The following is a 144,179-nucleotide window of genomic DNA, read 5'->3' on the forward strand; positions in this document are numbered from 1 at the left end:
GGACAGTGGGATGACTTCAGGGGGTATCTCATGCTGGCGGGGGTCTTGACATCCTACTCTGTCGATTTTTTTGATCTCAGGCTCCTCTTGCGGGGTGGTTGTTCTTCAGCAGGAGGTGGGGTTCTGGTGGCCTGTCGTTGTGGTGGGGCCTCCTGTCCACTAGCGCCGGCGGAGGTGGTAGGCTGTTCCTGGTCCGGGCTAGTGACAGGGGCCCTGTGTGGTGCCACATGGTCCCGCAACGTGTCTTCTATCCGGTGGAGGGCCTGCACTAGGTTCCCCATGGCGGTAGAGATGGTGGTGAGATGATTGTTGAACCCCATATAGCGTTCCTCCTGCTGTGCCTGGATCTCCTGGAACCTGGCCAGTACCGTCGCCATCGTCTCTTGTGAGCGGTGGTAGGCTGCCATGATGGTGGTGAGGGCCTCTTGGAGAGTCAGTTCCCTGGGCCTCTCCTCCCCCCCCTGTCGCACAGCAGCCCTCCGAGTTGCCCTGTTTCCCCCAGACTCTGTCCCCTCGACGGAGTGCCCACTACCACTGCCCCCAGGTCCCTGTTGTTGTTGGGGTGGTGGGTTAGCCTGGGGGCCCTGTAGTGGCAGACACACCGCTGATTGACCTGTCCTAGAGACAGAGCCATGGGCCCGCTGGGTGGGAGCTGTGCTGTTGTTCCCAGAGGGGGTTGGGTCTGCTGTGGCCTGTGTGTGGGGAACCGACTGTCCAGAGGTCCCTGATGGTCCGGGCTGGTCGTCAGGTTCCAGGTCGACAGAGCTGCTGTCATCACTGGGTGCCTCTTCCGGGGGGGGGATGGACATTTCTGGACCCTCCTGGCCGGTGTGTTGGCGTTCGGGTCCTGCATGGGGTAAGAGAGTATGGTTATTGTTTCTGTGTGTGCTATTGTGTGCGATTTATGGGTGCCCTTGTCCCCCAGTGCTGTCATTCCCTTGGGGGAGGTGTTGTGGGAGTGTTGGGGGGGGGGGTATGTGCAGTGGTCATGCTTAGGTGATGGGTGTCCATAGTTTGTGGTGGCATGCAGGGGTTGGTGTTGGGTGGGTTGTGCTGGGGAGACATTCTCAGGGAGGATGTGGGGTTGGGGGTGAGGGTGGTGGTGGGGGTTGGCATGCTGGGGGGGGGGTGAAGTAGTTGAGATTGTACTTACCAGAGTCCATTCCTCCGTGTACTCCAGCGAGGCCATCAGGATGCAGGATGTTTAGTACCTCTTGCTCCCATGCTGTGAATTCGGGTGGTGTGGGTGGGGGTCCCCCGCCAGTCTTCTGCACTGCGATGTTGTGTCGCGAGACCATCGAGCGCACCTTTCCCCGTAAGTCGTTCCAACGTTTGCCGATGTCCTCTCGATTTCTGGGATGCTGTCCCACCGCGTTGACCCTGTCCACGATCCGCTGCCATAGCTCCGCCTTCCTGGCTATAGTGGTGTGCTGCACTGTGAGCCGAAGAGCTGGGGTTCGACTCTTATGATCTCCTCCACCATGACCCGGAGTTCTTGGTCCGAAAAGCGTGGGTGCCTTTGGGGTGCCATGGGGTGGTGTGGATGAGGTGTGGGGTGGTGTATATGGTGAAGAGTGTGTTGGTGTGCGGTGCTTTGTGCTTCTATGTGGTGTGTGTGATGGTGTAGTGTGCCTCTGTGTGATGTAGCTCTCTATTCTGTGATGAGTCTCTCTCTCCGTCTATGATCTTCGGTTGTAGGGGTTTGTGGGTGATGTGGGTGTGTGTTTTATAGTTGGTTGGATGTGTGGGAGTGTTGTTTGTATGTGTGTCAGGTGTGTGTATTTCAAATTGTCCAATGTGGCAGTGTTTTGGAGCTGTGTGTGTATTTTGAGCGCGGCAGTGTGTACCGCCAATGGAATACCGCGGTTGAAAGACCGCCGCGTGGATTCGTGGGTCAGAATGGCATGGGCGTGTTTGTGTTGGCGTGGCGGTGGAGGTTTGGTCATCTCCAGTTTTCCGCGGCCCGCTGATGTGGCGGCCTTCCTTGGATGTCGGGATTTTGGCGGTTCCGCCGTTGTGGGTCAGAATGACCGTGGTGGTTTACCGCGGCCGCGGCGGTAGAATGGCGGACTTCTGACCGGCGGTAAGGGCCTTTTACCGCCGAGGTCAGAATGACACCCAAAGATCTCTCTGGCACGAACGTGCTGCCATGGAACGCGACCCGCCTTCAAGGTCTGAAGAGTCCAACCCAGCTGCATGATGGACCGCGTCTGACTCTGCCCATGATATAAAGAAGACATGTCCGATTTAATAATGTCAATGGCAGAGGAAACAATACTGTCAATCGTGTAAACACGTTCAGAAAGGGTATGCATGCCATTATCAACAACAGACAAAGGGGGTCATTCTAACATTGGCGGGCGGCGGTCACAAGACCGCTGAGGGTATTTTGAGATTTGCCCTGGGCTGGCGGGCGGCCGCCAAAAGGCCGCCCGCCAGCCCAGGGCAAATCTACCTTCCCACGAGGACGCCGGCTCCGAATGGAGCCGGCGTGGTGGGAAGGTGCGACGGGTGCAGTTGCACCTGTCGCGTATTTCAGTGTCTGCTTTGCAGACACTGAAATACACAGTGGGGCCCTCTTACGGGGGCCCCTGCAGTGCCCATGCCATGGGCATGGGCACTGCAGGGGCCCCCAGGGGCCCCGCGGCACCCCCTACCGCCATCCTGTTCCTGGCGGGAGACCCGCCAGGAACAGGATGGCGGTAGGGGGTGTCAGAATCCCCATGGCTGCGGAGCGCGCTCTGCAGCCATGGAGGATTCACCCGAGCAGCGAAAAGTCGGCAGGAGACCGCCGACTTTCCGTTTCTGACCGCGACTGAACCGCCGCGGTCAGAATGCTCGAGGGAGCACCGCCAGCCTGTTGGCGGTGCTCCCGTGGTCGGTGACCCTGGCGGTCACCGGCCGCCAGGGTCAGAATGACCCCCAAAGTCTGCATCAGATTTTCTTGATCAATCTGCCTCAACCGGGCTGCAGCCTCCTGTTGTGAAAGCTTCCAAATCTCATTATAAACCTCGTATAAGAACCTTTTCTTCCGTGGTACTTTGGGACCTGACAAAAAATCTTGTAAATCAGTATTATTAGACAGTAACATGAGATGTGACTTAACTGCATCCAGCGTGGATGACTTCAACCACTGCCTGACAAAGCTTCCCCACACTGTATGTAGTTATAATATCAGCATGTTCTGGTGAAACGTAACGAGGGTCTGCCCTACTAGTCCTGAACCCCCTTGAAGAGGTGACAAAACGTTGATGACACATATTAGTGTCTACAGGCCACAATAACCACCCGCCTGAATGTAACGATGAAGTGTTAAGCGTACCATTCTGGACCCAATGTGTAAAGTCACTGAAAGTAGCATTTACATAGTGCTGCCAATTTTTTTATTTAGAAGGGACAGGTATACTAGGCAAAGTCAACTCCCTAATCGTCGCTAAGCCCAAACAGCTAGTCTGTTGTATGGTGTCATTGAGGAAAATCATCTGCACAGGGATAATACATGCTCTAAATAACGTGTCCCTGCCTTGCATCTGCCAATTTTTCGTACCCCAAACACTTTTCAAGTCAACAGTTTTGAACCAGTATTCATATCCCTCGACCGACAGTTTAGATGCAAACAAATTGGAATACAGTAATTTAGTATCGGTCAATAACATTTGCTTATTAGAATACGGTGTAACTTTAAAATAGTAGGACCTAGCATTACGTGGATCATGCCCAGCAAAATATGCAAATTTTTCATAATACGTTTTTGAACTCCCTTGTGGAGGAGTCGAGCAATGTTCCCATTGCACATAATTAAACATGGACTTAGGGCTACTAGCTTTATGAATAAAGTGGTGTCCATAATAGTTGTAACAAAACATGTCACCATGATTATCTCTAAACTGGTAAGCATCTTCATCATCATAGACAGTATAATATTGCAAATCCGTTAGCATAGAATCTACTGTCTTCACATCCCAATCATCAGAAACAATGCCAGGTATAACAATATCATTCATTGATAATTTGAGGACATACGGTATTTGAATCAATTCAGTGGGACCATATATATCAAACATTACTTTATCCCACACAATTCCATCCGGAACTGGTATAGCAGAAATGTTCACTGTGGACAAGTCTCTTCGAACCATATGAGACGAAAAATGTGGTTTTAACACAGTCTCCACATGTTCAATGTCAGATCGATCAGGAAGAAAATGACCATGTATTATCAGAAAAAAAGTAACCACAAATCCCAACCATAATAAAATAGTCATCACGGCCAAAAACAGCCAAAAATAGTTCCAAGGAAAAACAAAATATGTTCGTTTAAGCCATCCCAGCAGCCGTCGTGGACCGTGGACAGAAGACATCGAGGACGAGGAGCCGAACCCATCATTATCAGCGTCGTTGAAGCAGCCAGAAGCAGTTCTAGCAAAAAGTGCAACTGTGAACGAAGAAGCAGATGGAGGCTCTCGCCGTGGCACGCTATAAACCACACGTTCAGAAACGTCTGTAGAACGTACAGCAATTTGATCACAAGATTCTATATTAATCGTCGTCGGTGGAACAATTGCAAGATTATCATCCACCCTCCCCAAGCTCGGAGAGGAAACAGTGTCGGTGAAAATCACCTGCAGCGGGACTTCTTCCCCAGTAGTGAGAGGGATTCCGGAACTACTGGGTGTCCCTCTTGGTCTGCTGTGCAGAATCGGCCACATGTTGTAACTTGACATTATCAATGGAAACAAAGCGATTTCCTTTGGCCCCTCGCAGCGGCGGTAAAATCACAGTTCTCATGCCGCTCACCCCTAACACAAGGACAGGTTCTCGATAAGAAGGACCAAATTCTTTTTTAACTGCGACCTTTTCACACACTAGATCCCCAATCCTGGGTATCCAACCAGTAGGTGTTACTGGCTCATCCTTAATTCCTGAGGAGGCAGCACTGGCAGAAGAGTTATCTTCACGGAATTGTTGTAAATCCTGCAAAACAGTGACACGATCATTTATTTCAAAGGGCGTATCTGCCGCCTCCACACCAGGACCATCTAGATCAGGAACATACATTCGTGTTCCAAACAGGCACTCATATGAAGTACGACCCCCCAGTGACCTTCTAGGCAAGTTATTAAGTGCTCTCTGTACTCCATATAGGTGGGCTAGCCAACCACGACCCGTACCTATAACTCTGGCAGTTAAGGACTGCTTTAAATCACAATTTAAACGCTCCACGACAGAATTTCCCTCTGGATGAAATGGAGACGAGAATTGGAGCTGGACCCCCAACGAAGCCATGGTGTCCCTGAATGCCTTAGAGGCAAAAGCAGGGCCCTGGTCCGAATGAAAAGCCGCAACTGCAAATACATCGACAAAGATGCGCAAATCTTTAATAACAGTTCGAGCGTCAGCCGAGCGTTGTGGCCATACCCATACAAATCTGGAGCACGAATCTACAGCAACCAATATATATTTGTATGCACTATCTGGTGTCAGCGGACCACAATGATCCAAGTACACACACTGTAATGGTTTGTTTGAAATCAGAAGGGGCGTCTGCTGCGGGCGTCTAGCCGACGATGCCTTAATTTGTTGACAAACGTCACAACAAAGGACATACTGCTTCGTCTCTTGATAGAGACCAGGCCACCAGTAACAAGCCTGTAAAAGTGAAATTGTGGCAGCCACCCCAGCATGCGCAGAAGCCACCCCCTCATGTGCTGCAGAAATCAATCGAGGTCTCTCAATTTTATTGGGAATTTCACGTACACCAATGCCTGGAATTGTAACAGTAGCATTTAGCGCACTATTCAAGCAGTAACTATATTTTGAAGGAAATCCTTTAGGAAAAGGCGTGCCATCAGCCGTAGCCCTTATGGCAGCTGAAATTTCTGTGTCTGGTTTGAAACTCGAACGAGTCACTGCGGCCACAGTGGCGACACCCACTGCCGATTTCGCGGCTTCATCAGCCAAAGTATTCCCAGCAACGTGTATTCCAACGCGCTGGTGTCCAAGTGTATGCACAACATGGACTTTAGGAAGCGTTTCCTTCAGATCCGCAACCTTACCCCACAACATTTTATGCTTAATGCTGTTGCCTTTAGAATCTCTGAACCCATTCATCTTCCAATAGTGTATATATTCGTTGAAAGACTGCACACAGTAGTAGGAGTCACAGACCAGCAAGGTTAAAAGTGCCGGATCTGCATGCTCCAACGCTAACAATAGAGCTTTGAGCTCAGCCAGCTGTGCCGTGCAATCTCCCAAGGTTTTAGTATAAGTGTGTCGGGGGCAGAACACTTCCCCCTCCATCGTGCCGCTCACCACCGCACATGCAGCAGAATACTGTTGTTTAGTCCCAACCGCTGGTTGCGCAGAGCCATCAGTATACATGACCACTTCATATTGGTCAATAGGCAATGTACCAGCAGGAACAGGGTATTCTATTTCGTATTGAAGAAACTCTTGAGTCTGTAGTTTAGGGTCAAATACATAATCTACATCAGTGGCTGTCAAAGACGTAGCCCATTGTATCCATCGCGGGTGTAAAGCTTTCGAATTAGGAACACTCGCTTTTGTAACAGCCTCTAAGGCCGGAACCGGGGAAACGACAACTATGCGTTGACCATGGGCCAGCGGTCTTTCTTTAATAACAGCCATCTGTACTGCAGTGAGAATTTTCTCAGTTTGTGCAAAACGTTGCTCTGCAGCAGAATACAAGTGAGACTTGTATGCAATCGGGACAGTCTCCCCTTCATTAAAGGTAACATAAGTAAACCCAACAGCCCCAGGTATCACCCTGATCACTAAATGTGTCTTATTGTCCCATGTGTGTAAGTGTTTAACTGCTAAGAGATCACTCTGTAATTCTCGCAGTATGTGTGTATGTTCAATCGTCCAAAATTTACTCGAAAAATTCGGGCGAATCAACTCGTATAAGGGTGTTATACGCGTTGCATAATCAGGAATGTAAGTTCTGCCAAAATTCAGAAACCCCAACAATGACTGGAGCTTTCGAACCGTATTAGGAGGCTGCAATAAAGCACATTTCTCCAAAAAATGTGGCGCTAGGCTCTTGCCCTCACTCGATAACTCATATCCCAGGAAAATGACGCTGAGGAAGGCAATCTTTGATTTTTTTAAATTAAACTTATAGCCAATATCAGCAAACCCCACAACAATGCGCGATACGCGCCTTAGATGTTGCAGAATCTCATCATCTGTCAGATATATGTCATCAACATATGATAATGCTTCAGGGTCGAACTCATGCAGCATTTCAGTTACACGAGCCGAAAACAGTCCTGGGCTATTCTTATACCCCTGAGGCAAATGACAATTTCTTTTCTGAGAGCCAAACGCACTGAAACAGGTATAGTCCCGACTCTCGGGCGCTATATTCTGGCAGAAAAATCCATTTGAGATATCTAATGTCGTCTTATATTTTTTACGCACTATATTATTCATAAGCGCTGCGCTGTGTGTATTCTGTATTGCATATGTGCGTGTATGACTATTCAAATGTCGGTAATCCACCACTATCCTATAGGAATGGTCCGGTTTAGCAACTGGAAACAAGGGATTATTCATCGGTGAGACACAGGGCTCAATTACACCCTGATACTCCAATTGTGTAAGAATTTTCCTAACCGATGCCCTAGCTTCAAATTTGATAGGATATTGCGGTTGTGGCTGAGGTTCGCCTTTTATCGGAATTACATGATAAGGTGATTGCCTGTCCCACCCCACGTTATTTCTATACAAGGCGGGAGCCTGTGCTAGAGCCCATGATTTACTATAGGACTCCGCGAGTTCTCTCGGAACAAGTGGTGAGAAGGAAGGTGTAATAACCTCCTCCCCAACTGGACAGTCGCGAACAAAGTCAGGTGGCCAATCTTGTTCGGCCAACAGAACATCATATGATTTTACCACATGGTCCCAAAAAATGGCGTTTATAATACGGTCAATGTCCCCTTCCAGTCGCAGAGTCACTTCATATACTCTATCAGGATCAGAGACACACATATCCGCCGTCTCGACTTGTATGAAGTCATCAGTTGCTTTCACCTCCAGATGCTCTTGAAGACTCCGGCGAACTATTGTGACCTCTGCCGCACTGTCTAACAGTGCTAACGCCCATGTCTTGTTCGTCAAGAGAACTCTCTTCTTGAGCGGCATGTCTAACTGAGACAGCTGCCACTTTCTTCTTTTTAAATTGCTGTTTCTGTTGCAGCGGTTTCTCTTCTTGTTTAATAGAAACCTCCGCTGAGCGTTGTGAATCCTGTCTCGGTTTCACGTACTCCATCCTCCGCTCTGACCGCCCACCTCTCTCACTTCTCTTTTTGGAGGAGTCCTGAAAGGAACGAGATTGACGTGTATCAGTATATTGATATCTATCAGGCGTCTTCAAAGTATCCCTATTCCTGAGATTATACTTATTCTGTGGGGTCTCCGGTTGCGGAGACTGCCCACCATCTTTCTTCGTGTTTGCTGTTTCTTTTCCCAGCGCTTTTTCGAACCCTCAGGTTGTTGCTGTTTAGCATTTTCTTTATTATTTTTACCCTGTAACTGGGGTTTTTGTGGTCTAGCCCCTAGGCTATCACGGCCAATACTAGAATATGTTTCCGCTATTATTCTCGGAAGCTCCCGCTCCTGATTAAGCAGCGGTACATCCCGAAGACGCATACGCACTGCTAGTGCTACTGCCTCTCCTTTGAGATTACTCAAAATAATAGAAGAAACTGTGGCAAAATTGCCCAGCAACTGCATGCCCAAATCCAAGGCAGGGGCAGCCCCATTTTCATCCTGAATCTGTTTAAGTACGTCCGGTAAATTAGCTAATGTCGGTGTACCGTGTGCCGTAGTGTAGAGCGCGGCAAACACCGTGCCCCAGGTATTACAAAGGTCCACCGGAGGAACCATCCCGTACGGCAAACACATCTTCAAAATTCTATGTTTATCCTGAGGTCCCGTATGGGGAAATACTGCTTCCAGCGTATTAATTTTGTGCGCCAGCCAAAACGGAGTCTCCTCTCGTTTAGCCGGTACTTTATGCATAACTGAGTGTACAGTGGCCAGATTAAGACCCGGAACCACAGCCTGTGGGTGCGCTGGAGCAGCACGCGCTGCATTCGTATTTAATGTCTGCATCACAAACTGAACTAATCGTCTATATGTAGCCGTTAATTCTGTATATAACCGATGAACTTCAACCACTGCCAATTGAGCAACCGCAGGATGTGGTGTATCTGTAGCCAATAAAGGCCAGGTAGGACCATCATTACTCAGTGGACCTAACCTAACTTGTGCTATTGAGTGTGGGAGGGCGCCATCAAGCCAATTATGGTGTTCTTGATAAGATAGAGGTATTTCAAAAATAAGCGTAAGCCCTGTATTGTCCAGGGACATTCGCAACTGTGTATTCGTGAAAAGTATTTTTTCCCCCATCCACCGCTGGAAATGCGACGCAAGAATAAAAAAGTTCCGTTCTATAGGCTGCATGGGCGTCCACCACAAAAGTGACTGGACCCCCCTGGACTGTCAGTCCATGTGTCAATAGATGTCCCGTGAGCAGATGTCGCATATTAATTGCTATGTTCACTACATTAGGATTCGCCATTTTATAAAAACGGCTTCAGGTCAGAGAAGGCACACCAATATCGGGGTTTTTACCTTTCAAAGTTCAAGCTTGAACAACCAACCACTAAGCAATAGGAAGCACCTATGCCGTGGCGGCAGAAACCCTCAGCCCCACGGACGTCTCCGTATACAGAACCGAGGAGTCAAAATATATATGAGACCAAGAGAGTCAGTCGGACCTAATCATTAGAGCCAGACCAAACGTTGGCGGCTCCTTGTCGCGTGGGCTCTCATTATTCTAAATGAGACTACTGGATTTCTAGGTAGCAGGATCGATAACGGTGTGGGGGACTGAGTCTGACCCACGTGTAAAGAACTCTGTCACCCTAAATCCCGTTTTTGCTCCGGCTAACTAGCAGTGCCTCATTTCTCCCATGTGGAAGGAATGATTTGGCAGCCGAGCGCATGACATCTTTGGAACTTCTCAGGGAAGTCGTGGTTACTCAGATCCAAACCAACTCTCTTATTTCCAATATGATCTCATATACAAATGACAAAGACAGTATAAGTTTTATATAATGTTTTAATAGAACGACTGTATTTTAGATATTAAGGCGTGAGCCGCAATAACCAGAACGATACAACACAGTAGGATTGTAATAGTTACCAGGAGAGTAAAACATAAAAACAAAGCTATCATATTGTCAAACAGTTTCTACTCTCCCTCTGCTTGTTCTATCTAGAGCACAGCATGTTAAGCTTCTAGCTTGCCTATTAGAATCACTGTGGAGATATCAGCCCTCATACCTGAGCAAAGACCTGTGATCTTGGTTCAGCATCTGCAACGAGGCAGTCAGCATCAAGTTGTGGTTCCCTGGTCGGAATCTCCCTCTTGCGTGTATTGGGACAAGGAAGTGATTTTATAACTAACATGTCATCGTGATCACAAAATGTCCCTACGCAGGAATGCCGAGTCTAAACACTTACCACGTCTATCGGCAATGTACCAGACTGTATCCTTGACTGAAGCACAGAGTAAATATGTTATAGAGAACTCCAGTGCTGAAGTAGGCAAAACAGTGTGATATGAATAAAAAACAACACCGTAGAACTGGCTATTTGAAAAATAACAGTACGAAGCCTAATAAAAAGCATGTAGAGCAAAGGCTCTAAGCTGTCAGCAAATGAATAAAACATATTCAGGGCAAAGTGCACAAAGGCCTAAAGCCTGAAGCTAAAGCGCAATGAATACGTAAAACTAACCACACTACAGGACTTTACAAGTATACTGATTGATTGATTGATTGATTGATTGATTTGAAAACAATATAATTGCTAAAATTATAAAACTTTAAGGTACATTAAAGTCAGCATGAATAGCTATTGATAAACACTAGTGAATACAAACTCATGAAGGTCTTCCGTACATTGATGATGTGTAATATTTGATTGTACAGATGAGACTAGGAAGAAAGAATGTTCCTTCTAATAGCGAGAGACATGAGTTTCTCCTATTCTCTTTCAAGTCTGTGATTGTAGCAAACACTATACCACTATGCTTGGAATGATAAACTACAGGAATCTTTCCATGATTTTGTAATTTGTTGAAATGTAACAGTGAGAAGTAAATCCAGTGTGCTAATTTTATCCTGTTGAGAAGACCAAACCTTTGAGAGGGATCCCAAAAATATGTTCTTTTTATTTATGTTTCCAGACTCTTAAACAAAATGTATGTGTGCAAGCACATTAAAAAAGCATGTGTTTGAGGTCAGATGGAGAGACGTTGAAGAACCAACAGGAGGGAGAAGATGCATGGTTCATTTTTTGTAAAGTAGTAGGGGGTAATCATTAGCCAATTATAAATATAAATTGAGTAGTATTAGCTGCTCTAGAGGATTTCCATAATTTAAGCTAGATTATATAATGGAATTGAGAAGGCTGTATCCAAGTCATGTTCCCATTGTAATTCTACATCTGTCTTGTTCCTATTCTCTTGATAAACATTTAGGGGTATATTTACAAGAAAGTGGCGCAATATAGATGATCCACCAGTTTTCTTGTGCCCCATTGTGCCTCCTTAACGACACCATGTGTGCACCATATTTACAATCCGGTGCACCATGGTGCACTTTAGGCCAATAGCATCAAAAATGTTGATGCTGTTTTAGTGCTTTGGTGGATTAGCACCAAAGATTATGGCACTAATCCACCAAAGTCAAGGGAGTACATTGACTACAATGGGAGTATCACTTTAATGCCTGCCAATGCAGGCTTTAAAAATGACGCAAAAAATGGTGCAGTAAAATCTTGTAGATTTCACTGTGTCATCTTTCTAAGCCTCCTAATGGGGGAACTCCCCCCCTTGTATACATGATGTTTGGCACAGGCATAATGTGATGCAAGGAGCTACAAAGTGGCACAATGCTTGATTTGCACTACATTGCAAATATGGCGCGATGAAAATGCCTCCTTAATGCCACATTAGCGTAACAAAATTATGCTAATGTGGCGCAAGGAGGTGCCAGGGGCTTGTAAATATGCCCCTAAGTGTATTGTAAATTTGTGATGCTGGAGGAAAAGACAGCAAGGATGTTGCTAAGTGGGAAGAAGGTGTAATAGGAACAGTATCATCTGTTGACTGATTGTAGGCTGGAAGAATGGCAGAGATTTTCAAAAGATATTTAAATTTAAATAAGTACGAAGACGGTAAGGAGAAACGTTGTTGAGCTTGTGCAAAAGAGAGTGAAGAATCTTTTGCAAAGACTTGATTAACCTATTTTGAACCTTTCACATGCCAGGCTTTCAAAAATAGTTTTGTGGTTGATTTTAATACTCCTAATATATCAAATTGAGTAAGGAGGAAAATGACCTTTAGTATTATCATTGAGGACAAGAATAGGATCAAAAAGCCTACATGTATTTTTACAAAATAGGAAAAGACATAGAATGAGGTTTCAGAGAAAATAATAAGAATTCGTGAAGAGGAAAAGAATAAATATAAAAGTGTTAATTATCAATCCAAATAGGAGAAGGAATAGACTCATCCTCATTTGATGAAAAAGAGACCTATCTCAAACAAGAAAGCAGTATGATAAAAATAAAAATCTGGAAAATGTACTCCCCCTCAAACGTTTGGAACATTTACGCCTTTGAAGGGACATGTGTATGCCCTTTTATAATTCCACAAGAAGCTAGGTAATATTGATTACATTTACTAAAATAAAATCCAGGTATATTTATAAGAATATTAGGAAAGTGAACTAGTATTATAGGAACTATCATCATCTTTAAGAAATCTATCTTTCCACACCAAGATTAAAGTAAGGGGTTCCATTTGGACATAAGAAAAGTAATAGTGGAAAGAAGCTTTTTCATGTTTGTGCCAACTGTATCTTTGAAAGACGAATTAAGCCAAAATCCAAAATATTTGATTTGATCTAAGTTCCAGTGAAAATGGGAAGATATGAAATCAGCATGAAAACACAATTTAGTCAACTGAAGTGTTTCACATTTAATATTTTTAAGCTTATATCTGGAGACAGAGGTAAAAAACGTGACTTCTGTTAAAAAAGCTGGTAAAGAAGTTTGTGGATTGGACATGAAAGGGAGAATTTCATCAGTAGAAGCAGACAAATTGAGCTATTTATCTCCATGAATGTCTGACTTCAAACAAGGTTTCATTAGAAGAGGCTCCAGAGTGAGAACAAATACAATTGGGGACAGAGGGAAGCTTGTCGAACACCACAATAAAGAGAAAATGATGAAGATATAAGACCATTTAAAGTGATGGTGGCCTTGGAAAAGAAATATAGTAATGAAACAAGTAATACATTTAGAACCAAGCCAAGAAAGAATGAAAGAATAAAGGACCAACCAACTTGATCAAATGCTTTCTCTGCATCTTTTGCAATAGCTGCAAATGATTGCTTATACATATTGGACTTGGTCAATACATTGAAAAATAACATGATCTACCCTTAATAAATCCTGACTGTTCCCTACCTATTAAGTAAGGAAGTAATGGATCCAGACCGATAGCTAGAGATTCAGCAAAAATCGTATAATCTAGATTGACTAAGGAAATAGGTCTATAATTTCTACATATCCTTTGGTCTTTATTTTCTTTGGGAATAAGGCATATTGAAGCCTCTTGGAATAAGCCCTCAGCAGACTGTGAGGAAATATAATGAGTAACAAGATTATGTAACTTGGGAAGCTGTAAATAAAATTCTGTAGTGGAACCGCCTGGTCCTGGAGCTTTTCCCTTTTTTATGAAACACATAGCCGAATGGATATCTTCAATAAGAATGTCTTTATCCAGTGAGGAGAAATTTGTGGCAGGTGATCGAGGTGGCTTAATGAAAGCTAAAGATTTTAGAATATTTTCTTTGAAAACTTGAGTCTCTGGATTGTCAAGAGTACTCGAATATTTAGAAATTTTGATAAAATATCTTCATTTTTATGAACAAGAGATTTAGAAGTTGATCATTTAGATTCTATTTTGACACAGTCTTTTTTTAATTTTAAGGTAATTAGCCAATACTTTCCCATACTTATTTTGTACTCCATTATGTTTAGCACTGTATTTCAAGAGATACAAATTAGCTATTTTTAATTAATTATTATTAAAGGTAAATTTTGCTTGCGTCAATTCATCCAAAGTTTCCTTTGATTTAGTAGTATGCTATATATGTTCTAGTTGGTTAATTCGATTCATAATTTGAAATACTTTTTTGGAAGCTGACTTTTTCTTGTGGGCCACAAAGGAAATAATAAGGTCTCCAGATGCAGCCTTAAAAGCATCCAAAATAACCTGGGGGAAATAACTATTGTCTGATTGTCAGTGAAAAAATCTGAAGCAAATTGTTTGAAGAGTTGAGCGAAAGAGAATGGAGTTATTGAATCCCCATCTCCTATTTCCAGGGGTATGTGGAATAAGATCCAAATCTAATGTAACTGCAGAGTGATCAGAGATTAATATGGAACCACTTTTGGATTGTAAGAGATTCTGTGCAAGGGGTTGTGAAGCAAACAGATAATTAATTCTGTATTGGGGGAATGAGCAAGAAAAAAGTATACTCTTGCCGGGTAGGATTACAAACTCTCCAGCCATCAATTAAGACTCTTTGTGTTATAGGGGTAGTGAAAGGTGTGTGCATACTCAATGGAATAAACTTAGAATTGGAGTGGCGATCAAGGAATGTATCCATAACCATGTTGTATCACCTAAAAAAATCAAATAACTATCAGTGAGATTCATTGATTTAGATAATATTTCAGGAAAAAAATAACTAAATAACTGAGTGGGGACATATACATTAAAGACTGCAATAGAGATTTTATTGATAGTAATTGAAACAACAATCCAATTAACCACATAATCGAAATCTTGGGATATTACCTGAATGTCTAAAGACTTATTACAAAGTATAGCCACTCCATTGCATTTACCACGGGAAGATAAAATATGACTGACTCACTGCCTTTTAAGTTTAACAATCTTCGATTCTACCAAATGAGTTTCCTTTAACAGAACAATATCTCCCCTTAATGTTGAGAGGTGTGCTAATACTCTTTGTTGCTGCCCAAGCCTTTAATATTCTATGAAATAACTCGTAACACCATTTAGATTTCAGTAAGCGTTCTATACCATAATGCATATGATAATAATTATACATTATTAACAATTAGAAATGATTGAAGAATTGAAGTAGTAAGCAATAAACAAAGAACATAGAAGTATATAGTTTCCTGACATTGTAGGAAAAAAGTGCTTAAATTAGCGAGGTATTAACCTTGCGACATATAAACATGTTCCTTCATAGATCCCCAATACAATTCAGTCCTCTGCCAGAAGCATGCAGCCGTGTGTGCACGTCCATCCGTCCTTTCTCCTCGACGGTGTCAGAGGTTCAGTGAAAAGCAGCCATCCCACTATAGTGTCAACCCATACCCCCTGTGTAATAAAGTCTGAGATACTTATGGACGAGTCACTTAGCATGCAAGGAACACTGGCCCTAATGATGCAAATTAGGCCCACCACTGGACCTGGCTCACAAATTGCATGTGAACGTGTCCTCCTTAGAGAGAGGGCTGAATGTCAAAGGAAGAATTGTAGGTCTCTATTCTCTACTGCTTCATGTGTGAAGCATAATTTAAGTATACATACTAAGATCTCCCTTACAATTTTAATCCTACTGCCCTGTCAATAAAATAATTCCCCTGCTACCTTAGGGGGTGTGCACTTTTTTTCTTCCCTTTATGCAATTTTTGTTCACAAGGGATGCAGTTTTTGTGGCACCTACTGTAGTACATATTGTGCGACTGTAAGGTGAACATCTTGAAAAATTGAAAATGCCCTTTTCCCATGTGCATGTTCAACCTTATTAATATATGTGTATGGCCAAAAAGTCCACTGATGATGCATAAATATGCCCCTCTCTGGAGGCAGCACACGTCTGGCCTGACATCTTCAACAATATTTTTTGAGGGTGTAAAAGACATCCCAGAGGCCCAACCAAAGCCCTTCATTTATCACAGCAATTCTTAATTGTACCTTTCTTCCCCCTTCCAAAGCAGGCTCAATGTACCCTGACACAGGTGAACAGAATCTTTTCATCTCCATCCACCATTCAAGTCTCTATGTGATTCTAAAGTATCACTATATACGTGGGTCGAGTAAGAGCCATCAACAATGCCCTCATGGCCTGGTTGGGAACTTTCACAGAAATAAAGAGGCAAGTGAATCTATTATGTTTATTTAAATATTTTGTGTAACCATTCACTTACTTTCTATTCACTGACATGATCCCAACCTGTGCTTGGCAAACCTGAAGATGGGGTGCTCAGGGTTAAACCGTGTCCATGGTCTCCATTAACATACTTTTCCCAGGAATGTCCTTCCTGAGGCTCTACTCTCCAGTCTCAGCTATTACAGATATCAGTTTCTTAAAGATCCGCTGTAATGGAGTTTGGGATAAAAGAAAATTTTGCACATAGACAGATTCAATGTGATATTATTCTCAATCTGTTCTTGAGCACTAAAGTCTGCCTTGTTTATAAAATGTAGAGAAGTTGCACCTGACGACATAACTGCACTGCTTATGTAGCTTGTATTTGTAGTTGTAATTGTATTTATATAGTGCTTACTACCCCTGACGAGGCATCCAATCACATTTCGGTGAGTAGCACGCTACTCCGGAACCCAAGAGGAATTAGTGGTGGATAAGTATAGGGAAATATGCATAGAGTATTAGTATTATTATGAGTTAATTTGAACAGAGGTTATATGAGTTTGTTAGTTGGATTGACTAGAGTAATGGAGGGAAGAATCCAGAAGTGTTAATTGGAAGTTTATAGTAATAGGAGGAGGCGTGTGATGGGTAAAGGAGAGGTGGAGGGTTTAGGGAGATCATAGTAGCCTGAGGGGTTTTGGATGAGTTAAAGGTGATATAAATGAGGTAGAATTTAGTAGGGTTGTTGGGAGATCATAGTAGTAAACTGAAGTTTGGGGTGAGCTTGATGTGGAAGAGCTTAGGCAGGGTTATTTTGGAAATGAAAGTAGGAGAATGGGTTTGGGATGAGTCAGAGAGGGGATGGAGGATAGATTGATAGAGACATAGGGTGATGGAGAGACAGAGTAAAGGTTACAAGAGAGTAACATTTATATTATCTTTTTGTATTTATTATTTTATATATATATTTTTAATTTACTTTAATTATTTATATTTTGAATGTTATTTATAGATCTAATTGTATTTATTTTTATTTATTTTTTCTCTAGTTCAGTAGGATTAAAGTAATAAATAAATAGATATGTAAACACATAGGGGGTCATTCTGACCCTGGCGGTCATGGACCGCCAGGGCCAACGATGCGGGAGAACCGCCAACAGGCTGGCGGTGCTCCCATGGGCATTCTGACCGCGGCGGTACAGCCGCGGTCAGAAACGGGAAACCGGCGGTGTCCCGTCGGTTTCCCGCTGCCCAAGGGAATCCTCCATGGGGATTCCGACCCCCTTACCGCCAGCCTGGTTCTGGCGGTTTTGACCGCCAGAACCTGGCTGGCGGTAACAGGTGTCGTGGGGCCCCTGGGGGCCCCTGCAGTGCCCATGCCAATGGCATGGGCACTGCAGGGGCCCCCTAACAGGGCCCCACCAAGATTTTCAGTGTCTGCCAAGCAGACACTGAAAATCGCAACGGGTGCAACTGCACCCGTCGCACCCCTTCCACTCCGCCGGCTCCATTCGGAGCCGGCATCCTCATGGAAGGGGGTTTCCCGCTGGGCTGGCGGGCGGCCTTCTGGCGGTCCCCCGCCAGCCCAGCGGGAAACTCAGAATTACTGCGGCGGTCTTTTGACCGCGCAGCGGTATTCTGCCGGCGGGACTTTGGCGGGCGGCCTCCGCCGCCCATCAAAGTCAGAATGACCCCCATAGTAAGGGAATGCATGTGCAAGGAATAAATAAGGGCTATAATAATATGAAAAGGAAAAGTAGTATTGTATGAACACAGACTTTCAAGATTTGAAATATTTGATGTTAATTAATAAGTGTAAGTTTCTAACATTCATTTATATTTCCTCAATTTTTCAATAACGAATTGCTTGCTGTTAAATAGTTAAGATAACATTTGTAAATTGTGATAAAGAAAGCAGGGGTTCATACATATCTAATATAACAAGTTATCTATGAGCTATACAATGACCTATGCAAATGTTAAGCATAGAATAATATATATATATATATATATATATATATATATATATATATATATACACACACATATACACACACATACACACATATATATCTATTTAACCATGAGTAAATATACATTTGTTAAATAGTCTTAAGGAGTATGTGTGTAATTTATTATTATGAAATAGTAACTAAACATATTTCTTAAAGAACTATACATATCTAGAATATACACATAATCAGATTATAAATATTTATCATCACAGGCATATGCAGTCCATTGCTGTTTAAATATAGTGGTATGGCGACAAATTAAATAGCAATACATTGAAGCTATGTATCCTCTCACTCTACTGAACTCTTTTCCTCATGCCATCCTAATATTTATTCATTTAAATACAGTGATCTGAAGGCTGTTTCTCCCTTTGTTTTCTAACATTTTTTTTATCTTTTGTGTAATTTCATTGCAAATATTGTAACAGCGCAAATATTAACAAGCACTGATAAAGCCATATGCCTGGGTTTAATGTGTCAAAATGTGCAAAACAGAGACACTGACAAATAGAATTTTCACACATTAGCACATTACAGGCAGTACAATTGTTTTAGGCAATGCTAGGTGTCCAGCATTCCTAACTAAACAATATTTTGCCATTTAATCATCCCCGTTCCAATAGTGAAGTGACTTGGAAGTGAAAGCCAGCTATTAATTTGTATGAAGAGGGCTCTTTACCACCCTGGGCATTGGTACCACTGCACCTACTGCATTATTGATAGTTATGCCTCACATCTGTAGTGATTTTATAGACACTTGCGTATAATTGCCTAAATATAGAACCAACCATGGCTGGCTCTGCATTGATGAAGTGCAGTACAGGTGCAGCCCTACCTAAAGTAAAAACTCTACAAGAGAATTTGTAGGTGTGTGTGGCCACAACAACCTGCTCCAAAGATACCTTTTCTGTGTGATCACCCCAGATTTTTTGCTGTTTTTCTGGACCCTAATTGTGTTGGCTTTAGAATGCTGTGCACTATACCAGTGCTAACCAGGAGTAACATGTCTGTGCTTCACACCTACATATGGTTATATTGGCTTCTTCCTGATTGTCACATTTACCATGCCTGTAAGTCCATAGTATGTAATGTAGAAAGTGCCCCCAGGGACTGCAAGTTAAATGACACTTATGGACTGCAACACCAATTGTGCCATCCACTATGGTGGTTGGGCAAAGATGGTTTGAAGGCTACCTTTTGTAGCCCTCAGGGTACCGATATTGCATTTAAAAGTAGAACAGGTAGAAAATTAATACTAGCATGACCCTATGGTGACAAGGCGCTAATAGCCATTTTCCCTGTGCCAGGCCTAGCTGTCCTATATAGAAAATCAGAGTACAAATTAAAATAGTAATACTGTATCTCAGAAATAAGACTAGCTATAGGTGGTTCAATGCTGTATGCAGGGAGGCACAGCACAAACTATTGAGAGCTTTAAGAGGAGGTCAGTCAGACCATATAAGGAAAGCCAGGAAAGACTACAAACAGGAACTAAGTAGAGCCCGTAGGAGATGGGATGAATCCAGATGGGTTTCCCTCCTGGAGTCTGCTAAAATAAATGACACCTCGAAATTTTGGAAACTGGTGGCTGATGCCAGTGAAGAACCCAACCGTTCGCCTGGTGCCTCAATACTCCCTGTAGAGTGGACAGACCACTTTTCCCGACTATATTCTGGAATCGGTGGTGTTACTACCAGGGAATTGAATCATATTATGATCTTTGAGACCCCTAAAATTGAATTTACCCTGGCAGAAACCAAGGCTGCGATTGCTTCACTGAAATGGGGAAAGGCCCCCGGCCTTGATAAAATACCAGGCGATTTGTATAAGACAAACCCAGATATATGGGCCCCATATCTGAACCTGATTTCCAATACAGTAGCTGCAGGAGCGCCTGTCCCGAGCTCCTGGATGGGAGCGGAGATAGTTCCCATCTTTAAGAAAGGTAGCCCCTCTAACCCTGCCAACTACCTTCCAATCTCCTTACTTGACAACTTTCAAAAACGTTTTGCAAAGCAAATTTTGTCCCGTCTAGAAGAATGGATTCTGGAAACTAATGTCATTTCCGACCTGCAAGCAGGGTTTAGGCCAGCAGTTAGTACCATAGATCAGGTGCTAAGATTTCAAACAATCAAATGGAAGACTGTGGAAGTAGGAGGGGGCAACCTCTTTGTAGTTTTTATTGATCTTAGAGCCGCGTTTGATCTGGTCCCCAGAAGCCAGTTATGGCTGACATTAGCCAACATGGGTATCCCACATGGTCTCTTGAAACTTATCGCCCGATTACATGAGAATACTTACGCACAAATTAGGAGCGGTAAGGATGGTGACTTAACAGATCCAGTGGCTATTGAGAGATGAGTCAGACAGGGCTGTGTCTTGGCCCCTACCCTTTTTCTTTTATACATAAATAACTGTATTAAGTATTTAGCAAATTGCACTAATGACTCCCCAAAGTTGTCCGGGATTAAAGTGCCATGTTTACTTTATGCGGATGACACTATCCTGCTGGCCAAAACATCCATGGGAATTCAGAACCTGGTCAACCAGTTCTGTGCATTTTGCAGAGATTACGGGTTAGATATTAATGTTAAGAAAACTAAACTCATGATATATAGCGCCCCGAAAAAGAAGCTCAGAGCAAATATAAAGATGGATTCAGCTCACCTTGAGAGGGTAATGGAATACGATTACCTGGGCATTAGATTATCTGATAAGGGCAGCTGGGACGCAGCTATAAGGAAAGGGGCACTTACCATCAGTCAAAGATGTGGAGTGATAGGACGTAAGGCTAGCACTGCAGCAAGCCCCCCTCTGACCCTTATTTCTGAAATTTATAAAGTCCAAATCCGTGCCGCTGCCCTTTATGGAGCGGAACTTTGGGGATCATATAGACAACTGGACACCCTTCAAAGCAAAGAAAATAATTTCCTTAGACACATATCCAGACTAGGGAAGGGCACGCCGATGCTCCCCCTAAGACTGGACCTGGGTTTAAACAGTATTAAAGATACAGCATACTTAAGGACACTTCTGTACTGGGTTAGACTATGGAAAACGGAAGAACTCGAACCCTTTAGGACAGCAGTCAAAGACCTATTGCCACCTTGCTATGGATGGAAAAAAGTTCGTTGGTTAAGGGAGATGAAAGCAGCTTGGGTTAAATTGGGTCTATCCCATTATTGGGAGAATCCCAAGATGATTCCTGGTAACGCTAGATTGCTGATCAAAGACCGATATTGGGGAAAAATCTATGCGGAATCTCTCGGCTCAAATGGGTTAGGTCGGCTGACAGCAGAGTTCCTGCTGGCCAAGCACGAACCTTTGCCTGAAAGCTTCCTGGATCTCCCTATACTAGCCCGTGCCCGTTCTCTACTACTTCAGTTTAGATACGGAACATTGCCGGTCAACAGCTTCACAGCTCGCTGGTCGTCCAATAGTCCTTTGTCTGACAAATGTAGAAATTGTCATCTATGCAAGGAAACTTCTGAGCATGTCCTATTTTTCTGTCCTTTGTATAAATGACCTCGAGGAAAGTGGATTATTCCTCTGTGCAAAACACTGCTAACACAAAACCGAACCAGTGTATATAGAATATGTAAATATGACACTTCCATGCTGATAGTGAGCTCTGTTTCCAAATACTTGGCAGCAGCATGGACAATCCGCAGTAGGATTATTACAGATCTTAATCCACTGGTTGAAGAACAGTCTAGAAGTTAGCGGATTAGTGCCCTGTTACAATAGTCTGGGATTTTAAAATAAAACTATTAGAGTGATCTATTGAGGATATCAGACTGTATCTCTGTGCATGTTGTCTAGTGGGCTACCCCAATTAAAGTGGTTTATAGTTCCCTTGCATATATTATTTTATAAACGGCAAGATGCAATTTATTTGACCAATTTACTTAAGAGAACTGGCCAACCTAGGGTAACCTTTCCCATTGTTTGACTTCTAACCTTTGTAAATAGGAGCTATTGCATGAAGTTGTTATGATTTATTTTATGTATAACTCTGTTTTAGAATAGTTTTATATGTTTTATCAGTAACAAATTGATTTGTATTATCTTAGCACTTAGCGCCTTGCATAGGGTAAGATTTAGGCACTATTTTAAAAGTCTTGTTTTAATTATTTATGAAACTTTTTTATGTAGCCTATGAACCTGTTCGATAAGCAGTGTACTAACTGTTAAAGCTTCCTTTCTATGTGATGGTTTACGATTCATATCTTTTTGTATGTATGACTATTTCTAATTTTTTAAATGGTCTAAACTTAGACCGAATAAACTATTGATTGATTGAAGACTAGCTATAAAACTAAACACATACTTTAATTGTCCTCAAAAAATCTAATTCAACAGTGAAATTGGATTTTTAATAGCTATTAAGGAAAACTAGCTTTTAAAAGGTTATCTTTATGTTGCCTGAATTTCCTGGTTGCTAATTTGCAGTAATTCTCCAGCAATTCCTGTGTTCAGTCTGGGGAAATATGTGAAAACGTGTAAAATTCCACCAAGGAGCATAGAATAGGCTAACCTGAATATGTAGAGATGACTCCCCTGTGCTCTATGGAATATGCATGGTGGGGCCTGTGGGCATTCTGTTGACACCACTGTGTCATTTTCTTCATGACAGGTCTGTTGTGCCACCTGTAACACTTTGGGGCACTTGGAACAGAGAAAAGAGGATACAAGGAGGATTCCTGTGCATCATGTTTCTGGTTGCTGGTAGGCCCAGCTTTTGTCCTACCAGACCTCTGTTTCTGGATTTGTTGTGGACATATTGCATCTTCAAACTGAATTTTAGTGTCATGTGAGAAAAGACACTGGTGATCACCATAATGTACTCCCTACACACCCAAGGCCCTCAGAGTCCAAGTTTAGCACAGCCAAATACTTTTCCCATCTTGCAAATGTCCTGAAATATGGCATTTTAGGATTGTTTGCAGGTAGGCAAACAGGATCTACTGTAAAGGTGGGTAGGGTTGCCCCTGGGAACTTTTATCTCATTGGTTAGGGAGTGTCCTGAAGTCACCCCACACACTAGCTGGGGCCAGGAATATATATAGCACCTTAAAGCACCTGGACAGAAAACTTTCTGGACCGGCAGAAGAACAGGACTAGACTTGATTTTTGTGATCTGGGAGGAAACTCTGAAGTACTGGACCGTCTGTTTCTGTAACCCAGGACAAAGAAGTGGAGTCCAAGGGTTTGTGGCTGACCGTCTATGTCACTAAAGGGGCACAACATGTTGCAAAAGGCCTTTTTTTCTAAAGTACCCAGTTGACCTGGGATGTACCTTACTGGTAGCGTTTGCTGGAGAGATTCATGGCCCCTGGGTGCTACCACTGCCATCCTAGGAGCCTTAGATGTGACACAGAAGAACTGCTCCAAAAACCCTGAACATTTGGAATTTAAAAGATAGAGTGCCTGATTTTGAGTTTAGCAGACAGGTTACTCCATCACACACGTCTGATATGTCATTCATCATATAATATTACAAGTGCTTGATATCCAATGGCACTTGTAATGCAGTGGATAGGATATCTGTCACATTTGTGACAGAGTAACCTGCCCACTGAACTCTAAATCAGGCCATAATTCAGAAGGTTAAATCGATGACCAGGACTAATGCAGTTCAAACGTCTATTCAAACTGCGCTCCATTTCAGCGTGAAATTGTGCATAGACCTGGTCTACCATGATCATTGAGTGTTCTTGGCACTTACCACTTTTTAGTGCTATTTCTCCTCAAATTGTTTCAAATTCAGATCTCCAATTTCCCTCATTTAATGTTTGACATTTTGGGGTAATTTCATTTATTAAATTCTGCTCTATTTGTCTAATTCAGTTTGGAATTTTTATAGATTGGTGTTTTGGCTTTGTTACTGTTTTAGTACTGCATAAATACTAAGCCTATCTGCTATGTGCCACAGCTACCATGGGGTGAGTTCAAGTTAATTTAGTGACTTCAAGGGTTCACTGCCAAAAGCTGTGATTATTCCTTGAGGTGGACAGCCACCTGCCCCAAGTGATCATCCAGTTTCTTACAGTTCCCATTTAACCGTCCACAGTCTGCTCCCAGAGACAGTGAGCTGGCTGCAGTGCACGAAGGGCAACAACCGTACTTGTTCACTTACCATTATGACTGTTTTCACCTTTTACTATTGTGTTACTTTAATGGACGACTCATTTCCTGTTTGTGTGGTGTGTGTTTGTTCATATAACCTTTCACTGCAAAGAACTGTATTCCACTCCTGTTTTGTGAGTGTGTGTGTGTGTGTGTGCATGGTATGTGTGCATGTGTATGACAGTTGCACGGCTGCTCTGTGTGCTGTACTTGTGTTTTTTCCTGCAGTGAAAAACTGAGTTTCCTTTCTGAATCCAGTGCATTTATCAGATAAAGAATATAACCCGGAGTGCTCAGTGGACTTTTGAGATGTAAAATAGTCCCCTATTGTGAGAAAACAGGGCTGATTGAAGAGGACCCCTAACTTTTTGCCGCCATTTTTCACTTTTTGCTGGTGGTTTCCTGACTCTGATGGTGCCCTGGGTACTGCTAACCAGCCCCACGGCCTGTGCTCCGTATACAATAAGTATGCAAATTAGGCTAATTATAATTGGCTATGTCAACCTACCAATAAGTCCCTAATATATGGTATGGCATGTAGGTTTAGGGACCCCAGCATAGGTAGTGTTCCCATAGGTACACTGCTGAGGTGCCCAGGGTCATTTTAAAGGCAGGCCTGTCTTGCTGGCTGCTTTTAAATTAAAGTTAAATGCAAATTCGACTTTGGAATTAAAAGTAATTCCAACGTCTTAAACTACCTTATTTTTACATATGTCACCCCTACGGTGTCCCCTATGTGCCCCCAGGGCTGTGTGCAATGTGACTATAAGCAGGGCCTTTATAAAAATAGTTTGATAAACTATGGTGAGGTAAAACAGCCAAATTTGTTTTTCCCTCATGGTAGTGAATGGCCTCCATAGGCTTGAATGGGGAGACTTTATTTTAATTTTAATTTATAAAGTCCCCTTAAGTGTTAGATACCTCAAGTTTGATATCAAATCAATTGTTATAATAAATTCCACACGTTACAATTGCTGGATTTAATATAACTTGCTCAGGTAAAGAGCTATAAACCCTACCTAAAAAGATGCCAACTTCAGCCCTGTTGTGCTCTGCTCTGGTTGGCTTGCCTCTGGCAACCTGGCCAGGCAGCCTTGATGAGGTGTGAAGTAGCCTGGGCTCAACACAAAAGAATGTGTCTGGGGGAGGTGAACCTCCCCCAGCAGATGGAGAATCAGGAAGGGGGAGGGCTGCCAAATTGGTCTTCAAAGGCAGGGAAGGACATTTGGAGTAGCTCAGCACCTCCCTCACATCCTGCAACCCCAGACAATTAGGTACCCTCTTGATGAGATTAGGAGAGGGCAGGAGAAGGATGTGTTTAAGATTTCTTGCCACACCAGTGGGTGGGCTCAGCCATATGTAACCTCCAAAAATCAGTTTCAGCCATGATGGATGTTTGAGGAATGTTGCTGTCTGGGATTGATTTTTGCCACACTTCCCAGGAAGTGGTCATCATAGGGGGAAGGACCCTGCACCTGATTGGAGAGCCAGGGCCCCCCTGTTTTTCAACCAGGAGCAAGGATAAAACTGGCAGTCCTGCACCCACACCTCAGATCCCTACCAGATTCCAACAAGGAAGAACATCAGAAGAAGGACTCTCCTGCTGGACCCCTGACCTGCACCTGGACACTGCACTCTGAAGGACTGCACCAGCTACACACTTGGGCGTCACCACTTTAAAGGACTTTACATGTCTTCTACTGCTTCAAGAAGGGACTCCCTGTTTGATACAGGTACAAAGGAGCTGCCCAGAGTCTCCTGCATCAAGTCTTGCAAGCAGTGCCCAGCTGACGAGCGTCCAGTGGCCATTTGAGGATTCTCACCAGGTGCATTCTGGGAATTGTAGTCCCAACTCCCAAGGATCAACTCAGAGCTTCCGGAACTTTGGATCAAGTTATGGACACGTCAATGATCCAAAAAGGACCTCTAGAAAAAGATCCAGATGTTTGGAGAAGTTTGAAGCAACTCCATAAGTTGAAGAGGTGAAGAGGTGCATTGTGGGAGTTGTAGTCACACACCTCAAGAGGCAAACCAGAGCCTCTGAACCCTTGGCTGGTGCTGTGGACCACTTTCATGAATCAAGAAACACTTCTGAAAGTAAGTGTGACAGTGTTACCTCACAGGTGGCCTGAACTCTGGGCTTTGTTCCTTTCCAATGTGGCCTTTTTAAACCCTTGAGCGCTAGTTGCTTCTATGCGCTAGAAAGCATGAATTATTTACAAATTAAAATCTCCCGTTTCCCTTATCCAATTTTAATCATTTTGGTGTCATTTTAAAGATAAAAATATAATCTATATTTCTAAATTAGTGTTGGATTTTTCTGTGTTTTGTGTTTTACTTATCTAGTGTTTTGTGATTTTTAAATGCTTTACACATTTGTCTCCTAAGTTAAGCCTTGTCGCTTGTTGCCAAGCTACCAAAGGTTGAGCTCGGTTTAATTTATTGAGCCCTAACTGGACCTAAGTGGAGGTTACTTGCCTATTGCTAAGTGTAGGTACCTACCTGCCCTTACCAACAATCCATTTTCTAACACCTATGCATTGCCATGTGAGCACTCCTTTGCAGCTGAATGATATGCCAAGGAGTTAGCAGCAGGGGGTGAGAGATAGGTAGCTGTTTTGACAGAGATAAAGCCCACTCTCTATATATTTTAGACAAATTGAAACAATAGGTTTTACAACTGATGTGCTGCTCAGCTAGACCTAAGAATGGTTGCAGCTTTGTGGGTCCCATACATGGCATTTCTTTATTGCAGAAAATATCTCTATTAAGATTTAGTATGTGTTTTCTGCGAGTAGTGGTGGGCGGATAGGCAAAATGGAATTCACATTCAAACAACATTTTACAATGTTTGATGCAAATTAAACACCTTGTTACATCTTAATGCAGTAAAACTACTACTGAATATTGGATGGTATTGGAGGGATTACTATATTTAGGAAGACAATTAGATTGTAGAGCTGGTCACAGTAGTTCTATAGGTGATCTTTACTTTCACAAGTACTCTCTCCTTTCCTCCTTTTTGATTTGAGAATGTTTATACATTTTAGATAAGCAATAATATCACTTATTAGAGTTTGTTTGTTTCATAAAATGTTTAGCATAATAATATTAACTTGTTACTAGACTACCAAGTTATTTACAACTCAGAGGCGCTTGCTCAGTGTCTATATCAGGTCTTCCGTCAATTAAATTTATACTCAACAATGCTTTTCATTCAAGCTGCTTTAAAATGAGTTTCCTAATTGGGTGTCTCTGACTACAGATTTGCTGTGTCTATCGAAATGTATTTGTTTTGATCTATTTACTGTTTTTCAGCAGGGGAATCATTCAGCAGAAAAGCTTGAATTCATAGTGTTTACATTTGTGCTTGATTACAAGAAATCAAAGTCCAAAAGAATGAGTGCCTCGAATCCAACTGGAAACTGAAAGTTAAAGTCCAAAGTGAACAGTGATATGTTTATTAGTAAAGCCTTCTGGATCGAACGACTTTCATTGTCCATTCATAGCACATCATGCAACATGTATCTGAAACATTAAGAAAAGTTTTCAAATACATCATGGAAAGGCATCTATCTTTGCACTCCTGGATGATATTGCAATGAATAATGAATTGGATTCATCTTTACACTCCTTGTTTTCTGATGTACCATTTATTTTCAAGGCTATTTTCTCAGTCTCTCTATGAATAAAACAACAGCATATCTATTTCCAAACTAACATTGTATAGGAACCGCATCAGAAAAGAAATGGCACACCATCAAAGGAAAAACTGCTTTCTCATGTTCTGCAACTCCAAAACTTAATGATTCAATTTGGCTAACTATTATCAAATAGAATTCAATGACACAATTTATTCCTGTTAAGCAAAGCACATATAAACATTATAATTGTAAATTTTGTATTAATAATTCTAGTTATAATTCATGTTACAGTAAGTTTGAAAAATAAAATAACTTATTAATAGATTTCAATAGGTATGATGAGGAACTACAATTTGCAACATTAGCATATGACACTCAAGACATTTTCATATGGAAATTCATTTTCGTTTCAAAGATAACTATTTCTTAACATCATAAGGAAACATGTGAATTCAAAATAATGATTATAGTCGGACTAAAATGGCTAGACCACATCACTTTAGATCACTAGTCTACAGTGTCTACATGTACGTTCATATAGGCTCTTAGTGCACCACTTTGCAGTTAACCTGCTCGCAATTCACACAATATAATGTAATTATGGTCAACATTGGGACACCAAAGGTAACAGCCAAATCTCAGCTGCACCAGTCCCCCCCTTCTGATGGTGAATGAAGTCATCAGAATACAGTCACCCATATCAAAGAGACGGTTCAAAATCTGTGAGGTCGTACCAGGTAAGATTTTTTAAACTTCTCTAACTGCTTAATGTCACTGGTCTCATACTCAAATTCCTCTTATCCTGTCCCCTTCTCTGCTCTCTTCACTTTCATTTTCTTGTACAGCTTTAAAGAAGTAACCATAAATAAGGCACACAAAGCTTTATCAGCCCAGGTCTCAAGATACTACCAATAATTCATCTATATTTTCAAACCACTTTCCAACTGCTGGAAACCAAACCATGTAGATTCTCAGGTAAGTGTTGATTTTAACTCCTTCAAATTTTATTTTTCATTTAGGTAAGTCATATAAATAGTGTACTTTCTCAGCTCCTTACTGCTATCTTGTAGAAAAGTGCAACATTTTTGAACTTTCAGCATCTTGCAAACTCTGCCCTGTTTTAGAAGAAGAATGTCTAAAGCAAGACGATTTTCTAAAACCATGGCTCTTATTGCAAAAATATTAGTTTTGAATAACAAGAAGGAACCCTCTGTATCTGTAGACAGCTTATCTACAGTAGTTGATAACTTCCTTATCTTCAGCTCATTAAAAAACACTCCTACAAATGGAATCATAGCACCAAAAATATATCCTATAATGTCTGAAGCACTGGCACCTCTCTTGATTCAGGCATTTGACTTCTCTTCTCACACAGGATCATCAAAGAGTTCCACATGATAAATCTTTGGAAAAACCACTCCTAAGTCACATGTTGCATACCGTCCTTTGGCAATCTAAAGGAATCCTACTTTTCACAAATGAAATAAACTTCTAGAATTGCCAATTTAGTCCATTTAACATAAAGGTTCAACTACTCTGAAATTTGAATACATGTAGGCACTCACTTGTCCCTACAAATTGTGTGCCAGTTCTATATATGCATAATTTCCCTACATGTTGTCAATCTAGTGTCAATGTACCTTGACTTCCTGCTGCTGAATGAGCCTCTTCTTTTTTTCCCAAATTGCGAACAACCACTCCTCACTCTGCCTTTGTCTTCATTGCTCTTCTTCTCTCCTCAACTTTTCCTAAGAATTCCTCTTCTACTGGGATAAGAATACAGGTCAACTTATTTTTATGGGCGTTAACTGTACCAAACATCAAGGTAGGCTCAAAGAACATTCCTATTGTATCTATGCTTTGCCCTTTGGATACTTTATTCACATGTTTCTTGATGGGTCATTCTGAAAAGACAAGATCATAGTTGGAGTGATAATATTGAAAATGCTCCTAAACTACCTGAAATACCATATGTCAAGGGAAGACTGTGATTTGTAAATCCCTCATTTACTGATATAGGCAATGGGGTACAGACACAGCAATTCTTCATGTCCATTGTATCAATTTACTCATAAAGCAATTTATAATAAGCATTTGAAGAATGGTCTCCTGTCTACAAGTAACTTCTTTTTTTTTATGGACTTTGTGGAACTCTGGATACTTGTTGATCTAATATTTCATAATATAGAATAGGTAGGTAAACTCAATCCAATAAGCAATGCAATCATTAGAATAACTGGCACAACTAAAACTCCTATGCATATGAATCTACGTTTACTACTCTGGTTTATATTGGGCTACATGAGTTATTTAAATATAGCTTTCAACTCTCTAAGCAGCAATTTTGCTACTGTAACTCTGGCATTTCTCATAGTCATGTAGGCTTCAAATCAAAAAGAGAAAACACATACAATAACCAAGATGTATCTCAGCCCATTGAACACAGGTAACTTAGTAAGATCAAGCTGCATCCTGTTGAAAGGTCCTACTGACCTTATGTGACTCAATGTAAGTACAGTATGTTTACCTACATTTATCTGCTGACATATGACACAACTATGACATAGAGCTTCTGCCTTCAATGTGAATCTGGAATTAAACCAAGCATGTCTGAAGAATGTCACCATAGCATCACAACAAACATGAGCTGTACAGTGGTATTGCCTCACCACAGGTGGCAACAAACTATTAGGCATCACAAATGTTCCATCAATTCAAACCCAAACATCATCTTCACCTCTTTTGACATACCCTGCTCTAATCCAACTTTATTGTTCTTCCTCTGACTCCACCTCTTGAAATCTTTGGACTTCCTCCCATGTATCTGCAGTAGTTAACAAGAGATTGTGGGGTGTGGCTTAGATCTTCAAGATGGTGGTCACACTCTAAGAGTGCTCTGAAACTCTCCATCATCTGCTGCCATCCATGAGCCAACAGGATACCCATTCCTCCTCAAAAGTGCCACACAATGCTTCTGGACTTGCCCTAGATAGTGCCTGTTCACAGATAAGCACTGCTGTTTTGTCTGGCTGCCAGGCTGTGAGATACCACCCCCCCAACATGGTGGCTCATGCAAGACAAATATTGATGCGCAGCTGTGCCCTGGTGAGCGGCACAATCTCAGGCACTTCCATTGAGCGGTGACCAGGGTCATTGCTTGTGGATCCCAACTGCTACCTGCATGGAGGATGACTCCCTGTCTTCCTGAGCTATGTTGCAGTGTATGCAGGGGCCTGCATACACTGTGGCAGAGTACAGCCAGGAGGTAAACCTGTAGGATCGGTCAATGAGAGACCGGCCTTCCTTTGGGCCTTGTTCGTGCTTGGGCACCTGCCCGCTCTGGAGATTGCCTGAAACGAGGCCAAAGCCCATGCAGGAGGGGCGGGGTCCCTCTGGTTTCCCTGCCATGGCAGCCCAACTGGTCCCTATGATCCATGCAACCTCAAGTCAGCCTCCCGGCTACCGGACTGCTTGTGAGAAGGCATTAGAGCCTCGTGGTCTGCAGCTGCCAACAAAGACAGTAGGCAAGTGCCCCATCTGCTGGACGCTGTCCCAGGGACCCATGCTCGCTCCCCGGTCTGCAGATACATCAACATATACAGCTGGCTCACTGCTTCTCATATGGACCCTAGGCCTGTTGGGACAGCCTTGAGGAGTAGCCTGCCTGCTGGGATTAAGTCCTATGGTGGCTCCTAATCTACCTCCCTCATTTGCTACAGTGGTGGTGAGCCCTGGATGTGTTGTGGCCTTGGGGCTGAAGCTAACTCGCAAAAGGTCTACACTTGTAGGCAAAAAGGCACCAGTCCAGTTTCTGAATTTGTCCACACGCTCTATTCTTATACCTCAGTATGGGTCTAAATTTACACCTAGATCTCCAATCTATTCCCTATCATGAGGGGGACGCAGCAAGGCTGTTCCCTATCTCGCCTAATTTTCCTGTTAGCAAACGTACTGCTTGTGCTCCTTTTCTGCTGTGATGCCCTGGTGTGGGGGTGGAGATGGAATGAGGGACACAATGATAGAACTGTGCTTTGTGCAGATGATGTCCTCCTCTACCTGGCAGACCCTGCAGTGAGTGGCCCCCGATGCCTTAAGTTCCTTCTGCATTTTTGGGAAGCTTCAGGTCTCCACGTGAACCCAACTAAGTCGGTTTTGGAGCCCCTGGCCCCGACTCTGGACTGTGTCACTTGGCAGACTGATATTCCTGTTTGCCTCCTCAGCTTCTGCTATCTAGGTATGTGGGTAGTGCTCCACCTTGAACTCACCTGGTCCATTAGCCTCAGACCCCTGGCGCAGAAAGCCAAAGAGGACCTTAATAAATGACAATCCCTTCTGCTGAACATGATGGGTAGAATTGCCCTTTACAAAATTCTGGTTCTGCCGAGGTTAAAATATGTTTTCCAGAATCTTCCGATAGTCTTGCCTTGTTGCTGGTTCCAAGTTCTAGACAAGTTGGCATTTTATTTCCTCTGGCACAACTCCAGGCCCGCCTGACCCGTAACCCTGCCAGCGTGCCCCTTAAGATGGAGATCTGGGGATTGCCAATCTTCACCTCAGCTACCTAGCCTCAAAACTCTTAATGGTCAATGTCTGGTTTAGTGGGGGATAGTCTGTCCCTGTTTAACCAGTTGTAACTAGAATTCCCTCAGATTACAGCCACACTTTTTGGATACCCCGGTTCCTGCCACTACCCCTGTGGTGGGTAAAGTGTTTTTTCTTATCTGGTAGACGATGCTCCAACATACCAAATAGGACACTAAACTCACACTCCAAACTCTCCAATGGCATGGCACATGGCTGCATGAGGTGGCAGCGCTGGAGGACTTTGGGAAATGGAACCTCATTGGCATAGCACATTTAGGTGATATGTGGTCCGTGACCCACATACACTCCTTCCAGGAGCTTCAAGACAACTATGCACTCACCTCACAGTTTTATAAATACTTACAACTGAGGCATGCACTTTGCACCCACATACCACGTACTGCTTCTCTACTTTAATTCAGCCCGCTAGAGGCCATTATTATCATGGGCACATTGGGCAGGGGAGGCATCTCTCAACAGCTATTGTACCCTAAGTATCAATGTCCGCCAGCACTCAGGATCACCTTAGGATCCGCTGTGAGAGATGGTTGGGTCCCCTTGATGATGATGACTGGCAGGATGCTATGATGGCATCTCAAGTGATCATAATTTCCTTTAGGTTGTGCTTAGTACAGACCTACAATCTCTGCTTTGTCTACCTCACACCAATCAGACTACAATGTGCAGACCTTCTTGATCCTACCTGTCCTTATTGTTCACATGCCCCTGCTGACTTTTATCAAATGGTATCCGTGTTCCTGGTGATTCAGAGATACTGGACCACTGTGGTGAGAGAATTGGCAGAAGTGCTGGGCTGGAATGTACCCCTCTTAACTTTGATGCTGCTTGGAGTCCTGAATGTCTCCGGGGGCTCCAGAGCAGACCAGGTGCTCTTGGGAATGACTACCATGGTGGCTAAGCGTGACAGAGAAGCCCACTGGAAAAATTCTGCTAATTCCCACCCTGTCACATTTGCGGCCAAGTGTGGGCTGGTGTGCACAGCAAGAGAGGCCCGTGTATGAAGCCTCGATTTTTCCTTCGTAGCATGAAAATGGGAAAATGGATGGGCCAGATGGAATAAGCCACATACTGCATTGTATTTTATTTCCATGTGTCTTTTTTGCGTATTTGCCCTACAGTTACCTGCTAAGTTGTATTGTCTGAGTGTCTTATAGTGTTTAAAGTCAATAAAAGTTTAATAAATAAAGAAAACAAGAGATTTTAAATTGTCTCATCATTTCCCATTTTCACATATTCACCGTCAAAGGCAGTACAATTCAAGTCACAATATCTTCGCCACTTCATTGGCATAACTATTGCCGAAAGTTACATAATCAGCGGCTTTGCGGTGTTCAAGACACTTCACAACTGCAATTTGAGCAGGGAACTATAATCGGTGAAAATGGTCATCTTAAGCTGTTCAAAAACACAGTAGGCTCTTGTAAGAGCAAATAATTCAGCTACATGGGACGAAAATACTTTTTGAAGCCAGGAGGCTTCAACCACACCTGAGACATTGCAAACCTCATAAGTAGTGGGATTCCATCATGGTCTCTCAAACAGGAGATATCAACAAACATCACATAATCAGATTTGGGAAGTGGGATATCTCAAATATTAAGTCTTGACTTAATCATAGTTCATTAACACCTAGACAGTCTTGCTCAATGACATTAATACAATAATTAAAATGTTTACATCAACAGGTAAGGGCAATAGGGTTGCAAGATACATCCGTTAAGCATTATGCATGAGGCAGCCAATATTACTTGTTCATAGTGGGTGAATCTAGCACTAGTCTTGTGCTGAGTCTTGGGATGGGTTAGCAAAATTTCCACTGAATGAAGTACAAAAACATTCAAAGGATAACCCTTAACAAATGATTTCACACTGCTCAACGCTTGACACTGGCAGCATCAATGGCTTGAAGACAGCTGAGCAATACTGAAGCAACAGGATCAAAAGTGTCTAAAAACTATGCCACTAGCCTGTTTGTGTTTCCATGCAACTGAGTCATGACTTGACTGAGAGAGTGCATCCCTCCCTCTCATAGCAGTACAAAGGAAAACATTTATTGTAATCAGAGATTCCCAGACCAGGGGCATAACAGAGATTTTCTCTCAGCTCTGTGAAGACACGTATGCCCTTGTCATCTGATGGTACTGGATCAGACACATCTTTGTGTGTCAGCCTCTAAAGGCTTACAGTGTTACAATATAAAGCATATGGTGACAGTAGTCAACCATTCCCAAAAACATCCTGACTTCTTTCTGAGTCTTTGGCAGATTCATCTTCAGAATTGCTGTGACACCTTCCTTCCATCTTTCTCACTGTGATGTCCTAAGTGCAAGAGTTCTTTGTTACAGTACTGCAATTTAGTCGAGGAAATGTTATGTCCATTCTCAGTTAAGTGGTTCAACAGGGCAATTGTATCTCTTCTGCAAGCTTCCTGACTATTTGATAACACTAACAGGCCATCAATGTACTGAATCAGGACTGCGTGGTAGGACATTTTAAGTGGTTCCAGATTCTTCTTCAAGACCAGATTGAAGATTGAAGGGCTCTCGGTATACCATTGTGGGACTTGGCACCATACCAAAACATGACTGCAAAACCAACATTTGAAGAGAAACTGGCTCCCCTTGTGCAATGGCATGGAGATGAATGCTTAACCCACACTCCATTTCACATGGAATTGAATCAAAATCACTGCTGGATTCTGTACCACGGGACAACAAGAAACAACTATTTCATTTACCTTTATGTGATTGTGGACAATACAGTATTTTCCACTGGGCTTACACAGACCCATAATGGGAGAGTTACATTGACTTCCCAGTATCTTTTTCAAAATTCTGTGTTCTATAATGGACTCAATCACTAGGATAATTCTTGCAATTACTTCAGGTGTCAATTATATATTGCAGTATTCTTGAATACACAGCATTCGGCTTTACAGCTATTTTGGTAGAATCAACACATTTAATGAGTCTTATCTCTTTTCCTGAAAAGTACTAGACTTCAGGTGACAGTATCTTTCAAATCTGCGGGTAAATTATTACAGGTCAACATAAGGTACAGTGTGACACTCTGGGTTTAATTCACGATTTTAAATGCTGCATCCTCAACATTTGTGTAAATTTCTTTACCTGTAACTGTAAGAATAAATAGGTGGGGCAACACTGTTTAAAACCATAAAACTTCATAATTAGTGGAATCCAAAGCCTCCTTAGATCCTCTATCAACTAAAAAGGACACATGGTGACCATTCACATCACCATCAACATATGAACCATGTTGATCCACTTCTAAGGACGCACCAATTACCACTTCTCTACTCCTTTCAGACACTGTAATTGAAAAATGTTTGAAAACTTCTGATCATTCAGATCACTTAAGGGAACCTGAGTTGCCCTCTGGTCTGAATTTACATTTGTCACCTGGGTTACATTCTGTCAGAAAACAGTTTGTTGTTGGGGAATCAGATCTTTTGGAACCTATATCTGTTGTTTTTGGGCTACATTCTCTCGCACAACTCCAAGCCCTGTCTGGCCCTTAACCACTGCCAACATGCCCCTTATGATGGAGGTCTGGGTATGACCAAACTTTACCTCTACTACCTAGCCTCACAACTTTCGGGGGGATGTTCTGACCCCACCTACAAGTTAGAACTAGCATCTCTCAGATTATTGCCATATCTTATAGATCCCCGTTTCTGGCCACTACCCCTGTTTTATTACTCTCCTGGGGGGCTGCACTCTGACATATTACATGGATATTAAATTCGCACACCAAAACCCCCTAGGAGATGGCACATGACTGCGTGAGGTGGAGGTCCTGCATTCGGGTTCTCTGTACGCGCTGCATTTGTGCCTGATTACTTTCCAGTGTTTGCACAAATCCATTATTTTGCATCTGATAATTATTTGCATTAAGCGGGCACTGCCTCTTCCATATGCCCGATTTGCTGCACGTGACACAGATTAGTTCTCTTCAAAGTCATCACATCCACAACTAAATTTGTATCGAAAGGAACACCTCGTCTTCTACCTTGTTGCTGAAAACCATTATTTCCATGCATCGTCTAAGCTCACTGTTAATACACTCCCTGCATTCTACTAAATTGTGGATTCTGAGTGCAGCCTTCAATTGCATCGCCATCAACTTCTCTTTCAACTTTTTCTGCTTCGAATCCAATTCATCATGTATTCAAATCTTCACACAAACATTAGGAAAGTTTCTCAAATCTTTCAGTCTGCCTACACCATTCTACTGGCTTTTCTCTCAATGTCAGGAAATCATATCATTTGTGAATCACAGAATATCACTTCTACTTTAAAGAACATAGACATATCCTTCATTAGGGACTTCTTTCACAGGACGCATATTTACAGTTCCCTCACTCTGACCTGCTCTAGCCAGAGGCAGTTACGTTCTCACGTTCTTTTGATCTCTTTTCTTTGCCCTTCATCCTTCCCACTTACCTAAAGTACCCCATTTTGTAATGGTAACAAATTCATTATTTCATCTGCAATTTCATTCCTGGAGGTCTAATGTTCATGATATCCCTGTCACTGAATCCTAATCTGAAACTCTTCTGTATGGGCTTCAACTTTTCTAAATCAACATAATATTTCTTGAGTAATATAGCTAGTCTCTCAAAAGCTTGTTCCTGCACATTTTGATATATCTTTGCATATAAATCGCAATTCATCCTCTCTGTAAGTGTCTATTGATATTAGATTGATCAATGATGATGCGCATGAAAACAAGACATTCCTATACACAAACAATACATGTTTCAACACAAATAAAGTTTCATCACCACTGCTAGATTCCCCTGTTGTGAACTCTCCATCAACCCCAGCACGCAGGTATGTGGTCATTGTAGGAAAGTCCTCCTTTTTGCCTTCGTCACCTCCAAACTTTTTGGACAGATATGTTGACTCTTGACTGTGCCCTGGGTACTGCTAACCAGTCCCAGGGCCAGTGCTCCGTGTAAAATGGATATGCAAATTAGGCTAATTATAATGTGCTATGCCAACCCACTTATAAGTTCCTAGTATATGGTGGGGCATGTAGGTTTAGAGACCCTAACTTAGGTAGTGTTCCAAAAGGTGCACTGCTGAGGTGCCTTGTGTCATTTTAAAAGCAGGACTGCTTTGTTGGCTGCTTTTAAATGAAAGCTAACTCCAAATTCGACTTTGAAATTAAAAGTACTTCCAAAGTCTTAAACCACCTTATTGTTACATGTAAGTCACCCTTAAGGTGTGCTCTAGGTGCTCCCAGTATTGGGTAAAGTGTAACTATAAGCATGGCCCTTATAAAATATGTTTTAGAAGCCCTGGTGAGGGAAAAATAGCTAAATTAATTTCCTGTCATTGTATTGAATGGGTTCCATAGGCTTACAAAGGAAGACTTTATTTTCTCTTAAGTCTCATGATGAGCTAAATATTTCAAGTTTTGTATCAAACTTATTGTTATAGTAAATCCTTTAACTTGCCATAGTTGAATTTAATATAACTAACTCAGGGAAAGAGTTTTAGAACCCTACCTGAACGTTTTAGCTCTGTCGTTCTCTTCTCTGGTTGGTCAGCCTCCGACAGCCTGGCCAGGCTGCTTGTTGAGGTGTGAAGTGGCCTGAGGTGAACACAAAGCAAGCGCCTAGGGGAGGAGAACTGCCTCAGCAGATGATGAAACAGGATGGGGAAGAGCAGCCAAAACTGTACTTCAAAGAAGGGAAGGACATTTGGGCCAGCAATTGGACCATCCCCATTTCCTGCAAAACCAGACAGTCAGGTGCCCCCTGATGAGATAAGGAGAGGGCTGGAAAGGGGTGTGTTAAGGGAACTTAGCTACACCAGTAGATGGGCTCAGCCAGACCTAACCTCTGCAATTGAATTTCTGCCATTTTGGATTTTTTGAGAATGTTGTTCCCTGGGATTGATGTTTGCCACACTTCCCAGAGAGTAGTCACTCAAGATGGTGGTATGCACGTGATGGGTCAAGAGCCCCCCTGCTTTCCACCCCAGGAGCAAGGATAAAATTGTCAGAGCTGCACCTCACCTCAGATCCCAGCAAGGTACAATACAAAGAAGGAGAAGGACTGCCCTGCTGGACCCATGACCTGCACCTGGATATCACACTCTGAACAACTGTACCAGCTGCACCCTTGGGCTTCACCACAAAAGGGACTTTTCCTGTCTTCAACTGCTAACTGCTTCATGAAGGGACTCCCTGTTTGCTATAGGTAGAAAATAACTCACCAGAGTCCCCTGTATGAAGCCATGAAGAAACTGACCAGCTGTCCAGTGTCCACTGGTCATTTTTGGATTTGAGCCAGGTGCATTCTGGGAGTTGGAGTCCTAGCCCTCAAGGAGCAACTCAGAGCTTCTGGAAAATTGAGGTGAGTTGTGGACTCCTAAATGACCTTTAAAGACCTTCTGGATGAAGATCTAGAAGTTTGGAGAAGTTTAGAGCAACTTAAAAAAAAAAAGTTCCATAAGTGGACGGACCCGACATCGTAAGTCAAGCCGGCTTATGTCAACCGCGACCCAGCCTGATTTGCAGGTATACCCTGCTGAAAAGCTCTGGACCCCTGGGCTTCCATGAACCACCAGAGGCTTGTGGTAAGGAAATCGAATGACATTGACTTGAAATCGTCTTGCTGTGTACTGTCTTCCAACATCAGAGAGAAAAAGCTCCAAAAAAAGTGACAAAGTCTGAACTCAAAAAGGCGACCGAGGCTTCCCACACAGTGTATTCGAGGAGGGCTCCAGGGAGGTCAGCTCCAATTTCAAGTTCATCCCGAATGAAGATTTCAACAACAATCATCTAGTCCGAAGGTATGATTCTTCACCGAGGTCTCCTGCGAAGCATATCCGAAGAGGACTCAAGAGAAGTCAGATCTGACTTACGTCCTGAAAAAAAGACTAAAGCCCTCATTATGACATTGGCGGTAAATCCCACTTTCCGTCACGCTGACAGGCGCAAACTTATGCTGCAAAGGCGGGTATCAGTTCACCGTATTATGACACACACACACACCAATCTGACAGAATTCAGCCACAGACACAAATCCGCCAGACCAAAGGCCAGTGATAAACTGGCGGTATGAAAACCCACACAGTTACCCCAACAGAACAACGCCCATCACATTATGACCCACGAATCACCACAGCGGACATTCAACGGCGGCAAACCATTGGCGGTACATACCGCCGTGCTCACAATGGACACCCACAGACAAAACAACTCCACATTGGACAATTCAAACAACACACACCTGACACCCATACACACACCACACCCACACACCCACAACACTACAAAACACACACCCACATTACCCACAACCCTTTACGAATACAAATCATTGCCACCAGACAGACACCAAGACCACTGACTCAACTAGAGCCACACACTACTCACACCTATACATTACTCACGCACTCCACATCACACACCCCTACACACCCTCACAAACACACTCACATAACCCCAATGGCATCACAAAGACACCCGAGAAGCTAAGGATCATGGTGGAGGAAATTGTCAGGGTAGAGCCACAGCTATTTGGAGCACAGGTGCAGCAGATATTAATAGCCAGGAAGAAGTAGCTTTGGCGTAAAATCGTGGACAGGGTCAACAACGTGGGACAGCACCCTAGAACTAGGGATGACATCAAGAAGAGGTGAAACAACCTTCGGGGGAAGGTACGTTCCATAGCAGCAAGACACCAGCTGGCTAGCCAGAGGACTGGCGGTGGACCCCCACCTCCTCTCCAACAACTCACAGTATGGGAGGAGCAAGTCTTGGCAATACTGCATCCTGAGGGCCTGGCCAGAGTCGGACTGGACTCTGGTAAGTCAACTCGCTACTATTATCACCCCCCTACCTGCATGCCATCACATACCATCACCCTCACTCCCATCACTCCACTCCATCCCACACACCCCAGCATCACATCTCACTGATCCCAATGCCAAGCACTGCATGCTGTACCAATGCATGTACACCCCTCACAGCCCTGCATGGACACTCATCACTGAAGAATGCACACAATAGAGAACTAAACCATAACACATCATTTACATCCCCACAGGTACCCCAGCAAATGTCACCGGAGAGGAGGTGCCACCACTATCCAGTCCCCCAACAGAAGAGGCCCACAGTGATGACAGCAACTCTGGTCTTCAGGATCTGGACGACCTACCTGGCCCATCAGGGTCCACTGGACAGCCGTTTACCCAAACCCAGTCACACACCACCACAGAACCTCCCCATCAGTATCCAAAATCACAGCACCTCCCCAGCGTACCCACACATCTGTCCCAAGGACACGTCAATCAGCAGTGTGTCCACCTCTACAGGGACCCCAGGCCACACCTCGCACACAAGACAATCAGGGACCTGGGGTCAGTGGCAGTGGGCACATGGTTCAGGGGACAGATGCACAGGCCAACAGGGAAACTGGGAGGAGTGCTGTGCACCAGGGGGAGAACAGGCCCAGGGATCCGACTCTCCAGGAGGCACTCTCCAAGATACTGGGAGCCAACCAAAATTTCAGGGACACGATGGGTGGGCCAGATCCTGGATAACGTGCAGAAGAACAGGCAGCTGCAGGAGGAACAGTACCAGGGGATAAGGGAGGACTTGCTGGCCATCAACAACACCCTGATCTCCTTAGCAGGGGTGCTGTCAGACATGGGCAACATTATGAGGGAGGCAGTCTCACACCAGTGGGCCCCTGCCACTAGCCAGACATCTGAACAGCCTTCCACTTTCGCTGCAGCTAGTGGCCAGGAGGCCCCACCACAGGACCAACAGGCAACCAGCACCACTCCCCCTACAGAAGGAGAACCACCCCACAAACATTCACAGTGACCCAGACAGAAGCCAGAGACACTTGTCAAGACCCTCGCCAGGAAATGAGACTCTCCTGATTGTCACCCTTGTGACCCTCTCAGTCACCCTGTCCACCTTGAACTGCCCTTCCTATGTCCCCTCGGACAATGCACCTGTGTTACAAACATACTGGAACAATACCCTGGAATTTCCTCCATCATCACCCCATCCCATTGCACTTTCCCCCTATATGTTAGCACTTCAATAAACACCCTTTGAAAAACAAATCCATTCGGAGTATGTCATGTATATCAAATATGCAATCTTTGAAACAGGTACAAATACTGCAAATTAACTGTACATAGAATGAGCATAGATTAATGACCTGCATCTGGCTGTAGTGATCACACCAGGAGTATATGTCAAGTCACCAACATCTGCAAAATGAATTGCCAGAGGGAACAGTAAGTGGGCATAGAAGTGGGAAATAGCAGCATGCCATTGCCACACAGATTACAACCAAAGCCCTTGAAATGTAAAGTTACACTGTCCTACCTGCGTGTCATTGTAAGTATTGTCTGTGAGAAAGTAGCCTCTTTCTTCCCTGGTTACCCCCACTTTTGGCCTGTGAGTGTATGTCAGTGTGTTTTTACTGTGTCACTGGGATCCTGCTAGCCAGGACCCCAGTGCTCATAGTGAAAACCCTATATGTCTGTGTGTTTTGCCTGTCTCACTGGGATTGTTCTAGCCAGGACCCCAGTGCTCATAGTTTGTGGCCTAATGTGTGTGTTGTCAGTAGTGCTTAATTGTGTCACTGAGGCTCTGCTAACCGGAACCTCAGTGCTTATGCCCTCTCTGCTTTTAAAGTTGTCACTATAGGCTTGTGACTTCATTTACCAATTTTAATTGGCACACTGGACCCCCTTATAAGTCCTAGTATATAGTACCTAGGTACCCAGGGCATTGAGGTTCCAGGAGATCCTTATAGGCTGCAGCGTTTCTTTTGCCACCCATAAGGAGCGCAGAAAAACCCTTTCACAGGACTGTCTCTGCAGCCTGCATGAAATAGCGCACATACTATTTCACAGCCATTTTCACTGCGCTTAAGTAACTTATAAGTCAACTATATGTCTAATCTTCATTTAATGAAGGCTAGGTGCAAAGTTATGAAGTGTGAGGGCACCCTTGCACTAGCTGAGGGGCCCCCATGCAGTCCAGGGCCAAATACCCGGACTTTGTCAGTGCGAGGAGGCCATTATATGTGTGCACTACATGCAAGTCAATACCTATATGTAGCTTCACAATGGTAACCCCGAATATGGCCATGTAAGGTGTCTAAGATCATGGAATTGTCCCCCCATTACAAATCCTGTATTGGGGAGCCAATTCCATGCAGCCTGGGGGCTCCACCATGGACTCACAGTACTGCCAAACAAGCTCTTTGAGGCTTGCACTGCAGCTACAGCTGCTGCCGCCTCATAGACAGGGTTCTGCCCTCCTGGAGTCTGAGCAGCTCAGTCCCAGGAAGGCAGAACAAAGCATTTCCTTTGGGAGCAGGGTGTTACACCCTCTCCCTTTGGAAATAGGTGTTACAGGCTTCGGAGGGGTAGCCTCCCCCAGCCTCTGGAAAAGTCTTTGAAGGGCACAGATGGTGCCCTCCTTGCATAAGCCAGTCTAAGCCAGTTCAGGGACCCCAAGTTCCTGCTCTGGCATGAAACTGGATGTAGGAAATGGGAGTGACCACTCCCTTGTCCATTACCACCCTAGGGGTGGTGCCCAGAGCTACTCCATTGTGTCCCAGACCTCAGCCATCTTGTTTTCAAAGGTGTGGGGACACTCTGGAGGCCTCTGAGTGGCCAGTGCCAGCAGGTGATGTCAGAGACCCCCTCCTGATAGGTCCATACCTGATAAGGGATCCAATCCCCCTCTCAGGGCTATTTAGGGTCTCTACTGGGGTTTTCTCTTCAGATTCTACTTGCAAGTTTCCAGCAGGAATCCTCTGTAACTACTACTTCATCCTCTGACCTCAGATCAACCGCAGACTGCTCCAGGAACCACTGTAACAGCAACAAAGTATCCAGAAGGGCTACTTTTCCTCTGCAACTTCAGCTCCAGCCAGCAACTGCAACAGTTTCTATGGTGTGCACACTCTGGGGACTCCCTGTCTTCACCCTGCAGAAGAAAGACTAAAGAATTCTCCAGTGGAGTAACAGAGTCACTCCCCTGCTCAAGCAGGCACCTTCTAAGTCGATAACTGGTTCTCTTGGACTCCTCTCCTGGTGACGAGCATGCTCCTTGGAACACAGACGGTGGACCTCTTTGACACAGGCTGTCCTGATTTACTGCTGTCCCAATTTGGAGGAGGTAAGACCTTGCCTTCCCCGAGAACAGTACCCTTGTGCACTGCGTCTTCTTCACCTCTATCCTTTGATGTTCAACTCATTGAATTGACCTCCGGCGGCGTGGGACCCTCCTTAGTAGTGCTGCACCAACTGCATTGGGCACCTCCTTTGTCCCTGTGTCCTGGGACTCCCGAGGATGCTGTCTGATCTTCTGAGGGTTCTCTAAAGTGCTGGAAGCCCCCTCTGCCTCCTCACACAGAGTTGAGGCTCCCAGGTCCCTCCTGGGTCAAGACAGCGCCACTTTGATGCAAAACGCAACTGTGCCGGAACCAAGGCTTGTTGGAGAAATCCATTGCCAAAACTCTCCTGCATTCAACTTCTCTCCGTGGGATATCCAGTACATCATGCAGAAACGCACTGACATCTTCCTTGGGTGCATTTCCGCAGTCTTCGTCCAACCAGGGACTCTTCTTTTGCACCCTCTTCTGGGTTGGCAGGGGCTCCTGTCCTTCCTGGAACTTCTTTCAACTTCTGGACTTGTTCTCCTTCCTTTGCAGGTCTTCAGGTCCAGGAATCCACCATTTGTTGTTTGCATTCTTGCTTGGTTCTTGCAATAACTCTAATCACGACTTATAGTGTGTCCTAAGGAAACTTTACATGTGCATTTCTGTGCTCTGGTGTGGGGTATTTTGCTTACCTTTACTGTATCCTTACTCTCACAGCAATTCACTACACACTACACTTGTCTAGGCGGGAATTTGTGATTCGCATTCCACTTTCTTAGTATATGGTTTGTTTTGCCCCTAGACTTATTTTCTCTCACTGCATTCTATAGCATTTCCTATTGTGTTCACTATCCTATGCCTAATTACTTACCTTTTGGTGTCTAGTGTATATATTGTGTATAATACTTACCTCCAGAAGGACTATTGCCTCTAAGATATTTTTTGGTCTTGTGTCACCCAAATAAACTACCTTTATTTTTGGTAACACAGAGTATTGTCTTTACTTGTCTATAAGTACTGTGTAACTATAAGTGGTATTACAGGAGCTTTACATGTCTCCAAGTTCAGCCTAAGCTACTCTGCTATAGCTACCTCTATCAGCCTAAGTTGCTAGAACACTACTACATTTCACTAATAAGGGATGACTGGACCTGGTGTAAGGCGTAAGTACCCAAGGTACCCACTACAAACCACGCCAGCCTCCGACATTGTCGTATAACTGATGTTCTGTTGTCCTCATCCTCATCCTCTGCTGTCCACAGAGTCTACTCCTGCCACACGGACATCTCCAGTCTCCACCTCCTGCAGAAAAGGGACATGGCGTCTGAGGGCCAGGTTGTGCAACGTGCAGCAAGGCACTACTATCTGTCAGACCTTACTGGATGAGTAGCACATGTATCCACCTGATAGATGGAGGCACCAGAACCTGGCCTTCAGGAGGCCAAAGGTCCTTTCAATTATCCTTCTGGTTCACCCATGTGCCTCATTATAACGCTTTTCTGCCCTTGTCCTGGCCTTCCTCACAGGGGTAAGCAGCCATAATAGGTTTGGGTAACCAGAGTCACCTGCAAATATTGAGGGACAACATTTAGCCACACACTATCCTATATGGCCAACACCATACCCATACACCAACATCTACTGGGTGGGAACCAGGGCTCACCTATTAGCCACACCCTGTGCCTCTGTAGTTGTCACGTCACATTTGGGAAGCTGCTATTCCTCAGGACAAAGGCATCATGCACCAACCCAGGATACTTAGCATTGACGTGTGAGATGTACTGGTCTGCCAAGCACACAATCTGTACATTCATGGAGTGGAAACTCTTATGATTCTTGAACACCTGTTCATTCTGCTGGAAGGGGCAAATGCAATATGTACCATCAATTGCCCGAATTATGTTGGGGATATGTCCCATTGCATAAAACTCGGCCTTCACAGTGAACAAATCCTCAACCTGGGGGAAAACAATGTCGTTGCACGTGTGTTTTATCAGGGCAGACAACACTCTTGTCAGCACTATTGAGAACATTGGATGTGACATTCCTGTTGCCAAGCCCACTGTCACTTGGAAAGAACCAGTTGCCAGGAAATGGAGCACTGTTATCACTTGCACAAGAGGGGTGATCCGAGTGGGGTGACGGATAGCAGATATCAGGTCAGGCTGCAATTGGGCACACAGCTCTGTGATTGTGGCCCTTTCAAGTCTATAGGTGAGGATAATGTGTCTGTCCTCCAGTGTTGCCAAGTCCACCAGGGGCCTGAACACGGGGTATGTCTCCATCTCCTATTCATCCACAGCGGTAGGTATCTAAGAGACACAAGAGCGAGGCGGCTGTCACAAACTGAACACTGGAGCCACAACAAGTGTTTGCAATCTGTAAACAAATAATGGGTCAGTGTGATTTGTCCAGTATGTGCCTATTTCTCCTGTGCCGCAGCATGAATCCATAGGGCTGCCCCCCCATGAAATGGCGTGCGCCTGTCCTGTGTGGAGGGACAGGTGGAAGTGAGGAAATTCTGCTGACATTGTGCGTCGTGGCAGGAGGCGATCAGGAACCGCCGTGCAGCTCCTCATTGGTTAATATCGGGCCCTATGGGGGTACAGTGACCAATGGTGATCTATCTGATTCCTCACTTGCTATCTGACCTTCCATAGGAGAGGACCTACACTGCATGTGCTGCTGCGAGCTGTGTCTGGAACCTACCATATCCTGAGTGACCGGGGAAAGGGCCCCAGCCTTCACCTCAGAGGAGTTGGAAAAGACTGATGGATGGGGTCCTACCCCAGTACAGCCTGCTGTGTGGGCATCCAGATCAACAGGTGAGTACACTGTTGGCACGATGCATGTGGCATGAATGCATGGAGTTGTGTGTATGAAGGCCTTTTGTAAGGGGGGGTGGGTGGATGTCCTCTTTGCTGTGTACAAGTTGTGTGCTGGGCTATGTGTGTGCCGATGGTGATGTAAACGGGTATGGTGGGCCATATGTGTAACAGGCTGGACTGGTTGTCTAATGGTGTTTTCCTGTGTGTATTGCATCGCAGGTCAGCGCCCATCAGAAGAATGCCATCGCCAAGGAGGGGCAGACCCTGGGGGACTAAGGCAGGCGGAGAACCCACTGTCACAAACGGTGGGAGGACCTGAGATGCTGGGCATGTAAGATGGCAGAGGCCCAGCTGGGGGTGGCCTCCCAACGATGAAGGGGTGATGGTCTAACCCTGAACCTCCTGATGGCCCACATACTGGCGGTGGCCTATCCAGAGCTGGATGGGCCCTTTATGCATCACAGCAGCCACAAGGGGGTGAGTACAGTGGCTATCATTACAACTTACGGCTGGTGGGGTGGTATCTGGGTGGTGGATGTGTGTTAGTGGATGCCCCTAGACCAGGCCTGACATAGCAGCATAGGTCCTCTGGTGGCTAGGGTTCTGAAGGGATAATCCTGCCTACCTAGTTTGTAAGCATCCACTACTGGTCAGGGCTGTGTGGGTCCCAGGTGTGCTGCAGTTGGCAATGTGTGCCCCTCCTCCTATCAGTGGTGGTGCAATACATAGTGCAAAGGCCTGTTCCCTGTGTGTGAGGGTGCTGTGTATGCCAACGGTGGTGTTGGTGCAGCAATTGACCCAGTGTATCCCTTGTCTCTGTCCCCCCTTTCTTCTTTTGTCATCCTGTCCTTATGTGCATTAAGCATCATCTGGCAGAGGAGCAGAGGCACCAGCAATGGAGGAAGCTGCATCCCACAGGACCCAGGAGGCAGGGTCCACCAACGCTGAGGGCACTAGTGGGACGGAGGGCGAGAGGAGCACCACAGCGGAGACTGGAGGAGACAATTCAGACACAGATACCTCCTCTGATGGAAACTCTCTGGTGGTGGCGGACACTTCTGTGAGCATCCCAGCTACAGGTACAGCCCCCACTCCCTGTACCAGCACCGCCCTCCCAGCAGCCCCTCAGCGACTTGCCCGTGCCCGCTCACTCAGGAGGGTGGGCATCTCCTTTGCCCCAGGCACCTCAGGCCCTACCACAGTTAGCCCTGCTGCCCAGAGTGAGGATGCTATTGACCTCCTGAGATCGATCTCTGCAGGGCAGTCAACCATTGTGAATGCCATCCAGGGGCTGGCAGCTCAGATGCAACAACCTAATTCATTCCTGGAGGGCATTTACACTGGATTGGCGGCCCAACAGAGATCAATCCAGGCTCTGGCCTCCTCTCTGATGGCAGACATTGTTCCTGTTTCTACCATCCCCCCTCAAACTACCACTTCCCAGTCCCATTCCCCTCAACCCCAACCCATCCCAAGCACACAGACAGACAAGCATGCACACAGGACAACACCCAAGAGTGTCACAGGCAAACACAAGCACCACACTTCATCCCACAAGCACTCACACAAACACCATCCTGATGCAGGCATACCAACCTTCACAATTTCCACTGTGTCCCCCTCCTCCTCCTCCACCTCCATCCCAGTTCCGTCCACACTGACACCAGCATGCACTACACCATCATCCACTACCAGCATCACCACCACACCTAACAGAACACACATCTCAGTGGCAGACACCTCCACAACAGCCATGCACACATCCCCTGTGTCCTTTCCCACTGTCTCTGTCCCACCCCCAAGGTACACAACCACTCTTCCTCCACTCCCACGCCTTCTCCCTCTTCTCGCCCCAGTGTCCCTAAAAACCTTTTCCTATCCACCATTGACCTCTTCCCTACCCATCCACCCCCCATCCTGCACATCTGGTCAGGGTGGCAAAAACCCAGGCAAGCACCTCAGCCACCCAGTCCACGGGCCCAGTCGTCACCATACCCACTCGTGGTGGGAAAGGATCCAGGGCACATGTCCTGAGGGTGAAGGAGCCTGCACCATGCAGCCTCAAGGAAAAGGAGCCTGCCACGGCTGCCAGAAGGAGCAAGGATCCTGCCCCAGCTGCTGCCAGGAAGACTAAGGAGCCTGCCTCAGCTGCTGCCAGGAAAGCTAAGAAGCCTGCCCCAGCTGCTGGTAAGAAGTTAAAGGAGCCTGCCCCAGCTGCTGCCAGGAAGACTAAGGAGCCTGCCCCAGCTGCTGCCAGGAAGAGCAAGGAGCCTGCGCTGGAACTGTAATGGAGCCCCCACCACCAACCACCATTGAGCAGCCATCCAAGGCTGCAGGGGATGGGCAGGAGCCTCCCCCCACCCAAGCAGCACCACCACCACCACTGAGAAACCGTCCGAGGCTGCAGGGGATGGGCAGGAGCCTCCCCCACCCAGCAGCAGCACCGGCACCACCACCACCATTGAACAGCCATCTGAGGCTGCCGGGGATGGGCAGGAGCCTCCCCTCACTAGCAGCACCACCACCACCACTGAGCAGCCATCCGAGGCTGCAGTGGATGAGCAGGACCCTCCCCCCACCAACAGCAGCACCACCACCACCAATGAGCAACCGTCCGAGGCTGCAGGGGATGGGCTGGAGCCTCCCCCCACCAGCAGCAGCACTACCACCACAACTGAGCAGCCGTCACCGCCCATGGACGGTATGCAGTCCTGCCTCCATGGGCTGCTGTGCCCCCTGCAAATCCAGTGGGTTTGACACCCACATGCGAGACTGTGACCTTGCGCTCCCCAGGATCAAGAGCACAGGGCACGATGCCCCCTCCAGAACCAGTGGGTAAGACACCCACCAACCCCAGCCTCCCCAGGATCAAGGGCACACGCATGATGCCCCCTCCAGAGCATGTGGGCAAGTCACCCACTTATGAGACTGTGGCCTTACACTCCCCTAACACGATTTGTCCTTGCATTATTCATCTGAGGTATTTGGTAAAAAAAAATTAGTAATAAAGCTGATTGTGTGTATGGTGTTGGGGGGGTTCGTGTTATGCGTGTGTGTGTCACAGTCGTTTTCCTTTCCCCTCCCTTGTGTGCTAGGCGGCTGTACTCACAGTCAGCGTATTCGCCGTCGTTGGTGTTCGTGGTGGAGCAGCACGTAGAAGACCATGGGGAAGACATGCAGCTTGGGCTCCATGGTGGCGTGGTTGTTCCCTGTGTCTCCAATGATGAGTCTTTTCCCTTCTGAGCTCAATTTCTGCCAGGCTTTTGATGTCGTTGGTACCACCCCGGAAAAGGTGGAGGTTTCCTAGGTCATAATATGGTGGGCGGAACAACAGCCGCGGTGGCTGTTGTTTCCGCCCTGGCGGTCGGTATAGTGTATCGGAGATGACACCGCCATGGTCATAATTTGGCGGTAATTACCCCCAGCCTGTTGGAGGTATTACCGCCACTTTTACACCAACCGCCAGGGTTGTAATGAGGGCCTGAATCTTTTAAAATTCATGTCTCCACTTCCCTTTATTGGATTTTTTTCATTTAAGTGTTATTTTGAAGATAACAATACCTGGATTTTGATTGTGTTTTGTGTTCTACTTATTTTCTGTGTTGTGATTTTTAAATGCCTTACACACCTGTCTCCTAAGTGAAGCCTAACAGCTCACTGCCAACCTACCAAGGGTTGAGCTGGGAATAATTTATTGAGACCTAACTGGACCTAGTTGGGGTTTGTGGCCTATTGCTAAGTGCAGGTACTTACCTGCAATATCAATAATCCACTTTCCAACAGTCAGGCAGGCGCTGAGACCCAAGCATGAAGGTTATTGACTGACACTTAGCTGGCAGCCAAATGCACAAGCAGGAAAATTTAGGTCAGATCCAACAGATAGGCAGCAACACTACAATGGTCCCTGGAGACGGACCCCAAAAAAGCACACATGGCCAGATGGATGCATGCATTCCCAAATCACTATAAAGTTAGATCTCACATGCAGTTCAATACACTTAACCAGTCAGGACACAGCACACACTGTGCATGCAGTGACCACGTGCCCCTCAGTCTGGACATTTGGCACAATCTTGCTGGGCACATTGTGTTTATGCCAGGTCATAGCCCACCGGCATTCCCGATCTGGAAGTGTATCTATGACTCTATGATAACTGTTCACATTTTTATTGTTTTATTGCACCCAGAGAAATGTTTAAAACTTGCTTCAATCTGATGAACATTTAGAGACAGAGCTCACACCCCAGTTCTATAACTGATCTCCCTGCCATAATATTTAATTAAACAAACCATTTCCTATTTTTCCAGACGCCTCTTGTCTTTTGTTTTTGAAGGTAAATTATAATTCGAGCAACATGTCTAAGTGAGCTGTATGTATGTTTCCTAGTTTCATCTCATTTAATTCTAATTTTAATCGGGGTTCATCTGACTGTCTTTCTCTCTCTTGAGTTTGTACTGTTCTTCCACTGCAAATTGTAGCTCCTGTTACACCTGTAGCACCCAAGCTACTTAGCCAATCATTGAATTCCTGGGCACTGAAACCTCGCAAACTCATTGGAGTATTCAACAATACTTCTTCTCTTGTAGAGGGTATTTGCAATTGACATTTCTTCCTCCGAAGAATTTCAAGGAAATCTCCTACTAGTGGTACCTCAACCAATGTTCAGGGTAGGTTCTGATCTGGGCAGAAAATATGGTGAGGATCTCTGAGGAAACCTTGCATCAGGAGTAAGTCCTCTTTGACTTGTCATTGGAGTCGGATCTAAAATGCATGTAGTGGCAAATGGTCTGGAGAGTGAAAGACCTCTTTCTAATTTTGAACCAATTGGATTGACAAATCCCTGTCCATTTGTTCGGTAAGGGAACATTTGGAGCAACTGCGGTATGCTGAACATTCAGGATATGCAAAACGTTCTCAACATTTGGTATGTTTCATGAATTGCATTATTTCCTGTCATAACTGGACCATATTGAGGAACAACTGGACCCATTGTCACAGGAACTGTTAATGCATCTGGATTAGCGTAATTCGTTTGATTCTGTGGAACTGCCTATAAAGGCATATAGAAACTCTGTCCTGTCTGATTTGAATTAAATCTCTGTGTCATTGGATTTACATTTGCAGCCTGTAATATCTGAGTAGGGTTCTGTTCAAAAGTCACATTTATCAATGGTTCACCTGATACTCCTGTCTGCTTAGAACTGTATGGATGTTGATGATTTAACAGTAACTGATTTATAAAATGATCATCTGAATCACTCTCATGGACTTCAGCTTTTTTCTTGCTCTGTTACTTGTTCTGCTTTTTCCTTCTTTTTCTTTCCCTTTGGTTTAATGCAGGCTTCTCCAACCAGTAGCTTGTGAATTACTAGTGGCTCTCCAGCTTCCTTTAAGTAGCTCTCCTGAATGCAGTCCAGCCTAGTAAATCAGAAATGTTTGTTTGGATCAATTAATACATGTCTACCAAGATTGAAAATAGTGTATTTGAGGCTAGAATGTATATATTTTTAGAACTCATAAGCTGATGTTAGGTGAATAATGGTTGAATTTCCAAAATAAATATAACTCTGCTATTAATTGATAATTAATTTGGCGATGGGAGACTTATTACTAACATTTTTCGATTGGACCCAGGAGCACCTCACCTATGGCTGTTATCTATTAGCCATGACAAGGCTTCCCAAATTGGCAAATACTTTTTTTTAATTGCTGCTGGCAAACCAGCCTGATGTATGGACATATTTACTGCTGGTTTGATATGTTCACTATAATAAATATTAGCAGCTCAGGCTGATTTCCATTGAACATAAGTATCTATTATTGGTGAAAAGGTGGGAGACCTCTGGTTTAGTGCTTTCTCAATCCTCACTTGTTAAGGCAGAATACAATCTAGTTTTCTCTATTACGTCTGCTCTCCAAACTTTCTGTTGATTATCCCATCTCACCTCTGCAACAGTTCTTATTGCTTCTGTTACTCTTCCCCCATACTTCTCTTTCCGTCTCTGATGAGCTATGTGTTCCCACGTATTAAGACCTTCAAATTGTGCTGCTCTCGGAGGCAGTTTCATCTCATATAACATTCTCCTCAGATTCTTAATATTTTTCAAATTAAATGGTTCATAGCTTGGAAATGCTAATGCACCTTCTTTCTCAGTAACGGTATGCCATTGTTCAAGCCACAAACATGCATTAAGACCTACGTTGGACAATACATAATGACCTTAAGTACCTTTGGGTGGAGTCTCTCTTCCCTCTCTAACTGTGATAAATACATCACCTTTTAGCAAACTTTTCAATCTTTTAAAGATCTTAATTTTCAATCAAATTTCAATAATTCACAATTTACTTTCCTTTCCCAATCAGGTAGTAAATCTGGTCCCATAATTCTGTTTTCAATGTTCACAACCAATAGCTGCGTGACACTCTGTGATGTAGTCTACCAATACCAATGTGGCTTCACACTCACCGACCTATATCAGTATGACACACAATGACATTGGTCTTAGTCCTTGTAGCAGCTCACTCTCTGCTATAATTTCTCTCACAATCACTCTTCACGCAAACCTAATGCAAAATAAAGCAAGCAAAAACCAACAACTGTCTGCCAATCAAACACTTCAAAAGCAGTACAGAGATAGGCTTTCTGACTATGCTTTCACAATTATACAGCAAATAAAACTCAGCCAGTGGATCTCACTCAGATTGATACATTTGCTCCATGTGCAAACAGCACTAACTAACACCAACCTCTCACCCTCACACCGAGTAATGCGGCTAATACTGTTGATGATGTCTCACAACTAGCACTTTACACTGCAATCAATAAATTAACCAAGTGTCTTCTACACTTGTGTGTTATTCCAGGATCTTCGGTCACAATGGACCCATTAACCAACACAACGTTTTAGCAGAAAGTGACCCATTCAAACAAAAACTTTTCAAACTCTGCAAAACACTTCACAACATCTCACCTCACCTCAATCTTTAGCCCATACAACGAAAGTGCAAACCCTATTAATACTCACACAAGGGACAGGAACAACAGTGTAACTCCATCAATCTTCAGAACGAACAATAGGCTCAGAATTTAGACCTGATTTAGACAATTTCATGTTAGGACTAGAGAGCCCCTAACACTACGTCTAATTAATTTCTCGCCTATCTTGGGAGAAGCTGCTGTTCTGCTATCAGATTTGTTAAAGCATGTCAGGTATGCTTTAAGTAAGGTTGACAGGTCTTTTCAACCTAGCAAAGGGGTAGGAGAAAATTAAGCATCCCAAATCAATCAATATTTAAATTTACAGTATGACCAATTTGGCTACGTAAGGAACACTCAATTTTGAAATAAAGTTGACGGCTTTCACTACAACCATATGCTCCAGTAATATAGATGACTCTCAAAACCAAGATATAAAGATACAATATTACCAAGGATGGCCCAAATGACAGAAGATGTTTAGGTGTACTTACATCAAGCAAACTAAACACTCAGTGAGGGCAAATACAGAAAAATAGAATAAGGACTGGATGTTTGGAAAACAAACACTGCCCAACGCTCTTAAACATGAAGAGGATCTAAGTGTCATCTAGATCTGTTAATCAAATAAGGAAAAACCTCTACATTTTTGCATTTCACTAACTGACGTGCTGGGCTACAGAACATGGGGACAAAAAAAAGGAAATAACAGACAAAAAGAATTCAGAAAAATGACATATGAGGCAAAATAAAGCTAACTAAGGTTGGCAAAAAGTAAGTAAAAAGGGAAGGTATCAGCATCTCAGAAGCTGGGTCAAGAGTATTCTCACTGGGGCAAGAAAAATCTAAGCCTTTTCTGTAAGCACTGGGAATGTGCAAGGCAAGTTAAATAATCTCTATCTTTCAAAGTCCAAAAGAAAGAGTGCCTCCAATCCAAATGGAAACGGTAAGTTAAAGTCCTAAGTGAACAGTGATTTGTTCATTAGTAACGCCATATGGATAGAAAGATTTTCATTGTCCAATCATTGCACATTAAGCGGCATGCAATTGCAACAATAGGAAAAGTTCCAAGTCTATTATGGGAAGGCATCCATCTTTGCACTCCTACATAATTTTTCAACAAAAACAAATTGGGTCCATCTTTACATTCCTTGGTTCTCGATGTACCATTTTCGAGGTTACTTTCTCATACTTTCCATAAAAAAACAATAGCACATCTATTTCCAAACTAACATTTCATGAGAATGACATCTGAACAAAAGTGACACGTTAACAAAAAAAACAGCTTTCTCATGTTCTTCAACTCTGAGGCCTAACAAACCAATATGGCCAACTAAAACAAAATAAAATAAATGACACAATTTATTGTTGTTAAGGAAAACAAATATAAATGTTATAATTGTAAATTCATCATTAATGAATCTTGTTATAATTAATGTTACAGTAGGTTTCAAAGGTAAAATAAGTTAATAATACATGTCTATAGGTATGATAAGGAACTACAATTTTCAACAGTAGCATATGACATTTTAGACATGTTCATAGGAAAATTATTTTTTGTTTCTATGAAAACTATTTCTTAACATCATAAGGAAACATATGAAATCAAAATAAATGATTATTCTCAGATTGAAAGGGCTCTACCACATCACATTAGATCACTAGTCTACAGTGAATGCACTTTAATGTAGGTTATAGTTAACTTGTTAGCAATTCACACAAACTAATGAAATTATGATAAAATATAGATCATCATTGTGACACAAAAGCTAACAGTCAAATCTCAGCTGCATCAATATTAGTTCCCTTTTGATTGGATAGGAACCCATCAGAAGTGGGCAATGCTTTGATACTGTCAAGGAGCCAAGACCTCCCCGACCCCAACAGATGGGAATGCTCCGGTATAAAACACGATATAACAAACATTATTTGTAGGTTCCCCCTGAACAAGAAGGACTTGGGCCTGTTGCTATGACAACTGCATTAGAATCTGAACTATTAAGTTTTGATTAGAGCCACAATCAATCGAAAATTTTCCCGACCTCTTCAAAAATCTAATGGAAGCTTTCAGAAATGGAGGGCATTTTGTACATTCTTGAACAAACGCTGCGAGAATTGCAGCAGAGCTTCAGAGGATGTGAGGTGGCTAAAATGTCAGTGTCAATGATCCAGAAGGGGGAGGAGCCGGCAATTCTTAGCAGGTAGTCTGGAAGTCTAGGCAGTGTTGTGAGGTCTGATGTGGCTTTGCTGCCTTCTTCTATTCATTTTAAAATACCTGCCGTTTAAATGAGGGTTGCCTACTGCGAGACCGGTTAGCGGTACACAATCCCTCCAAAACAACAACCGCTGCTACAAGCGACAAACAGATAATCATCCACACATTAAACGCCATGGGGAGTCAGCTTTTAAAATAGCTCTTATCTGCTCATTTTGCACGCAGTAGGGATAATTAGGATTTTTCCAGTAAACTGAGTAGGAAGTGAATAGAAAATAATGCTTTGTGATTTATAGCTGCTTTCTCCCCAAGCAAAAGGAAATCAACAGCAATAGGATTTGCATAGCAGGGCCGCATTTTCGTTTTTCTTCCTGTGGTTCGAAAATTGGAAGACTAATTGCAACTGCCAGGTTTTGCCTGTAGAGAAGGTGGGGGAGAAGGAGATATGAGTAGCCAAAGAGAGGCGGACTCACTCAGAAAAGATATTTATTGCTAAGGAACATTGCTAATTTGTAAAAAAAAAAAAATAGAGGCAAGTGCAAAGGCCTAAAGTTTTTCTTGGAGTCCGCACTGGTGATGCCTATTGCCCTGAGTGCTGCACACCGATGCCTTCATCCCATTCAATGCACCCTTGTTACACCATCCATCTCTTTCTGTTCCTTTAACTCAGTAGTGCAAGTTCGTTTTCGTCCCTTCTGTCTCTCTTTGTCATTTTTTTTCCCTTCAACCGAGTTCTTTCATTTTCCCCTTCTCTTCTCCCTTTTGTGCTTTTCGCTCTGAAGGTCAAAATATAGTGATGAAAAATAAGTCCCTCCTCCTAAAAACGAGTGTAGGAGCCCAAAGCATGCAAGCGCCAAAATTAATTATTTCAAACGAACACTAGTCCCTCTATAGTTATTTTTAATTTAAATTTATGGCCTTGTCGGTTTTAAAAACCTTTGCCCTGATGGAAAACTTGTGAAAATTGTATTCAAAGTAAGTAACTACTGGTTCATTTTTTGGGCAAACTGCCTATGGATTGGACAACTGGGACCGTAAAATTAGAGTGGATACCTTACTGCAATCAGAGGTATGTTGAGCCCTCACCCTCTTCTATTTTCACATGCCACCTCTCCTTCTTAAATCTATCTTGGAAGGCCCATTGATTATATCTTTTTGTACCATCCACCTGGTTAAAAACAAATCGAAGAAGAGGTGGTTATTCCATCCTCAATTCTCAATTCATTTCTTGTGTCACAGCAATTCATGAACCCATGCATTCTTCACGGCATGGGACAAGAGTGTCTGCTAACAGATAACAAATTAAATGATAGGGCCCAGCATCAGTAAAATTAATATCTTTCACATGCGCTGAACTAAAATCCAAATATCCTTTCAAGCCTAGCCAAAGCTCTCTAGGAAAATGGCATAGTAAAATAGATAGGGGTCCACTGATTGTCTTTCTGACAGGGACACATTTGGCCTCAATCAATCCACCTTATTCGACAGCTTTCATTTTCCTCAGAAATGTAATCCCTTGTTTGCTGACCTCCCCCCCACACCCCATAACCCTGTAGGCGAACATTTTTAGCATCTAATGAGATATCCTCTCTGGGACAGGGACATACACATTTTAGAATCCATGAGAAAACTCCATAGAATATGGAGCTTCACTGGCTTGCGTAAGAGGGACGAGTATCTTTTCTGATTTAGCCCACACCTCAATCCCAGAGGTTGAGAGCATAACTGATGGGCATAGCAAATAATCTCACCCAATAAAACATTCAGAATATGGTTCAAGGAATAAGGATCCATCAGCACAAGGTGTTGACCCAAAGTCTATGATATTTAGGACGTAATTTAGTAGTCGTGAAATATTTCCGTGTAGCACAAAAAGGCAACAATGCAAATTAAAAGGACCTGAAAAAAATATATCATAACAAAAGCAAATCGTCAAAATTCTCAGAAAAAAAGTTTTAAACAACGTTATGGTTAAGTTACATCACCAAAACTGAAAACCTCAGGGTATTATTATGCCACTGTTAATCAAATTGTGAAGTGTATCTCTTGGGAATCTCAGTGCCATATAAATTAGGGTGAGATATTGACAGACTGAGGCCTATATTTACCAAGCCTTTGCGTTGTTGCTGCATCAGGAAAACCTTTGCAAGGCCAAATCAGAGGCTTCAGATAAATTTACAAAGTCATGCAAGTGCTTTGTAAAGAAATGGATCACAACGGGTTGCACTACCTTACATTACATTTCGAGCTGGGAGGAGTTGCATTAATAGAGCATTAGCATTCCTGTGCATCTATCCATGGATTTGATGCAGTCCAAGATTTACTAAGGTTTGTTAATCTAGGATTGCATCAGATCAGTACATCTCCCAGAGGATGTTGTAACATGGAGAATGTGTTTGTCTTCCTTGTTATTTAATTTGTGTTATGCGTGATGCATTCTACACCACACATAAAAAAAGGACATGTTTCTCTTTAGAATGTTTTTGTGTAGGAAAGCGTTGCTTCTTGCATAAAAATACAATCCTGCCTGTAATGCAGGAATCTTTGCACTATGGTATCCTGCCTGCATTGGTGCTAGGCAGCATCCAGTGCGCCAGCCCAAGGAGAGAGCAGTAATGCTCTGTTTCTTTGTAAATATGGAACATTTGTTCTCTTCTTTTAAAGCAATGCAGTGCATCTAGTTCCCTTGCTTTGCCGTGTTGCATGAAATGAAAGTATATATTCCCCAAAATACCTATATATGAGATGTGCAGCACCACTGAACTAATATGGTTTGGGTTTGTTTCCAAACTGAAAAACAGCGCAATGGACATGAAATGGTGAAACATAATAGGAGCGCCTAACCTGTGCTTTAAATATGGCACTTTTTTCCTCTTAACAGCGTTTTGTCCATGTAGTAGGTGTCAGAATTCAAAGGCAGCACAACTGGATGCTCACATCTGGCTATACATCTGCAGGTCATCAGGGGAAACAATGAGGTACGCTGCCATGTCACCTTGCATAAAAAAGACATATTGAGTCATTCTGGTTTGTTGTCGTCTGGAAGGGTGGAGAGACCACAGCCTCCACCCTGCTAGCAGTGGATCATCTATCATAGTCAGAGACCCCAAACTGCCTGGCAGAGTTCTTTGTGACGTGTATGGCTTATCTCTGGCTTATCATGTAAGACTGTATTGGGCCAAATAACAAAAACATGCCAATTGACATTTTCATTAGGAAAACTGCAGACATTTTGAGTGTAGGATGGCTGCCCAGCTATTCTGTGTCCAGCGATGACCGCTATCAAGGAGAATCGTCTCAGATGAGTTTAAAACACTATTACCATCCAATGTGCAAGGGCATTTTCTATGATGGCAAACTCAAAATCAGGTCTAGTCAATTCCATTCCAAAATAGATTGTACATAGATTGTGGTGTGTTAGCTTGTCCTTCGCCCATAAATTATGCCAATCCACACGTCTGCTACAGGTTTTAGTGGACAAATTCTGGGATAGCAAGTTCGCAGGGCATCTGCCAACAAATTCAGTCTTATCTCACTATAAGATAATATTGCGTTGAAATTTTAGTTCCAAATGCATAATATTACAATTTCCCTTCACCGTACTTGCTCCTTAGTTCCAAGCCCTATCGAACGCGGCGCACTTAAATGCTGAATACAGAAATAAAAACAACCAAAAGACCTAGCAAATGACCAACATTTCATGTATGACAGTAACCTTACTCGTAAACAGCACATACTTGACCTAACGTGTCTGTGTAGGAAGGTAGCCTCTTTCTAGCCTTGTTACCCCCGCTTTTGGCCTGTTTGTGAGTATATGTCGGGGTGTTTTTACTGTCTCACTGGGATCCTGCTAGCCAGGGCCCCAGTGCTCATAGTGGAAACCCTATTTGTCAGTGTGTTTGATATGTGTCACTGGGATCCTGCTCGCCAGGACCCCAGTGCTCATAGTTTGTGGCCTATATGTGTTCCCTGTGTGGTGCCTAACTGTATCACTGTGGCTCTGCTAACCAGAACCTCAGTGTTTATGCTCTCTCTGCTTTTATAATTGTCACTGCAGGCTAGTGACTATTTTCACCAATTCTGATTGGCACACTGGAACACCCTTATAATTCCCTAGTATATGGTACCTAGGTACCCAGGGTATTGGGGCTCCAGGAGATCCCTATGGGCTGCAGCATTTCTTTTGCCACCCATAGGGAGCTCAGACAATTCTTACACAGGACTGCCACTGCAGCCTGAGTGAAATAACGTCTGCGTTCTTTCACAGCCATGTTACACTGCATTTAAGTAACTTATAAGTCACCTATATGTCTAACCCTCATTTAGTGAAGGTTAGGTGCAAAGTTACTAAGTTTGAGGGCACCCTGGCAGTAGCCAAGGTGCCCCCACATTGTTCAGGGCAATTTCCCTGGACTTTGTGAGTGCGGGGACACCATTACACTTGTGAACTACATATAGGTCAATACGTATATGTAGCTTCACAATGGTAACTCCGAACATGGCCATGTAGCATGTCTAAGAACATGGAATTGTCCCCGCAAGCCAAATCTGGTATTGGGGTGCCAATCCCATGCATCCCCGGGGCTCCAGCATGGAGCCCGGGTACTGCCAAACTAGCTCTCTGGGGTTTTCTCTCCGGCTGCCGCTGCTGCCAACCTTCAGACGGGTTTCTGCCCTCCTGGGGTCTGGGTAGCCCAGTCCCAGGAAGGCAGAACAAAGGATTTCCTCTGAGAGAGGGTGTTACACCCTCTCCCTTTGGAAATAGGCGTGAAGGGCTGAGGAGGAGTAGCCTCACCCAGCCTCTGGAAATACTTTGAAGGGCACAGATGGTGCCCTCCTTGCATAAGCCAGTCTACACCGGTTCAGGGATCCCCCAGCCCCTGCTCTGGTGCAAAACTGGACAAAGGAAAGGGGAGTGACCACTCCCCTGTCCATTACCACCCCAGGGGTGGTGCCCAGAGCTCCTCCAGTGTGTCCCAGACCTCTGCCATCTTGAATGCAGAGGTGTGAGGGCACAATGGAGACCTCTGAGTGGCCAGTGCCAGCAGGTGATGGCAGAGACCCCTCCTGATAGGCTCTTACCTGGTTAGGTAGCCAATCCTCCTCTGAGGGCTATTTAGGGTCTCTCCTGTGGGTTTCTCGTCAGATAATGAATGCAAGAGCTCACCAGAGTTCCTCTGCATCTCTCTCTTCAACCCCTGCCAAGGATCGACCGCTGACTGCTCCAGGAGGCCTGCAAAACCGCAACAAAGTAGCAAGACGACTACCAGCAACATTGTAGCGCCTAATGCTGCTGACTTTCTCGACTGCTTCCTGGTGGTGCATGCTCTGAGGGCTGTCTGCCTTCACTCTGCACTAGAAGCCAAGAAGAAATCTCCTGTGGGTCGACGGAATCTTCCCCCTGCTAACGCAGACACCAAACTTCTGCATCACCGGTCCTTTGGGTCCCCTCTCTTCTTGACGAGCGTGGTCCCTGGAACACAGGAGCTGGATCCAAGTGACCTTGACTGTCCAGCGGTCCTTCTGTCCAAATTTGGTGGAGGTAAATCCTTGCCTCCCCACGCCAGACAGTAATCCTGTGTACTGTGTGATCTGCAGCTGCTAGGGCTTCTGTGCACCTTTGCAAGGATTCCTTCATGCACAGCAGAGCCCAGGTCCCCAGCACTTTGTCCTGCATTTCTCAACTCGCTGAGTTGACCACCGGCTTCATGGGACCCTCTTTTGTTGTGTTGAGATGTCCGTCATTCTCAGATTTCTTGAATGCCTATTCAAGTGCTTCTGCGGGTGCTGCTTGCTTCTACATGGGCTCGCTCTGTTGCTGAGCGCCCCCTCTGTCTCCTCCTCTAAGGGGCAACTTCCTGGTCCTTCCTAGGCCTGGGCAGCACCCATTATCTTCAACTGTGACTCTTGCAGCTAGCAAGGCCTGTTTGCGGTTTTTCTGCATGAAAACAACTCTGCATCCTCCAGCCACCTTGGACATCTTTTGATCAAAGGAGAAGTTCCTGGCACCTTCCGTTGTTGCAGAATCTTTGGCTTCTTCCACCCAGAGGCAGCTCTTTTGCATCTTCATCCAAGGTTTAGTGGGCTCCTGCCCCCCCCCCTGGGTACTTGCGTGACTCTTGGACTTGGCCCCCTTCCTTTACAGGTCCTCAGGTCCTGGAATCTGTCTTCAGTGCTTTGCAGTTAGTTGTTGCCTTTGCAGAATCCCCTATCTCGACTTTACTGTCTTTCTGGGGTAGTAGGGTAACTTTACATACTCCTCCTACTTGGGGGGGGTATCTTTGGACACCCTTAGTGTTTTCTTACACTCCCAGCGACCCTCTACACACTACACTAGGCCTGGGGTCCATTTGTGGTTCGCATTCCACTTTTGGAGTATATGGTTTGTGTTGCACCTTGGCCTATTTACTCCTATTGCATTCTATTGTGTTCTACAGTGTTTGCACTACTTTTCTAACTGTTAACTTACATGATTTTGGTTTGTGTGTATAGTTTGTGTATATTACTTACCTCCTAAGGGAGTATATCCTCTGAGATACTTTTGGCATATTGTCACTAACATAAAGTACCTTTATTTTTAGTAACTCTGAGTATTGTGTTTCTTATGATATAGTGCTATATGATATAAGTTGTATAGTAGGAGCTTTGCATGTCTCCTAGTTCAGCCTAAGCTGCTCTGCTATAGCTACCTCTATCAGCCTAAGCTGCTAGAACACTACTAATCTACTAATAAGGGATAACTGGACCTGGCACAAGGTGTAAGTACCATCAGGTACCCACTATATGCCAGGCCAGCCTCATACATTGGTGGTACAGCGGTGGGATAAGTACTTGTAACTGCTTTACCACTTTGTCATTGATGCTTTTCGTAAGAAATACATATACCAAATACTTCAGAATATATACAGTTAACCTAAACAGTTTAACTTTCTTTCTTTAAACTTTCTAAAAAGTTGTAGAAAAGTTTTCAAACGCTTTGAAAAGTTTTAAAAACGTTTTTCTCTTTTCTCTTTTCTCTAAAAGTTTCTAAACTTTTTTAGCTCTGTCTTAAACCCTTTGCAACTGTCATGTCTGCAGTAGAACCTACTCCCACAGTTGTCCAAGCAACCTATGGTAGTTTAAACTTTAAAAGTTTTAGGGGTCTCTGCATTGAAAGAGGTTTAAGTATTGGCAAGAATCCTACAAAAGATCTTCTCCTTAGCCTTCTTCTAGAAAGTGATCAGCACCAGTCTGGCCCATCCCAGGATCAGAAGGTAGAGGAGGGGGGTACCAAGCCAGACTCAGAGGAGTCCCCTGAGGATGCTGGGGAGGGTTCTTCCAAGGACCTGCCAGCTAACAGGCCATCTAGTGACACTGGCAGTGGGAGGGGGTCACACACTAGTAGGGCACCTTTCACTCCTAAAGGCCAGGTTACTAGAGTCCAGCCAGTTAGGGACAGGTCTAACTCTGACAATTCCCATATTTCTTCTATGGGAACACAATTCCCAAGCCTCCAACCCTGAGGATAACTTAATGGAAAGGGAACTCAGAAAGCTGAGGTTGGATGAGGCCAGGCTGAAGCTTAAACAGCAGCAGCTGGCCTTAGACAGGGAATCTCTGAATGTGGAAAGGGAAAGGCAGAGGATGGGGTTAGTTTCCCGTGGTGGCAGCAGCAGTGTTTTTGATAGCAATCCTGTTAGAGAACAAAATTCCAGAAACCTGCACAAGATAGTCTCCCCTTCCAAGGAGGGGGATGACATTAACAAGTGGTTTGCTGCACTTGAGAGGGTCTGTATGGTACAGTTTGTCCCTCAAAGGCAGTGGGCTACTATCTTGTGGCTATCTTTCACTGGTAAGGGTAGGGATAGGCTCCTTACTGTCAGAGAAAGTAATGCTAATAACTACAAAGTTTTGAAAGATGCACTCTTGGATGGTTATGGATTAACCACTGAACAATACAGGATTAAGTTCAGAGACACCAGAAAAGAGTCCTCTCAAGACTTGTCAGACTTTGTAAACTGTACAGTGAAGGCCTTGGAGGGTTTGTTACATGGCAGTAAGGTGACTAACTATGAAAGCCTGTATAATCTAATCCTGAGAGAGCATATTTTGAACAATTGTGTCTTATTTGTTGCACCAGTACTTGCTAGACTCAGATCTGACCTCTCCCCAAGAATTGGGAACAAAGGCAGACAAATGGGTCAGAACAAGAGTGAACAGAAAAGTTCATACAGGAGGTGACAAGGATAGCAAGAAGAAAGATGGTGAGAAATCTCAGGATAAGCATGGGGATAAAGGTAAAACTAAAGATCCTTCTTCAAATCCTAAACACTCTTCAGGGGGTGGGGATAAATCATCTTCTTCCTCTTCTTCACAACCCACCCACATTAAAAAGCCTTGGTGCTATGTGTGTAAAAATAAAGGCCATAGGCCAGGGGATAAGTCCTGCCCAGGTAAACCCCCTGCGCCAACCACCACTAATACATCAAACTCTAGTGCCCCTAGCAGTAGTGATAATAGTGGTGGGACTGCTGGCAACAGTCAAAATAAGGGTGTAGTTGGGTTCACTTTTGGGTCCATCATAGAAACTGGGTTAGTCAGTCCCAAGACAGTTTCTGTCACACCTGGTGACATTGGCCTTGCCACACTGGCTGCTTGTCCACTTACATTGGATAAGTACAGGCAGACAGTTTCAATAAATGGTGTTGAGGCTCAGGCCTACAGGGACACAGGTGCCAGTATCACTTTGGTGACTGAAAACCTATTGTCTCCTGCACAACACATCATTGGACAACAGTACAAGATTATTGATGTCCATAACTCCACTAAATTCCTCCCCTTAGCTATAATTCAGTTTAGTTGGGGTGGAGTTACAGGCCCTAAGCAGGTGGTAGTATCACCTAGCTTACCTGTAGACTGTCTCTTAGGTAATGACCTAGAGACCTCAGGTTGGGCTGAGGTAGAGTTTAATACCCATGCAGCCATGCTGGGTATCCCTGAGGAATTGCTTCCTTTCATTTCAGCTAAAATGAAAAAGCAAAGGAGAGAAAAAGGCCTGAAAACTCAGGATCCTTCTCAAACAACAGGTAAAAAGGGCATCAAAGTATCCCCTACCCACCCTGCCATTCAGGATACCATTCCTGTGGTGGGAGAAACCTCTCCTGGGGTGGCACCTGTACCAAGGGAACCATCAACTAGCACAGCTGTACTCCCTGAGGTAGGAGTACCTCTGTGTGGGATAACTAATATTGGTGAGAACAAGTGTACCACTTTAGTTAACATGGAGCACCCCTCCAACCCTTCCAGAGAAATTTTAGTGCAGCAACCCTGCACTGCCTCACAATGCTTAGGACAGCAGCCCTGTTCTAGTGTGGAGCTCATAGGACAGCATTCCTTCCCTGCTCCAACTCAAGAGAAACAGCAACCCTGTCCTCTCCTACAGCCATATGGACAAAGTTATTGCCCAGCTATGGCTTTATTGAGACTGCATCCCTGTCTGGCATTCTCATCACTTGATATTGGTCAAGTGGACAATTCCCACTGCTTTAAACTTAAACATACTAATAGGAACTCTGAGAATATAACTTCACATTGTTGGCTAGCTAAAAAACTTCAAACAGGGTGGTTTACGTCCCCGCAGGGAAGTAACCATACAGTGGATGATAAAGGGAGTAACCAATCTATTGCAGAGCTACTCTGCACTTATCACCACTTAGACAATAAAGACTCAACTGGCCAAGGTAAGCCTTATTGTCCTTCGTTTGGGGGGGGGGGGGTTGTGTAGTAAGGCAGTCTCTTTCTAGCTTTGTTACCCCAACTTTTGGCCTCTTTGTGAGTATATGTCAGGGTGTTTTTCCTGTCTCACTGTGATCCTGCTAGCCAGGACCCCAGTGCTCATAGTCTGTGGCCTATAAGTGTTCCCTGTGTTGTGCCTAAATGTATCACTGAGGTTCTGCTAACCAGAACCTCAGTGTTTATGCTCCCTCTGCTTTTAAAATTGTCACTGCAGGCTAGTGACTATTTTCACCAATTCTAATTGGCACACTGGAAAAACCTTATAATTCCCTAGTATATGGTACCTAGGTACCCAGTATATTAGGGTTCCAGGAGATCCCTATGGGCTGCAGCATGTCTTTTGCCACCCATAGGGAGCTCAGACAATTCTTACACAGGACTGCCACTGCAGCCTGAGTGAAATAATGTCCACGTTATTTCAGAGCCATTTTACACTGCACTGAAGTAACTTATAAGTCACCTATATGTCTAACCCTCACTTAGTGAAGGTTAGGTGCAAAGTTACTAAGTTTGAGGGCACCCTGGCAGTAGCCAAGGTGCCCCCACATTGTTCAGGGCAATTTCCCTGGACTTTGTGAGTGCGGGGACACCATTACACTTGTGAACTACATATAGGTCAATACCTATATGTAGCTTCACAATGGTAACTCCGAACATGGCCATGTAGCATGTCTAAGAACATGGAATTGTCCCCGCAAGCCAAATCTGGTATTGGGGTGCCAATCCCATGCATCCCCGGGGCTCCAGCATGGAGCCCGGGTACTGCCAAACTAGCTCTCTGGGGTTTTCTCTCCGGCTACCGCTGCTGCCAACCTTCAGACGGGTTTCTGCCCTCCTGGGGTCTGGGTAGCCCAGTCCCAGGAAGGCAGAACAAAGGATTTCCTCTGAGAGAGGGTGTTACACCCTCTCCCTTTGGAAGTAGGCGTGAAGGGCTGAGGAGGAGTAGCCTCACCCAGCCTCTGGAAATACTTTGAAGGGCACAGATGGTGCCCTCCTTGCATAAGCCAGTCTACACCGGTTCAGGGATCCCCCAGCCCCTGCTCTGGTGCAAAACTGGACAAAGGAAAGGGGAGTGACCACTCCCCTGTCCATTACCACCCCAGGGGTGGTGCCCAGAGCTCCTCCAGTGTGTCCCAGACCTCTGCCATCTTGAATGCAGAGGTGTGAGGGCACAATGGAGACCTCTGAGTGGCCAGTGCCAGCAGGTGATGGCAGAGACCCCTCCTGATAGGCTCTTACCTGGATAGGTAGCTAATCCTCCTCTGAGGGCTATTTAGGGTCTCTCCTGTGGGTTTCTCGTCAGATTACGAATACAAGAGCTCACCAGAGTTCCTCTGCATCTCTCTCTTCAACTTCTACCAAGGATCGCCCGCAGACTGCTCCAGGACGCCTGCAAAACAGCAACAAAGTAGCAAGACGACTACCAGAAACATTATAGAGCCTAATCCTGCCGGCTTTCTCGACTGTTTCCTGGTGGTGCATGCTCTGAGGGCTGTCTGCCTTCACCCTGCACTGGAAGCCAAGAAGAAATCTCCCGTGGGTCGACTGAATCTTCCCCCTGCTAACGCAGGCACCAAACCTCTGCATCACAGGTCCTCTGGGTCCCCTCTCTTCTTGACGAGCATGGTCCCTGGAATACAGGAGCTGGATCCAAGTGACCCCAACAGTCCAGTGGTCCTTCTGTCCAAATTTGGTGGAGGTAAATCCTTGCCTCCCCACGCTAGACAGTAATCCTGTTTACTGTGTGATCTGCATCTGCTAGGGTTTCTGTGCACCTTTGCAAGGATTCCTTTGTGCACAGCACATCCCAGGTCCCCAGCACTCTGTCCTTCATTGCTCAACTCGCTGAGTTGAACTCTGGCTTCATGAGACCCTCTTTTGTTGTGTTGAGATGACTGTCATGCTCAGATTCCTTGAATGCCTGTTCAAGCGCTTCTGCGGGTGCTGCCTGATTCTGCATGGGCTCTCTCTATTGCTGAGCACCCACTCTGTCTCTTCCTCCAAGGGGGAACCTCCTGGTCCTTCCTGGGCCCGGGCAGCACCCATTATCTTCAACTGTGACTCTTGCAGCTAGCAAGGCTAGTTTGTGGTCTTTCTGCATGAAAACAACTCTGTGTCCTCCAGCACGCCCTGGGACATCTTTTGACTAATGGAGAAGTTCCTGGCACCTTCTGTTGTTGCAGAATCTTTGGCTTCTTCCACCCAGAGGCAGCCCTTTTGCACCTTCATCCGAGGTTTAGTGGGCTCCTGCTCCCCCTGGGCACTTGCGTGACTCTTGGACTTGGTCCCCTTCCTTTACAGGTCCTCAGGTCCAGGAATCCATCTTCAGTCCTTTGCAGTCAGTTGTTGCCTTTGCAGAATCCCCTATCTCGACTTTACTGTCTTTCTGGGGTAGTAGGGTAAATTTACTCCTACTTTTCAGGGTCTTGGGGTGTGGTATCTTGGACACCCTTAGTGTTTTCGTACACTCCCAGCGACCCTCTACACACTACACTAGGCCTGGGGTCCATTTGTGGTTCGCATTCCACTTTTGTAGTATATGGTTTGTGTTGCCCCTTGGCCTATTGTCTCCTATTGCATTCTATTGTGTTCTACAGTGTTTGCACTAATTTTCTAACTGTTTAATTACTTGATTTTGGGTTGTGTATATATTTTGTGTATATTACTTACCTCCTACGGGAGTATATCCTCTGAGATACTTTTGACATATTGACACTAAAATAAAGTACTTTTATTTTTAGTAACTCTGAGTATTGTGTTTCTTATGATATAGTGCTATATGAAATAAGTGGTATAGTAGGAGCTTTGCATGTCTCCTAGTTCAGCCTAAGCTGCTCTGCTATAGCTACCTCTATCAGCCTAAGCTGCTAAAACACTACTAATCGACTAATAAGGGATAACTGGACCTGGCACAGGGTGTAAGTACCATCAGGTACCCACTATAAGCCAGGCCAGCCTCCTACATTGGTAGTGCAGCGGTGGGATAAGTACTTGTAACTGCTTAACCACTTTGTCATTGGTGCTTTTCATAAGAAAAACATATACCAAATACTTCAGAATATACACAGGTAACCTAAACAGTTTAACTTTCTTTCTTTAAACTTTCTAAAAAGTTTTAGAAAAGTTCTCAAATGTTTTGAAAAGTTTAAAAAAAGTTTTTCTCTTTTCTCTAAAAGTTTCTAAACATTTTCTCTCTGTCTTAAACCCTTTCTAACTATCATGTCTGCAGTAGAACCTACTCCCACAGTTGTCCAGGCAACCTATGGTAGTTAAAACTTTAAAACTTTGAGGGGTCTCTGCATTGAAAGAGGTTTAAGTATTGGTAAGAATCCTACAAAAGATCTTTTCCTTAGCCTTCTCCTAAAATGTGACCAGAACCAGTCTGGCCCATCTCAGGATCAGGAGGTAGAGGAGGGGGGTATCCAGCCAGACTCAGAGGACCCCCCTGAGGATGCTGGGGATGGTTCCTCCAAGGACCTGCCAGCTAACAGGCCATCTGGTGACACTGGTAGTGGGAGGAGGTCACACTAGTAGGGCACCTTTCACTCCTAAAGGCCAGGTTACTAGAGTGCAGCCAGTTAGGGACAGGTCTAACTCTGACAATTCCCATATTTCTTCTGTGTCTAACAATTCGCAAGACTCCTACACTGAGGATAACTTAATGGAAAGGGAACTCAGAAAGCTGAGGTTGGAAGAGGCCAGACTGAAGCTTAAACAGCAGCAGCTGGCCTTAGACAGGGAATCTCTGAATGTGGAAAGGGAAAGGCAGAGGTTGGGGTTAGTTCCCCATGGTGGCAGCAGCAGTGTTTTTGATAGCAATCCTGTTAGAGAGCAAAATTCCAGAAACCTGCACAAGATAGTCCCCCGGTATCCCTGAGGAATTGCTTCCTCTCATTTCAGCTGAAATGAAAAAGCAAAGGAGAGAACAAAGCCTGAAAACTCAGGATCCTTCTCCAACAACAGGTAAAAAGGGCATCAAAGTATCCCCTACCCACCCTGCCAATCAGGATACCATTCCTGTGGTGGGAGAAACCTCTCCTGGGGTGGCACCTGTACCAAGGGAACCATCAGCTAGCACAGCTGTACTCCCTGAGGTAGGAGTACCCCCTGTGGGATAACTAATATTGGTGAGAGCAAGTGCACGACTTTAGTTAACATGGAGCATCCCACCAGCCCTCCCGGAGAAACTTTAGCACAGCAACCCTGCACTGACTCACAACACTTAGGACTGCAGCCCTGCTCTAGTGTGGAGCTCATAGGACAGCATCCCTGCCCTGCTCCAACTCAAGAGAAACAGCAACCCTGTTCTCTCTTACAGCCATATGGACAAAGTTTCTGCCCAACTATGGCTTTATTGAGAAAGCATCCCTGTCTGGCATTCTCATCACCTGATATAGGTCGAGTGGACAATTCCCACTGCTTTAAACTTAAACATACTAATAGGAACTCTGAAAATATAACTTCACATTGTTGGCTAGCTAAAAGACTTCAAACAGGGTGGTTTACATCCCCACATGGAAGTAACAATTCAGTGGATGATAAAGGGAGTAACCAATCTATTGCAGAGCTACTCTGCACTTTCATCACCACTTAAACAATAAAGACTCAACTGGCCAAGGTTAGCCTTATTTTCCTTTGTTGGGGGGTGTTGTGTAGGAAGGTAGCCTCTTTCTAGCTTTGTTACCCCCACTTTTGGCCTGTTTGTGAGTATATGTCAGGGTGTTCTTACTGTCTCACTGGGATCCTGCTAGCCAAGACCACAGTGCTCAGAGTGGAAACCCTATTTGTCAGTGTGTTTGATATGTGTCACTGGGATCCTGCTAGCCATGACCGCAGTGCTCATTGTTTGTGGCCTATAATTGTTCCCTATGTTGTCCCTAACTGTATCACTGAGGTTCTGCTAACCAGAACCTCAGTGTTTATGCTCTCTCTGCTTTTAAAATTGTCACTGCAGGCTTGTGACTATTTCACCAATTCTGATTGGCACACTGGAACACCCTTATAATTCCCTAGTAAATGGTACCTAGGTACCCAGGGTATTGGGGTTCCAGGAGATCCCTATGGCTGCAGCATTTATTTGCCGCCCAGAGGGAGCTCAGACAATTCTTACACAGGACTGCCACTGCAGCTTGAGTGAAATAACGTCCATGTTATTTCACAACCATTTTACACTGCATTTAAGTAACTTATAAGTCACCTATATGTCTAATCCTCACTTAGTAAAGGTTAGGTGCAAAGTTACTAAGTGTGAGGGCACCCTGGCACTAGCCAAGGTGCCCCCACATTGTTCAGGGCAATTTCCCTGGACTTTGTGAGTGCGGGAACACCATTACACTCGTGAACTACATATAGGTATATACCTATATGTAATTTCACAATGGTAACTCCAAACATGGCCATGTAACATGTCTAAGATCATGGAATTGTCCCCCCATGCCAAATCTGATATTGGGGTGCCAATCCCATGCATCTCCGGGGCTCCAGCATGGACCCCGGGTACTGCCAAACTAGCTCTCTGGGGGTTTTTCTGCAGCTACCTCTGCTGCCAACCCTCAGACATGTTTCTGCCTTCCTGGGGTCTGGACAGCCCAGACCCAGGAAGGCAGAACAAAGGATTTCCTCTGAGAGAGGGTGTTTAACCCTCTCCCTTTGGAAATAGGTGTTAAGGGCTGGGGAGGAGTAGCCTCCCCCAGCCTCTGGAAATGCTTTGAAGGGCACAGATGGTGCCCTCCTTTCATAAGTCAGTCTACACTGGTTCAGGGATCCACAGTCCCTGTTCTGGTGCGAAACTGACCACTCCCCTGTCCCTCACCACCACAGGGGTGGTGCCCAGAGCTCCTCCAGTGTGTTCCAGACCTCTGGCATATGGAATGCAGAGGTGCAAGGGCACAATGGAGACCTCTGAGTGGCCAGTGCCAGCAGGTGATGGCAGAGACCCCTCTTGGTAGCCTCTTACCTGGTTAGGTATCCAATCCTCCTCTGAGGGCTATTTAGGGTCTCTCCTGTAGGTTTCTTGTCAGATAACGAATACAAGAGCTCACCAGAGTTCCTCTGCATCTCTTTCTTCAACTTCTGCCAAGGATCGACCCCTGACTGCTCCAGAACGCCTGCAAAACTGCAACAAAGTGGCAAGACGACTACCAGCAACATTGTAGTACCTAATCCTGCCGGTTTTCTCGACTGTTTCCTGGTGGTGCATGCTCTGAGGGCTGTCTGCCTTCACCCTGCACTGGAAGCCAAGAAGAAATCTAGCGTGGGTCGACGGAATCTTCCCCCTGCTAACGCAGGCATCAAACTTCTGCATCACCGGTCCTCTGGGTCCACTCTCATCTTGACGAGCCTGGTCCCTGGAACACAGAAACTGGATCCAAGTGACCCCGACAGTCCAGTGGTCCTTCTGTCTGTGTTTAGTAAGTCTGTGTGTTTCTTATGATATAGTGCTATATGATATAAGTGGTATAGTAGGAGGTTTTCATGTCACCTAGTTCAGCCTAAGCTGCTCTGCTATAGGTACCTCTATCAGCCTAAGCTGCTAGAACACTACTAATCTACTAATAAGGTACCCACTATAAGCCAGGCCAGCCTCCTACAGTCTGTAACAGAGTTTCCCATTTACCAAGGTGATTTCCCTCCAACGCCTCCATGTACATCATCTTCAACTCCAGTTTCAGTTGCCAACTGTTTTCTTTAAGTAAGTCTCTCAGGTTAACCATTCACCCTGATCGAAAATCCATTTCCATTGTGTCACATTATAAAGAAGCAATATCATGCCCAATCATGTTTCGGCAAATTAGAATGCCAGCTTTATGGGATTTCAGTATAGGGCAATTTTTGATGCATCTCAACAAAGCCTCTAAGATTCAGCACAACTTAAATTCTGAATGTTCAAACTTCTCGACACGTCCAAAACAAATTATTGTTTTTTTCTCCAGTCTTTCTACATACTTACAATGGTCAGTCTTCTTATTGTCCAGTAAATGCAGCTTTACCTACTTTACAATTTTTTACTATTGTTTAGGCTTTTAATTGTGGCAATAATTATAGATGAATGTCTGGAAAGTCCCTCAAATTCTTGTCGACTAAATGGAGGCTCACCAGCGAGGAAAATATTGCCTATTGTCATAAGAAGATACCTATTTAGACCCCTCAGACTATTTTATGTCTTCCAGTCAGTCTCATACAGTTCCCTACATAATTCCTGCCACGCTGATCCCTACTCCTAGATCTCTCTCTGGGGCAACTATGTTATAAAATTCTATATAACTCTAATATTTTATTGTAATTCCTGTTTTAATTTAACCTCTTAGCTGCTGGGCCTCCCCCCGTGCTGATCCCTTATTTGGCTATTTGGGGCAGTTCGCGTTTAGGCCTTCATAACTTTTTGTCCACATAAGCTATCCACACCATATTTAGGTCCTTTTTTTCAACATCCTAGGTCCTCTAAAGGTACCCAGAGTTTCTGGGTTCCCCTGAAGAAGACCAAGAAATTATTCAAAATACACCTAAAATTTCATTTTTTTAAAAAAAATGTAAAAAAAGACTGCTCCAGAAGGCTTGTGTTTTTTTCCCTGAAAATGGCACCCACAAAGGGTTTGCGGTGCTAAAATCACCACCTTCCCAGCTTTCAGGAACAGGCAGAGTTGAATCAGAAAACCACATTTTTCAACACAATATTGGCATTTTACTGGAACATGTTTCATTTTTACTATTTTTGGTGCTTTCAGCCTCCTTCCAGTTGGTGACAGGAATGGGTGTGAAACCAATACTGGATCCCAGACAGCTAAGCATTTCTGAAAAGTAGAGAAAAATTGGAATTTAGCAATAAATTTAGTGTAGATTCTACAAGGTTTTCCTACAGAAAATAACAGCTGAAATAAAGAAAAATTGAAATTGAGCTGAAAACAACAGCCATTTTTGTTTATGTTTTACTCTGTAACTTTTTCCTGTGATGTCAGATTTTTTAAAGCAATATACCATTACGTCTGCTGGACTCTTCTGGTTGCGGGGATATATAGGTTCATATGTAGGTTCATCAAGAACCCTAGGTACCCAGAGCCAATAAATGAGCTGCACCTTGCAATAGGTTTTTATTCTATAACGGGTATACAGCAATTAATTTGCTGGAATATAAAGAGCAAAAAATGCCCTACGGTACAGGTTAGGCTCTGAGACCTACCTGGGACACTACAATCCTCTCCCACCTCACTTGGTCGGGAACCACCTAGACCACTCCCTTCAGGAGCACCCCCAAATGCCTCTTCAGACTCTCTGGTACTCACCCAAAAGTCTGCCTCCACTGTAAGTTCCCTTGGGTCAGAGAACTCACACTCCACCTGGTGTTGGCGTAGCTCTGGAAAATAAGGACCAGACATATGCTCTCCAGCAATTACATCACTCTGCCCTTCACATGTATTAACCACAGTACCCTTCACCCAACCACCCAGTAACTCAGCCTTGGAAAAGCACTCTATGTCACCCTCTTGAGACTGGTGAGACAGTATCTGCCTGTCCCTGACACTCAACCCATCCTCTTCTGGGATGTCTCTACACTCTATATCCAGGACGTCCACCAGGGGGGAACCCTTTTCTCTGTCACTCTCTGCTAGAGTCAGTAAAGTGTCCCTCCCCCCAGTAGGAATATGACTCCCTGTGCCAGTTCCCCAATCCTTCTCAGGGACCCTGTGCATAACGGGAACTACCTCATACCCTTGAACTGCCTGGGGTGTGTCAAACTCCCTTCTTCAAGTTGGGCACCACATCTCTGGGCTTGTGCCCTTCTTCAGCAGTACTAGATGCAAGATTTTTGCTGCCACCATCTGAACTGGACTCAGCCCTTCCGGCCTCCAGTTTCAGCTCTTTACCGCTCAGCTCTTGAGCTGCAATCTTTTCTTCTTCCAGGGCTAAAAGTCTTTTTGCCTCAACCTCTGCAAGATACTCCTCTAATTGTTGCTCCTGTCGCCTTTGACTTCGGAGCCATTCATCTATTTCTGGGTCACTGTCCAACTCTGAGTAGCCTTCCTCCTCATCTGAGTAGTCTTCCTCCTCATCTGAGGGGTACTTAGTCATTTGGTTTCTTGCTGCCTCTCTCTCTGCCCATCTTTCCTCCCCCCAGACTATGTAGTGATGGAGCATCTCCGCTTTAGTAGATCTCCTTGCTACAAGAAGGCCCCATTGTCTGCAAAGCTTCCTTAGGTCAGCCTTAGTGAGGTGGTCAGTACGAACAAAGCATGAGTTGGTAAGCAATCCCATTCTGATAAGATCTTACTAGCAAAAACCAAAATCCAAAGTCCCAAATATCAATAGTATATCCAGGAGGACATCAGAGAACCAAAGCCAAAAAAGATGAAAAATCAAGTTGACCTTCAACTGTGGGTAGGTAGTGAAATACTTAGCTACTGTATGTCACTGCACAAACACAAGTCCTATCCTCACCGCTGATCACCAATGTTAGAAATGGGGTTTTTGGTTGGCAGTCAGGTTGCCCTCTGTCCAAGCAAGAACCCTCACTCTAGTCAGGGTAAGTCACACACAATCCAAAATCAGCCTGTGCTCACCCTCCGGTAGCTTGGCACGAGCAGTCAGGCTTAACTTAGAAGGCAATGTGTAAAGTATTTGTGCAATAAATCATACAACACCATAGTATAACACCACAAAAATACACCACACAGTGTTTAGAAAAATATAGAATATTTATCTGGATAATTGTAGGTCAACACGATCAAAGTTGCAATACGAATTTGTAAAGATATCACTGAGAAGTGATATTAAGTGTCTTTAAGTCTTTAAAAAGCAATAAAGTGTCTTTCAAGCACAGAGTACCTGGTTTCTGGTGGGAAATCTCCTCAGAGGGCCCCAGGAGAAGAGATGCGTGGAAAAAGGGGTGTGTGCGTCGATTTCTCCTCAGCACACACAGACTTGCGTCGTTCTTTTCCACGCGGGGAAGTCGGGCGTCGTTTTCCGGCGCGCAGACAGTCTCTTTTTGTGGATCGCGGGGATTACCAGATGTCCCGGGTCTGTGCGTGGATTCTCCTGCTTGTTTTCCGGCTGCGCGTCGTTCTGCGGGGCTGCGCGTCGAAGTTTCGATCTCACGGTAGGCGTCGCGTCGATTTCTCCTTGGAAGTCGGGCGGCGTTGTCCTTGCGAGGCCGTGCGTCGAAAGTTTGGTCTCACGGCAGGCGTCGCGTCGATTTCTCCTTGGAAGTCGGGCGGCGTTGTCCTTGCGAGGCCGTGCGTCAAAGTTTCGCACTCACGGTAGGCGTCGCGTCGATTTCTCCTGGAAAGTCGAGCGGCTTTGTCCTTGCGAGGTTGTGCGTCGAAGTCTCGATCGTCCCGAGGGCGTCGCGTCGATCAGCGTCGGTGTGCGGTGTTTTTCTCGCCGCGAAACAAGCTGTGCGTCGAAATTTTCGGCGCACGGAGCGTCCAAGTGAAAGGAAGAAGTCTTTTTGGTCCTGAGACTTCAAGGAACAGGAGGCAAGCTCTATCCAAGCCCTTGGAGAGCACTTTCACAGCCAGACAAGAGTTCAGCAAGGCAGCAGGGCAACAGCAAGACAGCAGTCCTTTGTAGAAAGCAGACAGGTGAGTCCTTTGAGCAGCCAGGCAGTTCTTCTTGGCAGGATGTAGTTTCTGGTTCCGGTTTCTTCTCCAGCAAGTGTCTAGTGAGGTAGGGCAGAGGCCCTGTTTTATACTAAGTTGTGCCTTTGAAGTGGGGGTGACTTCAAAGAGTCTCTAAGAAATGCACCAAGTTCCCTTTCAGCTCAATCCTGTCTGCCAGAGTCCCAGTAGGGGGTGTGGCAGTCCTTTGTGTGAGGGCAGGCCCTCCACCCTCCCAGCCCAGGAAGACCCATTCAAAATGCAGATGTATGCAAGTGAGGCTGAGTACCCTGTGTTTGGGGTGTGTCTGAGTGAATGCACAAGGAGCTGTCAACTAAACCTAGCCAGACGTGGATTGAAGGGCACAACAAGATTTTAGTGCAAAGAAATGCTCACTTTCTAAAAGTGGCATTTCTAGAATAGTAATATTAAATCCGACTTCACCAGTCAGCAGGATTTTGTATTACCATTCTGGCCATACTAAATATGACCTTCCTGCTCCTTTCAGATCAGCAGCTGCCACTTCAACAGTGTATGAGGGCAGCCCCATATGTTAGCCTATGAAGGGAGCAGGCCTCACAGTAGTGTAAAAACGAATTTAGGAGTTTTACACTACCAGGACATATAACTACACAGGTACATGTCCTGCCTTTTACCTACACAGCACCCTTGCTCTAGGGGATACCTAGGGCACACATTAGGGATGACTTATATGTAGAAAAAGGGGAGTTCTAGGCTTGGCAAGTACTTTTAAATGCCAAGTCGAAGTGGCAGTGAAACTGCACACACAGGCCTTGCAATGGCAGGCCTGAGACAAGGTTAAGGGGCTACTGAGGTGGGTGGCACAACCAGTGCTGCAGGCCCACTAGTAGCATTTAATCTACATGCCCTAGGCACATGTAGTGCACTCTACTAGGGACTTACAGGTAAATTAAATAGTCAATCATGGATAAACCAATCAATAGTACAATTTACGCAGAGAGCATATGCACTTTAGCACTGGTTAGCAGTGGTAAAGTGCTCAGAGGTCAAAAGCCAACAACAACAGGTCAGAAAAAATAGGAGGAAGGAGGCAAAAAGTTTGGGGATGTCCCTGTCAAAAAGCCAGGTCCAACAATAGGTATAAAGAAAATCTTTGTATTTCCAAAATGAGCACAAGATAAGGTGTTGAGAAGCAGTGGTTATTTGCACATCTCTGAATTCCGGGGTGCCCATACTAGCATGTGAATTACAGGACATTTCTCAAATAGACGTCTTTTTCTACACACTGTTTTACATTTGGAAGTAAAAAAGGTAGAGAAAGACAAGGGGCAATAACACTTGTTTTGCTATTCTGTGTTCCCCCAAGTTGCCCGTGTCATGAAATGCCCCCAAAACACAGTGTGGACATATTACATTTTCCAATAGAAATCAGAGCTGTTGTTTACAAAGTGCCTAGCTGTGGATTTTGGCCTGTAGCTCAGTCGCCACCCAGGGAAACCTACCAAACCTGTGCATTTTTTAAAACTAGACACCTAGGGTGGGGTGACTTGTGGGGCTCTCACCAGGTTCTGTTAACCAGAATCCTTTGAAAACCTCAAAAGTTGGCAAAAAAAAAACACTTTTTTCACACATTTCGGTGACAGAAACTTCTGGAATCTGAGAGGAGCCACACATTTCCCCCTACCCAGTGTTCCCTTAAGTCTCCCTTAACAAATGGTACCTCACTTGTGTGGATAGGCCTAGTGTCTGCGACAGGAATGGATCACACAAGGGTCAATGGTAGTCCTTGCATGAGGGCTACTGTTAACCCTGGAGTAATCCATTCCTGATGCAGGCACTAGGCGCAGGAACACAACCGCAGCTGGGTTTTTATCAGGACAAGTGGAGAAATGCTGGGTGGTAGGATTTTTGAGGACCCCTGCACGTTCCTGTAATTTCTGTGATAAAAATGGAAGGAAAAATAGTGGTTTTAATCAATGTTTTACTTTTGCAGGGTATTCTGGGTAAGAAAACTTTGTGAAATCCAAACACGCCACACTTACGTGGGCTGCCTTGGGTGTCTAGTTTTCAGAAATGTCTGTGTTTGGTAGGTTTCCCTATATGGCTGCCGAGCCCAGGACCAAATACTTAGGTGACTGTCTTAAAAAATAAGGCTGTTTTGTGGTAGGTAATTTCAATGTCTCCACAATCCGTTTTGGGTACTTCCCTGTTGTGGTCACTTGCCCACTCACTAAAGTGAGGCAGTTTTTCGCTGGAGACTTAGTGGAACGTCTAGTGGTATAAAACGTGTGGCTCCCTGCAGATCCCTGGACTCCTGCTCATTGGAATGCAAGGCAAATATGTTTTTTAAGCAAAGCACATTTTGTGATTTCAAGGGGATTCTGGGTGAAGGAAAACTGGTGAGAGCCACGCAAGTCCTACACCCTTGGACTCCCCTGGTACTAATTGTTAAAGTTAACCCACCACTCACAGTGGTTGGTTTTAGCACCTCCAGAAATTATGGTTTCAAAGCGTGAATACTTATCAAAGTATCTGAATATTGAAACCAAGCCTTCTGACGGTGGGCCAGAAAGCCGCGCCCAGGCACCAACCTGTTTATGGTCCATTCATACGCCATTCATGCACAACAAACAACCCTTTCATACCGCCAGCCACGGGCCCAATCTAACTAATCACTGCTCTCACATTAACTCACCACTGCCAGACAAGGGCCCATCACATTCACACGCCACATTTTACCACCTGTCAAGTAACTGCCTCCTTCTTCCTGAACATTACCAAATGCATGAGTAACAAACCTTTACTAATGACTCCTGTGACAGCCACCTGAGGCTCAGGAAGATATGTTTTTTATGTGCCTTTAACGCACTCAGTGTGCTAAATCCAACTCCTTCCAGTTTGTGGATGCAAGTTGGGGGTGTCCCAGTATGCCGTACAAAGTGATTCCTCGAACTGAGTTAGCATATCTACCTTTGAAACTAAAGGAGACATGCTGGGGATTTCTCATGATTGTCCCTAAAGAGAAAATCATAGGCTATGAAAAAGGGTAGTGTTTGGCACAGGGGGGAGTCCATGAGAATGTAGCATATGTCCCAGCCAACATTATGTGCAGTGATGTCACGGTAATGCACTTATACAGCAAACTGAACATCTACTAAGTTCTGATGGAGGATGAACATGAAAAGCAGGTCAAACACTGACCTATACAAGTCATTCTCCTTCAGTGCTGGGATGGCACCCATGGGTTTGAATCCATAGGTATAGATATTGTACATCTGTACTATCTTTACTATCTGCCTTCTACCTGTGCAATATCGCTGTGAAGGCACACCTACCATAAGCTTTCCTTGCCCACTCATGTCTCTGTTCTCATCAGAGTCCTGACTAATCCTGTATAATTGCCAAGTGAACCTATACTAGTCTGTGGATGCAAGTTGGGGGTTTCCAAGTATGCTGTACAAAGTGATTCCTCGAACTGAGAGAGCATATCTATTGTTGAAAGTAAGGTAGACATGCTGGTGAAGAAAGGGTACTCTGTGACAATGTGGCACATGTTCTGTCCACTAGTACATGCAGTAGGGGGAATATAATGCATGTTAATTTAACAGAACACCTACCACGTTCTGACAGTGGATTTAGCTCTCAAGCAGTCCAAAAGGAAGTCCATGATTAAGTAGATGAAGTAAAATTCTGAGGCTCCTTGCCTACCAAAGCAGTGGCTCATGGATGTTCGGTATCCATGCACTGCCACTGAAAGGATTCCCCAATGGCAACTCAACCTCAGTCGATTTCCCAGAACTTAGCTTTAGTATGATACAATGTAAAGCAAGTAGGGATACAGAGGGCTGATTATGATGGACACTGGGGACAGTAATACCGACTCTCCTGCCGCTTTCCATGCTTCGAGCACACTTTACAGCGACGACATGGACGATCCTTTTTGGGTGTTTTAGGAATGGGATCAGCAAAGTGTCTCTCCTGCAGCCTTGACACATCCTCCAGAACATATGAGGTGGAGGCTGCTGCTGCTTCTGTAACAGCAGTGAGGCTTTCAATTACAGACAGCTGGAAGTCAAGGAAAGTCATGAGTCTTCCTGTGGTTGTCTGTCGGAAAACAACATACGCATTACATGTTGCCATCTGCATCAGGTGGGTAAACAGTTTCTTGTATCAAGTGCGAGTTTTACGACATGCATTGTATAGTTGAAGAACCTGGTCGTTCTTGTCCACTCCGCCCATGCACTTATTGTAATCAAGTATACAGATGGGCTTGTGGACTTCAGCCATCTGACCCCAAACCGTGATGGGGAAAGTGCCCTCATCATTAATTGTAGTGAGCACGTATACATCACGCCTATCCAAGAACTTGACTGCGAGCAGTTAATTAGAATGCAATGCAGTACTCTCTGATTTCTGGAGCTTCTTGCAAACGAGCTCCTGCAGGAATCCTTTGCGGTTACAACGAACTGTACCTCAGGCCACAGTGCCAGCTTTGTAGAGCTCACTGAACAGCTCTACTCCTGTATAGAAATTATCCACATAAAGGTTATAACCTTTGTGAAGAAGTGGCTGGACAAGTTCCCACACAATCTTACCTGTGACCCCTAACGTGGGAGGGCAACCTACAGGGTTTAGGGTAGAATCCTTCCCTGTATACACTCTCAAGCTGTACATATAGCCAGAAGAGCTCTCACACAGCATGTACAGCTTTATGCCATAGCGAGCTCTTTTGCTCGCAATGTACTGTCAGAAAAGCAACCGTCCTTTGTACAGGATCAAGGACTCATTGACTGCTATATTCTTTCCAGGAGTATAGATCTCTGGAAACCTGGCAGATAAATGTTCAACGACAGGCCAAATTTTGAACAACCTGTCATGGTCTGGTTGGTCCCGGGGCAATGCAGTAGAATTGTCATTGAAATGCAGCATGCGCTGCAATAGCAAAAAATTCTCTCTGCTCATGTATGGTGCGAAGATGGGAGTTACCCAAACCGTGCGAGTCGTCCTGTCCAGTACTACTGCAAGGTGGGTTTCTGCACTAACCCCATTTTGAGAGTAACGCCCAAAAATATCTTCAACTCCTCCAGCAAAGTGGGAGTCCACTGGCGTGCCCTAGAACGGGGCCCTAGAGTGCCTCCATGCTTCCTCAGAAATTGGTCTGCACTCAAATTTTTTGCTGCACAATTTTCTGAAGGAAGTCAACATCCAAAAATAGATGGATGTAGTTGACTGGCAAAAAGTTAGCTGTATCGACTTTACATCCAGCGTCACGGGTAAAGGGTGGAATTTGGGGCTGAACTAAACAGGGGGCTGCCGAGAGAGCACTCTGGGTTTGGCTAACCCAATGTTGTCCCGCTGCACAGAATGTGCTTGCAAAGGGACAGCACGGCTGTAATCATTGTCTCCTTCAGACTCACTGGAAGAGGTGTCGTCGGATGGGACTCCACCGACTGAAAAATTGCTCCCAGATTCTGCCCCATTGTCCGCTCCCTCAGATGCTGTCTCAGTATCTGCTGTCTCAGTCTCTGAGCCTACATCGGAACTGTCCTCCATAACCCGAGTTAGGGCTTGATCAGCAGTCATCCAATGAGACGCCTTCTCTGCTACTGGCTAAACTGTCCCTCTAAATTACTAGCCTACGTAGAAGGCAGATAGTAACAGAATTGTTCATGGGTATGTTTTATGTGTCCAATAGGAAATGTCGTCACTTTACCTTCGCTTCTTCTCCAATTCGGCAGATTCTCTGAAAACACTGAAAAAAACTAAAATGAATGTATTACTTCACCTTACCACATACCCATCATCACAGCCTTTAGCGCTAATGGCAACCAGTGAGACAGTCATTTTTGGTGCTCTGCCTCTCATTACCTCCTCTTCTAATTCCCTCAGTACCACCCAGCAAAAGTGCCGCTCATATCTCCATAGTCCCCCTTGCATAACATTTGTTTGAAAGCGCAGGTAACGCTTGCCTTTACTAATCCACTCAGCTAAATACATATAAATGTATATCCTTTGCAGCAGGACAATAAACCATCTGCGCTACTTTATGGCAACTGCCACTAGACAAAAGACATACATACATATATACATATATATATGGTTAGATATCACTTTTATATATGTGTGGTTTCCCTGGGGGGCCAATTGTGGCTCCCGGAAAAACAACACATTAAAAAAATATATATATATATATATATATATAGATATATATATATATACATATATATAGATAGATATATATACATATATATATATATATATATATATATATAGAGAGAGAGAGAGACACTAACTCTCTACATATTTTTTTTTTCATACATGTGTGCTTTCCCTTGGCAAAGCACACATGTATAAAAAAAAATGGCCCCATAGAGGGTCAGCCTAAGGGCTGACCCCCTATTTTTATTTTTTTTTAATATTCCCTGGGGGTCCCGATCGCCCCCCAGGGAAAACTATATTCTTTTTTGATGCCCTGTGATTTTTTTTATCGCGCCCTGTGACCGGATGGTAGGGAATGAATCACTCCGACAGAGTTCCAAGTGTGAAAACAAAGAAGTTTTATTGGAATAATATGGATGAAGCAAGTGCAGGTACGTGTTTATGGTCATTAAGTGCTGGGTAGAAGGTGGTATGGGGTTGTCTGTAGTCAGGTCTTCACTCTTCTTTTTCTGTTCCACTTCCGTAGAGATTCCCCGGGAGGTACATGCAGAAAGAAGAGAACAGAAATGGTAAGTGGACTAGGTACTTCTGTCGTATGGTAAGTATTACGTTTCTTTTCCTTTTATCCTCACTTTCTATTCCTGATACTAGTCATTCCAGTGTTTTGTATGTTTAACATCCTTTCTTTCTATGGTTTTGTTCTCTCCCCCCCCCTCTATAGTGCCCGTGATCCTGTGCGCAATGACTTCGGTGATTTAGGGCCTCATTCCGACCCTGGCCGGCGGCAGTAGCCGCCGGCCTGGCGGGGCCCTCCAGAATACCGCTGCGCGGTCAAAAGACCGCCGCGGGTATTCTGGGTTTCCCGCTGGGCTGGCGGGCGACTGCCAGAAGGCCACCCGCCAGCCCAGCGGGAAACACCCTTCCATGAGGATGCCGGCTCCGAATGAAGCCAGCGGAGTGGAAGGGGTGCGACGGGTGCAGTTGCACCCGTCGCGATTTTCAGTGTCTGCATGGCAGACACTGAAAATCTTTGTGGGTCCCTGTTACGGGGGCCCCTGCAGTGCCCATGCCATTGGCATGGGCACTGCAGGGGCCCCCAGGGGCCCCACGACACCCCATACCGCCATTCTCTTCCCGGCGGCCAAAACCGCCAGGAACAGGATGGCGGTAGGGGGGTCGGAATCCCCATGGCGGCGCAGCAAGCTGCGCCGCCATGGAGGATTCCCCAGGGCAGCGGGAAACCGGCGGTACACCGCCGGTTTTCCGTTCTGACCGCGGCTGTACCGCCGCGGTCAGAATGCCCATGGGAGCACCGCCAGCCTGTTGGCGGTGCTCCCGCGGTCGTTAGCCCTGGCGGTTTTTACTGCCAGGGTCAGAATGACCCCCTTAGACTCTTGTTGTACTCTATGGTGTTAGTGGTAAGTGTTTTCCAGCCCTCTCTCTCCCTTCCTTTCACTCCTTCTCCCCTTGTTGTGCTGTGTTTGTGCCCTCGTTCGACTGTCTCTCTCTCTCTCTCTCCCCGCTTTTACTCAGATTCAGGCTTGTGATCCCACACACCTGTACTGCCACGCTTCTCCGGAAGCGTGGCGGGATGCAGCAGCTCGTCCTCCCGGTCTCTGGGCTTCAAGGTGTCCGATGTTCGTCTCCAGCCGTCACCTCCAAGATACGAGTGCTCCACCTGCCTCCGTGTAGTCCTTTGGCTCCGTCTTCCGCTCCCGACGTCTGTATGGTTTCCGTCCGTCTCCTCGTTTTGATGGTATTTCACTGGTCCTCGATCGCCTCTAACTCCTTCCTCACAAACCCCGGACGCCGTAAACTCCGGTAGAGGCGATTTTAACTTCCTGACATCCCGCCGCTTGTAAGCGTCCAGCCAATCACGGAACGGTAAACTGGGCTGCCTGGGCCCACCAGTGGCAGCGTCAGCACAAGTGAAGTCTGAGTACGGGCGAACAGGTTCCAGCCCGTCACACGCCCCCAAAGCAACCCAAACATAATTTTTTTTTAAATACTGCCCCCACGGGGGGCGGCCCATTTACAAGGGGGGCGAACCCCTCAAAGAAGATCCCTGGTGTCTAGGGGCGTTCCAGGAACCGGTGCCAGGGAGAGTCTCCCCTTTCCATTGATGTCTCCCTGGCATCTGGGGAGGCCATTTTGTCCTTTTTTTCCCCACCGGAGTAGGAAGAGGATGCTTACCTGCTCCTCTACTGCTCCGGTGGGGAAAAATGTGATGTCAGCACGGTCACAAAGGGGGAGGGGAAGGGGGGAGATGCAGAAGTTGTTCCGCGTCTCCTACACAAAAAAAAAATCCTCCGGAGGATTTTTTAACCCCCTCCCTGGTGTCGGCCACCGGTCGTGACCCGCATCACAGAGGTAGTGCGGGCATCGGCCAGGTTAAATAGCAATTAATAATCACATATTCTCATAAGTTTTTGTGCAAACGTTCTCACAGCTTCAGCCTACTAAGTCAACAGGTATGTGAATTTAGTGAGCAGCCATGAACCTTCCTTATCTCCTAGAGTACCACTTTTGCTTTAGTTGCAACCACAACCACAAATAAAGTATTCACTCATTATCATGTAAAGTACAAACCTTTATATGCTCATACAAATATATTTGCATCTGTCTCTCACAATATGCCGTTTCATCACAGGCTTGCATGTTAATAGCAATTTTGAAACTTTATGAGCAGCATTGTGTGGTCCATGCTGGTTATAGAGATGCTTGTGCAACCTTCAGTCCACAAGCTTGAAGCACTACAACTAATTCAGTGGTCTGTACGCCACCTGAAATATTCTTCAGTTGACTTGCTTGGTATATGTTTGAATCCTTATACCAGCAAGGCAAAATTTGTATACCCTGGACAGTATTAAAATAAACCCATTGTTAAGTGTCAAAGAGAACACATTTTCTATTGTGTACATGTTAAGTGTAAATAGTATAATTATGCAATACATTATTTATAATTTATATAAAGATATTTCTAACAAGAAAGTGCAGTTGGGAAGCATGTAACAAGTCTCCTGCTTGCAGTTCTTCATATGGTGTATGCTCCCATTTGGAGTTTGGTGGAGTGGGCGCATCACTGTAAATCAGTGGTGCTCCTGCACCACCGAAACTCACAGTTTTCCTAATCTATTTAGAGTCAGGAGAGGCTCACACTGTTTCTCTACTGAATACCATTTGCTGATGTTGTCAATATAAATATTTGAGCTGGTTGCCCACCTGTCAAACAGGCATCATGTTACAGTGATTGCTTCCCCCCACCCTATAGAAATTATAAGTCTAAACATAGACTTCAGGTCTAAGTTTACTTTGTGAATCGGACCCTGAGTACCCAAATGTGATGGGATCAATGCAAGTGACACCTTTGCAGATTTTGCTGAGTCTAAGGTTTGGTAACAGTTTTGGTGTTTATTAGAGATCTCGGTTGTGTGCCATCTCAAATGCTTCAGCTGTTTGCAGTGGCAGATTACTTTATTGTGGTTTAGGACCAATATCCCAGGTGAAATGTGGGTTTCTAATAGAAGTGAGAGGTTCACCTTGTGCTAGAATGCATGGCTACAAACTTCTCCTCAACTCGTCCTCAATCTTTTCTGTTTCACAAACATACAGTGCGACATGACATGCTCAATCTGGAAATCCTCACTGACATTCAAATGTTTGGGCTCTGGTTCAGAACATTGGCAGGATGGGAGGATGTTGGGCATTAGTTAAGGCCTGCTGGCATGCCCCCAGAGATGGAATCAGAATCATACATATCCCCACAAAGGGGGGTGTAGCATGAACAGCAATGGCGGTGAATAGATGGTGTTGAGCTCCATGGCCTCAAGCCCCGCAGTCACATTTATCCTCTGGCAAACATCAAGGTCAAAGGCCCATCAGACATCCCAGCAGGGCCCACATAGGAGTCAGCTGGTTGGAGAACAGCGCTGAGGCAGAGGTGATTTGCGGCTTGCCACCTGACAGTGAAGGTTACCCCTTCTGCTAACAGGCGGATGCAGAAGGATCTAAATAGATTGGAGGCCGTCAGCTAAGGCCGTCAGCTAAGACCACACAGCCAAGATGGTGGCATAAGAGCCCTGGGTGGGCGGGAACAGCACTTGTGGATCCCTTGAGATTCAGAGGGGTACACCCAGCTAGGAGCATGATCTCAGGTGGAGACAGCCATAACCTGAACCATGAAGTGGACCCTCAAGATCAACCTTTACCATGGGAACAAGAGCTGATGCCCTTGGGAAAGTGGCCCCCAACATAGACCTCAAGAGGCATTGAGTGATAGGCCTCCCCCATCCTGGCCCAGAGACATCCATACTGTGCCATCTCCTGTATGTAGAGGGCTCGGGGGGACCCAGGATCAAAAACTAATACATTTCCTTCCAGCTGGCACTCACAGAGTGCAAGCAGTAAACCAAGGCCCGCACACAACCCTAGGCCCAGGAAGGACAACTGGTCCCATTCTGGACCCGGGACCTCCAACTGACACAGAGATACCAAGAGGGTCCTCAACAATGGTGCATTCAAAGGAAAGTGAATGGTGCAGTACACTGGGTCTGCCATACAACTTACACAGGAGATGCACTTAGAAACACACAGAGAATGTATCCTGGTGATGATCAAATGAAAAAAAGTGGTGCTGGAACACAAAATAGAGATTGTCACGCTCGATGTCAGCCTACTGCGAGCTGACCACAAAAACTTGGCAGGGAAACGCACTGAAGCTGGGAATTGCTGGCCTAGACTGTGCCACTGGTCAAGGACAATGCAGTCAACATGCAACAGCTGCAATCAAAGATAAAAACGTTAACAATGCGCCTGGATGATGTGGAGAGCTGCACCAGATTCCACACAGTGCACATAATTTTGGTCCGCTAAAAGGCCAAGGCCAAATGGTAAATTGTTTGTGGAACCATGGCTCCTAGTCATGGTACTGGGCTGGCACACATTGATTCTGTACACAGTAGAGCACCTCACAGAGTCCCAGGGCACCTACCAATTCGGGGAGGGCTCTCACGCCCAATCACAGGCAGGCTGTAGAATATCAGAGACTGGGATACCAACCTGCAGGTGGTATGTTGCAATGGGCCTTGGACGATCAAGGGCAGCTCAGTAAACATCTACTCAGACAAAGCCTATGAAACTGCCAGTAGTGTGAGACATTCATATTAGTGAAGCTCCATTTTTGTATCCTAGATCTAAAATACTCCTTGCTTTTTCCTGCAAAGTTACGGGTTGACACACTGAAGAAATCCTAGTTCTTTTTGACAGCAGCAGAAGTTTGGTGACCTGGCTAGAAACACAGGGACACATGCTATCTGCTTCCAGAGACAGGCCACCCCAGACCAAATGGTGATCCAAGAAACCATCCCACTGGGCCCGGTGAAGGAAGTGAACAATGTCCATGAAAGACCTGGCTATTGAGGAGAGGACCCGAGTAGTGAAAGAAGTTCAAAAGAGTAGTCCCTGGACAACTAACAACAAATGGGTTGCCCATAGGTAGGGATCATCGGAGTCAAACACCACAGTCACCGGGGATGAGCCAGACAATGATGCTCCACCGGTGGTCATCCCAATGACCACAGATAAACTAGTCTAATCACCCCTGGCTGGAGACAAGAAGCCTATCATAACAGCAATGGAGGATGATGCAGGGGTGACAATGACTCCTGGCATACCAGACAGCCACCGAGATAGCCTTCGGGGAGAAGGCTTCTCCTCTAATTCAACAAGAACTTTAAAGCTCTTTAGAGAGATGTATAGTATGTTCATGGGGGCGACATGCATACTGAGCATTGGAGAGGCAGATAGTTCGAAACCCGCAGCACTAGGTGACAGGGATGAAATGGGACTTGGGAGGCTGGGGTGGCACAACAAGTGGTAGGCAGTACGATATATCATCAGGAACTAGGTTATGGGAAGTTTCCTACACATGCACTCACCAAGGTCAATACATAGGGTAAAAGGCACCTCACAAACCATCCTGTCCTGCAATGCGAATGGGTTGGGCAACAAATTGAACAAGGCAGTGGTGTCAAAATTCATACCACACCCAACCTAATTCTAATGCAGAAAACCCTCCTGCTGGCTAACAACTGTGGCTTTCTAGGAAGAGCAAAATAAGCAGTGCTCACACATGCAGAAGAACCCAGGGAATATGCATAATGGTCCACAAGCCCCTGCAATTCCAGGTTTTGGAAAAATTAGGGGACCACCAGGGATGCTGGGCAGCAGTCAGAGGAACCTAGCTGGGAGAAGACTTGTAGATGGCTTCCTTGTACTTTTCCCCAGGACTACAGTCTGCAGGGTTGTCAGCCATGGGTGAATGGATAATGAAAGCACCTGTGGTGCTCTGGGTAAATGGGGAAACCTTAACTTAACCCTGCAGGAGGATCTAGATAGAGTGACCAAGGAAAACAGTCAACCCAAATTGGATATGAAACTTGGTATGTTTATACATGCCCTAAGCCTTACTGACCCGCAGCAAGCCACCCACCCAAAAGAGCAACAGTTCTCCTACGCAATTAACAGGCTGATGTAGCTCCCTAGACTTGAATAATCTCTGATCTCAGCATACTAAATGGGGAGGTGCACTACCGACTGGGAGGAATCTCATACCCCTCTCCACTCTCGGTGCTATTGACATAGTTAATCCTATGTTCTACACTCGGCTGGAAATGTGATACCTGGGTCTTGACAGACTGGGCAACTAGGTGCTTTGCACAAAAGCAAAAGGCCAAAGGGTGGATTTGCACCAGAATAAAGGCTCCATGCAGTCAGAGGTCACCGTTTGGAAGGCATTCAAGATGGTGGAGAGTGGCCAGATAATATAACATGTGGCAGGGTCACAGACAGAAAGAGAACGAGAGAGCCAAAAGTTTGAAGAGAAGCTGATAGCATGATTGGCCCAATATTTGGGGTACCTGGACATGGCTTTAGCAGCCCAAGTAGAGGCCATGAGGCAGGGATACCAGCTCCTGATGTACCCGGAAACCCAAGTGAAATTTAGATTCAAACAGCAAAAACTATATCAGGTGGGAAATAAAGCAGGGAAACTGTTAGCATGTTTGGCATAGAGGGAAGGGGCAAAGATGGGTCTGCACCTATGTTCCACACACCTGATGAGCAAGAAGTGGAAACAGTGATAGAGATAGTGTAGTCATTTGCAGGGTTCTTCAAACAGCTCTACACCCAATGCAGATATACCAGGGGAGTCAGACTGCTGGGCAACCTCCTCAAAGACATTTTGAAGCCAACACTGGGAAGGGAGGCAGTGAAGCTAATAGAGGAAAAGATTCAGGAGGGGAGATCGCACAGGCACTGTACCAAATGAAGAGTGGTAGAGCACTTTGGCCCAATGGCTTTTCTTCAGAATTTTTTTAATGCATTAAAAGTCAGGTAGTGAAGCTGATCCTAACTATGCTGTATAAGTCCAATCAGACAAGGGAACTACTGCCAGATCTGTGGCAGGTAATAATAGTTCTCATTCACAAAGAATGGAAGCCCCTGGATCAGTGCTCCTGATTCCACCCAGTCTCCCTCCTGAATGTGGATTACTGGAAAGGGTTCTGGTGAACGAGCTAGAGCAGGTCAAGGGATAGCCCTGGATGAATTGGGCATCATGCTGTACAGGTCCACCAGGCACATCCTTACATGCCTGTTCGGCTGTGTGGCCAGGGAGGAAAAACTGAGGGAACCAACTGTGCTTCTAGTGTTGGAGGCCAAAAGAGCATTCAACTCTGTACAGTGGCCAAACCTTTAGGTGATCTTGGAGCAGATAGGCTTCGGGCCTTCCTTCCGAGAATGGGTAAAACTTCTGAACTCACGCCTCACTGTCCGAGTTCGGTAAATGGCACATGCTCAGAGGAATTTCCCTGGAAAGGGGTACAAGGCAAGGTTGTCCACTGTCCACCCTCCTTTTTGATGGAGGGGCCAACTGGATTCCTTAAACTACGAGGGCTATTCCTTTTTCTGGGACTATGAGTGGGAGGGCATTGCAGACAATGTCCTCTTATACCTCTCAGAGCCACAAGACTCCATATTTAGAATATTGTACATCTTCACAGTGTTTGAAAGCTACGCCTGCCACCACATCAATTGGGCCAAATGTGGAATATATGCACTTTTGGTCTAGGAACCGAAGGTGAACTTGCACTGCCTCACATCAAGGGAGGAGGAGGGGTTTAGATACCTCAGCATTTATATTACTTAAGAAAACTGCCTCATCTATGACCTTAATTTATGCAGGCTTCTGAAGGGATTCTGAAGGGATATGGGATAGCGACAAATCCTGCCTTTGTCATTGATGGGCAGAGCTCACCATTGTAAAATAACTTACCTACCAAAGTTCCTGTATGCCCTACAGACTCCTTGTTTAAGTTCCCCAAACAGTTTTTTTTAGTCAGTGGACGCTGAAACCAGTCACCTGTTGTGAGGCGGAGGCTTGCCATGGATAACACTGAAGACACTCACCAGGAAATCAGTAGATGGGGTATCTTGCTATGGAACCTATTGGGTGACACAGATGGTAATGCTCAATGAAAGTAGGGAATGTTTGGATAAATCAAGAGATTCTGACTTTTGAGGAACACGGTATGGCCGGACTGGGAGCCAGCATCTATGGTACTTCGAGGTAAGACACATCATCCGAGGCTGTGTAAACCTGGAGGCAGGGATAACAGATGAGAGCCTGCTGGAAAATAGAGTTCTAGGTGCCCAGCTTCACCGCCATGCCATCTCTTTAATTTATGCAAAAAGAACTGATGAAGGGTGATACCCTGAAACCGATCCCAGGATGCTTGTTTCCAGTCCAGGGAGGACCTGGCCTGGCAGTTCAGGCTGGACTGTTTCCATGCAGAACAAGGTCAATACTGCTTTGCATATGGCTGGGTCCAAACTGGGGTGGCATGGTGGGCAAAATAATTGATGGATTAAACCCAGATGTGTGACTGGGGGTGAATGTTTGATTGGTTCTGCATTCCATCCATCATTTGTATTTGTTTGCTGTTGATGCCATAAGTTCTCCGGGTATGCCCAGACGTGGGTCCCGGGCTCACTATGCCACTGGATTCAAGTTAGCCTGGCTGATGAAAGGTGATACCCTGAAACCGGTCCAAAGATCCTTCTTTCTGGTCCAGGGAGGACCTGGCATGGCAGTGTGGGCTGGACTTTTCCTGTGGGGAACAGGGTCAGAACTGATTTTTCATTTGGCTAGGTTCAAACTGGGGTCGCATGGTGAGCAAAATAATTGATTGATTAAACCCAGATCTGTGACTGGAGGTGAATGTTTGATTGGTTCTGCATTCCGTCTATCATTTGTGTTTGTTTGCTTTTTGTCGCCATAAGTGCGCAAGTGTGCTGGGTATGCCCAGACGTGGGTCCCGGGCTTACTATGCCACTGGATTCAAGCTAGCTTGGCTGATGAAGTGTGATACCCTGAAACCGGCCCAAGGATGCTTGGTTCCGGTCCAGAGAGGACGTGGCCTGGCCATTCGGGCTGGACGGTTCCCATGGGGAACAGGCTCAAGACTGATTTGCATATGGTGGGGACCAAACTGGGGTGGCACGGTGAGCAAAATAATTGATGGATTAAACCCAGATCTGTGACTGGGGGTGAATGTTTGACTGGTTCTGCATTCCGTCCATCATTAGTGTTTGTTTGCTTTTGTCACTATAAGTGCACCGGGTATGCCCAGAAGTGGGTCCTAGGCTCACTATGCCACTGGATTCAAGCTAGCCTGACTAATGAAGGTTGATACCCAAAATCAGTCCCAGGATGCTTGTTTCCGGTCTAGGGAGGACTTGGCCTGGCAGTTTGAGCTGGACTGTTACCATGGGAAACAGGGTCAAGACTGATTTGCATATCGCTGGGTCCAAACTGGGGCGGCATGGTGAGCAAAATAATTGATGGATTAAACCCAGATCTGTGATTGGGGGTGAATGTTCGATTGGTTCTGCATTCTGTCCATCATTTGTGTTTTTTTTTTTTTTTTTCTCGCCATAAGTGAGCCGGGTATTCCCAGACATGGGTCCCGGGCTCACTATGCCACTGGATTCAAGCTAGCCTGGCTGATGAAGGGTGATATCCTGAAGCCGGTCCCAGGATGCTTGTTTCCGTTCCAGGGAGGACCTGGGCTGGCAGCTCGGGCTGGACTGTTCCCATAGGGAACAGGGTCAAGCCTGATTTGCATATGGCTGGGTCCAAACTGGGGCGGTATGGTGAGCAAAATTATTGATGGGATAAACCCAGATCTGTGACTGGGGTGAATGTTTGATTGTTTCTGAATTCCATCTGTCATTTGTGTTTGTTTGCTTTTGTCTGTTTAATTTACAGCACACTTTAAGCTAATAGTAGCCCTCCCACGGAAGGCACTATGAAATGGGAGGGAGATGCTAGCAAGTTGGAAAACAATATCTGGAGTACCTGATGTAACAACGCACAGAGGTGACAATCAGAGCGTGTTTCAGCCTTATCCAGCTTCAAAACCTACATTCAGTGTATTATGTCGGTTCTATATTATTTGCATGGGCAAGATAACAACAAATAGATGCCTAGATTGTGCACTCAGCATGATGCACTCATACACATGTGTCCACGAAATCATTCATTTTGGGAGGCAGTCCGGGATAAGATATTTCAAAACCTGGAGGAGCCATTGGAAATTGGGAGCATATTTAAACTGTGTTTTCACTGGATTTGTGCCATTTTCTTTTACTCAAATCCGGCGCAAACTTAACTTCATATTTATACTTTGAGGGTAAACCCGTCTAGCATCAAAGTTATGGAGTTTGCATAATATTTTTTCAGTGGAAACCTACCTTGCATCAATGAGATGCAAGGTAGGTGTTCCCAGGCAAAAAATGACTTTAAGGCATTTGCGGCTTATTTACCTTCCCTTGCAAAAATGATGCACAGGAGGAAGAGGGCCTTAAATAATGGTGCTAAGCCTGATTAGCACCATCATTTAACTCCTGGGTCATGGAAGTTCCTAGGTGCCCTTCCCTGGACCCAGGGACACCCCCTGCCACCCTCACCCACGCCTGGAGAACACCCATGGATGGGGGGACCTATCCAAGGTAAGTCCAGGTAAGTTTTTCTTAATTTTTTTTAAAAGTGCCATACGGGGGCCTAACTTGTGCTCCCCTAAATGGCACTGTGCCCAGTGGCTATGCCCAGGGTATGAAAGTCCCCTGGGCATGGCACCTAGGCAGGGGGGCATGACTCCTGTCTTTGCTAAGACAGGAGTCATGTCCACGGGGGTTATGCATCAGAAAATGACGCTAGTCAGGTTAGAGTCAATATTTTTGATGCTAACCTGACTAGCATCCTTCTTTGCTGCACAACCCCCAGTCTTCCCTACGCTTCCCCTGCCCGGTTAGTGTCATTTCTTTTGACGCTGACCAGGCCTTAGTTCCAGCTAGGGTAATTCCTTAAATATTATGCCCAGCTGGCGTCTAGGAATGGCGGTAGCTCTTGTTAAACTTTTTGATGCAAACCCTTAATGCCAGGTTGGTGATATTGAGGCCCATATTCATACTCTATTTGTGTCAGGAATCCATTAAAGATTTCTGACAAGAGAATAAAATACATAAGCATAAAGCCTTTGCACTTACGTAACAAAGAATTCTTAAGCTGGAAAGCATTCTCAGTTATAAATCAATAGACATTGTTTAAAAGATAAGGGCTGAAATGTGGGAAAATCTCTCATGAAGAGTGATAACCCTATCAATCTCAGAATAAGAGTTCAGAGTGCTAGGGAGAGAGATGGAGCTTTAACTAACTCTAGGAACACATGCTAATATACATTTACTAAATCTCAAGTTAAAATATGTGGCCTATTGCCTGTTTTTGCCATCCAATAGGACTTCAACAAATCCCTGAGAGAAGGTAAACTCCCTAGTTTGTCCTGTCTTCACAACAGGCCACAAAAAAAGCCCTTGAAAAGATACTTTGTCCACATATTACAGTTCAGACAGTTCTTCCCATGAGTAATATTTCCTGTTGTCTTCTCTCCTCCCTGTGAGAACCTCACTATCAGTAGTCTAATACATACCAAATACCTATTCACTAACCAGCAGAAGGCTTATCAAAAGTTAAAGCATCTGTAGTGGATGAGAAAAACATCTGTAAAACCACAGTTCAATGTGAAAACAGTTCTCATTGTTGGGGTACAAATCACTGTTAATATAGCATCAGTAGTTAGGCTAACTTAAGACAATGTATTATGATACTTCTCTTGTATGTTTTCAAAGCCTAAGTATGACTATTCACTACAACATTTGCATTTTAATATATGTGTGTTATTTGCTATAGACTTCTGTACTTTCAGATAAATGTGTTTTTATTTACAAAATTAGGAAATTTGCTCCAGCATAGTTCACAAGATGTTTGTACTACTTTCTTTTCAAGTGACCACTGGGTAGTAAAGTTCTCCCTGGAACATGTCCTATCTTGACAGACATTGCAACCAAATGGCTACGCTGGCTTACTCTGTCATTTTAATCACATTGAGGGGCTGTGCAAACTCTACATCGTTGCAGGAAACATGCAGAACAAAGTAGAAACAATTCCACTGCCAGTCTTGTTGGGGTCTGCAAGGTGAAACCCTCCAGGGTCAGGATAAGCATGATTGTTGTATAGTTTGTACTTTGACAAAAGATTTTGGCCCTGATTCTAAGCTTGGCGGGCGGCAGTAGCCGCCCGCCAAGCGGGAACCGCAAGAAGACCGTACCGCGGTCAAAAGACCGCGGCGGTCATTCTGGGTTTCCCACTGGGCTGGCGGGCGACCGCCGAAAGTCCGCCCGCCAGCCCAGCGGGAAACACCCTTCCCACGAGGAAGCCGGCTCAGAATGGAGCCGGCGGAGTGGGAAGGTGCGACGGGTGCAGTTGCACCCGTAGCGAATTTCAGTGTCTGCAAAGCAGACACTGAAATTGTTTGTGGGGCCCTCTTACGGGGGCCCCTGCAGTGCCCATGCCATAGGCATGGGCACTGCAGGGGCCCCCAGGGGCCCCACGACACCCCATACCGCCATCCTGTTCCTGGCGGGAGAACCGCCAGGAACAGGATGGCGGTATGGGGTGTCAGAATCCCCATGGCGGCGCAGCAAGCTGCGCCACCATGGCGGATTCCCATGGGCAGCGGAAAGTCGGCGGTACACCGCCGGCTTCCCGCCTCTGGCCGCGGCTGTACCGCCGTGGTCAGAATGCCCGGCGGAGCACCGCCAGCCTGTTGGCGGTGCTACCGCCAACCTCCGCCATGGCGGTATTTACCGCCAGGGTCAGAATGACCCCCTTTGTTACATACATTGTGAATGACAAGAATGAAACAGCATGATAGGTGCTATTAAGTGTACAGTTGAATGATATACATATTTCTGTCTCTGATCTAAGTGAAAGTTTAGGTGGACGGATCCTAGAAACATTAAAGAGGAAAGAGGATAGATAGCTGAAGAGAAGTGGTTTCATCAAGAACTATTGGATGAGTGTGAGAAATTGATTTCTTGGTTGAGGGGGTGTGACTCCTTTTTAAGCAGCTGTCATAATCTTTGTTAGGGTGAACCACAAAAGTAAATAAATTAACCTGTGCTTGACCTTCTGGTAGCTTGGCACAAAAGCATTGAGGCTTCACCCAAAGGCAATGTGTAAAGTATTTATGAAGCACTCAAACAGTAATAAAGTGGAAACAGAACACAAGAAGAATCCCATACTAATTAAGAAATTTAGGAAAATGAACAAAAATGTAATACATTATTTGACACCAAAACAACAAAAATTCAATCAGTAGAACCGGAGATATGAAATTTCAAAGATTTAAGGTATGTGTAGCAACTATGAGCACAAAGCACAACTCGCGGTTATCTGGTTGTTAGAGACCAGGTGAAAGTTACAAATTCAGGCCAACCATGATGGACTGGGAGCCATATACAGGGACCAGGTTAGTCCCATTGAAAAAGTTACCTTCTCAATGTCTGGTGCAACGAGTTCACTTCACGGTGGCTGAGAGAAGCAGGTAGAGTGTTGTGGATGGTCACCACTGTACTGTAAAGAGCAGATGGATGTTATGGATGGTCATCGCTGTAGCACATATATCCTGGTGGGCACCATAGATGGTCATTGCTGGATCTTCTAGTTGTGGTCTCTTGATTCTGTAGCATGAAGGGCAGTTCTCAAATTGCTTGTCATTGCTGGTGGCTGTTGCAGTGTGAAGAATCGGGTTCACCAGAGTTTTACATTGATAGTTGGCACGGGGGCAGGGTCTTGGCACAAACTGTACCATCACACTCATGATGGGTGCAAAACATCAGAATTTCTCCTTCTCTTCCCGAAGGAGGTAAATTGATGCCACGCCAAGGGTCCAGAACCTTGAAGGCACCTCTTGGGGATAAGGAATTCACTCAAGCAGAGACCAGCAGGGCTCACGCTGGTCCAGTGCATTTAGTCAGCTGGGCAGTAGCAGGGAGGCCTCTTTATCGTGTTATGTTCCCCTAACTCTGAATAGTAGGTCAGTCAGCTGACGTTTGGAGTCACTTCAGTTTGGGATGAAGGGTGCAGGTCCAGTTCTCCTTCTCAGACATCAGGACAGGCCTCATGCAGCAGAACAGTCATTTTTCAGTAGTAGCTATAGGTTCAGGACTATACTGCAGAGTTAGGGGCTCATTATGAACGCCGGTGGTTCAGGCCGCCATGCCGGCAGTGGCGGAAAAGACCGCCACCGGCATGACGGTCTGAACCACCATATAATATACACATGGAGGGCCACCTGTGGCGGCCCTCTGTCACCGCAAGGCTACTGCCGCCAGGCAGCCTGCTGATGGCGGATTACATTATCCGACAGGGCAGCTCTACCCTCTGGATAATGTAACCGGTTTACCCCAGTCTTCCCTTGGCGGGGGAACCCGCCAGGGAAAGGCTGGTGGAAGGGGTGTTCCAGGGCCCCTCTGGGGGCTCCTGCACTGCCCATGCACTTGGAATGGGCAGTGCAGGGGCCCCCGTGCAGTGCCCCGTCGTGCAGGTCACTGCCCGATTTACGAGCAGTGATCTGCGCGATGGGTGCTGCTGCACCTGCCGCACTGAGGCATTGACGACGACTCCATGTGGAGCCGTTGGCAATGTCCTGGCCCTGTACTCTGCTGGGCCGGCGGGTGGAAACAATGTTTCCGGCTGCCAGCCCAGAAGAATGTTCATAATGCAGCCTGAAGGTGTCTCAAGGGGGCTTGCGGTCTATGAAAAGACTACCAGCATGAAAACGGCATAGTTTTCCTCCGTGTTCATAATGAGCCCCTTAGTCTGAGGGACCACTAATTATACCTGGTGCCAGCTTTGAAGTGGGAGAAACTTCTAGCCTGTCACCACTTCTGGTACTAGAATTTCCTTCATCCCAACTCTGGTTCCAGTATGTCTGGGGTCACAAACGTCCTATGGAAGTTCTTTGTGGGGGCGCTGAGGCGACTCCTTTGAAGTGCAAATGTGGTAGGTGACAGCTCATCCGGCTCTCCATCAGTTCAGGGTGGCCCATTCTGCCAATTCTCAGCTACTGTTTTGTGTGACTGCCTGGAAGGAATACACAATGGCCTACTGCTGACTACACCTAGTCATGCGACCCAGGAAACAGGATGCAGGCACTAAATGGTTAGGACATGAATTTGGCAACTTTCTAAAAGTTGAATTTTCGAAATTGTGACTCTGACTTAACCATTAGAGAGGAATTCGGATTTCAATTCTTTGGACACTAAACATAACATCTCGACCTGTTCCCCAAACAAAAGTTATACCTTATTGTGAGAAATTGGGTTATTGTTTGAGGGGGGTGAAACCCTACTTAAGCAACAGCCACATTAAAGAGGATAGGTAGCTAAAGGGAAGTAGGGCCACTGAGTGTGTTTCCAAGAACTATAAGATGAGTGTACGAAATTAGTTTGTTGGTTGAGGGGGTTGTGAGCCCTTTTCAAGCAACAGCCACAAACCTTATCAGGACAAACCACAAAAAGTCGCCAAATGAACCTATGCCTGACCCCCTTGTAACTTGGCACAAAAGCAGTCAGGCTTAACTTAAAGGAAATATAGATAAAGTAAAAACACAACACAAAAAAGCTCACACTAATTTAGAAAATAGAGTACAATTTACTAAATTATTTGACACCAATGGTACAAAAATCCAATCATCGGAACTGGAAATATACAATTTCAAAGATTTAAGGTAAGCATAGCATCTAAAGGTACAAACTGACACTTGTGGTTATCTAGTCATGCGAATAGTTCAGGCCAATAGCATGGAGCTTAGGCCGGATACAGGGAAAAGGTTAGTCACAATAAAAAGTTATCTTTTCAAAGTCTGATGCAAAGAGTCCAGTCTGAGGTAGAAGAGGCACGCAAAGCTGGGAGAGCAGCTCAACTGGTCCTCCTGTAGCGCAAAGAGCAGGCCAGGTATCAAAAGGCTACTTGAGGATTGTTGGAGTCCTTGGCAAGACATAATTCAACAAAGTTTAACATATAATTTAGTATTGTTGGCATCATATGGGGTTGAATTATTATGTCTTAGTTGGGGCCCCAAAAAATACTTAAGATGACACTGGACCCGGAACCAGAGCATTCAACCAATCACTCTCTCCATAACATTCACATCACTCAAGAACACCTGTGCTCAGATTTGGAAACAAATACTGATGTGGGTTAATAAGTATGATTTTTAAATACCCTTCACTTCAAGTAGGGTATTAACACATTTTAATGTAATGCATATGTTCCTTCATAATTTCGAAATGTATCTGATTGTCGTATTACAACTTTTCATGCAAACACAAAACTGAAGCCCGTCAAAAGGGAAAACACTTTGAGAAATAGTGACTTTCTAATTATTAATCCTCAAATATTTGGGAATTGAGTATGCAATCAAAATCCATTCATAGATGTGCTTGTTTGAAGTCGCAGGGAAACGGGAATGCAGGGGTAGGATGGAGGTGATTTGGGGCAAGGGGGAACTTGTCTGCATCTTTGCATCCCTTTTTCAAAATACGCCGCTAAAAGTACATGACATGTTGTGCTCCTCCATGAGAGGTTTAGGTTGCTAAAATCACCGAGAAGAGGTATTTTTATTCATTTAAGGGGACTTAAAATCCAATTTTATCATTCGATTTCAAACATGAACGAGTATTCCCGCAAACCATTGTCTGCTGGCTTGCAAATGAAAAAGAAGATGATGGATTGAGAAATTATAACTTTGAAGGTGCACATTCTTTGATCCACCCGTTGCCCCTTTTTTTCTCTCCTTCATAAAGTTTAAGCACTTGTAAATGTAATGGGAAATTTCAATAGTTTGGTAGAGTAATAAAACCCATCTCTAGTAATGGGATTGAGGGTGATCTTTCTGGTTGAGCACATTAAAAGTTCCTGCGACTTGAATGTTCTCTTGGCTAATATTTATTTAAACTCTTTTCCACTTTGTAAAACAATAATATGTCTATGTGATGGAAATCCTGAATATTGATTGAAGGATACCAGAGAGTGCTCCTATTTCAAGGACTATTCACACATTTCTGGAATGTACTTGATATGTGTGAACTGCCACAGTCCGCTGGATTCACATCAAAGGGGCAATTCATTTGAGGTCAGGAGAAAATAATTCAATGTTTGACATTTTTTGCAGACAAGTGTTTGCATAGGCATCAGAATTTAGTCCTAAACTCGTAATGAGGGCCTGTGAAAACAATTATACTATTAAAAAAACGTGGCATCTTAGCAAAGTCGATTGGAAAAAGTTCACTCTTAATGGCACTTGAAATTTTGACAATAACTTTAATTAGGTTTCATGGAATTCGTGCAGAATGGCTTTCCAAAGGTGCAAATTAATGTTATTTATCATTTTCTTTGATGATTTATAAATCACTCACACCAAAAACTGTGTTGAACAGCACAAAAATACAATAAATATATAAACAGGAATCTGACCATTCAACGCTCCTGTTCTATTCACATGCTGAGTAATTGACTCTACAATTTCCACATACAGCTTCTGCAGTACCAGCAGGGGGATAGCATTTACCTTCTACATTTCTTGCAGTGTTTAAAGGATGGACCTAGAAACTTTGGCTGGATACTTGACGTGGCGTCTTGTCATTCTATACAGTCCAGAAGTTGGAAGTATCGCTGTTCCAAAACTCTACTAGTCAACTCTGACTGGTGGTGAATCCATATGGTGTATTCCTCAAAAAAGTTGAAATGTATTATAGTGTTATTAGTTGCATATTATGATTATAAAACAACTGAGCAAACCAGTATTTTCTGAAGAATTTTGTTGCATTTTTTTATGTGTACACATAATTCTGATCACATGATGTGTGCACATGTTGCACTTTTGGCAAATGGCTTCTTACTGTGAACAAGGCCGTCTGCGTCCAAAATACTTTTTACCTGATTGAAAGCCATGTATGATACTTAGACCCATATTTATACTTTTTGACGCAAACCAGCGTAGGTGCTGGTTTGCGTCAAAAAATTTACAGCCGGCTAATGACATTTCTACGCGCCATACGGGCGCCTTATTTACGGATTGCCGTTAGCTGCGGGCTGGTCAGAGTAAAAAAAAAGACTCAAACCAGGCAGCGTTGGCGTAGGGGAAAATGGGGGTTGTGCGTCAAAAAATGGTGCAAGTCAGGTTAGAGTAAAAAATCATGTCTCCAACCGGACTTGCGCCATTTTTTGACGCACAACCCCCATTGAAATGACTCCTGTCTTAGCAAAGACAGGAGTCATGCCCCCCTGCCCAATGGCCATGCCCAGGTGACTCCTGCCCCCTGGGCATGGCCATTGGGCACAGTGACATGTAGGGGGCCCCCAAGTTAGGCCCCCTATGCCACTTAAAAAATAACTAAAAAAAATACTGACCTCAACTTACCTATACTTACCTGGGATGGGTCCCCCCATCCAAGGGTGGGCAAGGGTGGCAGGGGGTGTCCCTGGGGGCAGGGAAGGGAACCTATGGACTGCTTCCATGGTCAGAGACCATGGAAGTGAGCCCACAGGTCCCTTAATGCCTGCCCTCACCCAGGCGTTAAAAGACGGCGCACATCAGGCTGGGTGCCGGTTTTTAAGGCCTGCCCCTCCTGTGTGTTAAAATGACGCAGGAGTGTAAATAAGGTGCACAGGCCTTAAAGTCATTTTTTGGACGGGAACGCCTACCTTGCATGTCATTAACGCAAGGCGGTTTCCCGCATCCAAAAACCTGACGCACACGGATGATTTTTGACGTCCCCTGGGTAGGGCGTCAAAGTATAAATATGGAGCAAGGTTTCCGCCAAATGTGCATCAAACAGAGTATAAATATGCCCCTTAACTCAGTGAGAACTTGCACAGTACAGGCAAAAGTTATAGTTACTTTAGAGCACACTTGTTTAAGAAAAGTGGCGGTGCACCCAATGCAGCACCACTTTTCTTGTGCCCCTTAGCGCCCCCCTACCACCACCATGTGCGCGTTATATTTAAAATACAGCACACCATGGCGCAGGGTAGGGGGCAATAGCATCAACATTTGTCATGTTATTGATGTATTGTTCAGGGTTAGCACCAACATTTTGGCGTTAGCCCTGAATAGTACATAGGGGCCCGTTGTAACCATTGGTGTGCCCCTTTTTAACACCTGATCTAAGCAAGCAGGTAAAAATGCCACAAAAAATGGCGCAAAGATATCTTTTGGGCTTCTTTGCACCATTTATCAGCCCCCCTAATGCAGGAATGCCCCCTTTGCATACATTATGCCTCGAGCAGGCATAATGTGGCACAAGGGGTTACAAAGTACTGCAATGCATGCACTTTGTAAATATGGTGCAGAGTTTTTGCCATAACAATTAGTGAAAAGAAATGATCCTAAAGAGGCAACATATAGTGCAAGGGGCCCTTAAATCTGCCCCATAGTGTCTTGAGGTAAGTATAACTATAACTATTGGGTTTCTATGGTTTTGTGCATGTAAAATCTGAACCTAGCTATAACGTCCTTCTAACCTTTGGGCATATAGGAAGAGCGTTTTGCTAACAACTTTGGCGCTGTTTGTCGAATCTTCGCAAGATTTTCAAAACTAGTTTGCCATTCACATCAGCTGCTGACTAGAACATTTCAGGGTGATCCATCAAGCAGGGTCAGAGAAAAAGGGCTGGTCCCAAAAATCATTTTCCTCATTCTATTTCCCATAGGGATTTTAGACATGACTATAGCCTGAAATGGAACTAGACCAAATTTGGTAGAAAGCTAGATCTAGGTCAAGAAGGAGTGCTTTCAGTAATCTAGTTTAAATCTGATCAGTAGTTTTTGAGTTATTAAACTAAAAAGATTTTGTATATCTAGAGGTGTAGATCCACTGTGCCAACAGCAATGCCAGAGTTGTCTGGACGCAAACTGAGAGGAAACTATTTTGAATATCAGGACTCAGTTCCCAGGGTGGCCCATACAATTTGAAAGCGATAGGATAGATCAGGTTAGAGTTACCCTGGTTCTAATGGACTGATGAAGGGGTCTGTGGGGATCCCTTCTAGGGCAAGAATTTTTTGCATGCGAGTATCCGGAGATCCACCACAGCACTGAGCTTGGCCCTCCGTTTGCTCTGCGGTGGATCTGCAGATCTATACACCCCAATTAAAAAACTCATACATCCACTCACAGACCCACACACATATTAACACACTCACTCACTTATTCCCATTGGCTGTAGGGTTTAGGGTTAGAATTGTGATTGGTTATGGTTAGGGCTTGAGTTCCATTGGCTAATAGGGCTATTTAAGCTTGGGGTTCAGGGTGCTTCAGACTGGGAGTCATGGCTAAGGCCAAGGAGGACAAGGGCAGTTGTCTGCCTGTTTGGAAAAGGTCAGGCTTAGGACCAGAGATGCTGCCCAATCCTTCCTTTATCAGCAACCACCTTAAGCCATCCACATCCGCAAGCATCCAAAACACAATATCAGCTAAGACATTCTACTCATTTACTACAAACAAAACTCGTACAGATGTCAATCTAACAACAACCAATAAAAACCCACAAACTAAACATATGATCCGTTCTACCCCAACTACAACACTATGATACCTTCATTCTCTCAGAAAACGCACCTCTGTCCTATACCACTAACAAATCCACACATCACCAACACAACACTAAACCACATTATACATAACTTTAATGCATCCAGACACACACTTCCTATTCAGACAAAACACCAGCTCTGTCCTTCACTTCCTCCTAACAGACCTTTTTATCACCACAAAACCCATATCCTTCCTTCCATCATATCATCATATTATCCACCAACATCCTACTCCTCTTTGAACCAAAAATGCACCACCAAACAATTCTTACACTTCACACCACCACACATGTTACCCCTTTCAGTGATCATATCTAACACAAACACAGACACATACACTCTTCTCCAAAACACATCACCAATCCTGTACAATTCAAATACCACTCCCAGCAGTACTTTGCATACAAATCACACACCACCACATCAAAATGACACACACTTTCATAATACTTTCTGTCACAAACAAGTAACACACACCACTCCCTCCCTTATCACTATACAAATAACACACATCCTAATTTATCTTTACTCCCAAATTCTCTATCTTCATGAACACCAACAACAAATACACCAACACAGCTCAATTTCTCCCGCCTCTTATCCATTGCACAACTTGCCTTAGAACATTACTCACATGCTCCACCACCACCCCAACCCATACTCTTTCCACCCTAAACAGACACAAAATAAACAACATGCCACTCTTCACAACTTTGCATCCCCATGTCTATTGCACAGCAAGGCCACTCTACAAAAACAACACAACTCACCATCTCATTCTCAACCACATTCTCCACCACTGGCACAAGTAAACCCAACAAAATGCCTTCTAAGCCTGCAGGACAAGGAACACAATACATAAAAACAACACTATTGTGAACCTCATGCAGTTAATACCAGCACTAATGACACACCAACTACAAGTTCCACATGTACTGCTCACTCTTCTACAAAACAAAGCCATGCACCCACCTAAACACAATCTCTAAACTGCCAACTGATGAATGCTTGTTCACACTCTAAAAACAAGCACTATATCTACGACCTACTCACTGACACATGTCCTGACTTACTCTTCATAACTGAACAAAAGTTGGGCGATGACATGGTTCCAGTTCTTCCAAGCTACCAAACTATCACGTAAAACCATATGGGCAAAAGAGTAGGTGTGGGCCTAATAAAGCTCTGTGAGGGGGCACTTGGCCCCATCCTCTGTAAAAAACATAAGGACCTGATGTCCCCAGGGTCTAATGGGCTTAATGAGGATGGGGGAACTTGTCAATTCTCCCAAATACATAAGCCCCTATGGCCAACCCTCCACAGCACACAGTCAATTGCCATGTGAGACAGGGGGTTGGCTTTGTGTATAGTAAGAAAATATTACTTTACATAAAAAAAAACTAAAAATTCACCAAAAAAAAAGCAATATCACACCACAGGTAGCAGCACAAGCCTTGGCTCCCATAATGCAAGGCAAAGGCTTTCTTTAGAATGTTCTACTTCTCATGGTGCCCAAGGGTAAATAGGGGCATCAATGACAATTTGTGTAAGTGCTGTGGGTGAGGATGCAGGGAACGTAGCAGTACCCTAGAAGTGTTTAAAAAACACTGCAAGTCTCCTATGTCATTACTTGCATAGCCCCAGAAGAGCTTACTGTAATTCTTAAAGCACTCTGAAATGGAGCTGTATACTTTTCAGATAGAGTGTACCGACCCCTTGTGTTTTGTGGCTGCATTTTGTGGCCTGAAGAGTGTTAAATATAGAATGAACTTGTGTTTACAGGGTTGTTTTGAATAAAAACGCTTTATTTAAAATATGGTTGTAAAAATTATTATTTTTGCAATTTGACATGTGGGGAAATCTTTTTTCTCATGAAGAAATAGCACTTACATTTACCACTTGTCCTAAGCAGGTGGTAACATTAAATGATAGGTATATCAATAACTTAAAACTTAAATGAACATTTTAACTAATGTAGTTAGCATTAATATATGAAATATTATTAACAAGGACTACATTGGATCATAGCTATTGAAATGTTAGTGTGGTATTTTTTGACAAAGTGATAGGTTTCTTCTTCATATATGCTGATGCCTGTATTTTATATTTTGGTGTACTGACCCTTTGACAAAGGCACTAAGGCCCTCATTACAACCTTGGTGGGCGGCGTCTGCCGCCCGCCAAGCTTGGGCCACTGAGCGGCCACCTATGCAGCCGCAATGCCGCCGGCCACATTACAACATCCCCGCTGGGCCGGCGAGCGGAAACAGAGATTCTGCCCGCAGGCCCAGCGGGGATGTTGGCCGTAACATTGGAGCTGGCTCCTAATGGAGCCAGCGGTGTTACAGCCGTGCAACGGGTGCAGCTGCACCCGTCGTGCTTTTCAGCAGGGTGGGGCTGTGCCTGGGGGCGCCTGCACTGGCCATGCCAAGTGCATGGGCAGTGCAGTGGCCCCCAGGGGCCCTGCGACTCCCCTTCCCGCCAGCCTGTCCATGGCGGTCTCTACCACCATGGACAGGCTGGCGGGAAGGGGAGTCATAATCCCCAGGGCAGCGCTGTAAGCAGCGCTGCCCTAGCGGATTATAACCGCCAGGACAACAATGGCGGGAAACTGCCAGTGTCGGCGGTGTGACTGCGGCGCTACCGCAGCAGTCATCATATGGCAAATTGTACCGCCAGCCTGTTGGCGGTACAATCGCCAAAACAACCATGGCGGTCTTTGACTTCCAGGGTTGCAAGGAGGCCCTAATTCAGCTTTCATTAAAATGACACCCCTTTATATTGTTAAGTTACAATTTAAAAAACCCTCAGAAATTCTCTTAAAAAACAAAGGTGAAATTGATTGTATAGCTAGATATGGTAATATTAAATTACTTTGACTTCACATTGAAAAGAAACCCAAAATTAATTGAAAAAAAGGTCAAAGTGACATTATAATTAGGTGAAGCATTTCAAACTAAAGAAAACGCAGACATTCCCCACGTATAGTTAACAGAAGTAACTATAATTCACACCATTGCCGTGCACTGTTTATGACCTCACAACTTGCATCACTCATGACATGTTCCATGACATCATTGATAACATTACTAATGACATCTGAAATTATATCATTAATGACAACACTTTACATGGTGAGGAATAATTGTATATATTTATTTTAAACGTAGAACAAAATAAACAAAAATGTTGCAGCACTGTTAAGTTATTTTGTTGAAATGTAATTATTTTGAATACATTATTTCAATGAAAATAATATTTCTGACCTTTCAAAACTAAATTAGTTTTCTTTATTTTTTTGGTCAAAGTTATTAAAAGGGCATATAGAATGAATTAAAGGTAATTTAATTATATTTTAACACACGTAAGGACTGAATTGATCAAACAATTGCATTCTTCTTGCAACACCCAACGTGGTGCAAGAGCAACAAAACTCTTAAGTTAGATTTATCAAGCCAGGCAAGGCCCCCTTGACTTAATAAATCTAGAGAAATGCAACACAGTGCAGCTTGTGGCATTGTGTTGCTCTGCCTTGGAAAGGCATTCAATGGGTGGAGCACAGATGTTTCCACACAACTAGCTTTGGATTTTGATGCATTCCCAGATTGCTATTACAGGTAGTCCTGGAAATGCATCAAAAACCCACACCACCCCAAGTGAGGTGTAACAATTTAAGTAAAACAAAATATATCTAAAAATATTTTCATGTGAATTCAATTGAAAAAACAAATGTTTTTGATATCGACAGGTTTACGTTAAAAAATATCTTCAAAAATCTATTTGGTCCATCAGAATTGTTTTAGAACTGTATTGCATTTTTGAAGAAGATACAAACATTCATTGAAAACTGAAAATCTGCTCACAACATACACAAAGTAAATGATAACTTGAACCTATAAATACACAAAATATATGTAACATAATAACACTCCCCAAAATAAATGTTTTATACTACTAGCAGCAATTATGCTGCACTCTTTTTGGTAGAAGTACTATAATGTCTTTGTATACTTGGCATATGGACAGACCTTCTTTGAGGCCTTTTGGGGACTCTGTTGAGATGGTGTTTAAGAGATTGATGGTCAAAGGCCTCTTGAACTTGTGGCGAGTGGATGGATTTATGTAACTGGCAAATATCCAATTGCTCCCTCGTTAACAGCACAAGTTTGCCATAGCATGGTGACATACACTTGTGCCACAATGATTGGGAATTGTCGAATTGCATGTGCTATGTGGTGGATGGCATGGTGATTGCCCCTTTGCTCAGATAGGTCCACCAGTATGACATTGAGCAGACTGTATGTCACATCATAATGTGGTGTTTAATTGCTCTACATTGCTATTATTGTAACCTAACTATTTGACACGTTTTTTCATACATGTCTGCAAACACAGTTTTTCTTCCTCACCAGATGGGCTCCAGTTTATGTCATCCCTTCATACGTTTCTATGATCAGATTATATTTGACATGGATTGTGGATTGGCTGCTGACACCAGATACAGAATAATGGACACTGTTGCTGTAGTACTGCTCTGAGTTAGGAGTTTTTGTGGTGGTTACTATTGCTGAGCCAAACTGACTTGGTGTCATTGTGCTTGTTTTTATTTTAGGTGCGGGGATTAATAGCATGACTGAGTTGTTTAGGGTTATTGTATTGTCAATTCCTTTGTAGTTGTAGCAATAGTGCCACTTAGTATTTTTCCAGATTTTATTTTGGATTGCTTAACAGGTATGGTAGATTAACAATACTTGTTGAGGCCTGGTCTATTTCTTCCTCTGGTGTATGCTCTGCAAAGGCATAGTGAATAAATAGTTTTTATGAAATTCAATTTATAATAAATAATACATATAGTTTCAGAGAGATTAACATTATTTTGCTTGTAGGCTGAGCTGTCATGCAAAGGCCCTCATTATGAACTTGGCGGTAATCACTGCAGAAAGCCGTGCTAACGGTGAACAGAAGACCACCAGTTGCGGTGGACTGCACACCGCTGAATAATGATGCCAAAAAGCTAAACCTCTAAAAATCCTGCAACCTCTACCAACAACGACAGAAAGGCAGTACACACAATCCCACCACTGCCATGCAGATAAATCCTCTGCCCATCAAATAATGATGCACAAATCAGCTTGGGGGACAGTAAATGCTGAACGACAATTGGTGGCATGGACTGTCACAGCCAGCAATGGGACCCACAAACAACAAATGCACCCATTTGCAAGTTTGAAACCCAGAGACCTGAGTCACATCCACAACACTATAAAACACTCACATACACCCCCCACAATCCTTTGCAATGCCAATAGCATGACAGATATTGACAACACAACACGCCTTAACTGAACTCAACATCACACAAGTCACACACTCAACCACACAATAGCACCTTCACCAATACTCCTACAACACACCACCTACAACACACACCATGGCCCTCCCTAAGCACCCCCACTTCAACGACAGGGAGCTAAGGACCATGGTAGCCTAATGCTCAGGGTCGAACCACAACTATTCACAGCACAGGTGCAGCAGACACCCATGGCCAGGAAGCTGGAGCTATGACAGAGGATAGACAACAAGGTCAAAGCAGTGGGAAACCATCCACACACAAGGGACAACATCCGAAAGAGATGGAATTACCTGCAGAAGAAGGTCCGATCTATGGCATCCAGGCACAACATCACCATACAGAAGACTGGTAGTGGTCCCCAACCTCCTCCCTCTGAATACACCGACTGGGAGGAGAAGTTCCTGGCTATCCTGCACCACAAGGGCCTCACTGGACTCACTGGAGGACTGGACTCGGGTAAGTCAACTACAATATCTTCATATTTACCACACCTAAAAAGCATGTATCACCCCATCCACTGACTACCACCAGGACCCCATCTGCTACCCAGTCTACAAAACCCACATCCATGTTCCCTGCATGCCCAGAGTCCCACAAACAAATCTCCATCCAGCCCCCGGTGAACAGTCACATACCCCTGCATGGAATCCCTAGTAGCACCACAGCACCCACAATGCACTTCCACCCCCACAAAAAATGCACCTAAATGTACACGAAGGGACCTTGCATGCCACTACAGGGGAATATAAGCATAAAATAGTGCAGACCAGTGCAGCAATTGGTGAAAAAGTTCAAGACACCCACATGTCTATTCTCCCACACACAGGCACCACCACCCATGCCACACAGATGGAGACATCAAGGAGTGCCAGCCATCCACCTGAAGATGGATGCCCCATTCAGGAGAGAGCAGAGGGATGTTTGGACAAAGAGGAAATCCCTGGCCCATGCCACAGTCCTGAACTGTCACCCTCCAGAAGCCCCACCCAGGACTCCACTGACACCCCTACCACACAGCCACCATCATCAGCTCTGGCCAAAAGACCCCACACCAGTGTCTTCTGGCCATGGACTGGCTGCCCACATGCACAGAGGCCAGAGTTTTCACCCACCAACAGATAGGATGATGAAGGGCCAACTGCAAGTGGGACTACCAGACCTGTGCAGGGGACACAGGCACAGTGGGCTAGGGCCAGTGGGAGGGCATCAGTGGCCCAGGGGGAGGCCAAAGGATGGATGCAGCAGCCCAGGAGGTGATATCTGAGGTCATACCACCATACCCAGTACAGGTTGGGACAGATCCTGGCCACCCTGGAGCAAATTCAGAGGCTGCAGATAGCACACCTACAGGAGGCCATGGAGCAATCGAAACAGCACAATGCCACCATGGCCTCCATTGCTGGGGTGCTGCAGCACCAGTACCACAGCCAACCTGAGTCCTCCAATCACATGCAATCCCCTACCACTAGCCAGGACACTGCCCTGCCATATACATCTGCAGCATCCACTGGACTGGTGGCACTACCAGAGGACTCACAGGAAACCAGCACCCCTACCCCTGCAGCCCAGCTGCACCTTTGCAAATGTGCCCTCAGACCCAGATATGCCACTGAAATACCAGCGAAGACCAAACCCAGCACCAGGAAGTGACTCTGCCCTGAACTGTCTCCCTTGTGTGGCACAGCCATCACACCATCTTCCAATGGCCACATGGACTAAAACCCAGTGCAATCAACAGCTGAGCATATGTACCTGAGTAGGTTTTTCACCATGTACCCTGTCCCTTTCACTGTCCCAACACTTATGTATATAGTGTCATTATTTAAATACACCGATGCACTCAAATCTTATGTCCCTCATCAATGTGAGACATCAATTGTGATTGTGAATGCAGTAGCCAGTTACTATCATAATCACACTTTTATTGCAGGAGGGAATCCAGCACACTGTAGTGTCTGAAGTATGTCACACTGTACCTAATACTGGGTTCCCTGGCACATGCCACTTCAGTCTTGATTTAGCATTATCACTGAAAAAAGACACCACAGTACATATTACATGAGACAGACCGTAACTATGCAGTGAAGACAGTAGAATCTTTGAACAGTACCCTAGAGTCACTGGAAGTATAGCCAGATAAGCTGGGTCCTGGAGTTGAGATCTTCCCCCTCTTCTTCCTCACGATCACTGTCATCCCCTCTCTGAGGTTCCAGGGCTGGTTGGAAAGGCACCCTCCTCTTCCAGAAGTGGTAGAGCTTTCCTCACAGCCAAATTGTGCAGCATGCAGCAGGCCACCACTATCTTACACACCTTGTCAGGGACATAGCACAGCCCCCCCCCAGAGAGATGGAGACAACAAACTCTTGCCTTCAGGAGTCCTATAGTGCTCTCTATCACCCTCCTAGTACGACAATGGGCCTCATTATAATTCCTCTATCCATCTGTCCTGGGATTCCTCACAGGTGTCAGGAGCCATTGCAAGTTGGGGTAGCCAGAATCACCTGCAAAAGTGGGCGTAAGAGGACTTGAACAAACTGCCTTTTCTTTCATACAGCCTGGCTGTCAGCTATGTAACTGATCCAATATCCTACACACTCACCTATGAGCCAATGACTGTCCCCTTGTAGTTGTATCATCATGTCTGGACAACTGCTGTTTCTCAAGACAAAATGATCATGGACTGATCCTGATCTTGGGAACCTGGCATTGAAATGTGATATGTACTGATCAGCAGTACACACCAATTGTACCTATCACACGGGGGATAATAGTGAAGGCATGGAATCCAGATTTGATGGCGGTGAGTTCAGTCCTTTGGGGAAACTGGACATAAGTTTGCAAGTGGTGAACGAAGGCATCCAGGAATTTGGACAGGATGAGGCTGAACATTGGCTGTGAGACCCCTGCAGCCATGCCCACTGTTACCTGAAATAAGCTTGTGGCCAAAAAATAGAGCACAGATAGCACTTGCACAGTTGCACAGTTGTAGGGATGGCATGTTGATTCCAATTGGCCGGCTTCAGAACAGGATCAATTAATGCACAGAGGTCATGGATTGTAGCTCTATTGAGTCGGTAAGTGATAATGATGTGACATTCCTCCATAGTGTCCAGATCTACCAGGGGTCTATAAGCAGATGGGAACCTCCCTCGCCTCATGGATCTGTACCTATGGGGGAGGAAAGAACACATTCTGAGTGTCAACATGCACTTGCATCATATGATGTCACTGTACTTAAATGTGTCACATAGGTAATGCACACAAACGGAAAGAATGAGGTACACCGTCAGGCAAATGTGTGCTGAGGTTTCTCTGTCATAATGGCATCACAGTGCGGACACACTTCCAACCATGGGTACATGTGGGGATCATAGAATCATGTCAGCAAGCGATGAAGGAGAGAGAGAATGGGGCCATGGCTGATGCCAAGTGCACCAGTGGGTTGGAGAGCGAGGGGATTACCACGGGGGAGGCTACTACCACTAGCTGTAGTGACTCTGATACCTCCTCTGATGGGAGCTCCCTGCTGGTGGCGGACCCTACTGGGCCCACCCATTCTTTGTCATCCTCCGTCAGCCCCCATGCCATCACCACCCTCCCAGTTGCTCCCCACGAGTTGCCTGTGCCCGCACACCCAGGAGGGTGGGCGTCTTGTTCGCCCCAGGCACTGCATCTCCTGCCACAGTCAGCCCTGCTGCCCTCACAGAGGAGGCCATTGACCTCCCGAGAACCATCTGTGTGGGGCAGACAACCATCGTGAATGCCATCCAGGGGCTAGCATCCAGATGCAGCAATGCAATGCATACCTGCAAGGCATTCATGGTGCCATGTCTGGCCTACAGAGATCTTTTTAGGCTCTGGCAAACTCTTTGATGGCAGCCAGTGTCCCTGGTCTTTCCGTCATCCCTCCTACCACCTCTACCCCTTCCAGCACCCCACTCCCTTCACCCATCCCAAGCACACATACAGACAGCCATGCACACAGATCAAGACAGAAGAAGTACACGGAGAAACACAAGCACCACACTTCCCACCACGGACAGGTACACACCCAAGATACCAAAGCACACACAACTAAATCCACTTCCCCCATTGTGTCAACCTCCCCCGCCGCCCTGTCTGTCACCTCACCATGCACACCCACCTGGACTGCACTCTCAGTCACTGCAGCTGCCCCCATCCATGTAGTTATCAAAACATCTGACATCCAGACATACACCCCAGACACCACACCTGCACTCACCACTACTACATATACAGACACCTGCAGCACACTCACCAGACCTGCAGACACCCAGACAACATCCATCAACACTGGCAACCTGTCTTCTCTTACTGTGTCCACCCCCCTCCTCCCAAAACACTCCAAACATTTGCACATATCCACACCACACACATCCACCACACATAAGCATACTATACAGCCACCTGCATCCACATCAGGCACACCTACACCTGGTACGAGCACTCCCTCAACCTCCACTCCCAGACCTGCCTCCAAATCCCCTCCAACTGCACCTAAGAAGCTTTTCCTATCCTGTGTTGACCTGTTTGAACCCACTGGCCCACCCCGTCTTGTCCCTAAACGTTTCCATGTCCTTGCCCAATCCACTCCTTCCTCGTCTAAGTCCACCCCAGTCCACCCTTCCCATTCCCGTGTCCCTTCCCAAGGGAGGAAAAGGCCCAGTGTTGTCCTAGGTCCCTCTGCCACCCCCGGTCCAGGCCCACTCCCCCTCCTTCCAAGGCAAAGCCCAAAACCCCTCCACCTCACAAACCTAAGCCCAAGACTCACCCTTCCAGACCTAAGATCCCACCCCCTCCAACCCCTGCCCTGTTCCCTGAGGTGCCTGGCTCCCCATTGTTGCCCCTTTCAAATGGAGTACCCTCTGCACAAATGGGAGTAAATTTCTGGCTATTTTTGCCCTTCAGGGACTTGACGATGGACTGGCCAATGGCCTTATTTGGACATAAATTTTGATATGTCAAATACATTTTAAGTACTCAGCATTGCTGTTGGCACAATGGTCGTCATTACAACCCTGGCGGTCAGTGTTAAAGCGGCGGAAAAACTGCAAACAGGTCAGCGGAAACAAAAATGGAATCACGACCGTGGGGGAAACCGCCAACAAAGACAGCCACTTTAACACACAGACCGCCACGGCGGTACAAACAAACAGCTTGGCGGTCACCGCCAACAGACAGGCAGAGGACAAAGTACTGCCCACAGTATGACAACCTACCAATCCACCACCTTTTCCGGGACGGATTCACCGCAGACAAAAACACAGCGGAAACAGGACTTCGAAGGGAAAACGCTCACCTCTACACACCCCACGAGGAATCCAGACGCCATGGAACCCGAGCTCCAGATCCTGTCAGCCCCTATCATCTTGCTCCTCTACCAGGAGTACGAACGCCGGCAGCGAAGACAACAGTGAATACTGCACCTATGACACAGGGGAGGGGGGAGGGAAGAAAACAGACACACACACACGCAATACACAACACCCCCACCATCACCCACGACAACACTCACACTAATACAGCATGATGCATTACAGTTACACCCCGCAACCCTCCCGGAAGAATGCAAAGACCAAAGAAAATGAGTGTAACCATTGTAATATATTAAAATCCAGTACGTAAAAAAATATATATATACACTATAACCAAAATGTACACCAAGAATAGTAGTACAGGTAGTCTGTGGAACACTGGGCCCACACGGTATGGGCGAGGCCCACACTCAATCCCCGAACATGACGGAGAGAACACTGCAGGGGCATCAGATAGCAATAAAACAGGCACCTCAGGGGGAAGGGAAAGGGGGGCACCTCAGCCGGTTGAGTGCACGATGCCAAATCCACGAGGGAGCCACATGCCCACTGTTCCATCGTGGGGAGTGCAAAGCCACAGTCTCTCAAGTCTCTACAGTGGGTGGTTTGCCCACTGTTCCATCCTGGGGAGTGCAAAGCCACAGTCTCTCAAGTCTCTACAGTGGGTGGGTTGCCCACTGTTCAATACTGGGGAGTGCAAAGCACAGTCTCTCAAGTCTCTACAGTGGGTGGTTTGCCCACTGTTCAATCCTGGGGAGTGCAAAGCCACAGTCTCTCAAGTCTCTACAGTGGGTGGTTTGCCCACTGTTCAATCCTGGTGAGTGCAAAGCCACAGTCTCTCAAGTCTCTACAGTGGGTGGTTTGCCCACTGTTCAATCCTGGGGAGTGCAAAGCCACAGTCTCTCAAGTGGATGCCTTTCTCCACTGGTTCTGGAGGGGGCTTTGTGCCCAGAGTGGTTCATCCTGGACAGAGGTAGTGGATGTGACACTCCACTGGTTCTGGAGGGGTCTTGGTGCCCGGAGTGCTTCATCCTGCCAAGGACAGAGGTAGTGGATGTGATACTCCACTGGTTCTGGAGGGGGCTTGGTGCCCAGAGTGCTTCATCCTGCTCGTGACGGACTCAGTAGCGTCAGTGTCCTTGGCGCTCATAGGCCAGCGTTCAGCGGTGCCCTGTTCAGCGGTGCTTGTGGCTGCGGTGCCCTGTTCAGCGGTGCTTGTTGCGGCGGTGCCCTGTTCAGCGGTGCTTGTGGCGGCGGGGTCTTTTGCCGTGACTCAGATGCTGGCGCTCCTGTCTGGCCCAGCAGGACTAGTGCTGGCGGTCCTTCATGGCCCAGCGGGGCTGGTGGTCCTTCATGGCCCAGCGGGACTGGTGCTGGCGGTTCTGTCTGGTCCAGCGGGGCTGGTGCTAGCGGTGGCCTCCTGGGCAGCGGGGATGATGGCGGTCACCTCCTGGGCAGCTGGGCTGGTGCTGTCGGTGGCCTCCTGGGCAGCAGGGCTGGTGGCGTTGGCCTCTTGGGCAGAAGTGCTGGTCGCGCTGGCCTCCTGGGCAGCAGGGCTGGTGGCGGTGGGGAAGCAGGGCTGGTGGCGGTGGCCTCCTGGGCAGCAGGGCTGGTGGCAGTGGCCTCCTGGGCAGCGGGGATGATGGCGGTTGCCTCCTGGGCAGCTGGGCTTGTGCTGGCGGTGGCCTCCTGGACAGCGGGGATGATGGCGGTCTTCTCCGCCGTGCTGCTCTTTCCAGACTTGCTGACTTTCTTGTGCCCCTTCCCCACCTTGTAAGGTGTCACAGCTGACTCCACACTCCCACCTGTACCCCTGGGAGCGGCTTTGGTGGCTGGAGTCTTCACCCTCTCCTGCTGGGCACTGGCCAACTTTTGCTGCTTCACAGGTGGGGGACTGTCCATGCTGTGGCTCCGTGCCACACTGGCTGCCCTGGTGGCTGGTGCACTCCAGATTCCGGTGACTACCGGCACCACTGGTCCCAGAGATGTGGCTGAGGTGCTAGGTTGGGACCTGGAGAGTCGGGCCCTAGGAGACGGACGGCGTGGGGGAGGTGAGGGAAAGAGGTCAAGGTTGGACAGGAAAAGTTTCTTGGGAACACTGGAACGGGTAGCTGGAGGGGGTTTGGGAGTGGAGGAAGAGGTTGTGGTTGTAGGAGGTGTTCGTTTGGTGACTTTGGGTGAAGGTGCATGCGCTGGAGGCTGTCGTGAGGTGGATGGCTGTTGGGTGGGTGTGTGCCTGCGTTTGTGTATCTTGGGAGGTGGCATCACAGACCCACTGGGAGAGGACACAGGGGACATGTGAATGGCAGTGGGGATGGTGACTGCACGTGATTGGGGTGTGGTGGTGGGTGTGCTGGTGATGGAAGTAGTGGCTGTAGATGTAGTGCATGCAGGTGTGAGTGTAGACGAGACTGGGAGGGAGGAGGGAGATGAGGAGGAGGTGGACACAGTGGAGGCAGTGGATGTTGGTGTGTCTGCATGTGTGTGATGCTTGCGTGATGCCTGTGGGATGTGTGGTGCTTATGTTTGCCAGAGCTTACCTTGTGTGTTGACGTGTGTGCATGCTGGTCTAAAGGTGTGTTTGGGATAGGCTGAGGTACAGGGGATTGGTTCTGGGTGGAGGAAGTTGGAGGGGGGAGGCTAGAGACAGGGACAATGGCTGCCATCAGTGCTGAGGCCAGAGTCTGAAAAGCTCGCTGAAGGGCCACCTGACCAGAATGAATGCCCTCCAGGAATGCATTTGTTTGTTGCAACTGCTTTTCTACACCCTGGATGGCATTCAAAATGGTAGACTGCCCAATAGTGAGGGACCTGGGGAGGTCAATGGCCTCCTCACTGAGGGCAGCAGGGCTGACTGGGGCAGGGCTTGAGGTGCCTGGGGCGAAGGTGATGCCCACCCTCCTGGGTGAGCGGGCACGGGGCAAAGGCTGAGGGGCTGCTCGGAGGGCGGTGCTGGTAGGGGGTTGGGACTGTACCTGTAGATGTGGGGGGCACAGATGTTGCCGCCACCACAAGGGAGCTCCCATCAGAGGACGAGTCCGTGTCACTGGTGTCAGCTCCTGTCCCCGCCGTGGAGCTCCTCTCGCCCTCCGTCCCACTGGTGAACTCCGAGTCCGTAGTGTCGCCCTCCAGGGCCATGTGGGATGCAGCTCCCTCCTGCCCCGGTGCCACTGCTCCTCCGCCTGATGATTAATGCACACAAGAACAGGGAGACCACAAAAAGGGGGGGACGACAGAAGAAAGACATGTTGAGTGCATGCATTACCGCTACCGTGGGACGACAGAAGAAAGACATGTTGAGTGCATGCATTACCGCTACCGTTGGCAGACAGACACAGAAGCCCCCTGCACTACGCCGAGCACTTGGGCTCCACCTTCCAATCCCTGGGACATGGCCTACAAGGCTATGGCCAACATCTGCACACATGGATGACACAGGAGCCTGACTAGGTGTACTTGGCACTGTACACAGGTGGGGTGGGTTGCCACAGGGTCTGCCAGAACACGGGGACCTAACTAGCACACTCGCCCTGGCCTAGGGAAACCCACAGCCCACCTCCCACACCCAGACACTGCCACTGCGCGCAAAATCAGCAGAATGTGAGTGTACTCACCCCCTTGTGGCTGCTGTGATGCCCTCAAGCGCCCATCCAACTCCGGATACGCCACTGCCAGGATCCTGAACATCAGGGGGGTCATGGTGCGACAGGCATCCCTCCCACGTTGGGAGACCATCCCCAGCTGGGCCTCTGCCGTCTTCTTGCTCCAGCATGAATGTCCTCCCATCTCTTACGGCAGTGGGTGCTCCGTCTGTGGTAGACCCCCAGGGTCCGGACGTCCTTGGCGATGGCACGCCAAATACCTTTTTTCTGGTGGGCGCTGACCTATATGGATTGTACAGGGGGAAAAGAAAAGTTATTGCCAAATGGACCGTTACAGTAATTGGCCCCCATCCCTACCCTTGCCATGATGCACATGCACTCACCGTTGTTCCATGCAATTGCCCCCCCCATCTTTCATCCACCCCACTCCACACAGGCATAGCCCATACAGCATGCTCCCAGTGTAAATACCTGTTTGTCTGGAGGACCATAGAGTAGCGTGTACTGGGGGAGGACCCCATCCACGAGTTTCTCCAACTCCTCCGATGTAAAGGCAGGGACCCTTTCCCCAGACGCACGAGCCATTGTCTCTTCCAGACCGAGGTCACAGCAGCACTTGCAGTGTAGGTCCTCTCCTGTTGAAGATCAGGTGTCGAGTGACTCGAGTGCGTACTGTCACCGCCGGCGTACATCGTCATTGGCTCCTGGGACCCATAGGGTTGACCAATGCAGAATTGCGCCGCGGTCTTCGACCGCCTACCGCGATGATGTACAACGCAGCGCAGTTACCTCATATCCCATAGTCCCACTTTATAGGTCAGGCAGTCGCCATTTCAGGGGCCTACATGGCTTATTTTTTAACTGCGTCACACATACCTAGGCCTTGCCTCAACACTCTTACAGACCAAAATTCGGATTATGATTCGTGTTCTGTGTAAGCTGTGGGTACGTACCTCTGAGTTGGTTGACTCTGTGCTAGCTGTTGTCTTTCATAGGCACCGTCCGCTGGGACATGTGAGGAGATGGCAGCATCCTCCGGTGTACAGACCGCTGGTGGACCTGTCGACAATGGAGGAAAGACATGTGATCATCACCTATAGGCTTGATCGTGCCACAATCCTGGAACTGTGTGCCCAGCTGGAGCCAGACCTGTTGTCAGCTATCCACCATCCCACAGGAATCCCCCCTCAAGTGCAGGTTCTGTCAGTACTCCATTTCCTAGCAAATGGGTCTTTTCAAACTACAGTGGCCATAGCATCAGGGATGTCCCAGCCTATGTTTTCCAACGTGTTGACCAGAGTGTTGTCTGCCCTGCTGAAACACATGCGCAGCTACATCGTTTTCCCTCAGGTGGAGGATTTGCCTGCAGTGAAAGGTGACTTCTATGCCCTGGGACATATCCCCAACATCATAGGTGCCATTGATGGGACACATGTGGCTTTGGTACCCCCAAGCAGGAGTGAACAGGTGTACAGAAACCGGAAGAGTTATCATTTCATGAATGTGCAGATGGTGTGTTTGGCAGACCAGTACATCTCCCATGTTAATGCCAAATTCCCTGGCTCAGTGCATGATACTTACATCCTGTGGAATAGCAGCATCCCTTATGTGATGGGTCAACTCCAGAGGCACCCTGTGTGGCTATTAGGTGAGCACCTGGAAGCAAGTCAGTGGGAATGGTTGTCTGAGTCTGGGGATATCCCTACAGGTTAGAGTGTGTCTAACAGTTGTCCCTCGCCATTTGCAGGTGACTCTGGTTACCCCAACATGTCTTGGCTACTGACCCCAGGACAAGGGCAGAGGAACGCTACAATGAGGCCCATGGGCGAACTCAGCGGATAATAGAGCAGACCTTCGACCTCCTGAAGGCCAGGTTCAGGTGCCTCCATATGACAGGTGGATCCCTATTCTACTCACCAAAGAAGGTGTGCTAGATCATCATGGCCTGCTGTATGCTTCACAACTTAGGTTTGCGACAACAGGTGCCTTTTCTGCTGCAGGATGGTCCAGATGGCGGTGTTGTTGCAGCTGTGGAGCCTATGGACAGTGAAGATGAGGAAGCAAAAGAAGAGGACATCGACAACAGAAACTCGGTGATCCTGCAATATTTCCAGTGAGACACAGGTAAGAATACAAACCTGCCTACTACATGTACTACTACCTCTCTACTGTCTGTCGTTTTCACCCAGTGTATGGTCACTGAGTTGTCACTTTCCCTTACGATTTCACAGATGTGGGTCCCACAGTGTGACATCTGCTTTGTTTCCTCATGGACTAGAGCTATGTGACATAGGTATGTTGACATTACATTTGAAAGAGCATTTTGTCACTGTAATTGCTAATACACTATTTCAAAATCACAGACTGACTCTAGATTGTTTTGTGCTTCAAGGGTCATTATTTAAGTGCTCAATATTGGAAGGGGTTGTAAAATGGTGAGGGGTGATGGTGGAGGAATGTCCATGGCAGAGTCCAGTCTATTAGTCTCACAGGTGCATTGCCCAAATGGGCATAGGAAGTGGAGCTGGGGCAAATTGAGGATGAACAGGGTGACAAAGTGGGACATAAGGATGACATTCAGGGTGGTCTCATTTCTTGGCAGGGGTCTTGGCATCGTTCTCTGTCTTTGTCCTGGATCTCAGGGACCCTTTGCGGGGTGGTTCTCCCTCTGCAGGGGGTGGGGTGCTGGTGTGGTGGTCCTGTGGCAGTGCCTCCTGTCCACTAGAGCTGGCGGAGGTGGCGGGCAGTTCATCGTCCATGCTAGTGTCAGGGGACCATTGTTGTGCCACAGTGTCCCTCCTGGTGTTGAGTACTTCCTTCTGCACCCCTACGATGGTACCCAGGGTGGAATTGATGGATCTGAGTTCCTGCCTGAAGCCCAAATACTGTTCCTCCTGCAGGGGCTGGGTCTCCTGAAACTTGGCCAGTACCGTTGCCATCGTCTCCTGGGAGTGGTGGTAGGCTCCCATGATGTTGGAGAGGGCCTCGTGGACAGTGGGTTCCCTTGGCCTGTCCTCCCCCTGTCGCACAGCAGCCCTCCCAGTTCCCCTGTGTTCCTGGGCCTCCATCCCGTAGGCTGTGTGCCCACTACCACTGCCCCCAGGTCCCTGTTGTTGTTGGGGTGGCGGGTTAGCCTGGGTTCCCTGTAGTGGTGGACACACTGCTGATTGACGTGTCCTGACAGAGGTATGGGCCCGCTGGGTGGGTGCTGTTTCTGGTGTTTCAAGAGGAGGGAAGCTCTGTAGTGGCCTGGGACTGTGTCAGCGGAACCAACTGTCCCGAGGTCCCGATGGGCCGGGCTGGTCATCTAGATCCAGTTGGACAGAGCTGCTGTCATCACTGTGGGCCTCTTCTGTTGGTGGTGTGGACATGTGTGGACCCTCCTGTCCGGTGACGTTGGGTAGGGGTCCTGCACGGGTATAAAACTATGTTTATTACATCTGTGTGTTCCAAGGTGTGCAATAGGTGGGTGACCGTGTACCCCAGTGCTTGCATTCCTGTTTGGGACCTTGTGTGATGGCGGTTTAGAGGGGTGTATGGGTATGTGCAGTGGCCATGCTTTGGTGATGGGTGTCCATGCTTTGTTGATGCATGCAGGGCTTGGTGTTCGAATGTGTGGTTTGTGATGTTGGGACATTTGTTAGGAGTTGGAGTGATGGGGGTGAGGGTGAGGGTGGGGGTATGTGATGTCATGCAGGTAGGGTGGGGATGTAATAGTTAAGATTTGACTTACCAGAGTCTATTCCTCCATCTACTCCTGCGAGGCCCTCAGGATGCAGAATCGCCAAGACCTGCTCCTCCCATGTTGTTAGTTGTGGGGGAGGAGGTGGGGGTCCGCCGCCAGTCCGCTGAACCGCAAGGTGGTGTCTTGAGACCACGGAACGCACCTTCCCCCATAGGTCGTTCCACCTCTTCCTGATGTCATCCCTACTTCTTGGGTGCTGTCCCACTGCGTGAACCCTGTCCACTATTCTGCGCCTGAGCCGTTGATCAGTGGATGACCTGGAGCCATCTCAAACTAAATACCTCCAAAACAGAAATACTCATATGTGGTGACTGGAAAAATTATGACCCTCTGTGCGTCTGGCCTGACGATCTCGGACCACCTCCTCAATTATCCAAGGAAGTTAAAAACCTAGGAATCACCATGGATTCCAAGCTAACTATGAATGCCCAAGTAGACAAATTAGCACGCACAAGCTTCATCACCTTAAAGACTTTACGACGCATCTTCGCCCACCTCGGATTTCCACACAAGGTGCAAGCTACTATCTCACTTGTATTATCCAAACTGGATTATGCCAATAGCCTCTACCATGGATCATCTCTATCTGTTATGAAAAAACTACAACGTATCCAGAATTCCGCAGCCAGGCTACTACTACATATAAAGCTGCAAGCCCACATCTCCCCTGCCTTGAGAGCACTACACTGGTTACCCGTTGCCAGAAGATGCACTTTCAAGCTGCTTTGTATCACCCACAAAGCTATACATGGAACAGGACCGCTTTTTATCAGAAAGAAAATTACCAAATACATCCAACAAAGAACCCTCCGCTCAAGACTGCCACCCCGCCTTAGAACACCACCATACAAGAAAAAGACTGTAGGTGGTACATCCTTCTCCGTCCAAGCAGCCAAACTATGGAATTCATTACCCCCAACTATAAGAGCCACAGATAACTTTCTTGTTTTCAGAAAACTACTCAAGAGTTGGCTCTTTCCTTCATAACCACCTTTTTTAAACAACTATGAACTGCATATGCCTATGTGGATGAATATTTTTTTCAGATTATATGTATATTTCTATTTATTTATAGTTTCTTTGGAAAATATGTATTTCTATTTATTTATAGTTTCTTTGGAAAATATATATTGCTACTGTCATAACAATAAAATACACACACACTCTTTTAAACCTGTATGACTAAGTATTTTTTGCCCATGATTCTAATTATGTATTGTATGTGCATATGTGTGTGTATTCATGTGTGTGTGTGTATAAATATATATATATGTGTATGTATGTGTATATGTTGTTTCTGTGCTTGGCATGTTTGTGGATCATTGCATGGCTCCTGGTTTTTTGGGTTGTTATACTAGATATCTATGAATTTCTGCTCTCATTTTATCACACTTATCTACTCATCACTCTTATGTCATGTCTCTATCAAACTATCCTCCATTCTCACTCTGACTCATCCCAAATCCCTTCGACCACTTTCATCTCCTAAATATCCCTGCCTAAGCTCTTCCCTCCACCTCCACATCTAACTCACCAAACCTCACTCTACCTCTGTGACCTCCCACACAACCCTACTAAATTCTCCTGCATTCATCTCACCCTGCTACTATGCTCTCCCTAACCCTTCCACATACTCTTCCCCCTCCGCCCCCCTTTATTCATCCCAAACCTTTGGATTGAGTAAATGAAGGATATACTCCCAATTAACATTTCTGGATTTCTTTCCTCCTCCACCCCTCCATTACTCCAGTCAATCTAACTAACAAACTCTCATATCCGCGGCTCAAATTAACTCATAATAATACTAAAACTGTACTCATTATTAAATGATACTAATCCATCACTAATTCTTGTTGGGTTCCGGAGTAGCGTGCTACTCATCGAAAAGCGCTTTGACGCCTCGTCAGGGGTAGTAAGTGCTATATAAATACGATTACAATACAATACAATAGCTCCATCTTCCTAGCTATGCAGGTCTGCTGCACCTGTGATCCGAATAGCTGTGGCTCTACCCAGACGATTTCCTCCACCATGACCTTGAGCTCCTCAGAGAACCTGGGGTGCCTTTGCCGTGCCATGGGGTGGTGTGGGTGATGTGTGGGGTGGTGTGTGTAGTGATAAGTGGGGTGGTATTTGGTGGTGTGTTGTGGGAGGTGCGTGGAAGTTATGTGGGTGATGGTATTGTGTGCCTGTGGATGCTTGGTATTTGTTTGTAGTGTTTCTCTCTGGCCTTCTTTCTGTAATTGTGGTCCTGGGGTTTTGTGGGTGATGTGGGTGTGTGTTTTATATTGTAATGGGTGTGTGGGAGTGGTGTGTGTATGTGCATCCGGTGTGTGTATTTTGAATTGTCCAATGTGGCTGTGTTTTGTAAACGTGTGTGTATTTTGAGCGCGGCAGTGTGTACCGTCAATGGAATACAGCGGTTGAAATACGCTGAGTGGATTCGTGTGTCGTGATAGTGTGGGCGTATTTCTGTTGGCGTGACAGTGGAGGTTTTGTTTTCGCCACTTTATCACTGACCTTTGGTGTGGCCGACTTGTGTGGGTGTCTGAATTTTGGCGGATTCCGAACTGTGGGTTATAATAGCTGTGGCGGATTTCCGCGGTGGTGTGTTGGCGTTCTGCACGGCAGTAAGCGGCATTTACCGCCAATGTTGTAATGACCGCCAATATTGTGACGTTGTTCAGCATTTCACAGTTGGGGTGTGGTGTGCACATGTGTGTACATTGGTGCTGACTGGGGCAAGGGATGAGGTGCCTGGGCTGAAGGAGACGCCCACCCTCCTGGGTGAGTGGAAACGGGCTACACGGTGGGGAGCAACTGGGAGGGCAGTGATGGCATAGGGGGTGGTGGAAGATGACAAAGAATGGGTGGGCCCAGTAGGGTCTGCCACCACCAGGGAGCTCCCATCGGAGGAGGTATCAGAGTCACTACCTCCAGTGGTAGTTGCCTCCCTTGTGGTACTCCCCTCGGTCTCCAACCCACTGGTCCCCTTGGCATTGGTCGATTCTGCCTCCTTATTAACATGTGATGCTGCATCCCCACTTGCCGGTGCCTCAGTTCCTCCGCCAGATGATGCTAATGTACAAAAGGACACAAGAGCACAGGTGTGGGGAAACAAAACAAGAAAGAAGTATGTCAAATTCTGAATATATGTACATTTTAGGTCACACACTCCCACTCAGGTCAGGCATGTACCCTCAGTAGAAAAAGCATATGTTATGAAGGTCCCCTGAATAGTGGGCATGACCCCAAAATACACCAAATAACCTGCATGAAACACAACCCTGATATACTGTGTGAAGTACACAGGTGAGAGACCATGCCAAGCCAATGCACTTACAAGTCCATAAGGCCACAATGAATACTAGATAACAAAAAGGGGACCCCTCATAGACCTATAGAGCCTGCCAAAACTAGCTATTACACCATCCCAAGGACTTGGAGTGGGCAGGACTGCAGGGACACACCTGTCTAAGTGCCTGGCATTACAATGCATACGTCCCAGAGCACCCAAATTCAACCATCAATGTGGTATCACAACAGTGTTACTACTCACCCCTTTGTGGCTGCTCTGCTGCCTTCAAGCGCCCATCCAAATCCAGATAGGCCACCACCAGAATGCAACCGATTAGGGGGTCAGGGTCCGACAGGCACCCCTTCCTCGCTGGGAGACCTTCCCCAGCTGGGTCTTTCCAGTCTTCCTGGCCCAGCACGTCAGGACCTCCCATTGCTTCTAGCACTGGGTGCTCCACTGGTTGTAGACCCGCAGGACCCGCACATCCTTGTTGATGGCTTGCCACAGGCCTTTCTTTTGATGGGTGCTGACCTGCATGGGACACACAGAGCAAAGAAACAGACGTCAGTATGGGTGCCCGTATACCAATGCCATGCCATTCCATATTGAATAGCCATTGTTGACATGCATTTGAACAAATTACAGGGAGAACGTGCCAGACAACCTACGGCTGGGCAGTCACACATCGAATACACAGGCATACAGGCATCCGCCACAATCACACACATCTACAGATGACAGATGGCAACTCACCTGCTCCTCTGCTAATCCATACAACTTCGCATACATGCTTTGGACCCTGTCCATCAGCTTCTCAAGCTCCTCTGCGGTGAAGGCCGGGACCCATTTCCCTGTGGCACGCGCCATCTCAGGGACCAGAGTCAGGACAAAGCAACACATGCAGTGGAGTAATACCCTTCCCGTGATTCAGGAGTCAACGGTCTAAAAAAATGGCGGTTGATACTGCAGCGGTGTGGACCGTCACCGCCGGCGGAGATCATGATTGGCCAAGGTTCCCCAATGACAATCCAATGATCAAGTGCACGGCGGTGAACATCGTCTTCCGTCATGACGACTAACACCAGCGGAATGAAGTCACTTCCACTTTATCAGATCCTGTATGGCAGGAGGCTGCCATTTTGCTTCCACCACGTGTCTATAGCCTGGCCAGGTGCCTCAGTCATGGCCCCATTCTCTCTCCCCATTGTCGCTTGCTGACATGATTCTATGATTCCTCACATGTACTCATGGTTGGAAGTGTGTCCACACTGTGATGCCATTATGACAGAGAAACCTCAACACACATTTGACGGTGTACCTCATTCTTTCCATTTGTGTGCGTTAACTATATGACGCATTTTGAAAAATACAGTGACATCATGTGATTCAACTGTATGTTGACACTAAAAATGTGTTTGTTCCTCCCCCATAGGTACAGACCCATGTGGCGAGGGAGGGCCCCATCTGTTTACAGACTCCTGGCAGATCTGGACACTATATAGGAACGTCACAACATTATCACCTATCAACTTAATAGAGTTACAATCCATGACCTCTGTGCATTAATGGGTCCTGTTCTGAAGCTGGCCAATCAGAATCAGCATGCCATTCCCTACAACTGTGCAACTGTGCAAGTGTTATCTATGCTCCATTTTTCGGGCCACAGGCTCATTTCAGTTGACACTGGGCATGGCTCTAGGGGTCTCACAGCCAAAGTTCAGTCTCATCCTGTCAAAATTCCTGGATGCCTTTGTTCACTACTTGCAAACTTATGTCCAGTTTCCACAAAGGGCTGAAGTCACAGCCATCAAATCTGGATTATATGCCTACACTAATATTCCCCATGTGATAGGTGCCATTGATGGAACCCACATAGCTCTCATACCCCCAAGAGTGAATGAACAGGTGTATAGGAATCATAAGAACCATTGTGCCATAAATGTACAATTGGTGTGTACTGCTGATCAGTACATATCACATGTCAATTCCAGGTTCCCAGGATCATTCCATGATTCTTTTGTCCTGAGAAACAGCAGTGTGCCGCACATGATGAGGCAACTGCAAGGGGACAGTCATTGGCTCATATGTGAGTCTGTATGACACTGGATCAGTTATATAGCTGACAACCATGCTGTATGTAAGCAATGGCAGTTTGTTCAAGTCCTCTTTCACCCACTTTTGCAGGTGATTCTGGCTACCCCAACTTGCAATGGCTCCTGACACCTGTGAGGAATCCCAGGACAGATGCAGAGAGGAATTATAATGAGGCCCATTGTCATACTAGGAGGGTGATTAAGTGCACTATAAGACTCCTAAAGGCAAGATGTTGTTGTCTCCATCTCTCTGGGGTATCCCTGTGCTATGTCCCTAACAAGATGAGTCAGATAGTAGTGGCCTGCTGCAGGCTGCATGCTGCACAACTTGGCTGTGAGGAAAGCTATACCACTTCTGGAAAAGGAGGGTGCCGTTCAACCAGCCCTGCAACCCCAGAGAGGGTATGACAGGGATGGTGAGGAACAAGAGGGGGAAGATCTGAACTCCAGGTCCCAGCTTATCCGGGTATACTTCCAGTGACTCTAAGGTACTGTTCAATGATGCTGCTGTGTTCACTGCATAGTTACAGTCTGTCTCACATAATAAGTACTGTGCAGTCTTTTTTTTACTGTCCTCATTCACTCAATGTCAAGGTCTGAAGTATCTTATCGAGTACGCCTCTGGGAAAGGATTAATCCGATTCAGTCCCTCTGTGAGGCTATCAGACCGGGGGGATCCATGTCTCTGGGCTAGGGTAAGCCTCAGGAGCACAACTACATCACGTTCCTTTGGACTTGCCATTAGGAAATCATAGGACAGATACTATTTTATTTGCAAGCCAATTTATTAGCTGCTCCCAGAACTCATACTTCTTCTCAGTTCTTTCCTTCCTGCTTGTATTGCATGCTAAATTATACATTAACAAGTCTTTCCATTCCAAAGGTGTTGGAGGGGTCGGACTGGTCCATTTCCTACATATCTCTCTGCTGGCCAATAATATCATATAGAACAACAACTTAGCCCTATCCTTTTTTATCCCGTTAGCTACCTGTGTACTACCAAAAGTAATCAGGGGGGCTTACCTTGCAGTTTATAGGTAAAATCTTATTAATACAATCAACAACCTCACTCCAAAACTGACTAAGTCGAGGACACTCCCAGAACATATGCAAATCTCCTGCGGATTCCAGGCCACATTTCCCATACCTGACCTTATTACTGGGCTTTAATCTTGTTAGCTTCTCGCGGGTCAAAAAGGCCCTGTGAATTGAAAACAAATAATTTCTTCTTAAACAGGCAGGTTTTACTGTAGAATATAACAAAGCAATAGATACTTGCCATAACTCTCTTATCTGTGCTCCTGGGAAATGTTCTTCCAAATTTCTTCTGGCATATGGAATTCGCGGTCTATCGTGTCCAGGAGTGTTCGATACCATGTCAATAGTTCTTTTTTATCCATGTTGGTCTTTAGAAGCAGCCTTTGTACCTCATTTGAGCCACCCACTTCCCCTTTAATCTCTTTCACCCAGCTCCTTATTTGCAAGTATTTGAATTTAGAGAAACTTCCTGCTGATTCTCTGATAAGTTCTTCATAGGAAATCAAACCCTCTGCCGAACACAGTTGCCCACATTGCCAAAAACTGACCTCTTTCAGGGGTACAGCTAAAACATCCTTAGTCCATTCTGGCGAGCCCGGTGAGTTCCATATGGGGGCATGTTTACTGTAATAAGGAAAATTAGTGGCCCTTCTCACCTCATACTAAGTTTTAGCAGAATCATTCAGTAATCTAAATCTCACTTTCTTGAAAAATTTGGGGACACCAAATTTATATAAAAAGCCCACCTCTGCAACCTTCCCAAATTTCATCATAAATTTTAATATCTGTCCCAATTCAGAGATAGTTGACCCTCCCAGAGACCTTCTCATATTTTTTATAAAAGAAGCCCATGCATAGATTTGCATGTCCGGTAGCGCTAACCCACCCTTCTTTTTCCTTCGCCTCAGCTTCTTCCATGCGATACGTGCTCCCTTGTTAACCCATATAAAACTACTAATCTTGTCTTGAAACTTACTCATCCATTCCTTATCAAATCTCAAAGGTATTGCATTAAAAATAAATAACATGTTTAATAAGATCATCATTTTAACTAAATTAACCCTGCCTAGGATTGTAAGGGGTAGATTTGCCCAGCTCTTCATCTCCTTACAAGACTCAGTGATGACTCACTCAAAATTTCTCTACGATTTTCCCCATTTCTTGTGTTATTGTGATGCCTAAATATTTGAATTTTCTGTTACTAGTAGCACTCCTCTCAGGCATATTCCAAGTCATGATTTCTGTTTTACCTTTAATAATCACATCCCCTCATTTTCCCCAAATTTCATCATCAATTCTTTCAGTGCAGGTAAAGAGGGGTTCAAATTGCTTGTATAAACCATCAGATCATCTGCATATAGGGTCACTTTCCTATACCAATTACCACACTAAAACTGGAGTATCATTGATTCTCTTCAGAGTTTGCAGGCCAGGGGTTCTATGTGTAAGTCAAATAACAGAGGGGATAGTGGGTATCCCTGTCTGGTTCCCCTCCCAATTTTAAACGGGTGAGTTAAGGAGCCATTTACTAAAATTCTTGCCACTCTGTTTGGATATATTGTCTGTAATACCCTTATAAACCTCCTTCCCAAGTTAAATGACTCACAGAGAGTAGTTAGGTATGACCAATTAACCATATCAAATGCCTTGGCCGTATAAATCGTCACCACTGCTAGAGGTGCCTTGCATATTCTTGCCAGGTGTATTGTGCCTATCAAGCCTTGAGTTACCTCATGCAAGTATCTACCCTTTATAATCCCCTTTTAATCTACATGGGTCAGTTTACTCAGCACCTTACTCAACCTACCCGCCAACATTTTAGCAAAAATGTTGTAGTCGCTATTCAGTAGAGAGATTGGCCTATATGAGTCGCAACGTGTGGGGTCTTTCCCTGGTTTTATTATTAGTGTAGTCGCTGCCACCCTCCAGGACGGGGTAGCGTGGCCCCCTCCATCAAAATATTGTCACACAACCCGGCAAGAATTTTTGTTATACTGTCCCCTAAGATTTTATAAACTTTGAGAAGTAGGCCATCCGGACCTGGTGCTTTCCCTGGTGTCCCTGAACGAATCACCTCATCCACTTCCCTCTGCTCAATTGCGTCATTCAACATTTTTTTATCCTCATCTCCCAGGGTAAGGAGATCTACATCTTTCAGCCATTCCTGGCCCGTTCCTGAAGACACCTCTAACCTCTCTGTAAAAAGGCTATCTCAAAATGATTCTCCAATCTCCTCATTTCTCCTGCAGATAGCCTCTGAATTTTTACTTTGAATCTCCACCACCTTATTTCTCACCTGTTTTGACTTTATTTACCAAGCTAATAATTTCACACAATTTTCCCCATATTCAAAATAGGTCATCCTATTAGCTTCACATCTTACCTTAACTCTTTTATCTAATTCTATAACAAGCTCATTTCGTAGTTCTTAGAGTACCCTAGCTAATTTTATAGTTTCTTCTTCCTCGCCACTTTTATCTATCACCTCCTTTTCTACTGATTGTATAAACTATTCCAAACCGCTGAGCTTGTTTTTATATATTTTCCTCCTAAAGGAGGCTATTCTAACAGATCTGCCTCTCAAAAAAGCCTTAAAGGCATCCCATACCATCTCTGGTGGGGATGAACCTGCATTCCACTTGAAGAATTCCTCCGTATCTGCTCTCAAACCTGCAAATGTGGCTTCATCTAGGAGGAGGGTTCTGTCTAACATCCACCTACTTTGTGCAGTGTTCCCGCTTACCCTAAAACACACACTCACTGCTGAATGATCTGATAAGTGCACTCCAACATAAGAAATTTCTTCAACACTCTCTTTCAGCCTCCCATCTACTAACACATAATCAATCCTTGATTGGTGTCTATACTTTTCATTATTGTATGTATACCCATCATCTCTCTCCAAATGTCATGTAGCCAGAAATGAGACATCATATTAATTACTTGAGATCTCTTCTTCTCATTTATTTCCCATCTACTTCCTGCTGACCTATCCAGGTCATAGTTTAATACTATATTAAAATAAAAAGAGAAACATGGCAACAGTGACTAAAAACTGGCCGCACAACCAAGAAACAGTTCAATGGCAAAATAATCAGAATAAGGTGCTCAACAACACTATTAACACATGTGTTACCACCATGCGTAGACTAGAAATACCAGTTGACCTAAATTATTAAATAATAGAGGAGCACTCAAAGATATGTACAAAAAATACTTAATGCAGTGCCTGATAGAGCAATTTGTAGAAATGCATTTTTCAAAACACAATATATGAAGGGAAAGACAATCAGATGTGTTGAAAAATGTAGGTGTCAGAGATGTAATGTAATCATTGTAAGTTTTAATGGTGTTACATTACTATATGAAAAGAAAGAACCAACAATTCAATTACTATATTAAAACCCCCCGCCCATATTATTGGATCCGGAAATTGTAACAAATGCCAATATAATTCTCGTAGGGGCAGAATATCATCCCTGTTCGAACCGTAATAACCCACTGCAGGGAACGCCTGATCAAAAGCCACCAATTTCCCTATTGCCCACCTGCCTGCTTTATCCACTGATCCTCCCAGGAAAGAAATTTCCGGGTGGTTTTGAACTAACATGGCCACCCCGTACTACCCCCTGCCTGTGTGGAACTTAAAGTGTGCTGAACCCGTCGATGTGGCTTAAACAACTTAATACACTCCTCATTAAATAGATGCGTTTTTTTGCAAGATTATCACCATAGCTTGGGCATCCCTACAATATTGCATTAACCTATTTTGCCTACTCCTTACCCTTAAACCATTAACATTCCACGATAGGAGCCTCAACTTGTTACGCCTCATCATCCAACCTTTGCAAACAGTCCACTCACAACGGCCCTAGGGACTGACGAAAGACAATTCATATCAAGTATAAGTAAATAAGGCCATTTTTTTTTTTTTTTCCCCATGCTCCCTACCCTGTGCTTCCCCCGACCCCAAGGTCCCCCTACACTCCAATGACCCATCCTCTACATCCCTCAGAGAACTCACCCTATCTTCCTCACTAGGCAAAGTCGCCTAAGGAAGGCTCCCCCGGTCTATGAATACTAACCATATTGAGTCCGCACGCTTTAAGCAAGGGGCTGATTTCCCTTGTCTAACGTCTTAATCAAGTCGTCTACATCTCTACTATCCCTAAAGGTATACATTTTACTATTGGCCATTACTCTCAAGGAAGCCGGGAATTTCAGTTGGGCCATAACCCCTAACCCCTTCAAAACTTTAATTCTCTTTACCAGTTCCCAGTTCCCAATGTTTGTTTAGCTTCATACTAGATAAGTCCGATCTAATCTCAAACATAATACCCTCAGCTGTTAAAGTCTTTTTTTTCAATGCAACAGCTAAAATAAGCTCCTAAATGCCATCCGTGTGGAAGCAGACCAGCATTTTTCTGGGCTTGTCTCTGTTAGTTGGTTTCCTAAATGGATCCCTATGTACTCTCTGGATGTCTTTTGCTATGTCTTCTTCTTCAATGTCGACTTGGACCCCTTGTTTAATCAAGCGGACCACCGGACACTTCTGATCCCCTCCTTCCAATCCTTCAGGGACTTTTAAAAACCTCAAATTATTTCTCCTCAAATTATTTTCAATTTACTCGAGCTTTAGTTGGACCTTTTCCTCCCCTAATTTCAGATTTTGAATTGCCAACGTGTATTCCTCTGTGGCTCTCCTCAAATCACTGACTTCTACTTCCAGGGCAGCTGTCCTCTCTGCCAGATCATCAAATGTCTGTCCAATAGCTTGCATAGATCTCCTATCTCTTTCTGGTTGCTAGAACCAAACCAGGAGGATAATAAGCCTTTTGGCGGTGCTTCCGTCATTTCAGCCCTGGCGGTCCTGTACTGCCAGGGTTGTAATGACCCCCTTAGTGTCATATTTAGCCAACTTTAACCGGCTGGTTGCCGAGACATCCTGTCCTGAAGAAAAACAAGGGGTCTTGTTTTACAAAGGACTCAAAGAGGAACTAAAAGATATCTTAGCGCAAATCGACCCACAACCTACAGACTGTCAAGAATTAATAAACCTTGTCTTGAGGCTTGATCATCGTTTAGCAGAACGTAAAGGAACGCGCAATAAGATTGAAAAATATTCATGGCGTGTTCATGATAACAGAGACTCAAGAACTCTGAAAGAGAGAATGCCGGAACCGATGGAAATTGGAACTATCAGAAGACCTTTGACCAAAGATGAAAAGGACCTACGCAGAAAAAATGGACAATGTCTTTATTGTGGGCAGAAGGGTCATTTTGCCAAAGATTGTCCAATCAAACCAAAAGAACAAGCAAGGTCCAGTTCAGAAGGTAGCAGCCAATGCACCAGTCGAGTTGGAAAACTAAAACACCCAAGAGGCAGAGAAGGGTTGCTCTTGGGTGTCACCGTGGACCCTTCACAATCTAGACATCTTAAACTGGAAATAAGAGTTCAGGTCAAGAAAAAGATCTATTTCAAAAAGGCTCTAGTCGATTCTGGGGCTACTGGGAACTTTGTTGATGTCCAATTGGTTCATGCATGGGGGATCCCATGTATTGAAAAGAAGACCCCAGAAATCATCCAGGCAGTCGATGGAAAACTCTTGACTGGAGGTCCAGTAACTCTTCAGACTCTCCCCTTGTCGATGATTTGTGAAGATAAGAATCAAAGAAAGAAACATAAAGAGAAAATCATTCTTGATGTGATCCATGCTCCCCAATATGGGATTATCCTCGGCTTGCCATGGTTAACTCATCACAATCCAGAGATCAATTGGGCAGAATGAAAAATCATGTTCTCATCTGTGCTATGTAGCGAACAATGTCTCCAAAAGATTCAAGTACCAAAAGTTTGTAACTCTTACATAGCTACTGCTGCGGAGAAAGAAATTCAGCTTCCCAAACAATATTCATCTTACAAAGATGTATTTGATGAGAAAGGAGCAGAGATTCTACCTCCTCATAGATCTTATGACTGTCAAATTGATCTAGCCCCAGGTGCGATACTTCCCAACTGTCGTGTATATGCCTTGTCAGAACATGAAAATCAACATTTACGAAAATACCTAGATCAATTTTTGGAGAATGGTTTCATTCGCCCCTCTAAGTCTCCTGCAGCTTCGCCTTTGATTTTTGTTCTAAAAGCTAATGGAGAACTTCGAGCTTGCATTGACTATAGGGGTTTGAACAAAGTCACCATCAAGAATAAATATCCTTTACCCCTAATTCCGGTATTATTGGAAAAAGTAAAGAGAGCAAAAATCTACACGAAGCTTGACCTTCGAGGTGCTTATCATTTGGTCAGAATGAGAGAGGGTGACGAATGGAAAACAGCATTCAAGGCAAGATATGGCCTTTTTGAATACACCGTCATGCCTTTTGGTCTGTGTAATGCTCCAGCAGCATTTCAATTTTTCTTGAATGACGTTCTTAAGGAGTACCTCGACATATTTGCCATAGTCTACATCGATTACATTTTGATCTACTCTGACAATAAAAACGAACATGTCCAACATGTCAAGAAAATTCTTGCAGACCTTCGAAAGCACCATTTATACTGCAAACTAACCAAGTGTGAGTTTCATGTTACCACAGTTGAGTTTTTAGGGGTTATTCTTACCCCTCAAGGTATGGTGATGGCAGAAAAGAAAGTAAAAGCTGTATCTGATTGGCCCATCCCAAAGACTGTTCGTGATGTACAATGTTTCCTGGGGTTTGCAAATTTTTACCGGAGATTCATAAATCATTTCTCTCAGACAGTGGCTCCAATCACTAAGTTACTAAGAAAGAAAGAAAAGTTTGTATGGTCCCCAGAAGCTGATCAAGCCTTCTCGACTTTGAAGAAAGCTTTCTCCACTGCCCCAGTCTTGACTCATCCTGATGCGAATCGACCTTTCATAGTGGAAGCTGATGCTTCAGATGTAGCAATAGGAGCCGTCTTATCCCCACGAAATAAAGACACTGGTCAACTTCATCCTGTAGCTTATATGTCTCAGAAGTTGAACGAAGCCAAACAGAACTATGTCATTGCTGAAAAAGAGCTTCTGGCGATTTGTGACGCCTTTAACGAATGGAGACATCATTTGTTGGGTGCCAAATACACTGTCACAGTATATACTGATCATCGTAATCTTCAATTCATGTGTTCCGCCAGACTTTTGACCCCTGGGCAATTACGCTGGATGCTGTTTTTTGCCGAATTAGATTTTGTAGTAACCTTTCGGCCTGGTAAAGATAATCGCAAAGCTGACGCCTTGTCCCATCAAGAGTCTACCACGTTGCCTGCATTTTAAGCCTCAAGAGCTATCATTGTTCCTGACAAGGTTCTATGTATCATAAAAACTGAAGATTTCTTTGAAGAAATTCGCAACTCTTTCGCTGTTGAAAAATGGCAAACATGGGCCCAAGCAGATCCCAAAAGGTCAATCAAGCAAGGACTTCCCTTTCATGACGCTCGTTTGTTCGTACCCACTACCAAACTTCGCAAGATAGTGTTTCATTGGTTGCATGTTATACTGACGGCAGGACACCCAGGTACTCCTAAAACTCTTGAACTGATCCAACACTATTTTTGGTGGCCTACCCTAACAAAAGATGTAAAAGCAATGGTAAACAACTGCGAAGTTTGTGCTTGCATTAAAACAAGTCATTCAAAACCAAAAGGGTTGTTATATCCACTTCCAACCCCAAGTCGTCCATGGGAGCACATTTCTTTAGACTTTATTACCGGCCTGCCAGTGGTTAAACAGCATTCAGTAATTCTGGTGGTAGTAGATAGTCTCACAAAATATGGACTTTCATTGCCTGTAAAAAAATTGCCCACTTCTAGTGAACTGGCAACTATTTTACTGAACAGAGTGGTTCGTTATCATGGACTGCCAAAAGTTATCCTCTCCGATCGGGGGTCGTAATTTGTCTCCAATTTCTGGAAGACATGGTGTAAAACACTCCAAGTGACATCTACGCTATCTACTAGTCACCATCCTCAAACAGATGGTCAAACGGAGAGACTAAATCAGACTTTGAAACAATACCTACGTGTCTATGCTGAAAAGGCACTTCATTCTTGGACATCTATGCTTGGGTTAGCTGAGTTAGCTTTCAATAACTCATTCCACACTTCTATTGGTGTTACACACTTTTTTGGTTTATTTGGCTATCATCTTGACAACCTGCCCATCACAGTTCCTCAAGAAAGTTCTCTTACTCCAGCTGTGTCAGAAACCATTCAGCATTTGCATCAAACCCAGAAACTGATTCAACAGCATTTAGAAAAAGCCAAACAAAAATACAAAAGGCATTATGACAAGAAACATTGTGAGGGACCGCAATATCAACCAGGTGACAAAGTGTGGCTTTCCACAAAACATATAGAATTCAAGAAGAAGCACATGTTTAATCCCAAATGTATAGGTCCTTACACAGTCCTTCAGCAAATCAATCTGGTAACCTAAAAACTACAATTGCCCAGATCCTTACGGATTCATCCAGTGTTCCACACTTCCCTATTGAAAAGGTCAGTCCAAAAGGCCCACCCTCATCCAGCTCCTGTTCTAGTACAGGGAGAAGAAGAATATGAAGTTAAGAAAGTGTTGGATTCTAAACTACGAGGGCGTAATCTATGGTACTTAATCTCATGGAAAGGTTATGGTCATGAAAGTAACTCATGGGTTTCCTCATCTGATGTTCATGCTCCAGTACTTGTGAGATGCTTTCATCGTCTTAATCCAGGCAAACCAGGCCCTAGAGGGCGTCTGGCAGAGGGGAGTACTGTCATCACCAGGGCAGTGCGCGCTCTATTGGCGACTAGAATGCAAAAACCCAGCACTCTCAAAACAACGTAATTTATGCATTGTGCTGATATGTTGTTGTTTAACCTTTTGCATTGCAGAGTTCAGTCCTGAAGACTTATTTTTAATGTGCTTACAAATGCTGTTCATTTGCAATGTATTGCTGCAGGCTTTCAGAGCGTGTTAGAGTGTGGTCCCTTTCCAGGGCCTTCTAGAGACTGTCCCTGCAACATGCCTGGGTGTGGTGGTGGGCTGGGCCAAAACTCTATAAAAAGGAGCCAGCCCAGCTCCAGGTGCTCACTATTCAGAGGTCCCGGTGCAGAGCAGCAGCTACTTCCTGAGCTCCTGTCCCGGTGGCCTAATTGATATTCCAGACATCTGATTTTCATTCTTCATTTGGAGATCCTTGTTCTGGGCAGTAAGACGGTGGTTGGGCTGGCCTCCCAACACCGTTATCGAGAACTCTCATGTTCTTGGGCCTAATTCTTTTATGATTTGACAGAGTACTTTGCGCGTGTGAAATATGCGTGTGAGTGTTTGTGACATTTGCAGGGTGACTTGCGAATCGGCAAGACGTGCGATTCGTTTCATGATAATTAAATCTTGTTAATTATTGCGCGCTACCATTTCTTGACATTTACATGGTGGCTTAAGAATCGGCAAGACGTGCGATTCGTTTTATGGTGTTTTAACTTTGTTGTTCATTGCGCGCTACCATTTCTTGACATTTACATGGTGGCTTAAGAATCGGCAAGACGCGCAATTCGCTTTATGGTGTTTTTACCTTGTTGCTCATTGCACGCTACCATTTCTTGACATACATGGTGGCTTAAGAATCGGCAAAAGACGCGCGATTCGTTTCATTGTACTTTGATCTTGTTATTCATTGTAAGTTATTTCTTGGCATTTACATCATGGTTTACGACTCAGCAAGACGCACGATTCTCTCCTCGAGTTTAATTCATGTTGTTTATTGTATGCCACTATTCTAAGTTATTTATCATGTAATATTCGAGTTGACAAGTTATGTGATTTGTTTTTCCTGAATCCATATTGTGTTATTCATTGTGCACAATCCTTTTATGGTGTTTAGTATACATATATATATAAATCTACAATATGCGCAATTTGTGTTGAAACATTTTAAGAGTACACAGAAGATCAGAGTGTCTAGATGCAATATTGTATGGTCCTAGTATGCATTCTCAAAAAAGGATTTATATGACTGGTTTAAAATTTAGTCAGAACGTTTTTCTGATTCTCATGTAAAGGAAAGTACTTGAATAAGAAAGTTTTCATTTAATCCATCTTGATTCCCTTACAGGTATCCAGACATCTTGAAACTTAGTCATTGCAAACTTAATTCTTAGATTGTTCATGTTTTCAGAATGACTATGCTTAGAGTCATAGGGGGTCATTCCGACCTCGGCGGTCTTTTTACCAGACCGCCGAGGCCAGGGGAGACAGAATACCGCCATTGCCGGCGGTATTCATGCCTCCCTATTCCGACATTTCCGATGGGCCAGCGGAAATGGCACATCAACATTGCCGCCGGCTCGTAATAGAGCCGGCGGCAATGTTGATGTGCAGCGGGTGCAGTAGCACCCGTCGTGCATTTCACTGCACGAAATTCGGGCAGTGAAATGCGCGACGGGGCTACGCCTGGGGGCCCCTGCACTGCCCATGCCAAGTGCATGGGCAGTGCAGGGGCTCCAAGGGCCCGTGTGTCCCCTTACCGCCAGCCTTTCCATGGCGGTGTCTACCGCCATGGACAGGCTGGCGGTCGGGGACTCATAATCCCCAGGGCAGCGGTGCTTGCACCGCTGTCCTGGGGATTATGACCGCCAGGCGGAAACCTGGCGGGACAATGGAGGGGCCGGCGGTATGGCTGTGGCTTTTGCGCCACGGTCATACTTGCTGCCGGGACACCACCAGCCTGTTGGCGGTGTTCCCGCCAGCAATCCGCCGGCCGCCAGGGTCAGAATGACCCCCATAGTCTAGTATTGATTTCAGGAGATATAATTTTCATATTTTGTGTTCTAACCTTTTTCTTACTACAAGTCTTCTTCCCAGCTGTTTCCCTTCCTAATCCCCTCTTCCCCTCTTGAACTCTCTTAGCCTCTGTGATTTATCTATCAGAGTATTGGAGCTGTTCAGTGGTGGACGTGTTGGTAACGTGCGCAGACCCCGAGGATCTGGTGACTCTGACAAAGACTCACCGAATCGTCCTGGCTGGAATGCCTACTATTGTTAATCTGGCCCAAATTTACCACCTCCCAGATTTGGAACCTGTTAGGGAAGCATTCTATTTGTGGAACCAGACTAACCTCCACACTCCCCTCTAGGTTTAAATCCGGTTGCCCCCAATCTCTCCCCTCCATCTCCAATGTGCCAGGCAGTACTTTAAAATATGTCCTTAAGAATTAGGTAATCTTCGGCTTCTTGGTAGCAAATCTATTGCGTCTCAAAATTGGGGAAGCCAGCTCTGTATTACTGCTACTATTACTATTGCAAGCCTCCTGAGTGTCCACAGCCAAGGATTTAGCAATTTTCAGACTATTTTGAGGGGGGGGCCCTGTCACAGGGACCAGATTCCCTTTTATGCTAGAGATCCTCTTACCACTTATCAGGGAGTAAATAGGATCCACCTTTTTTCCACCCCCACCTCCTCCTTTCCTTTTACCAGACTTCAGCCCCCTCACAACCTGCATAGCAATGTTATTTTTATGTCCATCCTTTTTATGAAATGCTTGAGGGGGGGTCAAATTACCTCTCCCTGATGCAACAGTTGTGTGAAAACCCAAATCCCCTTGGGCCTCCTGCTCTCCCCGTGCTTCGGCATCCTCTCACCGGCTGTGCAACTTGTGCTGGCTCTGCCTCTATTCCCCCAGAGGTGAATCCTTGCTGCTACACACCTGCCGTGGTGCAGCTCGAAAGGTTATCTCGATAAAGGCGCAAACCCTGAAAGCCCCACTGCCCCCTCCACGACGCCGCTCCAGGTGGATTTCCTGTTCCCTTTCAGACCCCATACTAATGCTGCATTTCACTTATGGGGGTGTGTGGATTGCCGTACTTACACCATCGGCGTGGGAGAGCCATCCATGACCTGCGTCTAGCCGGCCACCATGTTCTCCAATAACAAAGGATTTTTGCAGTGGTGTCTTTTGTCAGTGACAATGTTAAATCAAGATTGACGTGGGATCTGCCAGGGAACCCAATATTAGGTACAATGTGACATACTTCAGACACTACAGTGTATTGAATGCCCTCCTGCAATAAAAGTGTGATTATGATAGTAACTGACTAATGCATTCCCAATCACAATTGATATCTCATATTGATGAAGGACATAGGATTTGAGTGCATAGGTGTATTTATTCAATGGCAATATATACATAAGTGTTGGGACAGTGAAATGGAGTGGGTACATGGTGAAAAACACACTCAGGTACATATGCTCAGCTGTTGGTTGCACTGGGGTTTAGTCCATGTGGCCATTGGGAGATGGTGTGATGGCAGTGGCATGTCAACAAGGTAGCTCAGTGGCACACAAGGGAGACAGTTCAGGGCAGAGTCATTTCCTGGCGCTGGGCTTGGACTTGGCTGGTGTTTCAGTGCCATATCTGGGTCTGAGGACACGTTTATGAAGGCACAGCTGGGCTGCAGGGGTATGGGTGCTGGTTTCCTGTGAGTCCTTTGGCAGTGCCACCAGTCCAGTGGATGCTGCAGATGTAGATGGCAGGGCAGTGTCCTGGATAGTGGTAGGGGCTTGCAGGTGAGTGGGGGACTCAGGTTGGATATGATACTGGTACTGCAGCATCCCAGCGATGGAGGCCATGGTGGCATTGAGCTGCTTCCATTACTCCATGGCCTTCTGGTGGTGTGCTATCTGCAGCCTCTGATTCTGCTCAAGGGTGGCTCGGATCTGCCCCATCCTGTCCTGGGTATGGTGGCATGATCCCAGGACCTCAGATAACACCTCCTGGGCTGCTGCATCCATTCTTTGTCCACCACCCTGGGGCACTAATGCCCTCCCACTGGCCCTAGCCCCCTGTGCCTTTGTCCCCTGCACAGGTCTGGCAGTCCCACTTGCAGTTGGCCCTTCATTACCCTGCCTGTTGATGGGTGGAGACTCTGGCCTCTGTACATGTGGGCAACCAGTCTGTGCCTGGGAGACACTGGTTTGGGGTTGTTTGGCCAGAGCTGATAATGGTGGCTGTGTGGTAGGGGTGTCAGTGGTGTCCCGGGTTGGGCTTCTGGAGGGTGACAGTCCAGGACTGTGGGATGGGCCAGGAATTTCCTCTGTGTCCAGACATCCCTCTGCATTCTCCTGAGTGGGGCATCCTCCTTCAGGTGGAGGGCTGGCACTCCTTGACATCGCCATCCGGGTGGCATGGGTGGTGGTGCCTGTGTGTGAGAGAATAGAGATGTGGGTGTCCTGTAGTTTTTCAGCAATTGCTGCACTGGTCTGCACTATTTTATGCTTATATTCCCCTGTAGTGGCATGCAAGGTCCCTTCGTATACATTTAGGTGCATTTTTTGTGTGGGGGTGAAGGTGCATTGTGGGTGCTGTAGTGCCACTGGGATTCCATGCAGGGGTAGGTAACTGTGCACAGGGGGCTGGATGGAGATATGTTTGTGGGATTCTGGGCATGCAGGGAACTTGGATGTGGGTGTTGTGGACTGGCTAACAGATGGGGTCCTAGTGATAGTGAGGGGATGGGGTGATACATGCATTACAGGTGTTTTGATATGAAGATATTTTAGTTGACTTACCCGAGTCCAGTCCTTCAGTGAGACCGATCAGGCCCTCAGGGGGCAGGATAGCCAGGACCTTCTTCTTCCAGTCGGTGTATTCGGGGGAGGAGGTGGGGGACCACCACCGGTCTTCAGGATGGTGATGTTGTGCCTGGATGCCAGAGATCAAACCTTCCTGCGCAGGTCGTTCCATCTCTTCCTGATGAGGTCCCTTGTGCGTGGATGGTTTCCCACTACGTTGACCTTGTTCACTATCCTCTGGCAAAGCTCCATCTTCCTGGCCATGGGTGTCTGTAGCACCTGTGCCTGGAATAGTTGCGGCTCGACCCTGAGTATTTTGTCCACCATGGTCCTTAGCTCCCTGTCGGTGAAGCGGGGGTGCTTAGGGGATGCCATGGTGTGAGTTGTGGGAGGTGTGTTGTAGGTGTATTGGTGAAGGTGCTGTTGTGTAATTGGATGTTTGACTTTTGTGATGTTGAGTTCAGTGTATGCGTGTGGTGTTGTCAATATTTTTCATGCTATTGGTGTTGCAAAGGATTGTGGTGTGTGTACGTGAGTGTTTTATAGTGTTGTGGATGTGTGTCAGGGGTTTGGGTTTCAAACTTGCCAATGTGTGCATTTGTTTTTTGTGGGTCCCATTGCTGGCCATGGCGGTCCGTTGCGCCAATAGTCGTTCAGCCTTCACTGTCAGCCAAGCTGATTTGTGCATCATTACTTGGTGAGCGGAGGATTTGTCTGCATGGCGGTGGCGGGGTAGGGTGTACTACCTTTCCACCATCATTGGCCCTGGCAGTGGGTGGATGATGCAGAATTTTTGGAGGTTAATCTTTCTGGCATCATTATTCGGCGGTGTGCAGTCCACCATCACTGGCGGTGCTCTGTTCACCGTCGGGTCGGTGGTGTTTACCGCATAGTTCATAATGAGAGCCTTAGTTATCAATATATCAATATGCAGAGTGTTAATGTGCCTCCTCCATTTCTCCAGACACCTGGTGACTCACACATTTCATGGAGAAATCAATACAGGGCATTTACTAAGTATCTCACTGCTATTCGAGGCAAAAAATACTGTCCTGAGAGGAAATGATTTTGAAGGACAATATTTATAAACACCTACTACCATATGAGTTAGTTGAGGACAAAGAAGACATTGATTAATATCAGTCGGCTGTGAGAAAATTAGAAATGGAACTCAATGTACAACCTAGCTTGATTGTGAAAAGACATAAGTTCTTTACTAGGGAACAACATCAAGATAAATCAGTTGATTTATATGTGCCAGCTTTGATTATGTTCGCAGCAGGGTGTGAGTTTCAAAATATTACTTCTCAGCTCATCCAAGTTCACCATAGTGGTGTGGTGCTGGGATGAAAAAGTCCAAGGAAAGTTGTTAACGCTGAAGAATCTGACACCTATAGAAACTATAGATATGGTAAAAAGTAAAGAATTATCTTGGAAGACGTCTAAAGAATTGACACAGAAAGATCAGCATGGAGTTTCTGTTATAAAAGAAAACTGTAGCTCAAAACAAAAGAGACAAAGTAGGAAATATGTTTAAAAAAAGGAAGTTAAAGATGGATTTTTTTAGTCAAAACAACATCTATTTCAGGTGTGGGTATCCCAATAATGCATCAAATGGTTGCCCTTATTCCACCTAGAATGTAAAGTGTAAAACATGTAGGAAGGTAGGATCTTTTCCCAAAGTTTAAATCTGCAAAGGATAAGGTGAATTTGGTGCCTTACAGAGTGCCCAGTGATAGCTCAGATGATAAATAAAGTGGTGAAAGAGATGTGGTACTGGTTGTTCAGAGTGATGAATCCAACTGTATAGACCCATATGAAAATATCATAGTTGATGGCGAAGGTGTGAAAACGTTTGGTTGGTTCAGGAGCAAGGAAGACTATGATCACTGATTAATTATTTCAGCAGAGAAGGGGGTGATAGGAAATTGCTCCCATCAGACAGAAACTCAGTAACATATGATGGGGAAAGATTGAGCTGACAGGATGTTTCAAATGTCACATGAAATTTAAATTTAAAGTGATCTTTTGATAAGTTTATGTATTAAAGAAAGGCTTGAACATATTAGGATTGTACCATCAGTGTTTATTCGCCATGACTTTAAGGCCAGGGGAAAAAGGTTCAAGGGTCATTGGTCACAGATGGAGGACCCATCGAGCAAGCTCCCATTGAACAGGATCCAAACAACAATTGGACAGGAATGCATAAGGCGGTATTCAGTGACAGGTTATGAAGAATCAAAGGGTTCAAACAAAATCAAAGTATTGTTAAGAAATTAACAAACGTGCCTTTTAGGGTTCAGGATGATCTGGCAGAGGCAAAATGTGTTACGATGGAGTTATTGAACCCACTGATTCATATTTATGTGTGTCCCCTTAAGTGAGGAAAAAGAATGGTCAATTAAGGGTTTCTGTTGACCTGAGGAGCTTAAACAAGACAACATGGTTTGCATAGAATACTTAGGATATGTCATTTCAGACCAAGAATAGTGGATACTTTTGCAAAGGTCCCTAGCCCTAAAAGCAAAGAACTGGTGGCATCCATTTTAGGATTATGTGAGTTCTGTGCTCAGTTCATAAAAAATGTTTAGCAAAAAGTGTATATTTGAGGGAGTGCCTCAAAGAGATAAAAGTGTCTATTTGGAGTGAAATGTCAATATGATTTTGTGTTTCTAAAAGATGACATAGGGGGT

The sequence above is a fragment of the Pleurodeles waltl genome, chromosome 9, assembly GCF_031143425.1.
Source record: "Pleurodeles waltl isolate 20211129_DDA chromosome 9, aPleWal1.hap1.20221129, whole genome shotgun sequence".
Classification (NCBI taxonomy): Eukaryota; Metazoa; Chordata; class Amphibia; order Caudata; family Salamandridae; genus Pleurodeles; species Pleurodeles waltl.